The sequence below is a fragment of the Rana temporaria genome, chromosome 9 (genome assembly GCF_905171775.1).
Source record: "Rana temporaria chromosome 9, aRanTem1.1, whole genome shotgun sequence".
Classification (NCBI taxonomy): Eukaryota; Metazoa; Chordata; class Amphibia; order Anura; family Ranidae; genus Rana; species Rana temporaria.
Window position 1 is genome coordinate 17,902,420 of NC_053497.1, and position 144,179 is coordinate 18,046,598.

The 144,179-nt window shown below is 46.1% G+C and overlaps 1 protein-coding gene across 1 annotated transcript; it reads right to left on the reverse strand.

Annotated features, from left to right (window-relative positions):
- Window positions 1-10,163: 10,163 nt before the first annotated feature.
- DUSP9 (dual specificity phosphatase 9) lies at window positions 10,164-112,782 on the reverse strand. The gene is made up of 5 exons (XM_040322879.1): window positions 112,494-112,782; window positions 60,115-60,716; window positions 46,328-46,842; window positions 21,324-21,767; window positions 10,164-11,742 (listed from the first exon to the last, which is right to left on the reverse strand). Exons 3-5 carry the CDS (start codon window positions 46,683-46,685, stop codon window positions 11,438-11,440), a joined length of 1,107 nt encoding a protein of 368 aa, XP_040178813.1. The 5' UTR covers window positions 46,686-46,842; window positions 60,115-60,716; window positions 112,494-112,782; the 3' UTR covers window positions 10,164-11,437.
- Between the last annotated feature and the right edge of the window lie 31,397 nt (window positions 112,783-144,179).

Here is a 144,179-nt window from a genome sequence, read left to right on the forward strand (position 1 = left end):
GACCAAACTCGTGCACCCCCTAATTTAAATATGACACACCCCTTCCTGTCAAGGTCACACCCCTTGCATTTTAAGACCCACCCTGAAATTTTCAAGTAGGGACACTAGTTCTGATGGCCTGGGGGGGGGGGTGGCAATGGATTCCCTTCATTTGCATAGATTTCCTCTCACTTCCTATTTGGCTATGGGACAGGAAGTGAAGGGAAATCTCTACAATGGGACAGGGATGGTAAAAAATTTTAAGCAACGCCCCCCCCCCCCACAGTTGCAGAATTCCAACCGCCCACATACTGGAAGCAGTGCGGCCGATTTATGGGGGCGCTAAACTAATTTGCCCAACAGTGTAGCGCAAGCCAGCGGGGACACTGTCCATGCTGCCCCCCTGCAAAGTGCTGCCCTAGGCCTGGGCCAGGATAAAGCAATTGGCTATTGTTCTTACATGAGATGGGCTGGGTTGGAGATGTCAAACAAGTGCCTCCTCCCTACATAGGAACCAATGCTTGTTGGTTAGTAAGTCTTCCCTAACTCTCCCTGGCCAAGCTTTCAACCAACTGCTATTGTTCTTACATGAGATGGGCTGGGTTGGAGATATCAAACAAGTGCCTCCCTTCTGCATAGGAACAAACTTGCAGATTTGTACAACATTCACTAGAGCTTTATTGGCCTGCCCTTGGGCCATGTACATTTAGGCGGCTGGATTGGTAAAGACTTTAGGCACTCAAATGTTGGGGCTACAGAAATACTTTTTACAAAAAAAACTTTGATATTTTGTGCAACTTAACCTTTTGCTGACTGTGTAATGCACATATGAGGAAGCCTGGTGAGGGTGCCTTAACACTCAGCCACCCAGTCATATCACTGCTGTGACAGAGACCATGTGACCAGGAAGCCACCTCTGTCTCCTGGCATTAACATCGACTTGGAGGAAATATTTTTTGTACAATCAACTTAAGAAATAACCTAAACTTTGTAATATGAGAGCCTACCTTATTTATCCAATCAATTTGTAACCAATTAGGCAGGCCCTTACACTACATACAGTAGTTGTTGGGAAATTGTACAATCAGAGTATAACCTGTGTGGTGGGCTTTAGTCTCATCAAATATCACTGGTAGGCGCACAATTTAAAGAATGTTCAAAATTGGAGGTTACACAGAGCTTTTGTGCATGGATTGGCCATTTGAGTGAACCTGTTACTTTCACTACTGTATGTAGTGTTTTCATATTGTGCATTCTTTGGTCTGGTGGGTTTCCAATACACAAACCTATGGTTGCTGCCATTGTTGACTTTCTGAAAATGTTAGTTGCTTGACTGTTTTGCCTTGAGTATTTTCTTAATTTCTTACTTTCCATTGGCTTGAATACTTTCTTAGTCACATGCCTTGTACACGCGATCTGTTTTCCCGGCGGTATAAAGTCCGCCGAGAAAACCGAGAACCCGCTGGGTAGCTTTTTCCCCCTACACACGGCCAGTTTTCCTGGCAGGAAAACTGCCATGAGAGCTTTGGCCGGGAAACCCGGCCGTGTATATGCTCCACCGCAGTGTTTCCCATATAAAAACTGCCAGGAAAAAGACCGCTGGGAATCGCGGCAGGAAAAAAGAGAACATGTTCTCATTTTTCCCAGCGGTTTTCCTGTCGAGAAAACTGCCATGGAGCATACTCACGGCCAGTTTTCCTGGCCAAAAGCTGTCATGGCAGTTTTCCCGACGGGAAAACTGGTTGTGTGTACGAGGCAACAGAGCTAAAACATGTATACAGATCTGAAAGGTCAGAAGTCCTCATTTTCAAGCTTATTTTTGATGATTGATCCATAGAGGTTCAGCATGATAGTCAGGCTAGAACATGTATACAGATCTGAAAGGTCAGAAGTCCTCATTTTCAAGCTTATTTTTGATGATTGACCCATAGAGGTTCAGCATGATAGTCAGGCAACTGATATTTTCAGAACAATAGTCAGCAATGCTGACAATGTTTTTTCCAGCCATTTTCAGACTCGTTTGGCTGCGGGTCTGATTGATATGAAAGTCGGGTCAAGTTCACTTTAACGGTGAAGTCTTTTTTTCTTTTTTTACTGGAATGGTCTTCAAAAAGTTCCTTTTTGTCACTGAATACTCTTACTTACAAGAGATACAATAAGCACCGAGTAAATAAAGGTTGCCGATCCTCCAAGCTGGCCTCCCCGGCCCATCACAGAGCAGGTACATTTTTGGCACTAACAGTTCTGTACTGTTATCTTTGAATTGCCAAGAACTGTGACTTCAAATCTGCAAAAGTCCAATTTACAACGCTATAAGGTAGGTATACAAAAGAGGACAGGTTCAAGGGTAAATCTACCTAAAATTATATTTGATCTATTGATACAAGAGTTTCTCGTATTACTTTGCGGCCCAGTGGCCATCTATAGGATGTTCTTCTTGCTGCATCCTCTAAATCAGGGGTCTCCAAACTTTCTAAACAGAGGGCCAGTTTACGGTCCTTCAGACTTTAGGGGGGCCAGACTAGGGCCATTGGGAGTAAAAAATGTCCAGGTGTCCAGTGGGAGTAAATAATACCATATCTTTGGTGACAGTGGGAGGACTAGTGCCCCATCGTTGGTGTTAATGGAAAGAATTGATGGTGTCAGGTGGAGGAATAGTGCCCCATTGGTGTCAGCAACAAGAATTATGCCCCATTTAAATTGGATGGAATAATGCCCCAAGGGCCGCATTAAAGCAAGCAAAGGGCCACATCCGGCCCCAGGGCTGCAGTTTGGAGTCCCCTGCTCTATATTATAAACTAGAAAAAAAAGCTAACAGGGACAATGGTTCTATCAGCTTGGCAGTCCTGCAAACTCAAGTGCAACTTTACCAGTGTATTGTATTTCCTAAGATTTTTAGGGAAACCATTAGGTTGTTGAACTCTCCAGTATATTCTATGTCTATCAATACTCTGGAGAGCGGGGTCATTTTATAGCTTTCTTGTATCTCTTGGAGGCTCCAGTGGAGAGATTTGCCTGCAATATTTCTTGGGTCAATATCTAGCTATTTATATATTTTAAATGTAGCACCTATAGGGTTTTCCAACTCTTCATGTTGCATCCACCCTAATATAAAATAAATTAAAATAATCTAACAGGGTAAGTGGTTCCAGCAGCTTGAGAGTCCTGCAAATTTAAGTGATATCACACCAGTGTAATCCCTAAAGCCTCGTACACACGATCAGTCCTTCCGATGAGAACGGTCTGAAGGTTTTGACCTATCGGTTAGGAATCCATAGGTTGATTTTAAAGCAAGTTGGCTTTTTTTTAACCGATGGTTAAATAACCTATGGGGCCCACACACGATCGGTTATGACCGATGAAAACGGTCCATCAGACCGTTGTCCTCTGGTTAACCTATCGTGTGTACGAGGCCTAAGAAACCATTAGGTTATTGAACTCTCCAATGCCTTCTCTTTTCTATCAATACTCCGGAGAGCAGGGATATCTGATAGCCTTCTATACACACACTTATACATAAATTAAAAATGTATTAAAACATGGATGGTGTCAGTAGGACAGGAGTTGGTGTCAGAAGGGCAGAGGATGGTGTCAGAGTAGAGGGCATTTTTTTTCTTTTAATTATATTTTACAATACTTTTATTTTTAGAGTTTTTTTAAAGCGGAGGTTCACCCATACCTTACACATTTTCCCCTTAGATTCCTGTTCGTTTTGTATAGGGGAATCGGCTATTTGTTTTAAAATATGATCCGTACTTACCCGTTTACGAAATGCATCTTCTCCGCCGCTTCCGGGTATGGGCTGCGGGACTGGGCGTTCCTTCTTGATTGACAGTCTTCCGAGAGGCTTCCGACGGTCACATCCAGCGCGTCACGATTTTCCGAAAGAAGCCGAACGTCGGTGCGCAGGCGCAGTATAGAGCCGCACCGACGTTCGGCTTCTTTCGGCTACGAGTGACGCGATGGATGCGACCGTCGGAAGCCTCTCGGAAGACTGTCAATCAAGAAGGAACGCCCGCTCCCGAAGACCCATACCCGGAAGCGACGGAAGAAGATGCATCTCGAAAACGGGTAAGTACGGATCATATTTTAAAACAAATAGCCGATTCCCCTAGACAAAACGAGCAGGAATCTAAGGGGAAAAGAGAAGAAAAAAGGAATTGGGTGAACTCCCGCTTTAAGGGGCTTTTTGAGACAGAGAGAGAAACTGAGGACAGAGATTCCCCAGTCACTTTCTCTGCACCCTCAGCTGCACTGGACAGCAAATGAATGGGAAGTGCTCTGTGCTGAGGCTTCCTGTTCATTCCCACACACAGTATACTATGCTTCAGTTATGAATGAAGATAGTCTGATCGGTACCGATCACTCAGGCCTTGTACACACGACCGAACATGTCCGCTGAAACTGGTCCGCGGACCAGTGTCTGCGGACATGTCCGACCGTGTGTAGGGCCTACGGACAGTTTTCCGGCCTAGCTGACAGGTTTCCAGCGGACAAAAGTTTCTTAGCATGCTAAGAATTTTGTCCGGTGGAAACCTGTCTGTCGGACATGTCCGATGGTTAGTACACCTAACCATCGGACCGAAATCCCCCGCATGCGTCAAAGTGATTTGTCGCATGCGTGGAAGCATTGAACTTCCTGGTTCGCGCACGTCGCCGCGTCATCGTCGCCGCCACGTCACCGCGTACACACATCAGACCAAAACCTCCCAGCAGACATGTCCGATGAAAACGGTCCGCGGATCGTTTTCATCGGACATGTCTGGTCGTGTGTGCGAGGCCTCACTGTGTCCATTCAGCAAAGGAAGGGCCTAGTCAATTACATATTGACCAGCCCCTCCCCCCTCTTTCTATTATGAAATATCCCCCAATGCACCCACAGCAGCAGCCAGTGGGAGAGGAGGAAAGCTTGTAGTGCTGGGGGGGGGGGGGGACCTGGGCAGAAGGGGGAATCTGTGCTGTACAGGGTGATTAGGGTGCGTCCAGGCACATCCGGCAAACCCTGTGTACACGCCTATGGTGAAGGGAAATTTCCCTAATAGTACACAGTCAGCAAAAAATTACCTTGCAAAAAATAAACGACATTGGCCAAAACGAAACAAACAAAAAAAAAAGCTTTGGCTATAAATACATGTTAAACATGGAGGCAGGCAGTATTCTTTTAATGGAAGTGCAGCACAGGTATTCTGTATGTTTGAAATCGCAAATTCATCTCAGATATCTTCTAAACTCCTGAAATATACTACATATTTATATTTGAATAAACACTCTTGTAGTATAAATGGCTCTTTCATATCTGTTGAGCAGTGTATTGAATATTGTTATATTAAGCAACAAGAGTAAACCGTATTCATCTCTCCTTCAATAAGTGCTAATTTTAGGCCCTTGTGATAAACGACTTTAAATGTAATTGACCCTTTGAAAAATGACCAATGGCTCCGTGGCCAACAATTCAAACGAAAAATCAAACGGCACATATTGGGCCGGATTCAGGTAGATCCGCGCATTGTTACGGCGTCACAGCGTATCGTATTTACGCTACGCCGCCGTAAGTCAGAGAGGCAAGTGCTGTATTCACAAAGCACTTGCCTCCTAAGTTACGGCGGCGTAGCGTAAATGGGGCCGGCGTAAGCGCGCGTAATTCAAATCAGGATGAGGGGGCGTGTTTTATGTTAATTATTGGTGACCCGACGTGATTGATGTTTTTTCCGAACGGCGCATGCGCCGTCCGTGGAATTTCCTAGTGTGCATTGCTCCAAAGTACGCCGCAAGGACGTCATTGGTTTCGACGTGAACGTAAATTCCGTCCAGCCCCATTCACGGACGAGTTACGCAAACGACGTAAAAAATTCAAAATTCGATGCGGGAACGATGTCCGTACTTAACATTGCGTACGCCTCATAGAAGCTGGATAAGCCTTACGCAAACGACGTAAAAAAAAAAATTCCGCCGGCCGCACGTACGTTTGTGAATCGGCGTATCTAGGTCATTTGCATATTCTACGCCGAAAACGATGGAAGCGCCACCTAACGGGCAGTGTAAATATGCACCCTAAGATACGACGGCGTAAGAGACTTACGCCAGTTGGATCTTAGCCAAATTTTGGCGTATATCTTGCTTTCTGAATACAGAAAGAAGATACGCCGGCGCAGCTTTGAATTTACGCGGCGTATCTATAGATACGCCGGCGTAAATTCTTGCTGAATCCGGCCCATAGTTTTTACTTGGGGGCAACTTTTCGAAAAGCCATTTACATTTAGAGTATAGGTCTGCCTAATGGATAGCAGACATCCCTAGTTTCCACTGGCCTTTAAGGCAGAGGGAGAAAAATATATAAAGATAAGAAATTATCCATAATTTAAGGAGAAATACATTAATAGACATATATTTGCAATATACCCTAATACATAAAATTGTTGATGACCCATATACTCTGCAATTATTGGCAAATTAAAAAAATGACCCTGCTGCGGGCTGAAAGAAGTTACACCAGAGCAACCCTGTAAAAGAAGAATATATACAGTACTTGTCCGGCAGGCAGCTAGTTCAAAATTAACTCTCTTACAGAGTTAGATAATGACTAAGCGCTAACATTTGCGCGAAACGCATCTACCTCTTTGTCCCCTGCTCCATCTGTCAACCACTTGTCATATGAAGCTTCAATAAAAGGATTTTTGGAAGTGCAGCCGCCCGGAATTATTTCTTCATCTCATACAGAGCTACCGGACAGTTGCAGGCAGGGCCCCCAATAGAACACATGGGGTCCCATTAGGGTGACCACATGTCCCGGATTGCCCGGGACAGTTCCGCATTTTGCAGGTCTGTCCCGATCACATTCATTCCAGGACAATACATTGTCCCAGAATGAAACTGACACAGCCAACCCCCGGGCCAGTCTGATGCCCCCAAAAAAGGCAGCCACATCACCGCTTGACTAACTGACAGTACTTGTCCTGGCCGGGAATGCCTGGACGAGCACAATCCCGCCCCCTGCTTGTGATTGGAGAAATCATAAATCCCGCCCTTTTGTGTCCAATCACTTTGCTGTGATTCGTTACAGCACAAGCTTATTTTTGGGAAGGGAGGGTGTCCCTGAATGGTAGTTTGGAAATGTGGTCACCCTAGGCCCCATAAGCGTACCTGACTCTGCCTGGGACAGCCCTACACAGGCCAAGGTTTTATTTAAGTCTTAAGCCTCGTACACACGACCGAGAAACTCGACGGGCGAAACACATCGTTTTCCTCGTCGAGTTCCTTGTTAGGCTGTCGAGGAACTCGACAAGCCAATTTTCTCCATTCCTGTCATGCTCTCTTTTTGGGTAGTCGAGTTTCTCAACAGTTTCCTCGACGAAAATGTACACACGACCGGCAAAAAAAATTCTCCCAGCAAGTTTCTTGCTGTTTTTTGCCGAGAAACTCAGTCGTGTGTACGAGGCCTTAGGAGTCGCAGGAACTTAGATTATCCTTCCTGTGCATGAAAGAAAAAAAAAGGGTCCCTATCTGCTCCTTTACCTTACATGGTGGGAGCTGTGGCCCACGGGAGTAACTTATCTGAGCCCAGTGGAAAATAAAGGGTCCCTTCACCTCCCCAGACCTTCCTGTTGAAGTAATGGATCCTGGGTCCAGTACATTAGGGCCGTCTATACCCCCTTATCAGGGGCCCTGATGGCGGTTGTGTCCCTCACCGTGTACTGTGGTTGTTCCTGCTTACTACAGTGGAACCTTGGATTACGAGCATAATCTGTTCCAGGAGAATGCTTGTAATCCAAAGCAACTCTCATATAAAAGTGAGTTTCCCCATAGAAGTCAATGGAAACAAAGATAATTTGTTCTGCATTGACTTCTATGGCATGCAATACCGCAGAGTGTTCAGAGTTGGGGGGGCGCCGGAGAGCCTTGGAAATACTCAGGGACAGCTCGGCTGATCTCGGAAACCCTTGGAAAGGTTCGGAAACACTCGGGAATGGAGTATTTGAGTATTTCTGAGTGATTCCATGAACCGTTCCGAGTGTCACCGGCGCCCCCCCGCACCTCTGGCCAAATGCGGTACTGCACACCCCATTATCTTGAATGCTGCTCGTTTTGCGAGACAACAAACCGAGTCAGAATTAAAAAAAAAAAATGTTGCTCGTTATTCAAAACGCTTGTTAACCACGTTACTCGTAAACCAAGGTTCCACTGTACCTAAATCACCACCATGTCCTGTCGGTGGGTGAAACTACAGCTCAAAGACACCCACAAGTGTCGTATAGCAGCGGTGTTAATAGATCTGCAAATGAGTAAAGAATGGAGTTTCCACTTGCCAGACAGTAAGTATTCCTCTTCATTTGCCGGGTGCCTCTGGTGTAATATCTTTTCGCTAGTGACAGGGTCCCTTTAGCTTTAAAATAATGGGTATGGGCACCCTTCTTTTTATACTCTGGTATAAGGCATCTAACAACCATCTTTTTCAGTTCATATTGAGAATAAGGGCCAGATTCACATAGGTTAGCGGATCTTTAGATGTGATTTAAGATCCGCCGCCGCAATTTTTTAAAGCAAATGCTAATTCACAAAGCACTTACCTCAAAACTAGGCGGCGGCGTATCTTAAATCCCCCGGCGGAATTCAAATTTCGCGGCTAGGGGGAGTGCAGTATTTAAATCAGGCGCGTCCCTGCGCCGATTTAACTGCGCATGCGCCGTCCGCGAATTTTCCCGGCGTGCATTGCTCCCAATGACGTCGCTAGGATGTCATTGGATTCGGCGTGAGCGTAACCTGCGTCCAGCGCTTTTGTGAATCGACGTACGCAAACGAAGTATCGACACGGGAACGACGGCCATACTTAACACCGGCTGCACCTCATAGAAGCAGGGGTAACTATACGCCGGAAAAAGCCGAACGCAAACGACGTAAAAAAAAAGCGCCGGGCGGTCGTTCGTTTCGGAATCGGCGTATCTCCTCATTTGCATAATCGTCGCGTAAATAAACCGAAACGCCACCTAGCGGCCGGCCTGGAATTGCAGCCTAAGATCCGACGGTGTAACACAGTTACACCTGTCGGATCTTAGCAGGGATGGACTGGCCATTGGGACTACAGGGAGTTTCCCGGTGGGCCGATGGCTCAGTGGGCCGGCTTCAGTGACAGCGGATCGCCGCCCCCTCCGCTCCTCTGTCTCTCCTTTCCCACAGCGCTCACCTCCTCTCCCTCCCCGCAGCGTTCACCTGGGGGGAACAGAGAAGCAGGGGAAGGACCAGAGGAGCAGGGACGACGACAGAGGAGCATGGGGGAGGGGACAGACAGCTGACTCAACAGCTATGGCCTGGGAGTTTCTCGCTTCTGCCTAATCTTGTCCCATAAGGGGGGGCACCAAACTGATTCTTTCCCCCGGGTGAAATAATGTCTAGCTTCCCCACTGGTACTGCCTATAAGAGTACCAGTACCAGCCGTTCTACTCTAATAAAGTAATACGGCTAGTGGCTAGTGAAGGGGGAGAGGGGGCTTGGGAGGCTGGGGGGGGGGGGGTGCGGGAGTTTTCGGGCCGCCATGGGAGAGACCTGTAAAAATGGGCCAGTCTGGATGAAGTCCAGGGCCAAATTTTTGTCCCAGTCCAGCCCTGAATCTTAGGCATATCTATGCGTAACCTGATTCTACGAATCAGTCGCATAGATACGACCGACGAAACTCAGAGATACGACGGCGTATCAGGAGATACACCGTTGTATCTCTATGTGAATCTGGCCCTAAACGTCCAAAAGAATACCTTCTACACTTTGGAGGACAGCCCCAATCGTTGGACCCAACACAACACATCAAATGGTATGGATCGATGGGTAAGCTTAAAAATATCCTGATCTGAGGCCCCGTACACACGTCCGAGGAACTCGACGTGCCAAACACATCGAGTTCCTCGTCGAGTTCTGTGTTGAAGCCGCCGAGGATCTCGGCGGGCCAACTTTCCTCATTGAACAACGAGGAAATAGAGAACATGTTCTCTATTTGGCCCAACGAGTTCCTCGTCGGCTTCCTCGCTGAAAAGTGTACACACGACCGATCGAGTTTCTGGCTGAATTCTGCCGAGAAACTCGGTCGTGTATGGGGCCTTACACCTTTGAGAACATGAACTTGCAGAGGTTAATACATGGCATGAATTTGTAAATGCGCCCCCCCCCCCCTTAAAATCAATTCTCGTAGACGAATCCTATCAACACTTAGAATTTATGTAACAATCATAAAAAAAAAAAAGACAAGTCATCCTCTGCAGCTCTAGAGGGCCCCCAATTGGCCAGAAGTGGTTTTTCAAAGTGGTTTGGCCTTTGGAGGATACCGTGACTCAAAGCAGCGATTAATTCTCATCCTGCGCTGCAGGATTGTGGCGCTTACATAATATCATGTAACTCCAAATTCTTGATAACAGCCCATCTGCCTACAAGTTCTTTTTTTTTTTTTTTTTTAGTTGTTGTTGAATGCCAGAAGAAATCCTGAGTTCTTATTTTTATTTCTTTGCTTTGTAAATTGTTGTAGCCTTGGGCCTGAGAAGTGGGACATGTTTTAAGAAAACACCTATGGCAACCAGCCAAGGAGATACACAGTTCAACACAAAGCTAGTAAAACGTTAGAATAGAAATACTGTACAAAAGTCAAGAGAAAAAAAAAACACATGGCTTTGTATGCTCAGGCCCAACCTGCAATGGCCTGGATTCATCCTGTGCAATGAAGTAGAATCTTGATCGATGTTTGTGGACTCCAGATGGAGATAGTGTATTTACCACCTGCTCCTTCACTTTCCAAACTCTGAGAATTCCGCTCACGGGATTTATCATTCCAGTCAAGCAAAACAAGTGAGTCAGTCTTTGTCGTGATCCATTTAAAAAAAAGGAACGTGGTATGTTCCCGGTCTGAGTTTATATTCCCAGTTGAGTATACTTCATTTAGAGCAGCTGATGCCTCTGTTCTAAAATTCAGCAATTAGGAAAAAATGAATCAGAACAATGTTAACCCGTTGGATGCTGGAAAGGGATAGCGTACTGCTGATAGCTTACTGACCGATGACTTCAGTTGAAGGCTACAAGGTTTTTGCTCCATGTAAACTGCTGCTGGTCTTCAAAAGGGTCTTCTCTAAAAGTCATCTTTCTTTTGAATGCTTTGGTTCTCATCTGTTATACATTATCACACCAACGTCCTTGAGAAACAGCTGTGCTGGACTGTTCTGGTCAAGACACGTCAAACTAGAGCCACCGCCGAGGAAATACTGTCGGTTTTGAAAATGCCCACCTAACGTATGTACATCTCCTTCCCTTACCCTTCACGCTCCACTGGAAAAGAGACACTGGACTCGTTACAGTTACGTTTGCCGAATCCCAAGACTTGAAGGAGAAGACATATTTTTCAACTTATCCGATGCTCCTCTATAGATGGTTAGGCTCGAAACAGATATAAAATATTTGATAAAAATGCTCATAATATGAAATGGCTCTCCTACGTGGAGTCCAATGAGTCTAGTTCGAAGACATCATCGCTGGAAGGACTGGTGAAAAACGAGTGGCCATGTGGCCGATTGTCATCCGGGCTGCTAAGGCCCAAACTTTTCTCAAAATCCAACAATTGGCCCATGAAGTTGAAATTGGGAGAGATGTTGGTTTTCTTGCGCTTTACAAAATCATAGGCATCGTTCAGAGATAGGTTGAGTTTCTGCATGAGGTAAGCCACCGTGACAGTGACAGATCGACTGATGCCAGCTAGACAATGAACAAGCACCCCACAATTATGAGAAGCTGCCTCATCTGAAAAGAGAAAAGGAATCGCTATTATTACAAAATAGAAGCATGAAATATTACTAGACATGTTAATGTTTTATACCGATTCTGTTAATACAATTGTTTGGAAATTAGTGAGGGTATACAAGCAAGAAGAGTGATTCCCAAAAAAAAGATCAAATTTCTTCAATCTGCCTGATTCATAAACTCATCTTTAGGTCAATCAAGAAAGAAATGGAACAAAAGATAAGCACCTGGGTCACAATAAGGCATGTCTCTCCAACTGCCTTTTTTTCTGGTATAAATACAAGTGGTATATATGAGACCGCTTTGTATATACAGCTCCTTGTCTAGCTTTTTGTAAAATGCTTTGTATAGGCCTGTCATTTACAGTAGATAACAATATGACCATCTATGAGAGCCAAGACAGACATCCTAGGGCCTCTACTGTCACTGCAAATCTCTGAAATTGGAGAATTTTTCAAATTAGCATGTGGTGTGGAGAGGGGGGGGGGGTTAAATCACCTAAACATGCATTAAAATCAGGGTCAGGACTAGGGAGGGGGCAGCTGCCCTGGGAGCAGTGTCTTTATGTGTTGGCAGGGCTTCTGCAAGGCAACAACCTCTAAAATACATTCAACCAAGCTGAAAGCCTGTCTTCACTACTTCCATCCTTTACTGACACTCCTGCTGCTTGGGGGCTGCCCTACCTGACAGGAGGAGCCGCAGAAGAAATGTCTCCGGTAGTGAGGTCCATTGTCTGCACCAGTGGCGTCTTTAGGGGTATGCTTTCCACAATGAGGACTCACACTGGGGGGAGGGGGGGTATCAGCCAACAGAAGATGACTGTGGTCAGCCGAATCAGGGAGAGGGGGGCGCAGTTTGGTATCTTTGCCTCTGGTACTGGATGACCTTGTCCCGATGTTGTGACAAGAAAGGTCCCCCGTCGAATAATGCCCGCCCTGTATGGCGCAGGTGCAGCGCTTATGCAGTACGGAGAACAACAGAGCCGCCGAAAGTCTCCGAACATGAACACCTGTTGATCAGCTGTACACGGCGTATGCGCAATGAAGACGTCATTGTGCCACACGCTCCCTATGCTCGTGCAACTCTGCAAGGGGCGGGTGTATTATTCATTGAACTCTGCAAGGGGCGGATGCCTACAGAAGAGCCCGTCTTGTATTATGATGGGCAGAGCTCTTTTACGATGGGGGTGGATTTCTCAAGGGGACGTATGTATTATTGAGAAGTGTGTAAGGGGTGGATGCCTACAGAAAAGACTATATTTTAGAATGATGGGCAGAGCTGATAAGGGTGGGTAGTTCAATGTTCTGCCCATCATTTCAAAATACGGCCTCTTCTGTAGGCAACTGCCCCTTACACTCTTCAATCAATAACACACCCGCCCTTTGCAGAGTTGCACAAGCATCGGGAGCGTGTGGCAGAATGTCGTCTTCTTTGCGCAGGCGCCGTGTACAGCTGTTCATGTTCGGAGACTTTTGGGGGCCCTGTAGTGCTCCATACTGCGCAATCACTGCGCAGTACAGGGGGGGGGGGGGGCATTATTCGACGGGGGTCATTACTCGTCAGAACACTGGTACTAATTAGAATTGATGTATGTGTCTGTGACAATGAGTTGGTAAAATAGTCTTTTGGAGATTGTTTTTTAAAGCTGCGTGGCTTTGAGAAACAATCTCCAGTAGTTCTTTGGGGTCACCCACATGGGAAAGGGGGGTTCAAGGTTAGATTTGGCATTCTCACCTTGTGTAATGGATGACCTTGTCTCGGCACTAATTAGAATATGCACATGTACACATGTGCCTGCGATAATGGATTTGGAGAAATGGTCTTTCGGAGATTGTTTCTCAAAGCCAACCAGCTTTAGAAAACAATCTCCAGAAGTCCCTTGGGGTCACCCACATCACAGGGGAGGATGCGCAGTTTGGCATCTTCACCCTGGTCACCGGATGACCTAGTCCTGGTACTGATTAGAATAAACACGTGTACATATGTGCCTGTGACAATGAGTTGGTGAAATGGTCTTTCGGAGATTGTTTTCTAAAGCTGGTTGGCTTTGAGAAACAATCTCCAGAAGTCCCTTGGGGTCACCCACATCACAGGGGAGGAATCGCAGTTTGGCATCTTCACCCTGGTCACCGGATTAACTAGTCCTGGTACTGATTAGAAAAAACACGTGTACATATGTGCCTGTGACAATTAGTTAGTGAAATGGTCTTTCGGAGATTGTTTTCTAAAGCTGGTTGGCTTTGGGAAACAATCTCCAGTAGTTCATGGGGAAGAGGGGTGCAAGGTGAGGAGGTTTGGCCTTCTCACCTTGTGTACTGGATGACCTTGTCCTGGCACTGATTAGAATAAACACGTGTACATGTGTGCCTGTGACACTGAGTTGGTGAAATGGTCTTTCGGAGATTGTTTCTCAAAGCCAACCAGCTTTAGAAAACAATCTCCAGTAGTTCTTTGGGGTCACCCACATGGGGAAGAGGGGTGCAAGGTGAGGAGGTTTGGCATACTCACCTTGTGTACTGGATGACCTTGTCCTGGCACTGATTAGAATAAACACGTGTACATGTGTGCCTGTAACAATGAGTTGGTGAAATGGTCTTTCGGAGATTGTTTTCTAAAGTTGGTTGGCTTTCAGAAACAATCTCCAGAAGTTCCTTGGGGTCACCCACATCGTGGGGGAGGATGCACAGTTTGCAGTCTTCACCTTGGTTACCGGATGACCTTGTCCCGGCACTGATTAGAATATGCACATGTACATATGTGCCTGTGATAATGATTTGGTGAAATACCGTAGTCTTTTGCCGATTGTTTCCCAAAGCCAACCAGCTTTAAAAAACAATCTCCAGTAGTTCTTTGGGGTCACCCACATGGGGAAGAGGGGTGCAAGGTGAGGAGGTTTGGCCTCCTCACCTTGTGTACAGGATGACCTTGTCCTGGCACTGATTAGAATAAACACATGTACATGTGTGCCTGTAACAAGTTGGTGAAATGGTCTTTCGGAGATTGTTTTCTAAAGCTGGTTGGCTTTGAGAAACAATCTGCAGAAGTCCCTTGGGGTCACCCACATCACGGGGGAGAATGCACAGTTTTCAGTCTTCACCTTGGTCACCGGATGACCTTGTCCCGGCACTGATTAGAATATGCACATGTACATATGTGCCTGTGATAATGATTTGGTGAAATAGTCTTTTGGCGATTGTTTCCCAAAGCCAACCAGCTTTAAAAAAACAATCTCCAGTAATTCTTTAGGGTCACCCACATGGGAAAGGGGGTTCAAGGTTAGGTTTGGCCTCCTCACCTTGTGTACAGGATGACCTTGTCCCGGCGCTAATTAGAATACACACATGTACATATGTGCCTGTAACAATGAGTTGGTGAAATAGACTTTCGGAGATTGTTTTCTAAAGTTGGTTAGCTTTTGGAAATAATCTTCAGAAGGCCTTTTCACCAACCCTATATCAAATACATATTTATGTGGTTAACACTCCTATAGCAATTAAAAAAAAAAAAGCAGTTTTGAATTCCAGAGATTTTTCGGCAATGGCATAGATAGATAGACACTAGGCAATACAATGGCAATGTTTTGTTCCAAGGAGAGATATAATGTATTTACTTCACCCCAAAAGTCGAAACAAGACTATTTATCATTATCAAACTGTGTGTCCTCATCAAACAACAATCCCAATAACACCACAGAGTGGAGTAATGTAAAAATAGCTCTCAGACAAAGGCAATAAGTGGCGGGGAAAGGGGAGGAGGGACATCCATTAACGTAACCTTATCCGGGAGGCAGCTAGATGCCAGACACAAGGTCATTCTCAAAGACAGGCACACAAACGTGTCCTTAAGATGCCTACATAGATAGACACAAGGATAGTTTTACTACTTGGGATTTACTGCCACTCCTATGTCACCAGTTTGATCGCTTATTTCACATCCATTCCTAGAGAAGCAGAATGTTATCAGTTATCTATTACTTTAAATATATCTGCATTGGAATATCTTTAGATTGTAAGCTCCTATGAGCGGTGCCCCCTAACCTTCTTGAGGTGTATTGTAACTGTACTGTCACCGTTTTATTTCGTAAAAAGCTGCAGAAATGGTTGACGCCATATAAATCTTAATTTAAGGTTTGAAGTATCAAGCTTATTCCCTTCACTCTCAACAACAGTGGGGCATAGTTCCTGACGCTGACAATAGGACACTATTCCTCCCACTGACACCAATGATGGGGCACTATTCCTCTTACTGACACACAGGGATTTTTCTCAGGTGGAACTTGATGGAACGCAGTTCCACCACCTCTGGCTCAGATCCTTTGGTGCCTGCTCACCACAATCACTTGTAAACACAGAAGTCTGGTGTCTGTGTTTACAAGTGACAGCTCTGCACTCTGTATGTAATGCAATCCTGGTATTTAACCACTTACTCACCGCCCTATAGACCAAAGACGTCTACAAGGCGGTTCCTTAACTCTGGGAGGACGTCCATGGACGTCCTCCCAGAATCGCGCTACCGCGCGCCCCCTGGGGCGCGCACACGGGAATGTCCGTGACCACCGGGTCCGGAGGACCCGGCGCATCACGGATCACGGTAAATCGCCGCTGATAGTGGCGGTTTACCATGTGGTCGCTCCGTCCAATGACGGAGCAATCACTTGTAAACAAACCCTCCCCTCCCCCCTCTGTACCGAACGGTACAGTGTGAGAGGAGAGGGGAGGGAGCAGATGCAGCACGAGTGCTGTGGGCTGGATCTGTGACAAATGCAGTCACAGATCCAGCCATCCATCCCTGCTCAGCCATCCCTGCCCCATAACAATACTGTACAACATAACCAAACTGTGCAATACCCCACAATACTCTGCAATACCCCACAATACTCTGCAATACCCTGCAATGTCGCCTATGGGGATTTTTAAGTAGCGAAGTTTGGCGCCATCCCACGAGCGTGTGCAATTTTGAAGGGTGACATGTTGGGTATCTATTTACTCGGCGTAACTTCATCTTTCACATTATGTAAAAGAATTAAGAAAAAATACAAAATTTGCTAAATTTTATAACAGCAACAAAGAAAAACATTTTTTTTACAGAATTTTCAGTCTTTTTTGTCTTATAGCGCAAAAAAAAAACCCAACGGTGATTAAATACCACCAAAAGAAAGCTCTATTTGTGTGAAAAAAAGGACGAAAATGTATTTTGGGTACAATGTTGTATGACTGAGTAATTGTCATTCAAATTGTGAGAGCACCGAAAGCTGAAAATTGGTCTGGTTATTAAGTGGGTTTACGTGGAAAAAAAATTGTGGAAAAAGGGAACTAGAGGTTTTGGTCAAACAGGGCCACCAAAGTGGCATTTTGACTAATAAGGAAGCCCTTTTCTTGGTGCCCAGTGCCCCACGGACACCCGTGATCTACTACCTACCTAAGATCCATAAGAGTCTGACTTGCCCCCCGGGACGACCTATCGTTAGCGGTATTGATTCTATCACGTGGGCAAGTATATAGACTCTTTTCTGCAGCCACTCGTACAGAAGATTCCTTCGTATATTAAGGATACGAAGCAGGTTATCAATACACTTGCTAACATTTTCCCCAAGTCAGGTATATGGATGGTCACAGCCGATGTGACCTCCTTATACATGATTATTCCCCATCATTTGGGTCTTGAGGCAGTACAGATGTACTTGGCTAGACAGTCTGGCCTCGCACAAGCCCAAATAGGTTTCAACATGGTCCTGTTAACATACGCAGCCTCCCACAATTATTTCATGTTTGATAACATGTTTTACCGCCAGGATAGGGGTGTGGCCATGGGGGCTAAATATGCCCCCAGTCTGGCCAACCTCTTCATGGCCAAGTGGGAGGAGGACGTCATCGATGATCACCGTCGACCCGAGATACTACTCTGGTCGAGGTATATCGATGACGTCCTCCTCCTCTGGGATGGTAGTGAGCCAGATCTCCTCAGCTTTATGGCTGAGTTGAATCAGAATACTAGGGGCATCAAATTCAATTTTGAGACCAGTCAACATTCCATTCACTTTCTGGACCTCCAGATTACTATTGAGGATGGCAGATTTGTTACGTCTACTTTTTTCAAACCAACTGACCGCAATGCGTATATACCTTTAGACAGTTGCCATTTACCATCTTGGTTAAAATCTGTACCCCTGGGACAGTTTATGCGTATCAAACGAAACTGTACCAACCCCCTGACATTTGAGAGGCAGGCCTCGATTCTCTCCAAAAGATTTGAGGAGAAGGGATAAGATGGTGTCAGTCTACTCCAATCAATGGAGAGGGTTAGAAGCATTGACAGGGCATCACTCCTTGTAGACAAAATTAAGGGAGATCAAGGTGACAGATTCTCTCTACCCTTTATTACAACATTCTCTGCACAGCACTTTAGTGTTAAGAAGCTCATCCAGAAACACTGGCATATTCTTACTACTGACCAGGTGCTAGCTCCAATTCCCCCGGTCAGGCCTAGTGTGGTTTTCAGGGGTGCATCTACAATTGGGAGTCGTATCGCTCCCAGTGTACATGACCCTCCGAAGGCATCAAGGACATTCCTTGAGAACCTCACAGGATATTATAGATGCAAACGCTGCCAGGTTTGTACCCTGAATATTTGCAGGGAGAGGAAGATCTGTTCTTTCCAGTCTACAGTTACTCAACAAACGTTTGAAGTCGAACCTTTTATAACCTGTTCGACGAAAGGTGTGATATACCTTATCCAGTGCCCTTGTGGCCTTCAGTACATCGGCCGCACTAAGAGGGCCCTGTCAGTTAGGCTTAATGAGCATATCGCCAAAATCAGAAGCGGTTTCGAAAAGCATTCTGTTTCCAGGCATTTTGACTTAAAGCACAATAGAGATCCCTCCAATATTTTGTTTGTCGGAATCGATAAATATCGCCCGCATTGGAGAGGTAGTAATTTGGTCCGGGAGATTTCCAGACAGGAAATGGCCTGGATCCACTGTGTCAAAATTTACACGCCTTTTGGGCTGAATATTGACACGGATATTAATGCTTTCATTAATAATTCATAATTTTTTAGTTCCTTCAGCCCTATCTGTTGTGCTCAGTTGTTTTTATTAATCTGGTGAATGTATCATTTTTTTAGAATCAGTTTGATACAGTTTTATATATTCCGGTGCCCATAACATTATGGTAATGACCTTTTATATATTTTTATTGTATTGGCCAGTTATTATTGTCCAGCCTTCACTGTATGCATGCTGGTCATGCCAGTGATGGTTAATATATGTTTTGAGACTGTTAGCACTTTTTGAACATCACCAATGTTTTTATTAATTTTTAGTTTTTTCCTTGTTTATTCGTTTGGGCCCTGTGGTGCATATCTGTGCTAGCCATGTAGTTACAATTCTAGTCCGCTAGAGCATTGATGTGCTCTGCTGATTCATATAGTTCCTTTCCCCACCTGTTTCCTGGGGATGCTATTATGACTGCACGGCAGCTCCACCGTACCCATAACGAGGCTTGGCTTCTCTGACCAATCAGTGCGTCACGGAGGTGGAGCTGGTAACCCACAACGAGGCCTGGCCCCCTTGTTTCTGGTCCGCGCCGTGTTCTCTGGTGGCTTGGCATCGCTGCGGCCGCACGCCGACGTGTGACGTCGGCGCTCTCGGTCATGTGATGCGGAAGTCACCTCGATCGTTACGGTGCGGCCTTGGGGTCATGTTTACTTCTGGCACGGGCCCCGTTTTCGTGGCATCCGGCTGGCGATTTTCCTATCCAAGGCTTGGATGTCCAGATCGGGTATTATCCCGTGTTTATGTAGCCCTGGGTCCCGCGGAGCGTGGGCGCATGCGCATTGGCGCCTAGGACAGACCAGAGCTAGGCTTGGTCTGACCTGTATGGCTTCCTGTGCGCGCGCATGCGCGTGCACGTGCGTGTGATGACGCCCAGTGGCCATTATTTTTTGTTATTTAAGGGGGGTGATTCGGTGTGTCACCCGTGCCCCATGAGGAAGCGAGTTTTCGCGAAACCGGTCGGGCGGAACGAGTGTCGCATCGGATCACCTCCCGTTGATTGCACCTTTCCCTACCTACTTGGACGGGTCTTTTTGGTTGGCTTCCGGCCGGAGCTCCAAATTTGACATGCCTATTTATACCGTTTATATGTAAGTGCGTTTTTGTCTTTTTTTTAATAAATGTTACCTACGTTATTACACTATTGTGGCCCTTATGTGTCTTCCATGGTAATCGGGATCCCAATTTTCCATCCATTGGCTTGAGACGGAGGTGCACATGATATTCAGCCTTTCTACATTCCAACTACCATAGTGTTTACCCACACGTCTTCTGGGGTCTTCTTTTAATTAAGAGACCGCTGGATATCTGGTAAGCAGATATATTGATTTATGGTGGAGGTTTTTCTGTCTATTGGATCGTCACCACAGCCTTTGATCAACACTTATGGACTGTTTTTTCTGTTTCCTTCACTGCACTGGGGATCAGGACTTTTTCACGTTTTAGATCATCTATGGACACTGATCTATGTCATGACCTTTAGAATAATTTCTTTTTTTTGTATAGCGCATCTTGTTTTTTCTTCTTCAAGTGGGTTTACGTGCCTGGTGGTCAAGTGGTCAATGCCCCTTTAAGACCCTCCTACTGTTTTTGTGAAATTTGACTGACCATACCCACTATTTGATGTGATTTGGAGGGTGTGTGTAGGGGTTTTGTGGGGCCGTGGTTAAGTTCCAGCACCTATTGTTTGAGAAAAAAAAAGCCCTGCTGACACCAATGATGGGGCACTATTCCTCTCACTAACACCAACAATGGAGAACTATTCCTATTTTAATTGGTTGAACCATCTCCTGGAATTTTATCCCAAAAACGTTATGCGGGGTTCCAACCACAATTAGCATTTTTTAAATGTATGTCCTTTCATCATGCGTTTTTATAATATAAACCCAGTCACTTACTATTTTACAATCTGCCGGCGCTCCGCATAGTTATTCAAAAAAGATAGTTTATAAAACTATGTCCACACCGTTGTCATTTTGCTTGTGGGCATTGTGAAGCCCACAAGCACTTACTTCCTGGAAGTCTTGGATGGGGAGTTATAATGGGGAAGCGCACTGCATCCTGGGAAATTATGACACACATTTCCCAGGAGCATTAGCGTGCTGAGGAGCCGAGGGACATGATGTCAGAATCCTAGGTGATTCCTAAGGCAGATTTCGTGGGACCGCATAGCAACAGGCATTTCCAGGTGAGTAAAAAAAATATATATATATATTTTTCTTTTTTAGGTCTAATGATCACAATAATGAAAACAAAAAATTTGGGATGGAAACTCTCAAGAAATGACTTCCAGTGAAACCAGTTTCTCATAGATCACACAGCATTTTCTAGGAGGACCTGGTCCTGGTGCCAGCAATGTGGCCTCCTTGGCAACTATCTACCCCAGGGATAAATAGTACCGGTTTCTTATGGAAAGAAATGGGGTAACACTGGCATGGAGGGTCATTATAAGGAAAGAGAAATTTATATAAAATTCCTCTGCATATGTATTTAACAAGCAATATTAATCACGTATACCAATATTACTCACCGATGAACTCAATGGCTTCTGGGAAAAACTGAGACAAGTTCTGACTCCAGTGATCGGATATAGGGATCTGCTTGTAATGGAAGTCTCCATCCTTCTCAAAGATGTTGGGGAGATTTGGCGTGACATTTAGGATATAACGTATCCCTAGCTTGGCCAAAGTGTCCATATTCCCAGAATCCCTTGCACTGCCCAGGTATAAATGTGGCAGGATTTGAACAGGGAATGATGGGGGCTGGTTACGTGGACTCATGCCTTCAGAGTCCATCCCGCTCAATGGTTCCCGGTCAAGGTCAGACTCAACGTCCGAGCAGTCAGAGGCAATGGACAAACCTCCAAGTCCTAGCACCGGAGTCGGGGGCAGCGGTGAGCTACTGGCACAACTGGTGGAGTCCAGGTTGGTTTCACAATGGTGAGGAAATTCCGCCTGAAACTTGCTGAAACCACCTGTGATCACAGAAAAGAGACAAAATTAGGAAGTTTTAAGAGAAATTGCAAATGACAAATTCAATAAATTCGTTTTTAAAGGATAAATCCATCTTTCTGATGTTGTTTCATGTTACACCCATCCATGTGCCATTAAATTTGATGCTATTTCGCAGCCCTGCACCCTCAAACTGCCACCCCTTACCTGAATATTGAAGTTCTTCTGCCTGCAGAATTAAGTATTTTTTTTTTAGTTCAGCATGGCTCCTCCCACACAGTCACCTCATCTATTCACATAGCAGAGTAATGCAATGTTATCTATAGAGCACCCCTCCAACCTTCTTCATCAGCATATACATTCACCTTTCATTCAGCACTGTTCAGCTGCCAGAAGCAATGAACAAGCCCATTACTTCCAGGTATGGAGAAGCATGTGATCCAATCATGGTTTCCTTAAACTGTATGGATCCTACTATGCTCAGATTAATTTGTACCCAATAAACCTATTTTTCTCCATCTTACCCTAGAAGAACCCTTTAAATAATTTCAGGTCTCAGGTAACACCAGCTAAAATTGAGTTCAGTGGGAAGAATGTTACCCATATGAGAATGGCACAGCTAAAAAGATCATTGGTGTCATGCCACTGGCTCTGGCAAGTGGTGTTTCACCTGGAACTATGCAAGAACCATCAGATGGGAGGTCACCTTAAATATTATTGAAAAAAAAAATTGGTTGAACCATCTCCTGGAATGGCGTGTACCTAGTTTTGGCAGGTACCTACTCCCACTTTTGCTGGAATCTTCTAGGCGATTCTAATTGATTCCACCAGAAGTTCTCCCTCCTACCTCCCTGCCCGCAACCTCTTGGAACATTTCACAGGTCGCTCTTACACACCGCATCTCTGATCTAGGTAAAGAGTAAGGATGAGCTCTGGCGTGTTCGCATGCTACACGTGCAGAGCCCGCCAGGAAGTCTGCACGGCGCTGCGCTAATCACAGCCAGGGAGACATTGTCCTGATGCTCGGCTGCAGAGATCGGGAAATGTCTCCCTGGCTGTGATTAGCGCAGCGCCGTGCACACTTCCTGGCGGGCTCTGCACGTGTAGCATGCGAACACGCCAGAGCTCATCCTTAGTAAAGAGCCTATGACGTAGGCTCTTTACCATGTGATCAGCTGTGTTCAATCACAGCTGATCACATGGTAACCAGGAAGTGTCGTTTATCAGCTTTCCTCTATTCGTGCTGACAAGGCGCGGGTATGGGATAGCCGATCAGCGGCTCTTCTGACAGGGTGGGTCTGCGCTGATAATCAGCACATTGATTATCAGTGCAGATCCATCAGTGCCCCACCAGTGATGCCCATCAGTGATTGCCAGTAATGCCAATCAGTGCCGCCTATACCCACATGTGAAGCCAATCAGTGCCATCAGAGATGCCAGTCAGTGCCCTTCAGTAATGCCCATCAGTGCCTCCTCATCAATGCTGCCTACCAGTGCCAATCATTGCCCATCAGTGCCACCCATCATTGCTGCCCATCAGTGCCACATATCAGTGCCCATCAGTGCTGCATATTAGTGCCTCCTCCTCAGTGCCACCACATCTGTGCCGTCTCATTAATGACTGTCAGTGAAAGAGAAAACTTAATTTATTTACATTTTATAACAGTAACAAAGAAAAATAAATTCTCTTTTTTTTATTTGTAGAGCAAAAAATAAACAAATTCCACCAAAAGAAAGCTCTATTTGTGAGAAGGGAAAAATATAAAAATAGAATTTGGGTACAGTATGGCATGACGGCACAATTGTCATTCAAAGTGCGACAGCGCTGAGAGCTGAAAGGAAGGGGATAAAAGTGCCCAGCAGTCCCCAAAAAACCCACACGATCGGAAATTCCGACAAGAAAGCCGTGGATTTTTTTTCTGATGGAATGTTGGCTCAAACGGTCACACAAATATTGTCGGAAATTTCGACCGTCGAGAACGCTGTGACGTACAAGACGTACGACGAGCCGAGATCAATGAAGTTCAATAGGCAATTTGACTCTTCTGCTCGATTCTGAACATGCATGTTTTTTTTGTGCGTCGGAATTGCGTCGGATAGGAACTTTTTCCGTTGGAAAAATAGAGAACCCGCTCTCAAACTTTTGTTGGCGGGAATTCCGCTCTCTAACTTTTGTTGGCGGAAATTCCGACAACAAAACTCCGATGGTGCATACACACGGTCGGAATTTCCGACCAAAAGCTCACATCGGACTTTTCTTGTTGGGAATTTCCGATCGTGTGTACGTTGCATAAGTGTACCAAAAAGCCCTCGTTAAAAATGGCTGCGTTAAATATAAACCATACATATATTTAACAATGGCAATGCTAATTTTTGGTGGACTTTGGGTGATGGTGGGTCCTTCATTTTTAATCTGGCAAGTCCCAGGTGACCAAATCCAAAGGTGGCACCACCTACATTAACATATTTTAACCACTTAAGACCCGGACCTTTAGGCAGCTAAAGCACCTGGCCAGTTTTTGCGATTCGGCACTGTGTCGCTTTAACTGACAATTGCGCGGTCGTGCGACGTGTCTCCCAAACAAAATTGGCGTCTCACAAATAGAGCTTTCTTTTGGTGGTATTTGATCACCTCTGCGGCTTTTATTTTTTGCGCTATAAACAAAAATAGAGCGACAATTTTGAAAAAAAAAACAATATTTTTTACTTTTTGCTGTAATAAATATCCCCCAAAAATATATATATATAAAAAAAAAAAACTTTCCTCAGTTTAGGGCGATACGTATTCTTCTACCTATTTTTGGTAAAAAAAAATCGCAATAAGCGTTTATCGATTGGTTTGCACAAAATTTATAGCGTTTACAAAATAGGGGATAGTTTTATTGCATTTTTATAAAAAAAAAAATGTATTACTAATGGCGGCAATCAGCGATTTTTTTCGTGACTGCGACATTATGGCGGACACTTTGGACAATTTTGACATATTTTTGGGACCATTGTCATTGTGAAAATGACAATTGCAGTTTGGGAGTTAACCACAAGGGGGCGCTGAAGGGGTTAAGTGTGACTTCATCTGTGTTTCTAACTGTAGGGGGTGTGACTGTATGTGTGACGTCATTGATTGTGTTTACCTATATCAGGGAACACACGATCAATGACAGCGCCACAGTGAAGAATGGGGAAGCTGTGTTTACACACACCTCTCCCCGTTCTTCAGCGCCAGGGACCGATTGCGGGACTCCAGCGGCGATCGGGTCCGCGGGTCCCGTGGTCACCATTCTGCCGACGTATATCGGCGTGAAGGGGTCCTTAAGTGGTTAAGTCGATTCAAGTGGAAAATAAAATGCATTCCTCTTCATCCCGTGAAGGCTCGCTGTCGTAGAGTTAACTGCATCTCTTCTGTGGGACGCATCGTTGGATAATATGAAAACACATGTCCACATACTATAATTAGTTGTAATTGTCTATATTTCTGCTTTCTCTGGCTCTGTTTTGCTTCCAGACTGGACTGTTTCCTGGTAACTGGAAGGATAGCTAACCATTCTGAGTCAAGCATTGCAAGCTGCACATGAATGGGCTGTAACTAGAATGTATGCCGTTTTCAGTATCTCGTTATGTAAGGACGCAAGGCCAAAAACGGAAACCGCAAATTAACACCTACACACAGCGGAAAATATCTGAGGTTCATGTGAAGGTGCAATTGACATTTGGAGGGCGCAATTTTTGTTTGGTTAACCACTTCAGCCCCGAACCATATTGCTGGTCCACTTTTTGCGATTCGGCACTGCGTCGCTTTAACTGACAATTGCGCGGTCGTGCGACGTGGCTCCCAAACAAAATTGGCGTCCTTTTTTTCCCACAAATAGAGCTTTCTTTTGGAGGTATTTGATCACCTCTGGGGTTTTTATTTTTTGCGCTATGAACAAAAATAGAGCGACAATTTGGAAAAAAAAATGAATATTTTTTACTTTTTGCTGTAATAATTATCCCCCAAAAATATATAAAAAAACATTTTTTTCCTCAGTTTAGGCCGATACGTATTCTTCTATATATTTTTCATAAAAAAAATCGCAATAAGCGTTTATTGATTGGTTTGCGCAAAAGTCATAGCGTTTACAAAATAGGGGATAGTTTTTTGGCATTTTTATTAATATTTTGTTTTTACTAGTAATGGCGGCGATCAGCGATTTTTTTTATCGGTACTGCAACATTATGGCGGACACTTCGGACACTTTTGACACATTTTTGGGACCATTGGCATTTTTATAGCGATCAGTGCTATAAAAATGCATTGATCACTATAAAAATGCCACTGGCAGGGAAGGGGTTAACACTAGGGGGCGAGGAAGGGGTTAAGTATGTTCCCTGGGTGTGTTCTAACTATAGGGGGGGTGGACTGACTAGGGGAAATGACTGATCGCCGTTCATACATTGTATGAACAGACGGTCAGGCATTTCTCCCCCTGACAGGACCGGGAGCTGTGTGTTTACACACACAGCTCCCGGTTCTCGCTCTGTAACGAGCGATCGCGGGTGCCGGGCACGCGCGTCGGCGTCAGGGGCGTGCATGAGCGCCCCTATTGGCTGCTCGGCGAGATGACGTAATATTACGTGATCTCGCCCAGCAGAGCCGACCTGCCGCCGTAAAACTGCGGCGGCTGGTCGGCAAGCGGTTAAATCTAACCACATGTAACCTCCATCCAGATCCCATCTCGCCTTTACAGGCAGGCTTATTTATGGTCCAATCCCCCAGTTCCTCAAGGCCCCTTTCACACTGGGGCGTTTTTTGGGGGTTATTCGAGCGTTTTTAGAGCGTTTTTCAGGCGAAGCCTCATCTGCAATCCCAATGTGAAAGCCCGAGTGCTTGCAGAGCCCTTTCACACTGCCAGCGCCCGAAAAACGCTGGTAAAGTACCGCTAAGACACATGCAGGAATACTGTCTCCTATGGCAGCAGTCTTTAACAGTTCCTAACTCAAACGTAACGTCACAGCGTCACTACAACAGCCTCTTGTTGTAGTTCTTCAACACTGAGCTCCCGGTCTCTCACTAGACCCTCTCATTCACTGACTCTGAATCCCTTGAGCTCCTCCAATCTTTGAGGAGGTATTTCCCTCAAACGTCACTCATGCTTCCCTGCTGGGTCCCTAGTTTGGCACTCCAGATACTTCTCAAGCATCACCCCTGCTGATTGGCTCGGTCCCTGGCTTGGCTCACAAGGCTGCTCTGAAACCGTCACCTCCGCTGGTTGCAGTAAAGATATTTGCCAGCACACCATGGAATGACGTAAAAAGCGACCAATCGGATGATTTATTGCATGATCACAACACGCAGGGCCCCTTCGTCAGGCATGTGACTCCGCTGGTTGGGTCCCTGACTTAATCACCGCGTGAAGTTTCCCGATTCTCCACTTCTGTGAGAATGCTGCTTCGGTACTTGCTTCAGTTACTTACTGTGGTCCCTGGTAATAAGGTGGTTGGTCCCATTGTGCGACAGTTTCCCTTCTACCTCTGACCACTGACAGGTTCTCCGACCGACAGAACCGTCACTTCTGGTTGAACTGCAAGCCGCAATCCCAACACCGCGCTGCTTTCTTACTTCTGGATAGGCCCTTAGACAGCCTAGCAGCCAGATGCCCCCAGGATAGGCCCAATCTCCGGCCTAGCAGCCTGGGTAATACAACACACATCCACCCTATGTTCTGTGCTAGGTTAGGGTGACCAGACATCCCCAGTTTTATGGCACAGTCCCCTGATTGAGGACACCAGACCAAGTCTGTCCCTGGTTTTGTCCCCAGATTGGATTTAATAGTGGGCAGGGGCAATATCAAAGACAATCAGTGCAGAATTAAAATAAAAAAATTAGAATTATACACCCCCCCGCTCCACCGTGCCTACTAGCATAGGGGGGTTGTATTTTTCCCATTATCTGTGCCCCTTTCTGATGATCATGTGCTGGACGGAGCGGAGGGAATATTTCTTCAGTTTCGGGCGCATGCCCATCCAGCTTCGCTCGCATGTTCTTCTGCCTTGGCTCAAATCCTGGCCAGCCACCTGCCTAACTCCTTGCCTTCCCTTCGGAGTGATCTTCCACCGCTCCCCATCCAGTTGTACCCGGGGCCCAAAGAGTAAGACTTGAGAGGCTGTGAGGCGGGCGGCGACGGGCAGAGAGTCGCTGATTGTTGCCATTACTAGTAAAGAAAAAATATGTCCCCGGATTTCATTTTAAAAATCTGGTCACCTTATGCTAGGTGGCACAGAACATAGATCATCTGACTCCACTTGAATATATAGGCTCACCCAGCAGGCCAAGGGATCCAAGAAAACCCCTGCCCATTGGCTGAGATACCCATGTACCCATAACCTGACTATGACCAGCTATGACTAAGCATTGATATCCAATGCGAAACGCGTCAGCTGTTTTTCCCACTGTGTGCTGATACTTGTAGTGCATTTTTCCTTTACCCAATAAAGGGCATGTCTTTTTTAAGAAATTGGAGTGCGGCTGTCCATATCTTTCTTCTTTTGCATAACCCATAACCTGACCTTGAGTTATCGTTTTTATATCTAGTACCACCAGGTGTCCGGTCACCTAGTGGTAGAAGAGAAAAGTGCAACCAGGCCAAGCTTAGGGAGAAATCAATGGATCGCTAACAATATTACTCCTGGTAAGTAAATTTGTGTGGATCATCCCTGACGAATCCCCAGGGTGCTACATACCTATAGGCAAGCCTAGAATAAGGCTTACCTATAGGTAGTGGAAATATCTCCTAAACATTCCTCTTTAAAGTGGAGGTTCACCCAAAAAACTTTTTTTTTAACATTAGATTGAGGCTCGTTTTGTCTAGGGGAATCGGGTGTTTTTTTTTACAATCAAAGCCGTACTTACCGTTTTAGAGATACATCTTCTCCGCCGCCTCCGGGTATGGTCTTCGGGACTGGGCGTTCCTATTTGATTGACAGGCTTCCGACGGTCACATACATCGCATCACGATTTTCCGAAAGTAGCAGAACGTCGGTGCGCAGGCGCCGTATAGAGCCGCACCGACGTTCGGCTTCTTTCGGCTACTCGTGACGCGATGTATGCGACCGTCGGAAGCCTGTCAATCAAATAGGAACGCCCAGTCCCGAAGACCATACCCGGAAGCGGCGGAGAAGATCGCTCTCTAAAACGGTAAGTACTGCTTCGATTTAAAAAAAAACCACCCGATTCCCCTTGACAAAACGAGCCTCAATCTAATGTTAAAAAAAAAAATTTCGGGTGAACTCCCGCTTTAAGTTTCTTCATCAGAACACCAAGAGTGCACCAGATTATAATGAACAAGACCCTCCCATTTAGAATTACCACCAGCCAACTAATTACTACAAAGCCACTCTTTTTCCAATGTCTGTTACTTATGATAATCTCTTTATGTTGTATGCGTATTGTAGCGTGTGATATATTCATTTTATTTTTGTATCAAATTATTCATTTAAAATATAGCAATTGAAGACTCAGCAAAAACAACTTTAATCTTGTTCATAATTATGGTCTTTAATTGTAAAAAAATAAATAAAAATGAAACAGTAATAAACAAGTGTCTATTATGTTAAAAGAAATGACTTCCAAAGACAAAGAACATTTTCATCTGAATTAAAGAAAAATGATAGCCAGCTTTAGACCACTGAGGAAAGAAATGATTTCCCAACAGGGTTTTAATGCAAATTTGTGTAATTTCATGGGATTTTTCTTTTAATTTATTTTACTTAAAAATAAAATAATAACTATGTTTAAATAAATGTTAATTTCATCATTTAAATCTTGTATCGGTTGGTTATATAACTATAGGGGAGTATTTTTTTTTATTTTTTTGGGGTGCCTCCTTGGATCAGTAAAGCAGTATATATATTCATCGAGTGTCACAGGGAGCAACACATAAGGCTGCATTCACAATCGTGGCGTTTTGTCCCGCGAATTGCGGCGACAAATAGCGGCGTTTTGTACCGCGATTCGTGGCGACAAAACGCTGCGATTGTGAATGCAGCCATAGTCGTGATCCCGCAGACATTGCTCCGCACTCTGTACAGACCGGGAGATCAGATCCCTCCTGCTGGCCGCCTGGCCCGCACTCACACTCCTTCTACCAGCCTCTGCCATGCTGACAGCACCTACTACTACCACCAGTCTACAGTCAAGCAAGTCAGTCTCTGTAGTCTGCGTTTCATCTGTGAAACGCAAAAAGCGCCACGACGCTGGGATATGACGTACTGGTCGCTGATTGGATCAGCCTTTTACATAGGAGAAAGGGCCGAAGGCGATGACTGAGGGAAGAGGAGTGACTGTAGGATAGAGCGCGATTTGTTATTATGGAAAGTAATACCTCTATGGAGATGGTTCACATCCAACGCCGAAAGCCGCCTGAAAAAAAGGTCCGGGACTTTTTTTCAGGCGGCAGGCGTACGGCGTTCGGCGTTGGGCGTGGAGATGTGAACCATCTCCATAGAGGTGCATGCTAAATCATCCCTCTGGCGTCTCAGGGGCGGCTGCGGCGTCGCACTACAGGCGTATATACGCCTAGGTGTGAACGAGGACTCAGAGAGCTTTCCTTTTAGTAGTAGTTGTACAACAGCGGAGCAAAATTTTGTTTGGGAGCTACGTCGCACGACCTGCGCAATTGTCAGTTAAAGCGACGCAGTGCCGAATCGCAAAAAAGTGCTCTGGTCTTTGACCAGCAATATGGTCCAGGGGTTAAGTGGTTAATATGTTGGGAGACAGCATACGGACATGTCAACAATGATATAAAACAATTTGTTTTTACGGAACGGACTTAGTTGACCTCACTCCCTGTGATAGTAGAATCACAGCATGCTGTACATTAGAATTGAATATTTTCTAGTAACTGCGAAAAATTAAACACAATCTTTTACAACACGCTTTCATCCAGAAAACAAAAGCAATAAGTGACTTTCAGATCTTCTATAAATAGCCGGTGTTCTCATAAGTCTCCAGTGAAGATCTGATCATTGGCAGGAGGCTTCTATAAATGATTTGCGCTTGCTTTGTACTGCAATTATCTAGTGTGGATGTTAAAGACTTGATCGAAAAACGGGAGGGCAGATTTCAAGGTAAGTGCTTCACACTTATAATCACATAAAAGATAATAAAAAATCCATGAGAGTCAAACCTTGCAGAATGCATAAGAGCCACTTCTTATTGTTTGTGGGATATGTACTACCACTTCTCACTGAAGCCTTGGCCCAGGGTACAAATTACAACCCTTTGTAAACCAGGGGCTAGATTCAGATAGCCTGGCGTAATTTTCTGCGGGCGTAACATATCTCAGATACGTTATGCCGCCGTAACTTAGGGCGCAAGTTCTGTATTCATAAAGAACTTGCACCCTAAGTTACGGCTGCGTAGCGTATGTGGTCCGGTTAAGCCCGCCTAATTCAAATGTGGATGATGTGGGCGTGTTTTATTCAAATTAATTGTGACCCCACGTATTTGACTTTTTTTTACGAACATGCGCCGTTCGTGAAAGAATCCCAGTGCGCATGCTCGAAATTACGCCGTAAATCGTCAATGCTTTAGACGTGAACGTAACTTACGTACAGCCCTATTCGCGAAAAGACTTATGCAAACGACGTAAAATTTTCAAAATTCGACGCGGGAACGACGTCCATACTTAACATAGGATACGCCTCATATAGCAGGGGTAACTTTACGCCGGAAAAAGCCTAACATAAACGACGTAAAAAAAAAAACCGCCGGGCGGACGTACGTTTCTGAATCGGCGTATCTACCTAATTAGCCTATTCATTGCGTAAATCGACGGAAGCACCACCTAGCGGCCAGCGGAAATATGCAACTAAGATACGACGGCGTAAGAGACTTACGCCAGTCGGATCTTAGCCTAATGTTGGCGTATCTTGCTTTCTGAATACAGAAAGAAGAAATGCCGGCGCAGCTTTGAATTTACGCGGCGTATCAATAGATACGCCGACGTAAATTCTTTCTGAATCTAGCCCCAGATGTTTAAAGCTCCTTACACGTGGGGCCATCTAGCCTTAGGCCTTGTACACACTACTAGTTTTTTTTCAGGTTGAACGAAAAAAAAATTGACAGCTCAGGTTGGAGCCGCTGTATTAACAATCTCCCCTGCTAAGCTATTGTGTTCTGACAGGGAGGAGACCCCCCCGAGACCCCCCCCCCCCCCAGAACACTCCAGTCAGCCATTGGCTGAGATCGCTGATTGGGAACAGGTCAGAAGATCTTTTTCAGTCATAAGCTTTTGACAGAAGCCGGCTCGGCTGCCGTGCACAGGTGCTATTGAACCGGACGATGGCGGCCAACATTCGGTCTGTGTGTACTAGGCTTAAAGCAGGCTAAACATGGGTCGAATTCCGAAACAATTTTCTTACGAAAATCTAAACTAAGAACTCTCTTTCAAAATTTCGCACCATTAGTAGGCTGCAGCAACAGCCGATTTTTGGGCGGCCATTGAATTTAAATTATCGGGCATGTTGGACATTTTAGGAAAAGCAAGCAGATTTATAATCAATAATGGGAGAATCATACGAGAAATATAATTGAAAAAGAAATGTGCATAAGCTGCGGCCACACAAAAAAATTGTAAATTCTGTAGCAACATGAGGTGAAATTGAAGGCTTGGTTGGTCAAATTTCTAAATCAATGGTAGCACCATCGCATCTACAGTAGGCATGTGCATTTCGTTTCGTTCCGAATCGAATTTCGGACAAATTTTTCATTATTCGGACATTCGGATGCATACGAATTCCCGAATTGTAATATTAACGAATTAACCGAATCCGAACAACCGTTTTCGAATGGAAAAAACCCGCGTACGAAATTTGATCGAATTCGAAAACAAATTCTATTCGACTCGAATTCGAAAACAAATTATATTCGAATCGAAACAAATTCGAATGAAAATTGATGAAAATTGAAAGCAAATTTGAATCAAAATCTAAAAAATATAAATCGATTTCTAAAAAAAGAATACAATAAAATAGAATATAAAATAATAAAACAATAGAATGAAAATCAAAGAATAGTAAAGAACAGAATGAAATTTAATAGAATGTAATCAAATACAATAGAATATGACCTGGCTTCTTCTATCTATCTTCCATTTTCTGAAATTCGAAATTCATATAGAATGAACTCAAATTCGAATAGAAAAATATTAAAAGAGTAGAATAATAAAATATTATACGCCGCGGTATACGCCGATACCCGCTTTCCCGCGCTGAGTTTTGAATACTGCGCTGACATATACCGAGCGCAGTACACTCGGGTATAGTCGGGCAGTCTCGGCTCCTTCCGCACTCACGTCCTGGACGTACAGGATGTCAGCACGGGTAGCCGAGCATTGCCGACAATACACGAGTGTACTGCGCTCTGTATATGTCGGCGCAGTATTCAAACTCGGCGCGGGAAACGAGCGGGGAGGACGTGAGGACGCCGCAGAAGGACGCCCGACCCGCCGAAGAGGACACCCGACCCGCCGAAGAGGACACCCGACCCGCCGAAGAGGACACCCGACCCGCCGAAGACGGACGCCGGACCCGCCGAAGAGGACACCCTAAGCCACAGAAGGACGCCGGACCCGACGAGGCCGCCGATGGACGCCGCGCAAGACACCAAAACTGTAAGTACAAAAAAAACATGGGATTGGGGGCCACTTTAGGGGTGCGCGGTATACGCGGGAGCGCGTTATACCGCGATAAATACGGTATATATATATATAAATATATATATATATATATATAACCATATATATATAACCATCTTCTGAAATTCGAAATTCAAAGAGAATGAACTCAAATTCGAATAGAAAAATATTAGAATAGAGTAGAATAAAAAATAAATATATATATATATATATATATATATATATATATATATATATATATATATATATATATATATATATATATATAATATATGTATATATATATATAATATATGTATATATATATATATATATATATATATATATATATATTTTTTATTATTCTACTCTTCTAATATTTTTCTAATCAAATTTGAGTTCATTCTATATGAATTTCGAATTTCAGAAAATGGAAGATAGATAGATAGAAGATAGATAGAAGAAGCCAGGTCATATTCTATTGTATTTGATTACATTCTATTAAATTCCATTCTGTTCTTTACTATTCTTTGATTTTCATTCTATTGTTTTATTATTTTATATTCTATTCTATTTTATTGTATTCTTTTTTAGAAATCGATTTATATTTTTTAGATTTTGATTCAAATTTGCTTTCAATTTTCATTCGAATTTGTTTTCGAATCGAATTGTTTTCGAATTCGATTCAAATAGAATTTGTTTTCGAATCCGATTGAAATATTATCGAATCCGGTCAAAATATTTTCGAATCCGACCGGATTTTTCGAAATTCGGTCGAAAACGAACGAATTCCGAAAACGAATTTAACACATGTAACGAATCTAACTTAACGAAATTAATTAAATAACGAATTAAAACGAAACAAAACAAATTTTTCCCTTTTGCACATGCCTAATCGCATCACAAAACACACAAAATTTCTGATTTTGGAAAGAAAACTTGTTCAGAATCCAACCCATGTATGGCCTGGTTTAGTGTGTCCCTCCCAGTATTTTAGTGTGCCCAAGACTTTGCATTCTGGGTATTTATCCCTGAATACGAAGGGCCCTAAACTTGGGTACAACCTTCAGCCTTATCCAGCTACAGCCTGCAATAGACTTTGTTAGGCTGCAGGTAGCGGAGCTGGATGCGACAACTAGAAGGGATGTGCTGCAGTTAGATGGCCCAAAGGCCATGAGCAAATGGGCCTCAAGATAAACTCCAGGCAAATCACCTTGGTACACAACAAAAAAACGTTGTTTTATCTCTTACGTAACACATATGTGCATTGGCAAAGAGGATGGGCTATAACGCCCACACATTGCACATTTGGGACCACGGACGGCTAGGGCTTCCACATGTTACCAGTAAAGTGACCAAGCTGTTATACAGCTCTCTGTGTCTAGTCACTAGTGTTGAGCAGAATATGCCATATTCGATTTCGCGATATATCTCGAATATATATTCGAATATTCGAGATATATTCGCTAAATTCGAATATTCGTGATATTTTATCGAAAGTAAATGATTGCGATTTTTCGCTATTGCGAATGCGAAAATAATTGCGATTTTTTGATAACTGCGGTAGGAGCACTCTGATTGGCTCAGAATATTCGTGATATTTTATCGAAATATCGCAACATGCGAATGCGATATTTATTGCGCAATTTCGAGAAATGCTGGAGGAGCGCTCTGATTGGCTCAGAATATTCGTGATATTTTATCGAAATATCGCAACATGCGAATGCGATATTTATTGCGCAATTTCGACAAATGCTGTAGGAGCACTCTGATTGGCTCAGAATATTCGTGATATTTTACAATACAAAATAATTGCGAATATTCGGCAAATGCAGAAGGAGCACTCTGATTGGCTCAGAATATTCTTGATATTTTACAATAGAAAATAAAAAGTGTTTTGCATTGGTGGTGATTCTTTACTCTATCCATCTGTCACAGCCATTTGTCAATCAAACACCTTGAAGATTGAACACGTTCATGCTGCATGCTTTGGACTTTTTTTCACTTCACATATCAGACATTTTTATGAAAGATTATTTTTCTATTATTGGGACTATATTTCTTTATATATTTGTTTCACTGTGTATTTCACAAGTTATTTGCGCTTGCTTATTTTATAATTTGCCCACATGTCTTGTCACTAGACATATTTTTTATTCTTGTAGAGCGACTCCATTTTCTGTCTTGTATTAATTTATGTTGTATAACATTTTTGAGTTGCTGCTGTATTCTCCCCTTTTTTAAGGTATGCGCAATTTTTTCCTTCTTACAAAAAATAATAATATCAAACATACAAATATTCATAACATACACATACACAAAGCCCCCCCCTTTTGCATCAGAGACAATCAGAGTTCTCCTACCACAGTTATCGAAAATTCGCAATCATTTTCGCATTCGCAATAGCGAAAAATCGCAATTTTTTTTTTTTCAATTTGGCAACATAAAAGGATCGCCTCAGCTTAGCTACTCGGCCCAGGGTCTCTAATCATACCAGCAATGCTTTTAGACGTCGATAGGATGTGATCTGTTTTAAAAATCAAATTGAAAAAATGCGAATATTCGGAATTGCGAATATTCACCGCGAAATTCGAAATATAGCGCGATTTCTCGAATATGCTATATTCGAGTCGAATATTCGCAATGCGAATATTCGTGAGCAACACTACTAGTCACGATCGGGAGCTGGTGGGATGGGCATCCATTGTGGTCTCGTTATCGTAAAAATGTTCTGCCCCCAGGCGTAAAGACACATTTAAAGGGAAGCTGGAACTGATCACAAATGTGTACGAGTGTTTGAAAGAGGCCTAGAAAAACCCATTGGTATAGGGCGAAGTCATCAGGTTTAACCACTTCCATACCGCCCCTATTCTGGCACTTCTCTCCTTCATGTAAAAAACAATTAGCTAGATTCAGAAAGAGTTAGGCCGGCTTATCTACAGATAAGCCGACCTAACTCAGAATCTGCGCCGACCTATGTTTAAGTGTATTCTCAAACAGAGATATGCTTAAACATATCTAAGATACGAAGGCTTGCGCCCTTCTATCTTAGGTTGCAATATTTCTGCTGGCCGCTAGGTGGCGCTTCCATTGCGGTCGGCGTAGAATATGCAAATCACTAGATACGCCTATTCACGAACGTACGCCCGGCCGCCGCAGTACATTTACGCCGTTTACGTAAGAGATGGGCCGCCTAAAGTTAGAGCTAGGCCCTAGTTGGCCTAGCCAATGTTAAGTATGGCCGCCGTTCCCGCGTCAAAATTCGAAATTTTTACATCGTTTGCGTAAGTCGTCCGTGAATCGGGATTTACGTCGTTTACGTCCACGTCGAAATCAATAGGCCCGTGCGGCGTACTTAGCCGCAATGCACACTGGGAAATGTAGGCGCCCGGTGCATGCGCAGTTAAAGAAGAACGTCAAAAACGTCAGGTCAAGCTCCATTAACATAAAACACGCCCCCTTAGACAAATTTGAATTAGGCGCCCTTACGCCCGCCCGCTTTAGGCTACGCCGCCGTAACTTAGCAGGCAAGTACATTGTGAATCATGTACTTGCCTCGCTAACTTAAGGCGGCGTAGCTTAAATGCCTTAAGCTACGCCGCCGCAAAGTTGCGGCAATGTATGTGAATCTACCTAAATTTTTTTTTGCTAGAAAATTACCCAGAACCCCCAAACATTATATATATATATATATATATATATCAGACACCCTAGGGAATAAAGTGGCGGTCATTGCAACTTTTTATCTCGCACATTATTTACGCAATCATTTTTCTGGGAAAATTGAAATTAAAAAAACATAACAGTAAAGTTAGCCCATTTTTTTGGTATAATGTGAAAGATGATGTTACGCCGAGTAAATAGATACCTAACATGTCACGCTTTAAAATTGCGCACACTCATGGAATGGCGCCAAACTTCGGTACTTAAAAATCTCCATAGGCGACGCTTTAATATTTTTTACAGGTTACCAGTTTAGAGTTACAGAGAAGGTCTAGTGCTAGAATTATTGCTCTCGCTCTAACACACACGGCGACACCTCACACGTGTGGTTTGAACTGCATTTAAATATGTGGGCGGGACTTATGTGCGTGTTCGCTTCTGAGCGCGAGCTACTGGGGACAGGAGCGTTTTAAATTTTTTATTTTACTTTTTTTTTTTTTTTCACATTTCTTTTTGATCACTTTTATTCCTATTATAAGGAATGCAAACATCCCTTGTAATAGGAACAGTGTGTGACAGGTCCTCTTTATGGAGAGAGGCGGGGTCAATAAGACCCCACATCTCTCCTCCAGGCTGTAAAGCATGAGATCAGGAAAAAAAATCGCAGATCTCATCCTTTCAGCCGCGATTGTGGCTGTTTACTTCCGGGTACCTGGGCGTGACGTCATAACGTTGCGCCCGGGCCTCCAACGGCCATAGAGATAAATCTCTATTCTCCCCATCCGGCGGCAGCTGATTCATTCTCTGTGCCTCCGATGGCACGGGAGAGCCCGGAGAAGCACCAGATGGCGCCAATATGAATGATCAAGTGGCGGAACCGCCGCTATTATCGTTCTTATGGTGCGCAGAATGGAGAAGGATATCTGAATGATGCCTGTAGCTGCATCCATCATTCAGCTATCCCCCTCCCCCCTAAAGTCCAGGACGGCATATGACGTCCTACGATAAGGGAAGTGCTTAATGAAAAATGGTATAGCTTTCATGCATCCTTACAGAAGGATTTTAACATCGCTTTACCACCTTGAATTGAGAAAGTGGCAAATTAAAGCCATGCCAACACGTTTTATCAGTGATACAAACTAGGGTTGTCCCGATACCGATACTAGTATCGGTATCGGGACCGATTCCGAGTATTTGCGGGAGTACTCGTAATACCCCCTATACCGAAATTGAATACTCCCGCCGCCACCATTACGCCGCATCCCGCGGCATCCCCGCTGCTGCCGACTGGTTAATACGCGCGGGGAACATTACAGCTTTCATTTGAATAGCTGTAATGATTTGCGCCGCGTGTAGACACTCCCCCTTGCTCGGGTGAACTGTCCAATCCCGAGCAAGGGGGAGTGTCTATACGCAGCGCGGCGCGAATCATTACAGCTATTCAAATGAAAGCTGTAATGTTCCCCGCTCGTATTAACAAGTCGGCGGCAGCGGGATGCAGGTAAGGGGGACATGGCTGGATATGGGGGGAGACAATGGCTGCATATGGGGGACATGGCTGGATATGGGGGGGAGACATGGCTGCATATGGGGGACATGGCTGGATATGGGGGGAGACATGGCTGCATATGGGGGACATGGCTGGATATGGGGGGAGACATGGCTGCATATGGGGGGAGACATGGCTGGATATGGGGGGAGACATGGCTGCATATGGGGGACATGGCTGCATATGGGGGGACATGGCTGGATATGGGGGAAGACATGGCTGCATATGGGGGACATGGCTGGATATGGGGGGGAGACATGGCTGCATATGGGGGGACATGGCTGCATGGCGGGGGGGATATGGGGGGAGACATGGCTGCATATGGGGGGGAGACATGGCTGCATATGGGGGACATGGCTGGATATGGGGGGAGACATGGCTGCATATGGGGGGACATGGCTGCATGGGGGGGGCATGGCTGAATATGGGGGGACATGGCTGGATATGGGGGGAAACATGGCTGGATATGGGGGGAGACATGGCTGGATATGTGGGGGACATGGCTGCATATGTGGGGGGACATGGCTGCATATGTGGGGGACATGGCTGCATTTATGGGGGGACATGGCTGCATTTGTGGGGGGACATGGCTGCATTTGGGGACACATTTAAAAAAAGTATCGGTATTCGGTATCGGCGAGTACTTGAAAAAAAGTATCGGTACTTGTACTCGGTCCTAAAAAAGTGGTATCGGGACAACCCTAATACAAACCATTATGATGTTCGTTAGACCAGATGACTCCAACCTATCCTTAGATATATGACAATGGGCGCCTCTGCCAATCGGACCACCCGCTAGGTTTTTCTAGACCTGTTTAATTACATTTACTTTTTATTTTATCATCTTTATTGAAGTGTCACAAAATTGGACTTCATTCAACTCCATGGCCGCAGATTAATTCTCCGTTTTCAGAACAAATTTAATTTCATGTACGGTAATTTACGCAATGTCATATATTCTATGCCAGGTCGGGAGAAGGAAACGTCCTCTGTAGAATAATTCATCCTTGCAAAGGGATGTATCTAAGGATGTAGATGTATTCACGCGGATGTAGGAGGGTGGCCAAGGCCAGTTGGTTAAATGACATGTGGCCTGGCAAATAGACCTTACATAGACCTGCGTAAATGTAATAGGGACCCAACAGCTAAAATTGATCAAACATATAAATCCTTTGAAGGAAATGGAAATGGACGGGTATTACCCGCCATGAGTATGCAAAGCTCACCACATGCCCTGCACAGGTGTATTCACCTGATCACAGGGATTTTTTTCTCAGAGAATAGGTGCAAGAACTCCCCCCTTCTGGGTTACCCTTCGTTTCTGCTCCCTACCCACCACAGTGGCAACAAATAAAAGGGCACAGTAGTGACAATGGGCACAGTGGCAACAATGGGCACAGTAGTGACAATGGGCACAGTGGCATCAATGGGCACAGTAGTGACAATGGGCACAGTGGCGACAATTAAAGGGCACAGTGGTGACAATTGGCACAGTGGCGACAATTGAAGGGCATAGTGGTGACAATTGGCACAGTGGCGACAATTGAAGGGCACAGTGGCTGCGTTTGATGGCATGGTACAGTGACTGCGTTTGATGGCATGGTACAGTGACTTCTTTTGATGGCATGGCACAGCGACTGCTTTTTGATGGCATGGCACAGTGACTGCGTTTGATGGCATGGCACAGCGACTGCGTTTGATGGCATGGCACAGCGGCTGCGTTTGATGGCATGGCACAGCGGCTGCGTTTGATGGCATGGCACAGCGGCTGCGTTTGATGGCATGGCACAGTGACTGCTTTTGATGGCATGGCATAGCAGCTGCGTTTGATAGGAAAGTGGTGCGAATTGATGGCATAGTGACTGCATTTGATGGCATGGCACAGTGGTGATAATTGATGGCACAGTGGCTGCGTTTGATGGCATGGCACAGTGACTGCGTTTGATGGCATGGCACAGCAGCTGCATTTGATGGCATGGCACAGTGACTGCATTTGATGGCATGGCACAGCGGCTGCGTTTGATAGGAAAGTGGTGCGAATTGATGGCATAGTGACTGCATTTGATGGCATGGCACAGTGGTGATAATTGATGGCACAGTGGCTGCGTTTGATGGCATGGCACAGTGACTGCATTTGATGGCATGGCACAGCAGCTGCATTTGATGGCATGGCACAGTGACTGCATTTGATGGCATGGCACAGCGGCTGCGTTTGATAGGAAAGTGGTGCGAATTGATGGCATAGTGACTGCATTTGATGGCATGGCACAGTGGTGCGAATTGATGGCATAGTGACTGCATTTGATGGCATGGCACAGTTGTGACAATTGATGCCACAGTGGCTGCATTTGATGGGCACAGTGAGGCTGCAATTTGTTTCTTTTTTTTTTTTTACGTTTGCGCCCCCCCCAAAAATTTTGAGCACCAGCCGCCACTGCCCACCTCCCAGTACCAGCACTTTTAGAGAATACAGAACCAAGTATCATATTGTGCTACTTAGTGATTTGCACAGAATTTGTTAATAACAAGAAAGAAAGTAAAATAGAGTGCAGTAAGCAACAATAGACCCCATCCCAGCAACATTAGACCCCCCAGCAACGATAGACCTCACCCCAGAAGCAATAGATCAACCACACAACAATAGACCCCCCTCCCCAGCAACAATGGCCCCCTGCAACAAGATACCACCCCAGCAACAATAGACCCCCAGCAGTCGGCATTAATAGACCCTCCAGGAGCCAGCAACAATAGACCTCCCAGACCCCTCCCAATAACAATTGACCCCCCCAGCAACATAACACCCCCCCCATCAGAAACAACAAACCTACCCAGCAACAATAGACCTCCATACAAACATTTATTCCCTAGCAGCCAGCATCAATAGACCCTCCAGCACACCCCAGCACTCCTTATTATTACATACATGCATTGCTGAAGGTGCCGGAACTGCGTTCCCCCAGAAAAAAAGCCCTGCCTAATTATCCCGGCAAACAAACATTCTCCAAGGCCTGCCCTTGTTAGCTTTGTCTGTCTGCCTCCACAGAATATTATCTAAATATATGCTTCAGCATAAAATGTATTTATTGATTTGGGAAGACTGTGAGAAAAGCAGATGACCTTATGTGATCGATATAATGAATGAAATCACTTTCACTAAAATTATTACTTGCATTCAATTTATAATACTGCATAAAATTATAGATACTGCATATATTAATTGAAGTTGAACACAATTTATTAAATTTAATTAAATTAAATATCCTGTACATAATTTGGAACACAGTTCCTGCTTGTTTTTTTAACTCTGTAAAACAGTACGGTTAATGAATTGCAAGCAGAGGGCCAGATTCTCCAAGATCCCGCGTTGTGGTAGTGTAAGCCATTTACACTACGCCACCGCAACTTACTGGAGCAAGTGCCGTATTCTCCAAGCACTTGCTCCGTAATTTGGGGCGGCGTAGTGTAAATGGCCCGGTGTATGGCCGCGTAATTCAAAGGGGGCGGCTTGTATTCAAATTAAGCGCGCCCCCGCGCCGATTGAACTGCGCAATTGCCCGGGCTGAAAAATAGCCCAGTGCGCATGCTCCAGCTCATGACGGAAAACGTCAATGACGCCGACGTGAGCGTCATTGACGTAAAGTCGTATTCAAGAACGACTTAGGAAAATTACGTAACCGATGAAAAAAGCCGACGCGGACCCGACGCCATACTTAGCATGGCATACGGCGGACTAGCGTAAGGTTACCCCTCAGATAGCAGGGGTAACCTTACGCTTACGCAAACGACGTAAACGACGAGTACGCGACGCAAATTCGTTCAGGAATCGGCGTATCAGGCTCATTTGCATAGTCAAATGAGACCTGAACGTAAACGCCACCTAGCGGTCAGCGTTGTATTGCATTTAGGATCCGACGGTGTAAGTGACTTACACCAGTCGGATCCTAGCCTAATTCCGGCGTATCTTGTTTTGCAAATACAAAACAATGATACGCCAGCGGGAATTTCGAATTACTATTATTCAGTAGATACACCGGCATAACTCTTTTGAAAATCTGGCCCAGAGTCTTTTATATTTAAATCAGCATATGGGGGCAGTACCTACTTTTTTAAGAAAAATCCCTTGTGCTGGTGGTTGCTTTCTTAGTTGAAATCCACAGTTTGTCCAACATCCCCTCCTAGGGTGACCACATTTTCAAACTGCCATTCAGGGACACCGCCCCCCCCCCCTTTCCCAAAATTCAGCTTGCGCTATACCGAATCACAGCACAGCTGGGGCTGAGGTGTACGCTCTACCCAAAAGCACTGATCACGCCCCCCAAAAAAGGCTGCCGTATCGCCACTTTCCTCACTGACGGTACTTTTCCTGGCTGGCCGAGACCCGCTTTCCCTTGTTCCAACACTGGCTAAGTGTTTAGACACAAGAGGCGGGATTTAGGTTTTTGCCAATCACAAGCAGGGGGCGGGGATTGTGCTTCTTCAGGACAAGTACTGTCAGTGAGTAAAGCGGCAAAGTGGCAGTTTTTTTTGGGGGACATTAGATCGGAGCAGGAGGGGGGGGGGGTTGGCTGTGTCAGTTTAAAGGGGTTGTAAAGACAAAAATATGTTCCTCTTAAATTAAAGTCTGACAGTAGCTGATAAAGTAAAAAGTAATGTTTTGCATTATAACTAGTTTGATACCTGTTGAAATTGAGCCGTTTTATTCACCTCCGTCACTCCTGAATCATTATGCTTACTGACTTCCTGGTTTGCGGTGCGCATTCATTCTTGCTACATCACGGCCTAATGGGAACTACAGTTCCCATTAGGCTTAGCCTCCATGCCTGTGAGGGATAAGAGAGCATCTTCACGCAGGGCTGTAGTCATAGGGAGGGGGTGAGCACATTCTGCTTTCCACCATGCAAAACGGCTCAGATGCTGGTGGAAAGCAAGAAGAGGAGAGACAGGAAATGGCATTTTCAGACCTGGATTACTGTATTTTGGAGGTCAAAAGGAAAAACGAGGTAAGTGATATTTAAATGCTCTAGCTTACAGCAATCAATTGATCTAATAAAAAACAAACCTTTAGTGTTTCTTTAATTTCGGGACACTGTATTGTCCTGGAATAAAGGTTTCGGGACCCGGGACAGACCTGCAAAATGCGGGACACGTGGTCACCCTATCCCCTCCACCCCCGCAGCCGTAAACTTCTGGTGCTGTGGGCAGAGTCGGGACAAGGGGCTGGCAGGAGGGGAAACTTAAAGGCAGGTAGGAGGGACAATGGGTGGTCAGAAGGGGTAACTGCAAGGTGGGCAGGAGGGACAAGGTTTGGGCAGGAGGGTACTCCCTCACCGCAAGCATGCTCCATACCTGCTCTGCCAGCTACTGCTGTCATGCTGTACTCCAACATGTCCACTCTCTACCAAATGCATAACGGATGCAAAAAACACATTGTGCATGTGCAGTGCACACTCCATGTCAACCATGGGCAGCTGGAGCAAGGGGGCAGAGAATAGGCTCAGGGTGGCATATCCATTCTACAGCTTGCATTAGTAGTGGGAGAGGAAGGCGCAGATCTACATGTCTGCCCTGAGCGTTGGATTACCCTATTCTAGTGCTGGCTGTGGGAGTTAATACCAGCACCGGCAAGAGTGCTGACTATGTCCCCCTCCTTCATTCAAAGAAGCTTCCAACAGTGAAAAGCACTCTATAAATGGAGGACAGGCGGATGAATGAAATATCTACCTCCACTATCATAGAGTGCTTTTCATTGTGGTCCGTGTGTAGGCAGGTGAAGTCTACTTTCTCCACTGCATGTGGCGCACTTCCACAGCAGCGTTGCAGTTGGAGAGGAAGTCGAGAGGAACATGGTTCCTCTACTGTTTCCTGGATCACCGGGAAAGCTATCCCATTGGATGTTGGTGCTCCATGTGACTCTAGCAGGCATCTTGGGTCAGGCAGAGCTTTTTTAAGGCCCTGGCTCTTAGGTTTGGTTTGCATTTTGTGAGTTGGTAGAGTGGGGACAGGTACCCCGGCTGGTAGGGACAGAACTAGCAGCAGGGAAAGGTTCCTGATGAGGAGGGAAAGCGTAGGCCTCACAACCTCTCTGGAATCTTCCTGCTTGAACACAAGATGGTCTGGGCGCATTCTGCCCCTCTTAACAAGTGCTGTCAGTTTGGCGGAATCCTCTCTACTCACCGTTAGGGATGAGCCGAACACCCCCCCCCCCCCCCGTTCGGTTCGCACCAGAACCTTCGAACGTTCGCGCAAACTTTTAGAACCCCATTGAGGTCTATGGGACTCGAACGTTCGAATTCAAAAGTGCTAATTTTAAAGGCTAATATGCAAGCAAAAGAATTGTGATTCTCATTTTTCCCAGAATCGTGCAGCTCTACTGCCTTTGGGAATTAATAGGAGAAACATCAGCAAATCTATTGACGTAGCTTTAGGTGCGCACTGTACAGAGGACACAGACCGTACACCATGTGAAAATACTGCAGCTAGCACAATCACCTGCCTGTCAGTAAATTAGGAAGAGCGGATCTAGCTAAACTCAATACAGTGTATAAATATATATACAACACCTGGGATGCATATATATCCTCTACACACTAACTCTGAGGCCCCGTACACACGATAGAATCCATCCGCTGAAAAATCCCAGCAGATGGGTTTCAGCGGATAGATCCTATGGTGTGTACACGCCAGCGGATCTGTTTCCGCGGATATTTATCCCCTGGGATGGATTCCAGCAGATCGAATATTTGCTGACATGCCAAGCAAATCCATCTGCTGGAATCCATCCCAACGGATGGATCCGCTGGTCTGTATAGACTCTTCGGATCCATCCGTCCGAAGGGATCCCCCGCATGCGTCGTAATGATTCGACGCATGCGTGGAATTCCTTATATGACAGCGTTGCGCACGTCGCCGCGTCATAATCGCGGCGACGGCGCGACACGTCATCGCCAGAGGATTTCGGCGCGGATTTCAATGCGATGGTGTGTACACTCCATCGCATGAAAATCCGCTGAAATCCTCGAGAGGATTTATCCGCGGAAACGGTCCGCTGGACCGTATTCGCGGATAAATCCTATCGTGTGTATGGGGCCTAACTGACAAGCCTGCCTGCCTGCCTGCTCTATCTACCTGCAAAAAATGACACTCTCTCTCTCTCTCTCTCTGTAAACCACCAACACACTACACAAGGCCGACTTCCAGGCAGCATTATATAGTGTGGGGCGTGTACTAAACCCCCTGAGCCATAATTGGCCAAACCCACCCTGGCTTTGACCAATTATGGCTCTCCGTTTTTTGCGCGCTGTGATTGGCCAAGCATGTGGGTCATAGTGCATGCTTGGCCAATCTTCAGCCAGCAATGCACTACGGTGCCGCAGTGAATTATGGGCCGTGACACGCCACTCGAATTTGGAGCGAACGGCCCAAAACGTTCGTAATTCGACGAACGATCGAACATACGATGTTCGAGACGAACATGAGTTTGACTCGAATATGAAGCTCATCCCTACTCACCGTTGGAACTGTGAGTGTTCCTGGCTGTGATGCCTTCCCACAGGGTTATTTGTGAATTGTCTTTACATCATTTTAATTCAAGTTCTTTCAATCACGCAAATATGCATACTTGCATTGGTCCAAGCTGAACCAATATAGCTAAAAAATACAGATCAAACCCGGAGTCGAGCTTTAAGAACTTTTGAAAAAACTTACAGATGTCATCTCTTACCTTGCAAGTAGTAGGCTGTGCACCCTTCCTTCCGAAGCTTCTGCAGCAAGGTAACGAGAACCGATTCCTGTTCTTCTGACTGAACCCCTACACGTGTTGGGAGGCTGGCGGTGCACTCGTCGTACAGAAGAGCCACTCCTCTCGATGCTGGAGGGGATCCTGGAAGAAGGGAGTGGGCAGTGAGGTTTCCTTTGCGTAGCCTTCGAAGCATCAGGCCAGGCAACGCCACATGGAGAGCCTTCTCTACATGAGAAGAGTCATAAAGCTCCCGGCTACGACAGTCCAAAATACGAATGTTCTGAGCAGGAGAGTCCAGCTCATCCCGCAGCCAGGTGGTGGTTTTACAGAGGGACTCCATCTGTACAGCTCACATGAGGATAACCATAGGAGCGAAAGGGAGGAGAATGTCTTTCCAAAAGAATGGATTTGCTTGAAAGGTTTTGAGGTTCTCTCACAGCAAGGAATGGTGGTAAAGGTTCTTTCTGTGGTGTTCCTCAATGGTTCAGGGCATTTCCCTGGAAAATAAGAACACACAAAATGCTGGTAAAGAGAAGAGATTTGAGCATAACTAATCGACCAGGGCTGAACAAATATCAAGCTTCTAACCTCCATGATAAGTATTGTCACCAAGGTCATGCAGTTCCTAAGTAGGAATGAGCTTGGGTTACGGCTTGGTTTGGACAAGCTCTGGTCCTTAGCTGTACATACTGAAGGGCATGGAGTTCCCAGGACATCATTGATCTAATATGACCATGTGACCATACTAGATCATTGATGTCATTGACCTAATATGACCATGTGACCATACTGGGTCAACGACCTTAAATGGTTACGTGACCATACTAGGTCAACGATGTCAATAAACTAAGATGGTCACATGACCATACTAGGTTAATGATGTCATTGACCTAATATGGTCGTGTGACATACTAGGTCAACAACGTCATTGACCTAAGATGACCCCGTGACCATACTAGGTCAACAATGTCATTAAACTAAGATGGCCATGTGACCATACTAGGTTAATGTCATTGACCTAATATGGCCATATGACCATACTAAGTCAACAACCTCATTGACCTAATATGGCCCTTTGACCATACTAGGTTAATGTCATTGACCTAATATGGCCCTTTGACCATACTAGTTCAACAATGTCATTAAACTAAGATAGCCACATGACCATACTAGGCTAATGATGTCATTGACCTAATATGGCCATATGACCATACTAAGTCAACAACCTCATTGACCTAATATGGCCCTGTGACCATACTAGGTTAATGTCATTGACCTAATATGGCCATGTGACCATACTAAGTCAACAACCTCATTGACCTAAGATGACCCTGTGACCATACTAGGTCAACAATGTCATTAAACTAAGATGGCCACATGACCATACTAAGTCAAGAACGTCATTGACCCTGTAACCGTACTAGGTCAATGATGTCATTAAACTAAGATGGCCATGTGACTATACTACTTTTTAGGGGTCAAAGTTTGTTGCCATTCCGCGCAATTGTAAAGCATGACATGTTGGGTATCTATTTACTCGGCGTAACATTATCTTTCACAATATAAAAAAAAGTGGCTAACTTTTTTTTTTTTAAATAAAAAAAGTGTACTTCCGCCCCCCCATAAAATGCGTTTTGTAAGACCGCTGCTCAAATATGGTGTGACGTACAGAATTGCAACGACCGCCATTTTATTCTCTAAGGTGTCTGAACAAACAAAAATATATATAATGTTTGGGGGTTCTAAGCAGGCCCGGCAGCGGCGCTTCGCGGCGGTTAATGATGGGATGTGGGGGTCCAGCACCTTGTATCTCTGGACCCCTTTACATTACACAGCACCCTGCATTTCTGGACCCCTTTACATTACATAGCACCCTGCACCTCTGGACCCTTTTACATTACACAGCACCCTGCACCTCTGGACCCTTTTACATTACACAGCACCCTGCATCTCTGGACCCCTTTACATTACATAGCACCCTGCACCTCTGGACCCTTTTACATTACACAGCACCCTGCACCTCTGGACCCTTTTACATTACACAGCACCCTGCACCTCTGGACCCCTTTACATTACACAGCACCCTGCACCTCTGGACCCTTTTACATTACACAGCACCCTGCACCTCTGGACCCCTTTACATTACACAGCACCCTGCACCTCTGAACCATTTTACATTACACAGCACCCTGCACCTCTGGACCCCTTTACATTACACAGCACCCTGCACCTCTGGACCCTTTTACATTACACAGCACCCTGCTCCTCTGGACCCCTTTACATAGCACCGCACCTCTGGACCCCTTTACATTACACAGCACCGCACCTCTGGACCCTTTTACATTACACAGCACCCTGCACCTCTGGACCCCTTTACATTACACAGCACCCTGCACCTCTGAACCATTTTACATTACACAGCACCCTGCACCTCTGGACCCCTTTACATTACACAGCACCCTGCACCTCTGAACCATTTTACATTACACAGCACCCTGCACCTCTGGACCCCTTTACATTACACAGCACCCTGCACCTCTGGACCCTTTTACATTACACAGCACCCTGCACCTCTGGACCCCTTTACATAGCACCGCACCTCTGGACCCTTTTACATTACACAGCACCCTGCACCGCTGGACCCTTTTACATTACACAGCACCCTGCACCTCTGGACCCTTTTACATTACACAGCACCCTGCACCTCTGGACCCCTTTACATAGCACCGCACCTCTGGAACCCTTTACATTACACAGCCCCCCACAGTTTGTTACACAGACACCGCCCTAACAGTTCCGGACCCCCTGCATGTTACACTAGGGGGAGACGTGACATGCGGCCCGCCGCGGCCCACCGGGCATTTGCCCGGTATGCCCGATGGCCAGTCCGGGCCTGGTTCTAAGTAATTTTCTAGCAAAAAAAATAAAAACATTTCATCAAGTTTTTTTTTTTGCTTTTTCAACAAGTTTTAAAAATAGACCTGGTCTATAAGTGGTTAAGGTAAATGCAGCAATAAAAAAAATCTATGCTCGTGGAAAATAATTGATACTTTCCCTTTTAAATTCATATATTATGGGTCATTTTATCAGTATCCTGCCAATGTGAGATATCTCTTGTATAAAGTCTGTTGTTTTCATACCTGGGTGTAGAAGAAAAGGTATTTTGCGGAACAAACACATTCATTATCAACGGACAGCAGATTTAAAGGGTGTCGTATAAATCATGAGGGGACACAATGGAGTGGGCTGATTAGGTGGCGAAACCTCATAAAACATACTGGAAGGAGGGGTTGGATTGTTGTCCCTAGGATTCCAAGTATAGGTCCTCTTAGAAAAATAAAATAAAAAATGTGATAAAATAATAACCGGAACAAAATAATAAAATGGACATGTATGAAGATTAAGAAAATAGAACTCCTGCCAAAAATAACCAGATAAGAAATAAATCGACCAATTCAAAGGTAAAATAATCAAAGCTTTTCCTGTAATACTTACCTACCATCCAGAGATTTCCCTGCAGTACTTCTTTCTGCCCCTAGATGACCAGCAATTATTCAACCCACTTCTTCTGAGCCTAGTTTTTTTAGACGTGTGCACTGCTGAAAAATTCATTTGTTTTCATTTCATTTGTTTTTTATTTTATTCGGATCATTCGTTACAATCGCAATTTGTCAATCTGAAAATTCGTAAATTTGAAATCCGAAAATAAGAAAGAAAATCCGAATGAATAACTAACTAATAATAACTAACTACAGTGGAACCTTGGATTACGAGCATAATCCGCGGACCGTTTTCATCGGACATGTCTCCTGGGAGCTTTTGGTCTGATGTGTGTACACACCATCAGACCAAAATCCCCGCGGACAGAGAACGCAGTGACGTAGAAGACACCGACGTTCTCAAACACAGAAGTGCTAAGGCTTCCACGCATGCGTCGAATCAATTTGACGCATGCGCGGGATTTCGCGACGCTGGTTACACGTCATAACCAGCGGACATGTCCGATTAGGTGTACTAACCATCGGACATGTCCGACGGACATGTTTCCAGCGGACAAGTTTCTTAGCTTGCTAAGAAACTTTTGTCCGCTGGAAACCTGTCCGCTAGGCCGTACACACGGTCGGACATGTCCGCGGAAACTGGTCAGCGGACCAGTTTTTCAGCGGACATGTTCGTCCGTGTGTACGCGGCCTAAGTGTTACGGTTAAGTGTAGGTTTTGTGTGAAGGTTACAGAGAGGGTTGGTGTTTTAGAAATGATTACCGTTAGGATTATAGGTAGGGTTAGTGTTAAGGTTAAAGAAAGGGTTAATGTTAGGATTACAAGGAGGGTCAGTGTTGGGGTTACAGGTAGTGTTAGTGTTATAGAAAGGGTTCACTCTAAGATTGCAGGTAGGGTTAGTGTTATAGACAGGGTTAATCTCAGGATAACAGGTAGGATTAGTGTTAATGTTAGGATAACGGGTAGGGTTAGTGTTAGACCCCTTTCACACTGAGCCGCCCATAGCGTCAGTGGTAAAACGCAGCTATTTTCACTGCCGATGCTATGGACGGATTTGTGGCGCATTTCGGCCACTAGCTGGGCGCATTTAACCCCCGCTAGCGCCCGCGAAAGGGTATAGCCACGCTGTTTTATTGATTTCAATGGGCAGCAGCGGTGCAGGAGCGGTAAACACACCGCTCCAAAGATGCGGCTAGCGGGACTTTTTCTTACCATCCTGCTAGCGCAACGTTCCAGTGTGAAAGCACTCAGGCTTTCACACTGGAGACAATAGAGCAGCACTTTTAGGGCGGATTGCAGGTGCTATTTTTAACGCTATAGTGCCTGCAATACGCCCTCAGTGTGAAAGGGGTCTTAGGGTTAATGTTAGGATAACAGGTAGGGTTAGTGGTATAGAAAGGGCTCATCTCAGGATAACAGGTAGGATTGGTGTTAGGGTTAATGTTAGGATAACAGGCAGGGTTAGTGTTAGGGTTACAGTTAAAATTAGTGAATAGTTTAGTTTAACCACTTGCTTACTGGGCACATATACCCCCCTCCTGCCCAGGTGAAATTTCAGCTTTCGGCACTGCATCGCTTTAACTAACAATTGCGCGGTCGTGCGACGTGGCTCCCAAACAAAATTGACGTCCTTTTTTCCCCACAAGTAGAGCTTTCTTTTGGTGGTATTTGATCGCCTGTGCGGTTTTTATTTTTTGCGCTATAAACAAAAAAGTGAGACAATTTTGAAAAAAATACAATATTTTTTACTTCTTGCTATAATAAATATCCCAATTTAAAAAAAAAATAACATTTTTTTTTCTCAGTTTAGGCCGATACGTATTCTTCTACATATTTTTGGTAAAAAAAAAAAAAAAAAAAATCGCAATAAGCGACTGGTTTGCGCAAAAGTTATAGCGCTTACAAAATAGGGGACAGAATTATTTTTTTTTAATTATTTTTTTTACTAGAAATGGCGGCGATCTGCGATTTTTAATGGACTGCGATGTTATGGCGGACACATCGGACACATTTTTGGCGCCATTCACATTTATACTGCGATCAGTGCTATAAATATGCACTAATTACAGTATAAATGTGACTGGCATTGAAGGGGTTAACACTAGGGGGTGAGGAAGGGGTTAAATGTATCCCTGCTTAGTGTTCTAACTGTAGGTGGAGGGGGGGTGACTGGGGGGGTGACCGATCTATGTCCCTATGTACAAGGGACACAGATCCGTCTCCTCTCCAGAGACAGCACCGCTGTCTCTGTGTAAAACGGCAATGAGAGATGATCTCATATGTTTACATATGAGATCCTCTCTCATTGGCCGCACAGATCGCCTCGCGAACGGCCACTCTGATTGGCCGTTCGCGGCGATCTGTAATTGGCTGTGTCCGAGGGACACGGCCAACACAGATTTTCCCCGCAGCGCGCTCTGGAGCGCGCGCGGGGACCGCCCAAAGGGGCGGCCGTCAATTGACGGCGGTTTGGAAATTGGGATCCGCACTGTAGCCGTCAATTGACGGCAGGCGGATCCCAAATGGTTAAGGTTTACAGGTAGGGTTAGTGTGAGAGGAGACATAAGAGGGGGCATCATTCTCTCTATCAACTACAATATGTGTAGTACAGTGTAGCCTGTGTAGTACAATATGTGTAGCACAATATGTGTAGTACAGTGTAGCCTGTGTAGTACAATATGTGTAGCACAATATGTGTAGTACAGTGTAGCCTGTGTAGTACAATATGTGTAGCACAATATGTGTAGTACGGTGTAGCCTGTGTAGTACAATATGTGTAGCCTGTGTAGTACAATATGTGTAGTAGAGTGTAGCATGTGTAGTACAGTGTAGCTTGTGTAGTACAATATGTGTAGTACAATATGTGTGTAGTACAGTGTAGCCTGTGTAGCACAATATGTGTAGTACAGTGTAGCCTGTGTAGCACAATATATGTAGTACAGTGTAGACTGTATAGTACAATATGTGTAGTACGGTGTAGCCTGTGTAGTACGGTGTAGCCTGTGTAGTACAATATGTGTAGCCTGTGTAGTACAATATGTGTGTAGTACAGTGTAGCCTGTGTAGCACAATATGTGTGTAGTACAGTGTAGCCTGTGTAGTACAATATGTGTAGTACAATATGTGTGTAGTACAGTGTAGCCTGTGTAGTACAGTGTAGCCTGTGTAGTACAGTGTAGCCTGTGTAGCACAATATGTGTAGTACAGTGTAGCCTGTGTAGCACAATATGTGTAGTACAGTGTAGCCTGTGTAGTACAATGTGTGTAGTACAGTGTAGCCTGTGTAGTACAATATGTGTGTAGTACAGTGTAGCCTGTGTAGTCCATTTTTAGGTTTTGCCCTCCTGTTTGCACCATTCTAAATACACCCAACACCACAGTGAAGGATATTCTTGATATTGTCCTCGGTCTTTGTGTTCTTCCTGAAAACGGAGATCCAGCCTTGTGACGGAAGCTCCAACATTTGTTCCTATTCACAAACCTACACATTGATACCATCTGGAATTCCTGAGAGATAATCAAGTACAAGTTGTAAAAAAAACTCTAGACTATTTTTAAGGGCTAAGAGCATCCGAGACACAATGTAACGTTGGGTACTAGTGGGTCTGTGTTTAGCGCTGAAGGGCGAGAGGAGGCAACGATCTTATATTTTTTTTCTATTTTTTCTGCCTTTCCTGACCAAATATTTTTGACCACGTACGTGCACAACTAGCTAAAACATTCCAGTAGTTTGCTTTGATTCCTACTAATAAAGCTTGTTAAGGTCTCTGATACCCTGTAGAAATATTTATTGCAGTCTAAATCTGCTGATTTTTGTAAGAACGGACCACAATCTTCTAATGCTCTGGTGCCCAACCTGTGGTATTTTTGTGCGGCCCTTGAGGCCCCTGTAGACCCTTTTGTAGCATATGTGCAGTCTCTTCCTATCTCCTGTAGCATGTGTGCAGTCTCAGGTCATCTTCAATAGCATGTCCCCAGTCTCTGACCATCTCCTGTAGCATGTCCCCAGTCTCTGACCATCTCCTGTAGCATGTCCCCAGTCTCTGACCATCTCCTGTAGCATGTCCCCAGTCTCTGACCATCTCCTGTAGCATGTCCCCAGTCTCTGACCATCTCCTGTAGCATGTCCCCAGTCTCTGACCATCTCCTGTAGCATGTCCCCAGTCTCTGACCATCTCCTGTAGCATGTCCCCAGTCTCTGACCATCTCCTGTAGCATGTCCCCAGTCTCTGACCATCTCCTGTAGCATGTCCCTAGTCTCTGACCATCTCCTGTAGCATGTCCCCAGTCTCTGACCATCTCCTGTAGCATGTCCCCAGTCTCTGACCATCTCCTGTAGCATGTCCCCAGTCTCTGACCATCTCCTGTAGCATGTCCCCAGTCTCTGACCATCTCCTGTAGCATGTCCCCAGTCTCTGACCATCTCCTGTAGCATGTCCCCAGTCTCTGACCATCTCCTGTAGCATGTCCCCAGTCTCTGACCATCTCCTGTAGCATGTCCCCAGTCTCTGACCATCTCCTGTAGCATGTCCCCAGTCTCTGACCATCTTCTGTAGCATGTCCCTAGTCTCTGACCATCTCCTGTAGCATGTCCCCAGTCTCTGACCATCTCCTGTAGCATGTCCCCAGTCTCTGACCATCTCCTGTAGCATGCCCCCAGTCTCTGACCATCTCCTGTAGCATGCCCCCAGTCTCTGACCATCTCCTGTAGCATGCCCTCAGTCTCTGACCATCTCCTGTAGCATTTCCCCAGTCTCTGACCATCTCCTGTAGCATGTCCTCAGCCTTTTACCATCTCCTGTAGCATGTCCCAGTCCCTGCCAACTCGTGGTTGAAGCAAAGAAAATTGCATAATATATGGTATGCCTTAGTTGATTAATCATGTCCCCAGTCTCTGACCATCTTCTGTATCATGTCCCCAGTCTCTGACCATCTTTTGTATCATGTCCCCAGTCTCTGATCATCTCCTGTAGCCTGTCCCTAGTCTCTGACTATCTTTTGTAGCATGTCTGCAGTCTCATACTACCTTCCATAGCATGTCTGAGGTCTCGGACCACCTTCTGTAGCATGTCCACAGTCTCTGACCATCTCCTTTAGCATGTCCCCACTCTCTGATCATCTTCTGTAGCATGTCCACAGTCTCATACTACCTTCTGCAGCATGTCTGCTGTCTCGGACCACCTTCTGATAGCATGTCCGCAATCTCTGACCATTTCCTGTAGCATGTCCCAGTCTCTGACAACTCGTGGTTGAGAGAAAGAAAATTGCATAATGTATGGCCTGCCTTAGTTGAATAAATGAGGTGCTGAATGTGCTTAAAACCTGTGGGTGTAATATCACTTTAAGCTAGACTACAACCATTGGCATCTGTACCCCTTTGCTCCAACTGGAAAACGTGAATAAAAACCATACAACATGTTGCTACAACTGGTTATAGTGTACTCAAATGGTGCATTAATAACAACAAATGTGTAAGCACAAAAACCTCTCACTTTAATAGCATATTTGTAAATCCTAATATAATTATTATTTTTTTATCTGATTTAAAATTTCTATGCTGTAGGGTTTTCAATCTAATAGTACTGCCAGGCACAGCACTTCCTGCAATAGGGTAACAACACTCACCTACTGCTTTGAAAATTAGCAGTGGCGTTGTCACCTTGTTGTATGCGCTCACAGAGATGGACTTCAGTGTACCAGTACTCTCCCCATTGTTGGCACATGTCATACAGCCCATCTGTGTCAGCAGTGGAGAAGGCAGCAAAGGCTACTTGGAATTCATGGAAAAATGACTGAAAAAAAAGAAAAAAGGAGAGAAAAAGACCTGTAACGTAGTCACAGTTTAATCTCTCCAGGTGCTGCGATGACCGTGTAAGCAAGTACAAGAAATAGACATAAAAAAAATATAAGTCGCGCTACCTCAACCACCCTTATTGACAAACGCAAACCTATGCAAGTGGGTAATATCCAGTGATATATATGATATTCATGTCCTGGCTTGACCCAGAGCACCATCACTGCTTCTTAACTGATCTGGCTGCGCACAACAGGGAATGCCCACTGGTCATCACATGGCCAGGGTAAAACTAAAAGAATTGGGTATTTAACAAACCATTTTCGAAACCTTTCTACAGGTGGAATGCGCAATTTAGAACTGTAGTGCTTTATGGGTGTGATGCCTCACATTTACTTTAAGGCCTCGTACACACGATCGGTCCATCCGATGATAACGGACTGATGGACCGTTTTCATCGGTTAACCGATGAAGCTGACTGATGGTCCGTCGCGCCTACACACCATCGGTTAAAAAAACGATTGTGTCAGAACGCGGTGACGTAAAACACAACAACGTGCTGAAAAAAACGAAGTTCAATGCTTCCAAGCATGCATCGACTTGATTCTGAGCATGCGTGGATTTTTAACCGATGGTCGTGCCTACTAACAATCGTTTTTTTCCCCATCAGTTAGGAATCCATCGGTTAAATTTAAAGCAAGTTGGCTTTTTTTTAACCGATGGTTAAATAACCTATGGGGCCCACACACAATCGGTTTGACCAATGAAAACGGTCCATCAGACCGTTGTCCTCTGTTTACCTATCGTGTGTACGAGGCCTAACACATCCTTAAGACGGTTTGTGTAGGAAAGATAAGACTTCTGGAATGATGGTCAGCATGGCCCCCCAATGGCTATTTCCCACTCAGTTGCTTCCTCCACTACACTTGTTGCTGTGCCTTCAATACACTTTCCGCTTACCAATGCCTTACTCTATAAGTGTGAGTTATATCTATGAGTGTGGTTATAAAGTAAATAACTAGCCTATTCCTAAGCCACTACTTAGGAATCCACCCCAAACTTGCTCTTCCGTGTCTTTATGGACCTTGCTTTGTGCACTGGTCCAAGTCATTTGGTGGAGGGGGGATTATGGTGTGGGGTTGTTTTTCAGGGGTTGGACTTGGCCCCTTAGTTCCAGGGAAGGGAACTCCTAAGCCGTCAGCATACCAAGACATTTTGGACAATTTCATGCTCCCAACTTTGTGGGAACAGTTTGAGGATGACCCCTTTCTGTTCCAACATGACTGCTCACCAGTGCACAAAGCAAGGTCCATAAAGACATGGATGAGAGAGTTTGTGGTGGAAGAACTAGACTGGCCTGCACAGAGTTCTGACCTTAACCCGATAGAACACCTTTGGGATTAATTAAAGTTGAGACTAAGCCAGGCCTTCTTGTCCAACATCAATACTTTTGAAAATATAGTGTATGGTCTTCCCTTTTTCAGGAGACTGCTCGTCTTTCTAATGCCTTATAAGTCTGAGTATAGTTAGCCCCTACTGTCCATGAAAATTGTTTTTACACATCCTTGAGATACTTTGTGGAGAAGAGATAAAAGTTCTAGATTGAGGGTCAGAATTGGGCCTCCCAATGCTTGGGGCCAACTCAGAGTTGCTCCTTCCGCTATACGCTATGTAGATCGACGCAGCGTATCAGAGATACACTACGCCGCCGTTCCTTACCTGGCGCATTTTCGAATCCTCAGCGATTTCGCGCCGTAAGTTACAGCGGCGTAGTGTATTTCTGGCGGTGGATTTCAAATTGGGCGGGTTGGGGGCGGGTTTCATTTAAATGAAGCGCATCCCTGCGCCGAATGAAATGCGCATGCGTCGTCCAGAAATTTCCCGCTGTGCTTTGCGCAAAATGACGTTGCAACGATGTCATTTTTTGAACTTAGACGTGAGTTACGTCCATCCCTAATCACCGACGACTTACGGAAAAAAAAAATTAATAATTTTGACGCGGGAACGACGGCCATACTTAACATGGCAATTCTATCTATACGCCGCAAAATACCAGCTTTAACTATACGCCGGAAAAAGCCGACTACAGACGACGTTAGAAAATCCGACGGCCGCGCATACGTTCGTGGATCGTCGTAAATCGCTAATTTGCATACCCGACGCGGAAAACGCCACCCAGCGGACGCCGAAGTATTGCATCTTAGATCCGAAGGCGTACGAAGACGTACACCTGTCGGATCTAACCCAGAAGCCGTCGTATCTTGTTTTGAGGATTCAAAACAAAGATACGACGCGGGAATCTTGAAATTACGCGGCGTATCAATAGATACGCTGGCGTAATTTCTTTGTGGATCTAGCCCCTATTGTCTTCTTCTCAATGCTGTATACGTTTAGATATGTCTATCACTAATTACTAACTAGCTTATTCCTAGGCCACCACTGCTTCTTATTAAAATAGTTTTTACGCAAATTTTGGTCATTTTCATCCTCTGCATCTCTATTAATAAATAATCATATGTTCTTACTTTTCTCAGGAGACTGCTCGTCTTCCCAATGCTATATAAGTCTGAGTATGGTTATGATCACTAATAACTAACCAGCTATTTCCAAAGCCACTATTGTCTATAAAAATCGTTTTTACACATCATTGAGATACTTTGTGGAGAAGAGATGAAAGTTCTAGATTGAGTTTCAAAATTGGTCCTCCCAATGCTTGGGGCCAACTCACAGTTGCTTCTTCCGCTATACCTATTGCTGTGCCTTTAATGCACAGTTCTCTTCTCAATGCTGTATAAGTCTGGATATGTCTATGATCACTAATAACTATGTTATTCCTAAACCACCACTGCTTCTTACGAAAATTGTTTTTACGCAAATTTTTGTAATTTTCATCTTCTGCATCTCTATTAATGAATAATCATATGTTCTTACTTTTCTCAGGAGACTGCTCGTCCTCCCAATGCTATATAAGTCTGAGTATGGTTATGATCACGAATAACTAACTAGCTTATTCCTAAGCGACCGCTACTTCCCATGAAAATAGTTTTTACGCAAATTTTTTTCATTTTCATCTTCTGCATCTCTATTAATAAATAATCATATGTTCTTACTTTTCTCAGAAGACTGCTCGTCTTCCCAATGCTATATACGTCTGAGTATGGTTCTGATCACTAATAACTAACCAGCTATTTCCAAAGCCACTACTGTCTATACAAATAGTTTGTACACATCTTTGAGATACTTTGTGGAGAAGAGATAAAAGTTCTAGATTGAGGGTCAGAATTGGGCCCTCCCAATGTTCGGGGCCAACTCACAGTTGCTTCTTCCGCTATACCTATTGCTATGCCTTTAATGCACAGTTCTCTTCTCAATGCTGTATACGTTTAGATATGTCTATGATCACTAATAACTATGTTATTCCTAAACCACCACTGCTTCTTATGAAAATGTTTTTTACGCAAATTTTTGTAATTTTCATCTTCTGCATCTCTATTAATGAATAATCATATGTTCTTACTTTTCTCAGGAGACTGCTCGTCTTCCCAATGCTATATAAGTCTGAGTATGGTTATGATCACTAATAACTAACCAGCTATTTCCAAAGCTACTATTGTCTATAAAAATCGTTTTTACACATCCTTGAGATACTTTGTGGAGAAGAGATGAAAGTTCTAGATTGAGTTTCAGAATTGGGCCTCCCAATGCTTGGGGCCAACTCACAGTTGCTTCTTCCGCTATACCTATTGCTGTGTCTGTAATGCACAGTTCTCTTCTCAATGCTGTATAAGTCTGGATATGTCTATGATCACTAATAACTATGTTATTCCTAAACCACCACTGCTTCTTACGAAAATTGTTTTTACGCAAATTTTTGTAATTTTCATCTTCTGCATCTCTATTTAATGAATAATCATATGTTCTTACTTTTCTCAGGAGACTGCTCGTCCTCCCAATGCTATATAAGTCTGAGTATGGTTATGATCACGAATAACTAACTAGCTTATTCCTAAGCGACCGCTACTTCCCATGAAAATTGTTTTTATGCAATTTTTTTTGTCTTTTTCTGCATCTCTTTTAAATGCATAAACATATGTTCTTACCTTTCTCAGGAGACTGCTCGTCTTCCCAGTGCTGTAAAAGTCTGATGGTTATAATCATTAATAACTAACTAGTTTATTCCTAAGCTACCGCTACTTCCCATGAAAATAGTTTTTACGCAAATTTGTGTGTTTTTCTTCTCTTTTATTTTTTTGCATCTTTTATGAATGCATAAACATATGTTCTTACCTTTCTCCGGAGAATGCTTGTCTTCCCAGTGCTGTATAAGTCTGATGGTTATAATCATTAATAACTAACTAGTTTATTCCTAAGCCACCGCTACTTCCCATGAAAATTGTTTTTACGCAAATTTGTGTGTTTTTCTTCTCTTTTTTTTTTTTTGCATCTTTTATGAATGCATAAACATATGTTCTTACCTTTCTCCGGAGAATGCTTGTCTTGCTCCGGAGTTAATGCTTGTCAGCAGGCAATGACTCACAATACTCAACTATTATGTGGTCTGAACATTGAAGCAAACATAATGATCCTCCGTGAGCTAGATGAAATTTAATTACTATGTGCTTTTTCCAGGAAATACCTCAATGGCATCGTGCACGCTGATAATCCAGCTAGGTAATGTCAAAGTGTCTACTGAAGACCCATATGGGCGACAGGTCCCCCTCCTATAGGCACCGTCCTCTTGGTTCAGAAGCAGCAGCTCTGCTCTCTGTCCTATAGATCTGTCTCTGGTCTACAGTACAATGCATTTCCTTGGCGTTGCAGACTCTGATTTTTTCTCTTTTGAAAAGTTAGGTGTCTTTAGTTGGCTATCCAAAACCACAGGACATTCCAAGCTGCAATCCAGGTAAAGAAGTTGCTTTCTTTGTCATGCGTCTTTGGCGTGAAGGCATCCAGGTATATTCCAGTATGGTAAGTGAGATGGCTCTCAAAAGTCTTTTCTCCCTTTGTTGCTCTTCAGTTTTGCTGTAGTTAAGTCTTGTGTTGCTGCACAGAGTCTGGCTTGGAAGATCCTACAGAACTGAAAAGAAGGAAAAAGAGCAGACTGAGTTGGCGAGCCTGTGCTGCATGTAGGGAATAATTGACAAACCAGAGGGAGAGGCTTTCACTGTACTTTTTCCTGGAAATCCAACCCCCCCCCCCCCTTTTCCAGTTTCCTCCCTCAAGACCCTCGTATGTCTCTATGCTGCTAGCAGGCTTCCTACTGACATGACCTCAGCAGTGGAAGAGGATGTGATACAAGGGTTCCATGCCATAATCATCCCACTTTCGGCAACGTTAGGAAGCATACCAGTTTTATGGACATTATTTAACAGCAAAATGCGAAGAACAGAGATGTACAATTTTTCTGCATATAAAAAGCAGACCCTGCGACCAAAGTTTTCTCCATCTTGTGCAAGACACGATAAAAGTGATAGTATGATAGACACGTACATGTACCTGTGTGACCGTTAAATATGTGAATCTTTCATCAAATATCTAACGCTTTTCAAAAGTAGTGGTATAGAGAGGGGCATTTGTGTACACTATGCGGCTGCAAAGGGCTCCCTGGGTCCTGTGGGTTTATACTAGATGCGGGTCAGGCACATGCTCTGTCCTGCTGTCATATTGACCTGGCCATTGCTTACTTATAGTGCAGGTAAGAAGCAGAGAACCTCTAAGGCCTCGTACACACGACCGACCATGTCCGCTGAAACTGGTCCGGCGGACCAGTTTCCGCGGACATGTTCGGTCGTGTGTACGGCCGACCGGACAATTGTCCGGCGGATCGGACAGGTTTCCAGCGGACAAATGTTTCTATGCATGCTAAGAAACATGTCCGCTGGAAGCCTGTCCGTCGGACATGTTCGGTCATCTGTACGACTCACCGGACATGTCCGCTCGGCCGAAAGCCCTCGCATGCGTCGAAGTGATTCGACGCATGCGTGGAAGCTTTGACCTTCCAGGGTCGCGCACGTCGCCGCGTCATCGTCACGGCCACGTCACCTCGTATCCTGTCCGCAGGAAATTTGGTCTGATGGTGTGTACAGCCATCAGACCAAATGATCCCAGCGGACATGTCCGATGAAAACGGCCCGCGGACCGTTTTCATCGGACAGATCCGGTCGTGTGTACGAGGCCTAAAGCCTTGTACACATGTACGGGATTCACAGCAGTAAAAAGTCCGCCGGGAATCCCGAGGGGAAAACCTGCTCAGCATCTTTTTCCCCCTACACACGACCAGGTTTTCCGACAGGAAAACTGCCATGAGAGCTTTGGTCGGGAATCCCGACCGTGTGTATGCTACATCGCAATGTTTCCCATAAGAAAACTGCCGGATTAAAAACCGTTGGGAATCCCGGCGGGAAAAAGAGAGCTGGTTCTCTTTTTTTTCCGGTCGTGTGTACAAAGCTTAAGTCTGGTGGGTTAATTTATACTAGATGTGGGTCAGGTAGGTGCTGAGATCCCTTACTGCTGTCATATTGACTTGGCCATTGCTTACTTATAGTGCAGGTAAGAAGCAGGAGCCGTTAATCATGAGAAGCAGGAGCCGTTTTTCATGATGTCCTAACTTTTCCTTATTAGGTAGGTGCTGAGATCCCTTCCTGCTGTCATGTTGATCTGGCCATTGCTTACTTTTAGGGCAGGTGAGAAGCAGTAGCAATCCTACATAATTTCCTAAGTACTCTAAAGCCTCGTACACACGATCAGTCCATCCGATGAGAACGGTCTGAAGGACCGTTGTCGTCGGTTAACCGATGAAGCTGACTGATGGTCCGTCGCGCCTACACACCATCGGTTAAAAAAACGATCGTGTCAGAACGCGGTGACGTAAAACACGACGTGGTGCTGAAAAAAACGAAGTTCAATGCTTCCAAGCATGCCTGGATTTTTAACCGATGGTTGTGCCTACTAACGATCGTTTTTTCCCATCGGTTAGGAATCCATCGGTTAAATTTAAAGCAAGTTGCCTTTTTTTTAACCGATGGTTAAATAACCTATGGGGCCTACACACGATCAGTTTTGACCGATGAAAATGGTCCATCAGACCGTTGTCCTCTGGTTAACCTATCGTGTGTACGAGGCCTAACAGTTAGACACTGTTCAGCTTCACAACAGTCTCTAGGCTAGCAGGAGGCATTCTTCATGATGCCCTAACTGGCACCCCCCTAAGAACCCTCTGGGCACGTTTATTCTAGATGTGGGTCAGGTAGGGTCTAAGACCCCTTCCTGTTGACCGAAGGATATAGGTGTCCCCTAAATATGTAAGCAAGAAACCATAGTCTCACCACATCCCTAAATTAAAGCTAATTTGTGTACCCCCAAAGGGGGTGTGTTTCCTCGGTGGGACTTTTTACTTGGGAGACTGGTTAATAAGTAGAGATAAGAGACTGACTAGTCATCAATTTATTGATGACTAGTCTCTTACGATCAAATTTTCCATCTGAAAAACCTTGTATGGTTTTTCCGATGAAATTCCGCTCAAGCTTGGCTTGCATACACACGGTCACATTCTGAACTTTCGACCGTCAAGAACGCAGTGACGTACAACACTACGACGGGCCGAGAAAATTAAGTTCAATGCTTCCAAGCATCCGTCGAATTGTTTCCGAGCATGCGTCGGAATTTTGCGTGTCGGAACTTTGCGTGTCGGAATTGCTACAGACGATTTTCCGATAGGAATTTCTTCCATCTGTAAATTTGAGAACCAGCTCAGAGGACAAGATTCTCAAAAGAGTTACGACGGTGTATCTCAGGAAACAACGTTGTATCTCTGTTTTTGGCCCCGGGTATCTATGCGATTGATTCCTAGAATAATTTTCACATAGATACGGCCAAGATCCGACAGGTGTAAGTCACTTACACCGTCGGATCTTAGATGTAATTCGACGCTGGCCGCTAGGTGGCGTTTACGTTCAGTTCTCATTTGACTATGCAAATGAGCCTGATACGCCGATTCCCGAACGAATTTGCGTCGCGTAGTCGTCGTTTACATCGTTTCCGTAAGCGTAAAGTTACCCCTGCTATATGAGGGGTAACCTTACGCCAGTCCGCCGTATGCCATGTTAAGTATGGCGTCGAGTCAGCGTCGTCTTTTTTCGTTGGTTACGCCATTTTACTAAGTCGTCCGCGAATACTACTTTACGTCAACGACGCTCACGTCGGCGTCATTGACGTTTTCCGTCGTGAGCTGGAGCATGCGCACTGGGCTCTTTTTCTGCGCAGTTCGATCGGCGCGGGGGCGCGCTTAATTTGAATACGAGCCGCCCCCTTTGAATTACGCGGCCATACACACTACGCCGCTGCAATTTACGGAGCAAGTGCTTGGAGAATACGGCACTTGCTCCTGTAAGTTGCGGTGGCGTGGTGTAAATGGCTTACACTACGCCAACGCCGATTCTTTGAGAATCTGGCCCTCAATCTTTTGTTGGCTGAAATTCCAACAGCAAAAGTCCCATGGGGCCTACACACGATCGGAATTTCCATTCAAAAGCCCACATCGGACCTTTGCTGTCGGAATTTCCGTTAACGGGAAGTCAGATCACAGCAGCAAAAAAGGAAAATGGAAATCTGGAGAAGGCTGAGAGCAATAGAGTCCCTTTTGCTATATTCCCTTTGAACCCTTTCTCCAAATTTTAATAAAGCTCTTTGACTTCCAGAAGTCTAAAACACTACAGACAATTACATGCGGTAAAGAGAAATGTTCAAAGTGCAATAACTCACACCGGTACCATCAAAACATAAATCATCTTCTGCTCTTCAAAATAATGAAAAGTATGATTTGATGCCTGCATTAACGGGTATTTTAGTTCTCCTGGATCCATTTATACCGGGGGGCTTTCGAAACGGATGTCTGGTCTTTGCAACTTGATTGTCGTCTTCGCAAACATTTTGTAACAGCTGCCAGATGTTTAGTAAGCAGCCTCTGGAAATGTACCATCTTACCTGGTAAGTCTGTTACAACACGGCCTGCGTTTCATATACACCATAAGGACACATGAAAGCTCAGCTTCAGTCATCCTTACAACCTTTAGGGTCCTTTCACACGTGCGGACCGTTCGCCCGTTTTTTCATAAGTCCGTTTACGGACTGCAATGCTTTCCAATTGGATAGCGTACGTTAGCGGATGAGCATCTGCTAACGTCCGTTAACATCCGTCTCCGTTAAGCTCCGTTTTTTTGAACGGAAGAAAACCCTATTTTTCTTCCTTAAAAAAACAGAACGGACGAAAAACGGATGTTAGCGGACGATCCGTTTAACATCCGATCCGCTAACATCCGTTTTTCATCAAAATATGTAATAAAAATAAAGTTCTAACAAAAAAAAAACGGATGAAAAAACGGATGGAAAAACGGATGAAAACGGATGGAAAAACGGATGACAACTGATGAAAAACGGATGACAACTGATGAAAAACGGATGACAACTGATGAAAAACGGATGAAAAACGAATGAAAAAACGCATCAACTGATGATAAAAAAACTGATCTAAAAAACGGTCCGCACGTGTGAAAGGACCCTTAACCAAATATTGTAAATTGACCACCCCATAGCAGATACACTGCATCTCCTGGTAGAGGGCGTGCCGCTTTTGCCGAGATTTTTCATAGCAGAAGCCAACCAGCGAGTGCTGTCCAATGGATGTCCACCAGCTCCCACCAATCATCGGGAACAGAGACCCAGCCAGTATCGTCAGTACAGTGACAGTGTATATTTTTAGCACTGATCGCTGTATTAAGGCCTGTACACACAACCGGGATTCCCGGTGGTAAAAAGTCCACCGGGAATCCCGGGTGGAAAACCGAGAACCTACTCTGTAACTTTTCCCCTGTACACACCAGAGGTTTTCCCGTCAGGGAAAAACGCATGGGAAAGATATTTTATGTTTTGAGAAATGTATGTTTAACCACTTAAGGACCGCCGCACAACGATATACGTCGGCAGAATGGCACGGCTGGACACAGGGACGTGTATATATACGTCCCCTTTAACTGCTTGCCGACCTGCCGCCGGTGGCATGTTGGCTCTCCTGCGCGAGAGCCCGTCATACTACGTCGGCTCTCTCGCAGGCTACCAGGGACGCTCGCGCGCCCCCCGCTCGTCCCCGACTCCCGTGATCGCCGCCGGGCACACGCGATCGCTCGTTACAGAGCGGGGACAGGGAGCTGTGTGCATAAACACACAGCTCCCGATCCTGTCAGGGGGGGAAATGCTGATCTTCTGTTCATACAATGTATGAACAGAAGATCAGTGATTTCCCCTAGTGAGGCCACCCCCCCTACAGTTATAACACACCCAGGGAACATACTTAACCCCTTCCCCGTCCCCTAGTGTTAACCCCTTCACTGCCAGTGGCATTTTTATAGTAATCCAATGCATTTTTATAGCACTGATCGCTATAAAAATGCCAAAAGTGTCCGCCATAATGTCGCAGTACCAAAAAAAAATCCCTGATCGCCGCCATTAGTAGTAAAAAAAATATTAATAAAAATGCTATAAAACTATCCCCTATTTTGTAAGCGCTATAAATTCTGCGCAAACCAATCGATAAACGCTTGATTGAAAATAGGTAAAAGAATAAGTTTCGGCCTAAACTGAGGAAAAAAAGAATTATTTTTTGGGATATATTTATTATAGCAAAAAGTAAAAAATATTGAATTTTTTGCAAAATTGTCGCTTTATTTTTGTTTTTAGCGCAAAAAATAAAAACCGCAGAGGTGATCAAATACCACCAAAAGAAAGACTCTATTTGTGGGGAAAAAAGGACGCCAATTTTGTTTGGGAGCCACGTCGCACGACCACGCAGTTAAAGCGTCGCAGTGCCGAATCGCAAAAAGGGGCAAGGTCCTTAACCTGCATAATGGTCCGGGTCTTAAGTGGTTAATAAAAGTGGGCAGGGAAGGCTTTAAAGAAGATGTTGGCGGGTGGCTACATCTTTAATACTCCTACTGCTTGAAGTGAATCCCACAGAAGCTGTAACAATAAACTCGATGCACGATTTTTTCCAAAGAGTCCAGGTTCTTTATCTGGATTTTGATTAGACTGGAGTTAGTATTTGAATATTCAATAGCAGAGTAATATCTCAGATTGGAGATGAACTAAATAACCAAATGCTGTTTCATTGAAAGCTGAAAAGCATTTCTAGAACACGATGCTGAGAGGGGAAGGATTGCTGTGTCTCCATAGAACTACTAAAGCACTTTCCAGGAAATGTTCAGGTTCCAAATTGCAGGTAAATGTGAAAGCTATTCTATCTGATCTGGGCTTTGTCATTTACTGCTTGTATACAGTGCATGTATGTCTTCAAAGGCAGTTCTATGTTATAGTAATAAAACATGCATCATTTTATAATTTTAGATATAAGGTCACTGTTGCCCACACAAAACAGCCGAATAAACACAAGAATGGGCGATGCATATAAATAACATTTCTGACGCTCTAATTACCACAGATGGGTTCGTGCATTGTATGAATCTATCTATGGTCGCTGCTGACACCCCCTATTCAGGTGTCCGGCCCCTTTTCCAGCACCGGAATTACATCGGTGGGGGTATTTTTTGGATGCACCGGATTAGAGCCATAGGGCCAGATTCACGTAGATCTGCGGCGGCGTAACGTATCGCAATTACGTTACGCCGCCGCAAGTTTTACGGGCAAGTGCTTGATTCACAAAGCACTTGCCTGTAAAGTTGCGGCGGCGTAACGTAAATCCCCCGGCGCAAGCCCGCCTAATTCAAATAATCCGGGTAGGGGGCTAGATCATTTAAGTATCCAATGTTAAGTATGGCCGTCGTTCCCGCGTCGAAATTTGAAAATTGTACGTCGTTTGCTTAACTCGTCCGTGAATGGGGCTGGACTCCATTTACGTTCACGTCGAAACCAATGACGTCCTTGCGACGTCATTTAGCGCAATGCACGTCAGGAAAATTTAGGGACGGTGCATGCGCGTCGCAAGGACGTCCAGCCCCATTCACGGACGAGTTAAGCAAACGACGTAAAATTTTCAAATTTCGACGCGGGAACGACGGCCATACTTAACATTGGATACGCCACCTAGGGGGCATGTTTATCTCTTACGGAAACGGCGTAAATTTACTGCGACGGGCAAGCGTACGTTCGTGAATCGGCGTAACGACTCATTTGCATATTCTACACCGACCGCAATGGAAGCGCCACCTAGCGGCCAGCGTAAATATTGCACCCTAAGATACGATGGCGCAGGCCGTCGTATCTTAGGCACGTTTAAGTGTATCTCAGTTTGAGAATACATTTAGACATACGACGGGCTTAGATTCGGAGTTACGTCGGCGTATCTGCTGATACGCCGGCGTAACTCTTTGAGAATCTGGCCCATAGCCTCTAATAAATGCCCAAAAATGTGAGAAGCTGGCGCAACGCTGTGCATTCGCTTCTCGCTCTGCTGTATGTTAGGAAAGCAAAAGGAATTTGCTTTCCTAACATTGAACCGCCTCTCAGCCAAGCTGGTGCACCAGGTCTGTGTAACCTGTCACCTGATTGGCTGAAGCGACAGGCGTTGTGATTGGACGCCTATGAGGCGTCCAATCACAGTAGAGGACGAGAGGAGGAGCGGGCGGGCGGGAGAAAACATTGGGGTCGGGGAAGATGGAGGCCACCGCTCGCCGCCTGCTGACGTCATCTACTGCCCACCCGAGACAAGGTAAGTGCCATGCAGATGACGGGGGGCACAGTGGCAGCACTTGGGGCACAGTGGCAGCACATGGGGCAAAGTGACATTTGGGGCACAGTGGCAGCACATGGGGCAAAGTGACATTTGGGGCACAGTGGGAGCACATGGGGCACAGTGGTAGCAAATGGGGCACAGTGGCAAAACTTGGGGCACGGTGGCAACATGTGGGGCACAGCGGTAGCACTTGGGGCACAGTGGCAAAATTTGGGGCACAGTGGTAGCACATGGGGCACAGTGGCAGCATTTGGGGCACAGTGGCAACATTTGGGGCACAGTGGCAGCATTTGGGGCATATTGGCAGCAAATGGGGCAGAGTGGCAACATTTGGGGCACAATGGCAACATTTGGGGCACAGTTGAAACATTTGGGGCACAGTGGCAATATTTGGGGCACTTGGCAGCACATGGGGCACAGTGGCAACATTTGGGGCACAGTGGTAGCACATGGGACACAGTGGCTGCATTTAATGGGCACAGTGGCTGCGCTTGATGGGCTCAGTGGCTGCGTTTGATGTTTTTTTTTCCAGAATTTTTCAGTATGTGCCCCCCCAAAAAATGTGCGCACCAGCTGCCACTGGATCTAACACTAACCTCTCTGTCCCTGTGAAGAAAAGATGAGTATACATACTTATTTTGGAAGCTAATCTGACCCTCTCCCACCAGATCCCATGCTGAACCTTTTTCGGGTTCTAAAAAATTAAGTTTTTTTTTTATGTCTTTAAAAAAGATTGTATGTGGGCTTCAGAGCATTTTTCGGATTCTAAAAAATGGGCAACATTTTTTTCGAACATGCTCTATTTTTTCACGACGTTTTTAACGTTGTCGTTTTTAAGGTTGTAAAAAATGGTAGTGTGTGGTCTTTAACGACATGAAAAATCCGCGCATGCTCAGAAGAAAGTTAAGAGACGGGAGCGCTCGTTCTGGTAAAACTGCCGTTCATAATGGAGTAAGCACATTCATCACGCTGTAACAGACTGAAAAGCGCAAATCAGCTAAAGCAGCCCAAAGGGTGGCGTCATCCAAATGGAACTTCCCCTTTAGAGTGCCGTCGTACGTGTTGTACGTCACCGCGCTTTGCTAGAGCATTTTTTTTTCACGATCGTGTGTAGGCAAGGCCGTTTTAATGATCGGGTTAAAAAAAACATATTTTTTTCTAGACCCTTAAAAACTTAGGGCCAGATTCACAGAAGAGATACGACGGCGTATCTCTGAAACGCCGTCGTATCTCTCAGAGTATCTATGCGACTGATTCATAGAATCAGTTACGCATAGATAGCGCCAAGATCCGACAGGTGTAATTGTCTTACACCATCGGATCTTAGGATGCAATACCTCGGCCTCCGCTGGGTGGAGTTTGCGTCGTATTCCAGCGTCGGGTATGCAAATAAGCAGTTACGGTGATCCACGACGGTTTTCGCGGTCGTTACGTTGGCGCAAGTCTTAGTTTCCCGTCGCAAAGTTAAGCAATCTTTTTCATTGCTTAACTTTACCCCAGCCATGTTAAAGTATGGCCGTCGTTCCCGCGTCGATTTTGATTTTTTTTTTTCGGTGTAAGTACGTTACGCACGTCGCGATTCACAAACATGTCGCGCCGCCGTAATTTTGCGCAAAGCACGTCGGGAAAATTGCGAACGGAGCATGCGCAGAATGTCCGGCGCGGGAGCGCGCCTAATTTAAATGGTACCCGCCCATTTGAATTGGGCGGGCTTGCGCCGGACGTGTTTACGATACACCGCCGCAAGTTTACAGGTAAGTGCTTTGTGGATCGGGCACTTACACTGAAAACTTGCGGCGGTGTGACGTAACCGGGTTACGTTAAACGGCCGCAATTCTACGTGAATCTGGCCCTTAATTTTTTAGTCTTAGTTTCCCGTCGCAAAGACGGTCGTGTGTACGCAGCATAAGGCTTTCATGGAACCATGGTTGATAAAAGGCCAGTATAGGTATAGCACAAGACTGACTTTTGTAGAGCCAGTAAAATGCATAATGTTTAAAAAAAAAAAACGAAAAAAACGTTATAATTTACAACTTCAAGCCACAGGCAATGAGTCCTACACGTTGGGTACTTTCAACCTAAAATGGGCAATTAGCTTGTGAGATATTGATAAAAATCTATAATTTTAAAGTGACTCCTAATGGCCAGACGACCCTGAAGTAGTCATTTAGATCATAGCTGACGCACAAGGAATCTTCCCACCCTTAATGGCCACTTTGGATGTTAGTGAATTAAGCCCCTTAAGAGACACTTCTATCCGTGTCATGCAACACTGACACAGTCCATTAGTAAGCTCACACCATTCTCCGACTAGAAGGTCACAAGGGAACAGAAAACAACATTTTTCATTCAATGTACCAGAGTGATGCCCAAGGTTTAATAGCCATTGCAAAGCTCCAACAAATCCAGTTTTCCCATGGTCGTTGTTTCCGATAGGGCATGAGAAATTAGTCATATTTTACAAATAATGAAGTAACAAGCTAAATTCAAGAAGAAAAAACACAAAACAGATAACCGGGTTTCCAAATGCAAGATGCAAAACATGTAAAATTACAGTACAAAGCAGCCTTCCTCAACCTTTTACCCAAGAGGAAACCTTGAAAGGATTTTCAGGTCTTGGGGAACCCTTCTAAAAACCAGCTCATTGGTGGCCAGTGGGAATAATACTCCTTACCATGGCAGTTACTGGGAAGAATGCCCCCCCCCCCTTTTAGTGGTGATACAAATGCCACCCTTATGCCCTGTACACACGATCGGATTTTCCATTGGAAAAACCTTGGATGGTTCTTCCGACGGAATTCTACTTAAGCTTGGCTTGCATACACACGGTCACACAAAAGTTCTCGTAACTTTGGACCGTCAAGAACGCAGTGACGTACAACACTAAGACGAGCCGAGAAAATGAAGTTCAATGCTTCCGAGCACGCGTCGGACTTTCACGCGTCGGAATTGCTACAGACGATTGGAATTTCCGATATGAATTTTTCCCGTCTGAAAAATTGAGTACCAGCTCTCAATCTTTTGTTGGCGGAAATTCCGACATACACACGGTCGGAATTTCCGTTCAAAAGCTCACATCGGACTTTTGCTGTTGGAAAATCTGATCGTGTGTATGGGGCATTACAGACAGCTAAAAAGATCATTGGGTTCATACTTAGTCAGATTAAAGGAGTTGTAAAGGAAAAACATTTTTTGCCTAAAATTAATGTCTGCAAGGTAGACAGACAGAATAGTGTAATGATTCTGTTAAAAAACGAGTAAATACCTATTAAATTCCTTCATCTATATCACCTCCGGCATTCTAGTTTCTGTTCTCTTATTCACTTCCTGGTTCATGTAAGAACTACATTTCCCAGTATGCATTGCGGCACGCCCAGTAATTCACACCTCCTTGAAGTCTCTAACACGTAGAGAGTGTCCTGCTGCACAGATGTAGTTCCCAGGAGGGGGCGAGCACGTCACTGACCACCGCAGTAAAGCCTCCCTTCACGGTGGTGAGTAACAATCAGACAAGCAGGAAGTGAACAGAACAGAGAAGAAATAGAGCAACTTCTGAGCAAAAACGAACAATGAGAAAGTGAAAAGAGGAATGTCTGCAGGTAAATCCATGCGCCCGGCCCCTTATCTCCATGCAGGGTGGCATGGAGATAGGTGGGTGGGTTCAGTCAGTTAGAGTGGGACTCTGCCGGCTTCTGAGTTACAGCATTGAAAGATTCACCAGGAAAATAACTATTCTTTTTCCATTTTTTTTTCTTCCCTTCTATTTGTAGCCACTTCCGCACCTTTGATTTTTTTCTTTTTTGTTTTTGTAAGAACTGCTGCAGTGCCGGCACACTGACCACTAGGGGCAGTGTGCTGCACCGCCACTCTAAAGGACAATACTGTTACCATTGTATTTTATATCCTTTGCACAGCACTTATAGTCTTGAACTCCCTGGGAGGGAAGGAGATTTCGCGTTCAGACGTGAGCGTGCAGTCTCAATCCTAACCTGGGAGGTTGTAAAATATTGGTACAAATTATATGGATATTCCAGGATGCATGTTGTTTTTCTCTTTCTAATACAGGTTTTTTTTTTTTTTTGGACCCACCTGTCATCAATACTGCAGAGAATGGGCAGCTAGATAGCAGGGTTGTGAATGTGTGTATGTCATATATATATATATATATATATATATATATATATATATATATATATATATATACTGCAATACAATATTTGCAAGTGTTTCTCTTTCCTACTTTCTGTCTGGTTCGGTATCAGGTCAGCATTCGGGCTCGAATGCTTTAGGACACTGGGGACAGTGTCAATTCAAGTGGGGGGAGTATGTAGCGCCCCCTTACTTTCAGTATGGGCGCTATGCCAAAGTTAGTGGGGAATGGGAGGATTCGTTTACTCCCATTCACAATTTATTGAAATTTGGGCTGTTGTCAGTTCGGAACTGTCCTGTGGGTCAGTCTGCGATCCAGGGGTGCGTTACCACCCCTGGGTGACAGTTGGCGCTAGAGGGGTTCTGACGGACCCACCTTCCCCAGCAGCCAATCAGAGGAGGTTTTACCCTCGTTGGGCATGCTGGAGGGGGTATATCTGTGGCACCGGCCATTAGCTGTTCTGTTCTGTGCGGGGCCCGAGTTCCAGGTGCGGCATCCACCTTCAGGGTGCGCGCATCCATGGGCCCCGCCACCGTGGCCTACCTCACTGAGGTTGCACACCACGCAGAACCTGACACTGAGAGGGGCCCCAGCGGCTTGCTGGGTCCCAACCCTCTGCTGAGAGGATCCTAAGCTGGTAGCTGTGCGATGGGTGTCGGCCCGGGGAGAACCTAGAACTAGAGGTTGTCCAGGAGGCCTAGACGAACCATCGGGGATCCGGTCACCACACTGCATGACAGGTATGCTTAAAGATTTCAATTGGTGACACTATTTTAACTGACTGGGAGGATTCACTCAATGTAATCTCTTGTATCTCAAATTGCTAAGCCTGTGGCAGAGGCCTGTTTCCTCCCAGTGATTTACAAGTGGCGCTCCGGCTGCCAGGCCTATGACAGTCGCCTGTCCGGGGGCACTTTACCCACTCTGCTTTGAGTGGCGACGAGTTGAGCTTTATTATTGCTGAGAGCGAGTTGGCTCTCTTTCACATCCAAGGCCTGATACCAAAGTTCTCTCCTTGCTCATCAAGCTTTCTCTATTGTGTGCCATGTTGATGTTGGCCGTGTTGGGCCTTGGAATAAAGCATTGAAAACTTATTTGGTGTCTGGACACTCACTCTTCATCCTACACTCACAAGTTTCACCCTAGACAAAAACAAGAAGGGCAATCTAGCACGCCGATCCCAAACTAATCAGCGACTCCATCGGGGGTGAGCACTACACTCTCAATAAAATAATTTTCAGCAATAAAATGTAATTAAAATTAATAATAATAACAGAAGAGAATGCAGACAAGGGGCCAGATTCTCAGAAGAGTTACGACAGTGTATCTCAGGAAATACCGGCGTATCTCTGTTTTTTGACCCGCGTATCTATGCGAGTGATTCCTAGAATCATTTTCGCATAGATACGGCCAAGATCCGACAGGTGTAAGTGACTTACACTGTCGGATCTTAAATGTAATTCGCCGCTGGCCGCTAGGTGACGTTTACGTTCAGGTCTCATTTGACTATGCAAATGAGCCTGATACGCCGATTCCCGAACGAATTTGCGTCGCGTGGTTGTCACTTACGTCGTTTCCGTAGGCGTAAGGTTACCCCTGCTATATGAGGGGTAACCTTACGCCAGTCCGCCGTATGCCATGTTAAGTATGGCGTCGGGTCCGCGTCGTCTTTTCCCGTCGGGTACGTCGTTTTCCTAAGTCGTTCTTGAATACGACTTTACGTCAATGACGCACACGTCGGCGTCATTGACGTTTTCCGTCGTGAGCTGGAGCATGCGCACTGGGCTTTTTTTTCAGCCCGGCGCATGCGCAGTTCAATCGGCGCGGGGGCGCGCTTAATTTAAATACAAGCCGCCCCCTTTGAATTACGCGGGGATACGCCGGGCCATTTACACTACGCCGCTGCAAATTACGGAGCAAGTGCTTGAGGAATACGGCACTTGCTCCAGTAAGTTGCGGTGGTGTAGTGTAAATGACTTACGCTACGCCAACGCACAATCTACCAAAATCTGGCCCAAAGTAAATTGTGATGTCCCTTTACACCGGTGTTGAGCATCCAAGTAACCCCTTTCATTGTTGGTCAGTTGAAAATGACCCCCTTGCATAAGTGGTCATTGTAAGTGGGAGATCAATTCACCAATCCTCAAGGAACCTCTGGGAGAAACCTTCGGCTTTCATGGAACCATGGTTGATAAAAGGCCAATGTATAGCATCCTATAAAATGCTGTTCAACCTTGCATTTGGAGAGTAATTAGGTCACGTTACATGCAATAGCCTCAATTCACAAAAGCATAACGCATGAGGTATTTTCATCATTTCCCTATGTTACCTGCCTAATGCTCACATTTTTTATTTTTTTTCGATTCACCAAAAGCAATACTGAAGGCATTTACTGCACATATGTTTAATTTTACAGATTTTTTAAATGTATTTTTTTATGTATTTTAACAATTAAAGCCAACTCGCAAATCTGAATCTGTGTACTTTTCAGTACAGGTGCTATACTAAATTTAGTGGGGGAATGAGAGAGTTATATTGCTCTCATTCATTGTTTTGTCAAATTTGTATGTCGCCAGTTCTGGATTGTCCTGTGGGTCAGCCTGTGCGTCCAGAGATGCGGTCTCATCTCTGGATGGTAGGTGGCGCCAGAGGGGTCCAGGCGGAGCCGCTTCTTCCTAGCAGCCAATTAGGGGAGTTTTCCCTCGCGTGGCATGCTGGGGAGGGGTATTTCTGTGGCGGAGGCCGTTGTTCGGGGTTCTTCGCGGGTTCCTGGTTCCAGGTGCGGCACCCACCTTTAGGGTGTGCACACATCACGGGCTCCACCACTATGGCCTACCAGGCCGGGGTCACGTGCTACACGGAGTTCCTGACTCTGGGCTCTCATGGCCTGGAGCAACTGATGCTACCAGGGGACCCCAGTGACTTACTGGGTTCCCATCCCTATTGAGAAGATCCCAAGCTGGGTGCTGTTCGGTGGTGGATCGGTCTGAGGAAAACCCGGAGGCAGGTGATCCTACAGGACTTGAACGAACCATCGGGGATCTGGGTGACTGAACACTGACAAGTTGTATTCAGACTGTCAGTCGGTGACCCCAAAAAGACATACTGGGAGGATTTGCTCTACCAATTCAACTTTCAGGTACTAGGCCTGTGGCAGAGGTCCCATTCTAACATCCTAATTCGATTAGAGCCAAGTTGGTGGCAGAGACTTGTTCCGTCCCAGAAGCTTTAAGTAGCTCTCTGGCTGCCAGACCTGTGAGAGAGGTCTGTCCAGGGGCACTTTATCCACTTCGGCTGAAGTGGCGACGAGGAAAGAATTACTATTGAGAGCAGGACTGCTTTTACCTATACAAAGCCTGATTCTGCAAAGTTTATTCTTCTTTCATCAACCTATCCTGTCTACCTCAAGTTGACATGTTGGTCGTGTTTGACCAGGAAATAAAGCATTGAAAAACGTCAACCAACTGTCTGGACATTCTGTTACTGCTCTTATTGCCAACGTCACCCCTAGACACATCACAGAGGTAACTTAAATACGCCAATCCCAATTCTAACCAGCGGCTCCTCCGGGAGTAGCGCTACATTAATACTATCCTGTCTCGTGCCTTCCCAGACCTTTGCTACATTTAACCAGTTAACAACCGCCCTATAGACGAAATACGTCTACAAGGCGGTTGCTTAACTCTGGGAGGACGTCCTCCCAGAATCGCGCTCCCGCGCGCCCTCTGGGGCACGCACACGGGAATGTCACGGATCACGGTAAATCGCCGCTGATAGCGGCGGTTTACCACGTGATCGCTCCGTCCAATGACGGAGCGATCACTTGTAAACAAACCGGCGTCATGTGATGACGCCGGTTCCTCCTTCCCCTCTCTGTACCGAACGGTACAGTGTGAGAGGAGAGGGGAGGGAGCGGATGCAGCAGCAGCTGCTGTGGGCTGGATCTGTGACGAATGCAGTCACAGATCCAGCCATCCCTGCCTGTGCTATACTCTGCAATACCCCACAATACTCTGCAATACCCCAAAATACTCTGCAATACACCAAAATACTCTGCAATACCCCACAATACTCTGCAATACACCAAAATACTCTGCAATATCCCACAATACTCTGCAATACCCCAAAATGCTCTGCAATACACCAAAATACTCTGCAATACCCCACAATACTCTGCAATACCCCACAATACCCTGCAACATCGCCTATGGGGATTTTTAAGTAGCGAAGTTTGGCACCATTCCACGAGCGTGTGCAATTTTGAAGGGTGACATGTTGGGTATCTATTTACTCGGCGTAACTTCATCTTTCACATTTATGCAAAAGAATGAAGAAAAAATACTAAATTTGCTAAATTTTGTAACAGAAACAAAGAAAAATTCGTTTTTTTTACAGAATTTTCAGTCTTTTTTCTCTTATAGCGCAAAAAATAAAAAACCCAACTGTGATTAAATACCACCAAAAGAAAGCTCTATTTGTGTGAAAAAAAGGACGCAAATTTCATTTGGGTACAATGTAGTATGACTGAGGAATTGTCATTCAAATTGTGAGAGCACCGAAAGCTGAAAATTGGTCTGGTTATTAAGTGGGTTTACGTGCACAGTGGTCAAGTGGTTAAAGAACAGCTTTCCTGTCTGCTGCCTATTCTGACCTTTGCTATATTTATAGGATATCTCTCCTGTCTGCTGCCTGTCCTGACCTTGTGCTACATTGCTGAACAGTGGTAAGTCACGTAAAATGACAAAACGGGTTCAGCATGCTGAAGCTCACAGTGCGCAAAGGTCGCCAACAGTCTGCAGAGTCAATAGCTACAGACCTCCAAACTTTGTGTGGCGGCCTTCAGATTAGCACAAGAACAGTGTGTAGTGAGCTTAATAGAATGGGTTTCCATGACCGAGCAGCTGCATCCGAGCCTTACATCACCAAGTGCCATGCAAAGAATCGGATGCAGTGGTGTAAAGAACGCTGACATTGGACTCTAGAGCAGTGGAGACGTGTTCTCCGGAGTGACAAATCATGCTTCTCTGTCTGGAAATCTGATGGACGTGTCTGAGTTTGGCTGTCGCCAGGAGAACAGTACTTTCCTGACTGCATTGTGTAAAGTTTGGTGGAGGGGGGATTATGGTGGGCGGTTGATTTTCAGGGGTTGGGCTTGGCCCCTTAGTTCCAGTGAAGGGAACTCTTAGGCCTCGTACACACGACGGGACATGTCCAATGAAAACGGTCCGCGGACCGTTTTCATTGGACATGTCCGCTGGCGGATTTTGGTCTAATGGCTGTACACACCATCAGATCAAATTTCCCGCGGACAGCGAACGCGGTGATGTGGCCGTGCCGTCGTCGGGGCGACGTGCGCGACCCTGGAAGGTCAATGCTTCCACGCATGCGTCGAATCACTTTGACGCATGCGAGGGCTTTCGGCCGAGCGGACATGTCCGTTGAGTCGTACAGACGACCGAACATGTCCGACGGACAGGCTTCCAGCGGACATGTTTCTTAGCATGCCAAGAAACATTTGTCCGCTGGAAACCTGTCCGATCCGCCGGAAAATTGTCCGGTCGGCCGTACAGACGACCGAACATGTCTGCTGAAACTGGTCCGCGGACCAGTTTCAGCATACATGTTCGGTCGTGTGTACGAGGCCTTATGGGACAATTTCATGGTCCCAACTTTGTAGGAACAGTTTGGGGATGACCCCTTCCTGTTCCAACATGACTGCACACCAGTGCACAAAGCACGGTCCATAAAGACATGGATGAACGAGTTTTCGGTGGGGGACATAGGTGTGCACCCCAACATAGGCTATTGTATTAAGGTGTGCACCCCAAAGATCAAACACATAGTACCGATCACTCACGATGAAAGGGAAGGGGCCGGTAAGTTGCATATTTACCTGCCTCTTCCCTCCCACTCATCCTAAAACATCCCTGCAGCAACAGGAGAGTAGGGAAGCCGTAAGCTCTACGGGGGGAAGGAGGGGGGAACCAGGGCAGTAGGGGGGATCTGTGCTGCACAGGGCGATTAGGGTGTGCCTGGGCATGCCTATGGTGGGGGAACTTGACTGGCCTGCACATCCTGACGTAAACCCGATATAGAACACTGTCATGGACCTTGGAATGCTGAAGGGTATCTCTTTGAAATCTGTTACACAGTGGGGGGTCTTCTGCTCTGTCTTAAGGCCAGACGGCTCCATTGTTCTGTGTCTGGCTATTGTGTACATTGATTGCCCCCCTGGGGCTTCTGTCTCAATACACATAACAGTCCCTCCATTCAAGCTATCGGACCAATCCCTGCTGACTCATGTTCAAGTCCTCATTTGCATGGTTATGAGGACCTGAAGGAGAACTCAATGTACTTTACAATTGACCAATAGGAAAGCGATTGTTGGGGGCGGGATGTTCCAAATTCTGTTTAAAAGTGTGTTGTGTACTTCCAATAAAGGTCTTCCTGTTTGAACTTACATACAGCCTGCCTGGTGTTTTGTTCTAATTGATCCCGAACGGCACATAGCTGTAGTTCGGATCCTGGAGCCTTGGATGACCGAACCATCAGACGTTGCAATCTGCAAGCTGACTCAATAGTAGCAGAGGAGTGTCGGGAGAGCAGAAGCAAGCGAGCAAGGGTCTCGTTACAAACACCTTTGGGATAAATTGGAGAGGAGGCTGCGAGCCAGGCTTTCTCATCCAACATCAGTGCGCTTCTGGAAAATTGGTCAAACATTCCCATAGACACACTCCTAAACCTTGTGGACGGCCTTCCCAGAAGAGTTGAAGCTGTTATAGCTGCAAAGGGTGGGCCAACTCACTATTGAACCCTACGGACTAAGACTGGGATGCCATTAAAGTTCATGAGCGTGTAAAGGCAGGTGTCCCAATACTTTTGGCAATATAGTGTAGATAGATAGATAGGAAACAGGAAATGTGATACAAAGCGCCTTAAGGCTTTACCAAGGCCGGTACTGGGTGGTATCTCTACAGACGTAATCTCATCATTGCATATAGCTAATCATGTGAGGTTGCTCTAGTTGTCCCCATACCAACTCGTGACCGAGTACAGACCGCCACAGTGTGCCTGCAGCTGCAAGCCTCTTTTCCCAACAATGGCACTTCTATCAGCACTTTTTTAGCACGGTCCCAAAGCTGTGTGCCTAATCACTTCCTTCTGCCAGGGAATAGTTAAGCCTTTTCTAACAAAACAACAAGGGAAAAGAACCGATGCCCACTGAGCCCCTTGTGAGATGCTGTCGCGGAGGTGGAAGGGTTACAGAAGCTCTATGGAAGAAGCGACGGGACAAGTCACCAATCTCCGTCTCTTTCCTGGATGTGTAATTTCAGGTTCCTGGAACAGCCTGTGTGTTATTTTCAAGTGTTGGCCTAAGAAAAAGGACTTGGCACAGAGAACGCGCAGTGACTTGTTTGGGGGCTGACGGTTTGAGGTGAGGAACGGCACGCTGGAACACGCTGGAGAACACCACTGCAGGGTTACCCACAGCTTGATTTACCATTAACCCTTCTTGTGGAGGAGAGTGAAAACTGGTTATGGCAGCAACAACACATAGCTCCCAACTGTCCCTGATTTCGAGGCACTGTCCCTGATTTGGAGCAATGTCCCTCTGTCCCTCATTCTCCTCATTTGTCCCTCATTTTGGTCTGATCTATATAGATGTATATAAAATGCACTTTTTATCTATCAAAAAGTGTTTTCCAGTGCTAAACCTTTCATCTGATTTCTAAATCGCATTTTTAATTTCCAAAAGCCAATATAAAGGAATAGTAGTGGTGAAAAAGCACTTGTGGGTTTAACCAATCTTGTTTTTTTTTGTTGTACTATTCTCCTTTAACCACTTGCTTACTGGGCACATATACCCCCCTCCTGCCCAGGTGAAATTTCAGCTTCTGGCACTGTGTCGTTTTAACTGACAATTGCGCGGTCGTGCAACGTGGCTCCCAAACAAAATTGACGTCCTTTTTCCCCACAAGTAGAGATTTCTTTTGGTGGTATTTGATCACCTCTGCAGTTTTTATTTTTTGCGCTATAAACAAAAATAGAGCGACAATTTTGAAAAAAAAAAAATGTTTATTACTTGTTGCTATTATAAATAGCCATTTATTTTTTTTAAAAAAAAAACATATTTTTTTCTCAGTCTAGGCCGATACGTATTCTTCTACATATTTTTGGTAAAAAAAAAAACCGCAATAAGCGACTGGTTTGCACAAAAGTTATAGCGCCTACAAAATAGGGGACCGAATTATTATTATTATTTTTTTACTAGTAATGGCAGCGATCTGCGATTTTTATTCTTCCCATTGGCCACCGATGTAAAGGGCATGATTGCCACTGATGTAAAGGGCATGATCACTACTGGCCACCAATGTAAGGAGCATTCTTCCCACTGATCTCCAATGTAAGGGACATTCTTCCCACTGATCACCAATGTAAGGAACATTCTTCCCACTGATCACCAATGTAAGGGACATTCTTCCCACTGATCACCAATGTAAGGAACATTCTTCCCACTGATCACCAATGTAAGGGACATTCTTCCCACTGATCACCAATGTAAGGAACATTCTTCCCACTGATCACCAATGTAAGGAACATTCTTCCCACTGATCACCAATGTAAGGAGCATTCTTCCCACTGATCACCAATGTAAGGGACATTCTTCTCACTGATCACCAATGTAAGGGACATTCTTCTCACTGATCACCAATGTAAGGAACATTCTTCTCACTGATCACCAATGTAAGGAACATTCTTCCCACTGATCACCAATGTAAGGAACATTCTTCCCACTGATGACCAATGTAAGGAACATTCTTCCCACTGATCACCAATGTAAGGAACATTCTTCCCACTGATCACCAATGTAAGGAACATTCTTCTCACTGATCACCAATGTAAGGAACATTCTTCTCACTGATCACCAATGTAAGGAACATTCTTCCCACTGATCACCAATGTAAGGAACATTCTTCCCACTGATGACCAATGTAAGGAACATTCTTCCCACTGATCACCAATGTAAGGAACATTCTTCCCACTGATCACCAATGTAAGGAACATTCTTCCCACTGACCACCAATGTAAGGAGCATTCTTCTCACTGACCACCAATGTAAGGAACATTCTTCCCACTGATCACCAATGTAAGGAACATTCTTCTCACTGATCACCAATTTAAGGAACATTCTTCCCACTGATCACCAATGTAAGGGACATTCTTCCCACTGATCACCAATGTAAGGAACATTCTTCCCACTGGCCACCCTTGTAAGGAGCATTCTTTTCGCTGGCCACCAATGTAAAGGGCATGATTACCACTGACCACCAATGAAAGGAGCATTCTTCCCACTGGTCACCAATGTAAGGAACATTCTTTTCGCTGGCCACCACTGTAAAGGGCATGATTACCACTGACCACCAATGTAAGGCAGGCATTCTTTCAACTGACCTTCAATGCAAGGACCATTCTTTCTACTGACCGCCAACGTAAGAGGCATTCTTTGCACTGACCACCAAAATAAGTGTCATTCTTACCAATGACCACACATGTAAGAGGCATTCTTCCCACTGACCACCAACAAAAGGGACATTCTTTCCCACTGCCTACCAATGTAAGGAGCATTCTTCCCATTGGCCACCGATGTAAAGGGCATGATTACTACTGGCCACCAATATAAGGAGCATTTTTTCACTGGCCACAGATGTAAAGGGCATGATTAACACTGGCCACCAATGTAAGGAGCATTCTTCCCACAGGCCACCAATGTAAGGAGCATTCTTTTCACTGGCCACAGATGTAAAGGGCATGATTAACACTGGCCACCAATGTAAGGAGCATTCTTCCCACAGGCCACCAATGTAAGGAGCATTCTTTTCACTGGCCACTGATGTAAAGGTCATGAATACCACTGGCCACCAATGTAAGGAACATTCTTCCCACTGGACACCAATGTAAGGAACATTCTTCCCACTGGACACCAATGCCCAGATGAATACATTTTAGCGGAGGTTCCTGGAGACCTTAACATTATTTTAATGTTAAAATAATGAGGTAAAGATGTTGAGAAAGATTGGCTTATACTCATCTTTCTCATGTTACTTTAAAGGTCTTGGCACCGAACGGAGATTTTCAGCTTCTCGGAAAGGCATGTCTAAGCAATTCGAAAGATTCTGCTCATTCATAAGTGCTGATTTGTAATCATTCTTTATTAAAATAATAAATTACCAGAAGAAGCGTTTGTAACGGACAAAAGAATTGGCTTGGGTACAGCCAACCTACGGCAGCATCTTCTCATAAGCGCCCATGACTTTAGATCTGACGGAATATTAACCACGGATCTCTTTCATATCTGAGAGCCGATGCCTCTGATATGCAGATTCATTCCACCGCTTAGATGTTGAGGTTTAGATTTTCTTGAATTAGCTTCATTAGAACATTGAAGGATAGCAGAGCTCAGAGAGTCTCCTACAAGGAAGCAATGAGTTATATAAATGAGGTGCAGCTTGGCAGAAGTCTCGGAGGCGTTAATAAGTGAACGCTATAAGAGAGGATGACAGCAGCAACCTGCCAAGATTTCTCTTGTAAGCTGGGAGAAAATATGTATATAAAATCTATTTGTGTAAAAACTTCTTTCCGGCAACTGCCAAAAAAGGTTCTCATTCTGCTTTTAGGGGAATATAAAAAAAAAGTCTTGTGACTGCATTCGCCAGATCTGCATTACCTGTACAAATTCACATCGAATCCGCCATTTAAAGCTGAAAATCAACTGAATACAAAATACAAATATCTGCTGTCCTATCAGACTTGGGCCCGGATTCTCAGTGGAGATATGACTGCGTATCTCCAGATACACCGTCGTATCTCTGCGTTGCGCCGTTGTATCTATGCGCCTGATTCTTAGAATCAGTTACGCATAGATATCTGTTAGATTCAACAGGCGTAAGTCTGTCATGAACATGAGCAAACACCGCAAATACACAGCAGAAATCAAAAACGTCTGTTCTGCTGTGTATTTGCAGTGTTTGCTCATGTTCCTTCAATAAAGACAACTCGAGAATTCTTTGGTGTGCGGCCGTCCATCCGTCCTTTGCTACTTTCTATTAGTGCATTGCCAGCACCCACATCCACCTGGACTTATCCACAATTGCACTTGGGATTTCCCTGGAGCGGTGAACCCCACCTCGCTCAGAGGAGGAGAAGCTGGGAAGCACCTGAAGCCACCTGGGAAGCCACCGAAGAGGAGAAGCAGCTGGGAAGCTACAGAGGAGGAGAAGCAGCTGGGAAGCTACAGAGGAGAAGCAGCTGGGAAGCTACAGAGGAGGAGAAGCAGCTGGGAAGCACCTGAAGCCACGGAAGAGGAGAAGCAGCTGGGAAGCCGCAGAGGAGGAAAAGCAGCTGGGAAGCCGCAGAGGAGGAGAAGCAGCTAGGAAGCCCCAGAGGAGGAGAAGCAGCTGGGAAGTCACAGAGGAGGAGAAGCAGCTGGGAAGCCGCAGAGGAGGAGAAGCAGCTGGGAAGCCGCAGAGGAGGAGAAGCAGCTGGGAAGCCGCAGAGGAGGAGAAGCAGCTGGGAAGCCGCAGAGGAGGAGAAGCAGCTGGGAAGCACCTGAAGCCACGGAAGAGGAGAAGCAGCTGGGAAGCCGCAGAGGAGGAGAAGCAGCTGGGAAGCCGCAGAGGAGGAAAAGCAGCTGGGAAGCCGCAGAGGAGGAGAAGCAGCTAGGAAGCCCCAGAGGAGGAGAAGCAGCTGGGAAGCCGCAGAGGAGGAGAAGCAGCTGGGAAGTCACAGAGGAGGAGAAGCAGCTGGGAAGCCGCAGAGGAGGAGAAGCAGCTGGGAAGCCGCAGAGGAGGAGAAGCAGCTGGGAAGCCGCAGAGGAGGAGAAGCAGCTGGGAAGCACCTGAAGCCACGGAAGAGGAGAAGCAGCTGGGAAGCCGCAGAGGAGGAGAAGCAGCTGGGAAGCCGCAGAGGAGGAGAAGCAGCTGGGAAGTCACAGAGGAGGAGAAGCAGCTGGGAAGCCGCAGAGGAGGAGAAGCAGCTGGGAAGCCGCAGAGGAGGAGAAGCAGGGTAAATTCTACCAAGGAGGCAGTGGGGAAGCCGCCAAAGCCATCCACGACCTGAATGGGGTAAGTAGTGTGGGACAATTGGACATATCGGGGGGGGGGGAGGCAGGATTGTGTACTGTGGAGGAGAAGCAGCTGGGAAGCCGCAGAGCAGGAGAAGCAACTGGGAAGCCGCAGAGGAGGAGAAGCAGCTGGGAAGCCACAGAGGAGAAGTAGCTGGGAAGCACCTGAAGCCACCTGGGAAGACACGGAAGAGGAGAAGCAGCTGGGAAGCTACAGAGGAGGAGAAGCAGCTGGGAAGCTACAGAGGAGGAGAAGCAGCTGGGAAGCACCTGAAGCCACGGAAGAGGAGAAGCAGCTGGGAAGTCACAGAGGAGGAGAAGCAGCTGGGAAGTCACAGAGGAGGAGAAGCAGCTAGGAAGCCGCAGAGGAGGAGAAGCAGCTGGGAAGCCGCAGAGGAGGAGAAGCAGCTGGGAAGCCGCAGAGGAGGAGAAGCAGCTGGGAAGCCCCAGAGGAGGAGAAGCAGCTGGGAAGCCGCAGAGGAGGAGAAGCAGCTGGGAAGCCGCAGAGGAGGAGAAGCAGGGTAAATTCTACCAAGGAGGCAGTGGGGAAGCCGCCAAAGCCATTCACGACCTGAATGGGGTAAGTAGTGTGGGACAATTGGACATATCGGAGGGGGGGGGGGCAGGATTGTGTGCTACTATATCTCCATCAACTGGCTTGTCTTATTGTAAAGAGGAAAGGATTGCCACTACTCCCAACCAACCCAGGTGAACAAATAAGGAGTGGCCTCAGCCTGCATGTTTCCACCACACCACACCCTGATGCATTTCACCCCACCCCACCCACTGGGGCAATCCTATGACTAAACCCCAGTGGGAAAGGCGAAATGCATCAGGGAGTGTGGTGTGGTGGAGACATGCAGGCTGAGGCCACTCCTTATGTTTTAATCACCTTTACTGGTCTGGAGTAGCGGTGGTCCTTTCCCCTTTACATTTTCTAGCCCTCTGTATTGGTGTCAGGACAAGCGTGCACCCCATGGTCTAGGACACAGGGATATACTTTCACTTCTACTTTAACAAAAGGGGTCAGGACGGGCGTAATGTACAGAGTGCATATCGAACAAGGTGAGCAGCAATGAGGACTCCTTGCATACATGTAGTATTGTCAGCCAGTGACTTGACGTGTGGGTAGCCGTGTGCTGCCCCTGGCATCTCTGCCACCTTAGGTCACAGCCAACAATTTCTATGCAGAGATTTGGCCTTGGTACTAGTCGTGAGTAGAAATATATTTCATTACTTTCCCGAGTACACGACGACGGCATTACATTGTGTGTTTTCTATCTGCCAGGGGTTCATTTTAAAGGAATAATATTGGGATTAAGCGTTGATCTGGTCAATTTCATTTTGCAAAACGCGTTCCCCGGAAGCGAGTCTAGTGAGGTTGGCTTTGGCTTTAGAGCTAAAGCCCTTTTTTCCTTTAATCTATGCATATTGGACCAGCAGCAAAGTGAATGAATCCGGGATATTAAGCCGATTCTCAGCAAATGTTGTCAGCGGCATAAAAAAGAAATACGCTGCGGCAATTCATTTTCCGTCTGTTCCATCAGGCCACTGCAGATATGAATCTTTTCTAAGGAGACTTTGAGACGAGACAAAAAGAAAAGAATATTAAAGGAAATGTGTACTGAGGAAAATATGAAGGCTGAAGCTGGGGACCTCCTTATGAAAATGCTAGGTGCTTGGCTGTCTGATTTCAGGGCTTTCCAGTTCAATGAACTTCTAATCTGCAGACTTGTTTTTGGCTCTGGATCAGCTTTATGGTCAGGTAGGTAGCATTTGTCAATGAGAGGCCAGAAATGGTGGCGTTTGCATTTTTTATACGGGTTGCTTAAGAGCCCACTCTTGGGCCTTATTTACATCTGTGGTTGAGCTGCATTTTTACTGCCCCCCAACCGGTCCTCTCTGGTGCCACCTGCCGCCCAGGTATGGTACCACATCCCTAGAACGCAGTCTGGCACACAGAACAATCCAGATTTGGCGACAGCCAAATTTGACATAATTCGGAATGAGAGCAAATTATCTCTCTCATTCCCCCACTAACTTTAGCGCAGTGCCTTTACTGAAAGTAAGGGGGCACTACATGTTCATGTACCATAAACTGTAGATCATTTTTAGCAGAGGTTTCCCGAGACCTGAAAATAATTTTTAATAGCCAGATTCAGGTACGTTTACGCCGTCGTAACCCTGAATCTACGCCGGCGTTAATTTAAGCGTATTCTGGAAACCAGATACGCTTAAATTAGGCTAAGATACGAGCTGCGTAAGTCTCCTACGCCGTCGTATCTTAGGGTGCAATTTTCCCGCTGGCCGCTAGGTGGCGCTTCTGTTAAGTTCGGCGTAGAATATGTAAATGACTAAATACGCCGATTCACGATTGTACGTGCGCCCGGCGCATTTTTTTTACGTCGTTTACATATGGCTCTTTCCGGCGTAAAGTTATTCCAACAAATAGCTGGCCTAGCCAATGTTAAGTATGGCCGTCCTTCCCGCATCGAAATTTGAAAATTTTACGTTGTTTGCGTAAGTCGTCCGTGAATGGGGCTGAACGTAATTTACGTTCACGTCGAAACCAATACGTCCTTGCGGCGTACTTTGGAGCAATGTACACTGGGATATGTACCACGGACGGCGCATGCGCCGTTCGTAAAAAACGTCAATCACGTCGGGTCACCAAACATTAACATAAAACACGCACCCCCATCCTCATTTGAATTAGGCGCGCTTACGCCGGCCCCATTTACGATACGCCGCCGTAAGTTAGGAGGCAAGTGCTTTGTGAATACAGTAGTTGCCTCTCTGACTTAAGGCGGCGTAGCGAAAATACGATACGCTACGCCGCCTTAAAGATACGCGCCCCTACCTGAATCTAGCTATTTGGGTTCCTCTGGCGTAAAAAGGTGGTGAAGGGCACACTATGTAAGAATTAAAGACTATTAACTACAAATGGTGTCCACACACGTTTCACTCACATTTAATCGAGAAGAAATAAACCCGTATGTGGGAATGATACAGTCATTTTCAAACAACTGAGTTAGGGGAAAGTACCATCAGGACGGAATTGTTTTGTTGTTTTGCACTCCATTGCAGCATGTGTGGTAAATAGAACACATTTTTCCCCATTTAATCTTTTACAGTACGCAGAAAGAAAAACCTCACGGGATGCAGCTGACCCGCTGTGTGACTTTAGCTTTCATTCTGCCATTCATCTTTGTTGGCTACGCCATCCTTTAAATCCCTCGGGTAATCTCATTTTGTGAATGGCTTCAAATCTGAGTTTGCAGAAAACACAGGCCAAGTGTTATGACCTGAACCCGTCCTCTGTAGTCATTATAGAGGTGAGGTGTGCATATATGTGTTATGTCAAACGACGGCACCCTAGATAAGACCAGACAGCACCCCAGAGTGCCGGAGCACCCCGGTTGAGAAAGGCTGATCTAGTAAGTTGGCTGTACAATCACATTATTTCAATTTGCCTTTTGCCGTAGTAAATCAGGCCCTACACAGCCCCGGATTTCGCACAAGGCCACTGAGGCCAGGCCTTGGGGCGGCAGGGCGCCAAGGGGCGGCACTGGCATGGAGTCCCCCGACGCCCGGAACATACAATTAAAGCGGTTCTCCACCCTAAAGTGGAGTCCCGCTGATCGGAACTCTCCCCCCCTCCGGTGTCACATTTGACACCTTTCAGGGGGGAGGGGGGTGCAGATACCTGTCTAAAGACAGGTATTTGCACCCACTTCCGGCCCGGCATTCACGGGCAAAAGACGGGCATTCCGTCACATCCCGTCTGTCCCCCGTTGTGTGCTGGGAACACTCGGCTCCCAGCACACAGCGGGAGCCAATCGGCGGGCGCGGCGCGACTCGCGCATTCGCGCCGTAGGGAACCGGGCAGTGAAGCCACAGCGCTTCACTTCCTGGTTCCCTCAGCGTGGATGGCGGAGGGAGCAGCAGAGAGACGAGCGATCGCTCGTGCTCTGCTGCGATCGGCGCTGGACTCCAGGACAGGTAAGTGTCCTAATATTAAAAGTCAGCAGCTGCAGTATTTGTAGCTGCTGGCTTTTAATATTATTTTCCCGTGGCACATCCGCTTTAAGGGCGGTTAGTTATGGGGGAATCCGCTCGCTCGTTAACAAGTGATTGCGGCGATGTCGCCGAAATCACTTGTAAAATGTGTGCTCCCGTCCGTCCTCCCCTCTCCCCCCCACCCCACATACCTCTCTTTGCTGGCTCTGTCTTCGGGACTCCGTCCTCCCCCCGGCCACCGAGTCTGTCTCCTGTCCCTGCTGCCGATGTACACAGTGAGCGAGGAGAGCTGTGCTCTTCCCATCTCAGCTGTGACAGGAGTTCTAGCACAGTGCTAGGACTCCTGTTTTGGAGGTGACAGGGTCAATAAAGAGAACATGTCACCTCCAATTGCTATCACACAGAGAATTGTTTTCTCCTGTGTGATAGCAAAAAAGTTAAGTGAAAAAAATTGATAATAAATAAATAAATAATAAGAAATAATAATTAAATTAATAAAATAAAAATGTAAAGAATAAGAAAAATAATAAGGAAAATAATAAGAAAATTATACAAAAATTTTAAAAAAAAGTAAGCGAAACAGGAAACAGCTACAAAAAAAAAAAAAGTGATAAAAAAGTAAAAAAAATTAAATAAATTGAACTAACCGTGCCACCACATTCTCTGTTGATTTGGGGGGGGGGGGGGTTCGGTTGGCAGGGAGGGGGTGCATTGCGAAACCTGGCCTTGGGGCGGCAGGGAGAGCAAATCCGGCCCTGGCCCTACATACATCATCTATTTTGAATCACTGTAAAAGAATCATCAAAGAATATCCTCAAAAAGTGGTCATTTCAGTTACAGTATAACCAATTCAAAAATATCTCCTTATTCAGTTTTAAGCGGGGAGTGAAGTACAGCTCTCTTCCTCCGCGGGAAATGATGGAAGTAATCAGTTTGGCCCCGATTCCTCGGACGCGGGGGCCTGGTTTCAATTTGTGCTGTAAACAGATGTAGTTCATCAATTAACCATGAAGAGGGTGGCTTCTCTTGTCCAAAAATGAGAGTACGGTAGGAGATAGTTACTGCAATTTACCATTGAGCCATGCCAGACATATATGCAAATCCAAAGTTTGGTTCATGTACTTCAAACTAATTATGTCTATTTTTATACATTGCAACTGGTGTAATCACCTTAAAGTGGTACCACCAGTGGCGGCCACTCATACAGGGTGCAGTGGCGGCCTCTCATACAGTGCATAGGGGCGCCACCCCACTAATCCATGCGCCCGGTCTCTAATCTGCATGCAGGGTGCCGGACGCATGGATTTCAAGATTTAAAAAGGGTGGGCTTGGGGTGCAGAGCACTGGGCAATCGAGGCCAACCCAGTTGTGTGACATTAGCTAGTCAACATTCACTAATGTCTTCATGCTTCTCCTCCTGGCCAGTCAGGAAGCGGGTCCCAATCAGGCGGGAGTCCTAAGACCCGATTGGGCGGAAGTCCTAAGACCCGATTGGGCCGGGGGTGCTAGGCCCCGATTGGGCGGGAGTCCTAAGCCCCGATTGGGCAGGAGTCCTAAGACCTGATTGGCCAGGAGGAGAAGCGCCACCGGGACTCGGGAGGAGACGAAAGGGGAGAAGCCGTAACCTGGATGGGGTAAGTACAGGGCTGGCAGGCAATGGGCAAACGAGCGAAGCGACGGGGGAAGTGACAATCGATCAATCAAGAAAATTGAGCACCAGCCACCACTGATTAACACATGTATGCTGCCATGGATTGGCACCAGGGAAAGGAAATTACTGTAAGAATTCCATACATGTTCCTGTTTTCCTGACACGAACATGGCAGCATGCATGTGGTAGCATACTGCCATGGATTGGTGCCGGAAATAAAAATTACAGTAAGTATTTACAATAATTTAAACATTTTCTGACATCATCAGCTGCCATGAAATGGTTCCAGGAAAGGAAAATTAAGGTAAATGTTTGGTACAATTTTCCCGGAGACAACATGGCAGAAAACAGCCATGAATTGGCACCAAGAAAAGAAAATTATATATAGTATTTGATACAATCTTCCTTTTTTTGGGCGTAATAGTGGCCCTGTAAAAAAAATCTGAAAATGGGAATCAGATCGATGAATTATCGAAAAAACACTGAGTCATCATCATCATCATCACTCGATTCTGAGCAAAACCAATAGATTCCATCAAAAATTATTCTGTTTGTCTGGATAGAAAAGCCGATCATACGACAGTACAAAGATTGATATGATATCACTGAGCAATCTTTTTGATTGCCTGCTTGTATATTTCTCCCGGACAGTAAATCCATCATGCTTGATAGAGTGCAACATTAGTAAGATATTTAGTAGTACTTACAGAAGGAAGAGAACTTGGGGTGCAGCCACAAAATACCTGGTCCTTCTGGGTATAGGGGAGCATGTGGCCTTCCCTCCTGCAGTGCTTGGGGCTGAGTGGGCAATTAGAAGGCCACACTGTCACATGATTTAAGAGGGGACATCCTCATCCCTGTGTAAGCTTCCTATCAGATGGTGTCAGAGCTTACACAAAGTTGATGATGGGTTGGTGGTTGGCTTTGAAAACAATTATTTTAGGCAAAGTGACAGAATATCTTTAATAGAGGCAAGGAGGACACATTAAAGTGTATGTAAAGCCCATACATTTTCGTTTTGGACAGAGGAGGGAATGGTTACAACTAGGGTTGTCTCGATACCACTTTTTTAGGACTGAGTACAAGTACCGATACTTTTTTCAAAGTACTCGCCGATACCGAATACCGATACTTTTTTTTAAATGTGTCCCCAAATGCAGCCATGTCCCCCCACAGATGCAGCCATGTCCCCCCCATATATGCAGCCATGTCCCCCCCATATCCAGCCATGACCCCCCCATATCCAGCCATGTCCCCCCATATCCAGCCATGTCCCCCCATATCCAGCCATGTCCCCCCCATATGCAGCCATGTCCCCCCCATATGCAGCCATGTCCCCCCCATATGCAGCCATGTCCCCCCCATATGCAGCCATGTCTCCCCCATATCCAGCCATGTCCCCCCATATGCAGCCATGTCCCCCCCATATGCAGCCATGTCCCCCCCATATGCAGCCACGTCCCCCCCATATACAGCCATGTCCTCCCCATATGCAGCCATGTCCCCCCCATATGCAGCCATGTCCCCCCCATATGCCGCCATGTCCCCCCCCATATCCAGCCATGTCCCCCCCATATCCAGCCATGTCCCCCCCATATCCAGCCATGTCCCCCCCATATGCAGCCATGTCCTCCCCATATCCAGCTATGCCCCCCCATATATGCAGCCATTTCCCCCTTACCGTACATGCTGCCGCGCCGCATCCCCGCTTGGTTAATACGGGCGGGGAACATTACAGATTTCATTTGAATAGCTGTAGTCTTTCGCGCCGCGCTGCGTATATACACTCCCCCTTGCTCGGGATTGGACAGTTCACCCGAGCAAGGGGGAGTGTCTATACGCGGCGCGGCGGGAAAGACTACAGCTATTCAAATGAATGCTGTAATGTTCCGCGCCCGTATTAACCAAGCGGGGATGCGGCGGGATGCGGCGTAGCAGCGGGATGCGTCGGCGGCGGAGGGGGGGGGGAGTATTCTATTTCGGTATCGGGGGTATTTGCGGGAGTACGAGTACTCCCGCAAATACTCGGAATCAGTCCCGATACCGATACTAGTATCGGTATCGGGACAACCCTAGTTACAACCACTACCAGTTCATATTGTGTCTGTGTCCTGTAGGTGAGATTTTTCCTCACTTTTTGTCCCGGTTACACAGCAGGACGTAAACTGAAACCTCTCAAATTTAAGAGGACATCCCCTCTAAAGGCCCGTACACATGGTCGGACTTTCGGCCAACAAACTTCTGCAAGTTTTCAATTTTGTCCAATCGTGTGTACGCTCCATCGGACCAACTTTTTCGAGTTTCATCAGACAAAAAGTTCGGTCTGCAAACGGACAAACTTTACGTCTTCAAAAGTCCGATGGTGCCTAGTCCGACCGTGTGTACAGCAAGCCATCGGACTTTTGGACAAAGGGCAAATACGCATGCTCAGAACCAATGGTAAAATCAACCAACAATAGCAGAAGTTAACCAAAGGGTGGCGGTAAAGAGCAGAAAAAACATGTGATGTTGGGAACGTTTTAGAAAAGTTTGCAAAAAAGTCAGAGCGTGTGTATGCTATGGGTGTGACCGGACAACTCACTTCGGACAAAAGGGAAAGTTTGTCGGATGTCCGACCGTGTGTACGAGGCTTTAGACAGTTGTCACATAACAAGTGTCCCAACATGAATATTTCCCTTTACCTGTTGTTCCAGACAGCTGAAAAGTTTTGGCTTTCCCATCATCTTTTGTACAGAAGCAAATGGTCCTCAGGACCAATAGAGAAGCTGAATCTTTCCTTTTTGAGTGAGGGTCTAATCTTTCCCTTCCCCATCCAAAACTGAAAACATATTTGGAATTAAAGGCACCTAAACATATTGTACTCTTCTAACAGACTAAAATAATAAGTCTAATGCCCTGTACACATGAGCGGAATTCCGCTCAAGCTTGGCTTGCATACGCACAGTCACACAAAAGTTCTCGGAACTTTTGAGCGTTAAGAACGCAGTGACATACAACACTACGACGAGGTGAGAAAAAGAAGTTCAATGCTTCCGAGCATGCGTCTAATTGTTTTCGAGCATGCATGTGTTTTTTCCTATTGGAATTCCATACAGACGAATGGATTTTCCGATAGGAAAAATAGAGAACCTGCTCTCTGTCTAAGTCTGTTGGCCCCGCTGGGGCCTACACACGGTCGGAATGTAAATCAAAAAGCTCCCATCTGACTTTTTCCATCGAAAATTCCGCTGGTGTGTACGGGGCATAACTGCATCATCAGCATACTTGGAGCAGCCCAGAAATACCTCGGGCCAGATTCTCAAAAGAGATACGACAGCGTATCTCCAGATACGCCGTCGTATCTCTGAGTCCGAGCCATCGTATCTATGCGCCTGATTCTTAGAATCAGTTACGCATAGATTTCTATTAGATCCGACCGGCGTAAGTCTGTTACGCCGTCGGATCTTAACTGCATATTTACACTGGCCGCTAGGGGCGTGTACGCTGATTTATGCCTAGAAATATGTAAATCAGCTAGATACGCGAATTCACGAACGTACGCCCGGCCGACGCAGTAGAGATACGCCGTTTACGTTAGGCTTTTCCCGGGGTGAAGTTACCCCTGCTATATGGTGGCGTACATACGGCGTACCAATGTTAAGTATGGATGTTGTTCGCGCGTTGAATTTTGAATATTTTACGTCATTTGCGCAAGTCGTCCGTGAATGGGGCTGGACGTCATTTACGTTCACGTCGTAACAAATACGTACTTGTGGCATACTTTGGAGCAATGCACACTGGGATATGTCCACAGACGGCGCATGCCGTCAATCACGTCGGGTCACACGTTATTTACATAAAACATGCCCCCCTGTTCCAAATTTGAATTAGGCGGGCTTACGCCGGCCTATTTACGCTATGCCGCCGCAACTTACGGAGCAAGTGCTTTGAGAATATAGCACTTCCCCGTCTAAGTTGCGGAGGCGTAACGTAAATCGGATACGTTACGCCCGCGCAAGGATACGCCGATCTACGAGAATCTGGCCCCTCCTCTTTATCTTGGAGGAATTCAGATTCTCCTATACCAATTCCAGCTCCTAAGTGACCCAATGGAAGATCTAGGCTTCGGCAAACAGGGGCCCTAAGACCTGCCAATGCATATGCAAGTTTGAAAAGTTGTTCATTTGCATAGCTGATATGGCATAGCGCCATCGTTTCTTTGGTCCTGTTGCCCAATATGTGGCCTGGGGGCCACCTGCGGCCCTTTGGCCGTTATTGTGTGGCCCTTAAGGTCTAACTAACTTTTTTTTTTTTATTATTCAATAAATGGTATCCCCCCTAAAAGGTTATTTTTAGGGGAACACAAATGTGTAAGCATTGATTTGTAAAGGGCTAGAATAGCAATGATCTCCAGCAGTCTGGTAATGTGTCCCTTGCCTCCTGAAGAATGTCTCTAGTGTCCAACAATCCCATGTCTGCTGTCCATCTCCTGTTGCAAATTTGCAGTCTCTGGCAGCTTTCTGTAGAATTACATTCACTGAATATTATGTGTGGTCCTTTTGTGATTTTATGGGTCGCACTTAAGGCCTCCTATGTCAAGAATATTGACCATGACTGATCCATGTGAAAACAATTACGTGGCCATGGATGCAGATGCAATCAAATTTTGAATCTTTTTCCATTTTAAATAGTTAAATCCAGGAAATTTTGGTCTGAGTGCAATAGACACCTTTTTGCTACATTCCCCAAGCACCGGTTGAATAAGAGTTTTTGGCCAATGATACGCATTGGCTTTATTTTGCCTTCCTGTTGCTAAATGTGAAAATTACAATAAAGGGTCTTGGACTTATGAGATAATTGTTTGGATTTTCTATTTTGGTGACGTCTTTCTCTCGGGGGGGGGGGGGGGGGGATGGGCTCCATTGTAGAGAGCTTCTAAAGAATTAGCCATAACCAATGAAACCTAATTACAGTTGAGGGTCTGGGTCGAGCTCCTCAGCCCCATTTTTCCTTGGACATCGCGATGGCATAGTATGGAGGGCAGAATTACCACCGAAATAACTGAACTGTTACTTAACTAAAGTAAATGAAAAGGGCTGTCAGGGAAGACGTCTGCAAGGTACAGCTGCTGTTCCCCGGCGCACGCCTGTGCGCAGGCGCCAACCAAGGACGTTTAGAACGTGCATGGGTGCTTCTGCAAATGCGCTTGCGCGTGCACACCTGTTACCAGAACTGGCGCCAGTTGGCCTATATAAACAGAGTTGTGACACTGACTTATTGCTGCTTGGTCTACAGCGTTTACCTGAATTTCGATACCTGTGTGTGTGTGTGTGTGACTTCTGTTGCTCCCGACTACCCCCTTCCTGCCCTGACCTCTGGCTTCCTACAGATCGATCCCTGTCTCAAGTCTCTGCTATTCAGTACCTGTTGTCAAACATGCCTGTGACCCGACTACGCTTCTGCCTGCTGCTGATCTGACCGTACGTTGCTGAAAACCTGAATGTGACCCGACTACGCTTCTGCCTGCTGTCTGTGCCCGATCTGCTTGTCTCTTGACAACCTGGCTCGTCTGACCCCGCTCCCAGCTGTCCAGTCTGCTACAGCTCCTTCTTCCGGTGGTGGTTCCCCCTTCTTTGCTTGCACATTGCCAGGGCGGCCAGCCCAGTTTCCTGTCCGTGAGTTCCTGGCGTCTACTGGCACAGACCTCTGGACTGTTCATAGGCACTCTTACTCCGCCACGCTCCTGGGCCTACTGTCTCACTACCAGTGGTCCACGAGCCAGAGCTGTACGAGAGGCTTCCCTCCACACATCTGGCTCACCCATCAGGTACGTGACAAGGGCACTCCAGTGGGTTAAACCTGATAATCCACAAAACGTTGTTAATTTCTTTGAAGTATTACATTACTGGAAAAGGGTGGGGGGGAAGGGGACAACCCCTCCACCCGTCACAAAACAGGTATCCCAACTGGAAAATTTCTCCTAACCTTCTGTTTCTGAGACAACTCAAAAATGTTGGTCTTTCCATCACCTTCTGTGGTCCTCAGAACCAATAGAGAAGGTGAACCTTTCGAGTGGTGATCTGACAGAGGTTCTAATCCACCCCACCCAACACTAAAAAAATGTTTTTACATTTTGCCTTTAAATTCGCCCAAAAAAATTCAAGGACCTCTTGCATGCAAGAATTTAAGTTGGGCTTTTGGGTCATGCAGCCTTTATCAAACATTTCTGTCACTCAACCGATAAATATAGTACATAGACCATCTGTGAAGACAGTTTATGTTTATCTTAACACACAGTATATTTTTTTGTAGTCTATCTTTATCATATTTTTTTTTTAAAGTAAGTTCATTGGATTTTTTAAAACCACCCTAGTCATTTTGCAGTCTGTTGATGTTTTATAATATTGCATATGGTGTTTTTTTTTGTTAGCGTCTCTTTGCCACACTGTTTTGGTCTAGCCTGTAGTTTCCTGAAATTCTTACCTTCTTGCTGTGGTGGTTCTGTTGGACCTGTGGTTCTACTCATATGTTCTGCTGGCTTCTGTGTTTACTTATGGGCATCACCTGCTCCACTGTGAATTTATATCTTTTTCCCTTAATCACTTCTTGGTCCACCTCCCAGTCTGCTTCTCTATATATAGAGACATGCTCAGTGCAGCTCACATTGCCTGGGCAACTTCCTAGTTTCTCCATTCTCCTGCTTTATCACGTATCACTTGTATTCTGTGTCTGTCTTCCCGTATAAAACTGGCCCTAGCTTCATCTACCATGTTTGCCTGACTACCACGTGCCCTGACCTCTTCTGTCTCCTGCCATCTGAACTCTGCACATGCGAATGGTCTCTGCATCTTCAACTGGGCGTACCTGGGGGCCATGACCTGGTTCCAGTCTGCTGCAAGTCCATCTCTACCGTCAGGTTCTCTGACGAAGAAGCAGGCTTGGAATGAGACTCCTTACCCTGGGGAACCATAAACTGGCCTTCTACAAGGTCTCACTACCATAGGAACCTGACACACAAGGTCATGCATATTTTGGCTTACTTTCAATAATTCTTTGGCAAGTTACATTACTACTTCTAGTGAAATGGGACAAGAAGGGTTTAGAGCAGTGGTTCTCAATCTGGGGGTCGAATGATGATTTGCCAGGGGTCACCAAATCCTTGGCTGTTCCTGAAGCCCGCACCTCTCTCCCAGCCTTTTTGCGGTCGCAAAGCAGGACTGTCCCTGGAGCTTGCAGCCGCCCACTCAGCCTCTTTGCAGCCGCCCATTCAGTTTGCGGCATGGCTGGAGGGCAGAGACTAGAGGTCAGCTGATTGGTGAGGAATGTGAAGTGGGAGGGGCTGGAGGAGACCCTATCTCCTTATTTTGGTAGAGGTGTCACTGCTACGAGACACCACAAAGTCAGAGACACAGTGAGTAACACTACCTGTGATTATAGTTCCCATCAAAAGTCCCCACTACAGTTCTCAGATCAGCAGATGACCTTGATCAAGAGCTGATCAGAACTCTCCCCAGCATTGCCACTCATCCCAACTCCCTGCAAGCACTGCCACTCCTTCCATTCTCCCCCACCAAGGAAGAAGAGAAGGAATAAAAATAGAGAATACATGGAAGGGAGAAGAATAGAGGGGGAGAAACAAAGAAAAAGGAAGAGAAAGAACAAGAAAGACGGCTAGAGAGAGGGATGGGGGAAAAAAAAAATTGGGATAGAGAGAGATAAAAGGAAAAGAAAGGAGAACAAATACAAAGAGTGGTACATCCTAAAATGTACCATACAGGGTTTTATTACTGTACGAATGGAGGGGACTCAGGGAGCGCAAAATGTCCATGGGTTAGGGGCGCAAATTACTTGCCTTGGGTGCTGACAACCCACGCTACGAAAATAATTTTACTGTTAGGGGTCCCCACAACCTGGGAAATTTTATCAAGGGGTCACGGCACTTGAAAGGTTGAGAACCACTGGTTTTAGAGGGACAGTTGCTGTGGCTGACCATAAATATACACCCATCAAGTAGATTGTACTGGACTAGTTTCCCACCATTATTTGTATGCTTGCGTTAACTGTATATATCTTTTTTTTTTTTTATCAGCATTTATTGCGAAATCCATTGCAGGGAGTAGTGCATAAATACACATTATAAATAATTAAAGTGGAAACAAACAATCTCAGTACAAGAATTCATAGTTACATCATGTTGCATCTAGAACCAAAAAGGACCTCATGGGAATCAGCTACCATCATAGCAGGGAGGCCCGAAATGGAGAGACACAAAATAAAAGTAATGGAGGGCCGGGCATGACGAGGTGGAGAGGAGAGGCAACAAAAGGGTTCAATTATGGGGAAGGCTAGAAGGGAGGAGGCAGGATGTTAAAATTAACTGGATGGGAGGAGCGTTATAAAAAGGGGGAGGCGGGAACTTCCGGGAACAGTTTTGAGAAGTTTAGAGAGAGGACGTTTTTCCCACACACCCTCCGTGTTGTGTTGTGTTGTGTTTTTGTTGTTTGTTTTTCTTTTCTTGCAGGATGCATGGTTTCGGGTCATCATAGCAGCTGTGTAACGGCGGTGTCCTTGGTCTTTGACGGTGGCAGAAAACAGATGTGATGAAAGTGGGGGGGGGCTCATTGGTGGTATGTGCCCCTCTAGTGTATTCCAGTGGAACGTTTTTCCCACAACCCTCCATGTTGTGTTGTGTTGTGTTTTTGTTGTTGTTTGTTTTTCTTTTCTTGCAGGATGCATGGAAATCGGGTCATCATAGCAGCTGTGTAACGGCGGTGTCCTTGGTCTTTGACGGTGGCAGAAAACAGATGTGATGGAAGTGGTGGGGGGCTCATTGGTGGTATGGGCCGCTCTAGTGTATTCCAGTGGAACGGCGTCTGCTGGAATACAGTTATGGTTGCACTGCGGGAAGGGGTTGTCTCCGAGCTGGTGATACGGCTGGAGGCCTGGTATGGTAAAATTATGGTTCCGCAGTGTAGTGGTGAAAAGTGGTAAAGTTTGGGGTGCTGTCAGAGACCAACAGACTGGGAGTTAAAAACTGTTGTTACAAAATGTTGTAGATATGTTAATGGAAAGTTATTTAATTGAAAGTTTTGTAATATTTGGAGTTATTTATTAATAAAAAAAGGCTGTTATGGCCAGTTATACTCCAACTCCGGTGTGGTCTATTATTGGTAAATGGGGTAGGATAAGGGGATGTGTTGAAAAGGGGTTTGAAAGGGGGGAAAAGGGGTGGTATTGGAGAGTTGGGGATATCTCGAATACACTGGTCATGTCTAAGCCAGCCTTTCTCAACCTTCTTACCCACGAGGAACCCTTAAAATAATTTTCAGATATCAAGGAACCCCTGCTAAAACCAATTAATCAACAGTCATTTCTCCTCTACAAGTGTGAAAAGTTTGTTGTCTGGCGGACCTACGGCTAGGGAGCACCGATTTTTCAAATCTGGGCACCCCTTCCATAGACTCCCATGTTAAACATCACTCTAGTCATGGGCACAGTGAGGCATGTACATGGGCACAGTGAGGCATGTTTTCCCATTTTTTTTGTGGTAAAATTAGGTGCCTCTGCTTATATTCGGGTCGGCTTATACTCGAGTATATACGGTATGTTGGCACTAGACTACAAATAAAAATCTAGCTTACTATTTGATCATTTTACTCTTCCTTTCTTTTTGCACTCTATGGTCTTTAGTATTCCATGCTTTCGCTTCTTCCAGGGGTTGGTGAGAACCCGTGGTTGAGGAGTAGTCTCCAAACTACGCTCAGATGACATGATTATTTATCTGCTGCTACATCAAAGGTCAAAACTATTTTCGATTGCGTGCCACATCTGACCCAACCTGTCTACAAGAAAAAAAACCTGTCTGTCCTCCGGCTCCAAAACTCTCTGAGTTACTGACTTTAATAGAACTACTATTGCCCACAAGGGCACTGTATTTGCAGAAACCATTTCCACAAACATAAAAAAATTGTAAAAAAAAAAGGAAACATCAGAATAATAGCAAATGGGAAATCCCAGAGATAAAGGGGAAGGTTACAAGATAGTCACAATACATGCTGTGTGAACTTGGCATTTAAAACTCCAACACAGTGAAAAATGACATTAAAGCCGAGCACACAAGAGAAAGTTAGGAGCGAGGCTAGGACAAACCAAGACAAGACTCCAGGGAAAAGAAGGTCCACTTTGTCTGTCGCTTCAAAATGTTGTATTTTTAGACATACAAAATGCATTTTTTTTTTTTTTAATCATTCTATTTTAGACGTTTGTCCCCCCTCCATGAAAATCATAGAAGTTATTTGCCTCTAGCAATTCCCCCCTTAAATTCCATCCAGTGGTTTCACCACAACATCATATTCCCGGACAAAGTCTCCTTTATACCATCAGCCCTGGAAGCAAAGACTGGGCAGGAATCTGTGTGAAGCTGTTACATCCCTACTCGGGAATCAAAAGCTTTACAGAGCATGGAAAATGTGTCGCTCGCCTCCGTACTGGAGAGAGGGAGGAAAGAGGAGAGACAGAGGAGATGGAACGAGAGGGCAGCGGGGAAGGGATGGGATAGAAAGCAAGGAAACAGACATAGACCAAAAAAAGAGAAGTAAAGTAAGACCTTTGGGTAGATTCAGGTAGGGGCGCGCAATTTTAAGATGGCGTAGCCTAGCGTGTTTACACTACGCCGCCTTAAGTAAGAGAGGCAAGTACATGATTCTCAAAGCACTTACCTCCTTACTTAGGGCGGCGTAGTGTAAACGCGGCAGATGGGGCACCTAATTTAAATGGGTTGGAGGGGGTCGTGTTTAATGGTAATGAGGCTTGACCTCACGTCTTTGACGTTTTTTGGCTACTGCGCATGCGCCGGGCGCCTACATTTCCCAGTGCGCATTGCGGCTAAGTACGCCGTACGGGTCTATTGATTTCGACGTGGACGTAAACGACGTAACTCCCGATTCGCAGACGACTTATGCAAACGACGTAAAAAATTCGAACCTCGCGGCGGAAACGGCGGCCATACTTTAACATTGTTATTCCACCTCATAGGTGGAAAAACTTTAGGCCGCCTAAGGCCTTACGGAAACGGCGTAAATCGACTGCGGTGGCCGGGCGTACATTCGTGAATTGGCGTACAAACTCATTTACATAATCTACGCTGACCGCAATGGAAGGGCCACCTAGCGGCCATCCGAAAAATTGCAATCTAAGATAGGATGGCGCAAGCCGTCGTATCATAGATATGTTTAAGCGTATCTCTGTTTGAGCATACGCTTAAACATAAGTCGGCGTAGATTCTGAGTTAGGTCGACTTATCTAGTGATAAGTCGGCCTAACTCTACCTGAATCTACCTACATGTATGTAATCTATACTCATTACTCCATTTGACCACCCTCAAGCTAAAGCCATCATTGGGAGAGGGGCAGTATTTCTTGGAATTCTGAGGCCTCGTACCCACGACCGTTTTCCTCGACAGAATCCATCAAGAAACTTGGTGGCAGAGGAAAACGGTTGTGTGTATGTTTTTCGTCGAGAGAACTCAATGAGAAAAAAAGAGAACATGTTGTCTTTTTCCTCATCGGAAGTCTCAATTTCCTCGTCGTGTTTCTCGACGGGCTGGTTTACGACGAGAAACACGTTCGTGTGTATGCTTAGAAACCCGCGCATGCTCAGAATAAAGTATGAGACGGGAGCGCACCTTCGGTAAAAGTAGCTTTCGTAATGGAGATACCACATTCGTCACGCTACAACAGACTGAAAAACGCGAATTGTCTCTTACCAAACTTTTACTTAACACGTAGTAACATGAGATTGGCAAAAGCAGCCCCAAGGGTGGCGCCAGTGGAATGGAACTTCTCCTTTATAGTGCCGTCGTACGCGTTGAACGTCACCGCGTTTGAGAACGACGAGATTTTGTCTTGACAGTGTGTACGTAAAGAAAGCTTGTCAAGATTCTCGACAAGCCTGACAAGGAACTCGTCGAGGAAAACGATGTTTCATTTACGACGAGTTCCTCGGTCGTGTGTACGAGGCCTCACTCTTAAACAGTGACAAATGTCCTCTTCCCACAACAGGCTCATTTCTGCAGTTAGAATAGGAAACATCGGAAAACGAAAAGTACTCTTTTCATCAGCATTGTTGAGAATTTCTCAATGACTTTTGGCTGGGCCATGAAGGCGACACCCCCAGGGGTCGAGTGTTCCCAAGGGGAATGGATAATCCCGCAGAGAATGCCATCTTGCCACCACTGCGAGTTGAAATGTCCCCTTCCTTGGCCAGACCACCGTCTCGGCTGGCCCAGAGAGCAAGGCTGGCCCAGGAGCCGAGGGCATGGCTATCATCCAGATCAGGATAACAATATAAATAGTCAGGCTCAGGGTAAAAGGGCAAACAACAACAATTCAGCAGACCCTACAATAATTTATTGCACATGTGAACTTTACATGGATTTTAGCATTCAAATCATTTGTTTGTAGACTGATGGGGGGTATTCAGTAAGAACTACAGCGATATGAAACCAAACATTCCTTCACTCTTTACCAGTTTACAAGCATTAGAATAGTTTTGTACCATGTTAGCCAAGTTGGGATTCCCGGTGATACCATTTATTAGATACCGTACTTAAATGGACTGTAGTAGAAGCTTTCGAGGCACTTTGGCATCTTCTTCAGGAGTTGCCTGAAAACGAAGTTAGAGTGCCTTGAACACAGTGACGGTGCGTCCATAGAGGGCGCCGGAGCGCCACCCCCTCTGGCTCTCGCACCGCCACTGATTACAATACATAGATTCAGCTTTGTACTGCTTCCCACCAGTGTACTCTCCTGCATCCTTGTGCTCTCTCCTGGCCCCAGTGGCGGCTGGTGCTCAAAATTTTTGGGGGGGCGCAAACGAAAAAAAAAAACAATTGCAGCCTAACTGTGCCCATCAAATGCAGCCACTGTGCCCATTAAATGCAGCCACTGGGCCCATCAAATGCAGCCACTGTGCCATCAATTGTCACCACTGTGCCATGCCATCAAACGCAGCCACTGTGCCATCAATTGTCCCCACTGTGCCATGCCATCAAATGCAGTCACTCACTGTGCCATGCCATCAAACGCAGCCACTGTGCCATCAATTGTCACCACTGCGCCATGCCATCAAACGCAGCCACTGTGCCATGCCATCAAATGCAGCCACTGTGCCATCAATTGTAACCACTGTGCCATGCCATAAAACTCAGTCACTGTGCCATGCCATCAAACACAGCCACTGTGCCATCAATTGTCACCACTGTGCCATGCCATCAAACGCAGCCACTGTGCCATCAATTGTCACCAATGTGCCATGCCATCAAACGCAGCCACTGTGCCATGCCATCAAACGCAGCCACTGTGCCAATTGTCGACACTGTCCTCGTTAATTGTCGCCACTGTGCCCATTGTCACCACTGTGCCTATTGATGTTACTGTGCCCATTGTCGCCACTGTGCCCATTGATGCCACTGTGCCCATTGTCGCCACTGTGCCCTGTATAATGCCCCTCCCCCCCACCCGGCACTTACCTTTCTGGGGGTCAGCCATCCTCCTTCCACGTCCCTCGATGTCTTCTCCCGCCCTCGTTGACGCTTCAGCCAATCAGGTTACCGGTAACCAGAACCGGTGAATCTGATTGGCTGAGACGCCTGTCAGTCTTATCTAAGGAACGCACCACCCGTACGTCCCTTAGATAAGTTTCCGGGAGCCGAGGGCTGTACTCGGAAACCTATAAGAGCCGCTGGCTCTGATAGGCACTTCCGCACAGCCAACCAGCTGCCGTTATTCAGATGGCCGGCGCTCACCGTCCGCCCATCTGAATAGTCAGCGGCAGCGGCCAGCAATAATAACATGGATTCATGCAATGTTATTGTAATCAGTGGCGGTGCGAGAGCCAGAGGGGGCGGCACTCAAGCGCCCTCTATAGACGCACCGCCACTGCCTGGCCCCCCTCATCCCCAGCATCTCTGCTGGGTTTCGATGATGCTGTCAGGATGGAGAGCGGTTAAGGGGCCAGTAAATGTGTTATTTACAGTCCCTTTCCTTGTCTTAATGAATAGTCAGTGATCTGTACCGATCACTGACTCCGTTCATTCATAACTGTTAACTATGCTTCAGTGTGTGAATGTACAGAGCTATTCCTGTCCATTCATTCTGTGCAGCTGAGGCTGCAGAGATGTAGATTGAGCACTCTCATAGATGGAACATCAGAGGTCAGTTAAGACGCCTGATATTTCACCAAAGCCCCCCAAAGGGGCTTCTAAAAAAAAATAGTAAAAAAATTAATAAATACTGTAAATCCTTTTTTTTTTTTAAATACTGTTGAACCTCGGATTACGAGCATAATCCGTTCCAGGAGAATGCTCGTAATCCAAAGTACTCGCATATCAAAGCGAGTTTCCCTATTCAAGTCAATGGAAACCAAAATAATTTGTTCCGCATTGACTTGGCACACAACAACGCATGCGGCCAGAGGTGGGGGGGCGCAGGAGAGCCTCGGAAACAGCCGGAAAGGCCAGAGGACACCTCAGCTGACCTTGGAAAAAATTTTGGAAAAACTCAGTTCCCGAGGTTTGCTGAGGTCAGCCGCTCAGCTCCGGCGCCCCCCCACCTCAGGCCAAACGCAGTACTGCACACTGCTTTGGCCTGAATCCTGCTCGCTTTTTGAGACAACACTCGCAAACAGAGTTAAAACATTTTTTTAATACAGTGCTCGTATTGCGAAACGCTCTTTAACTACGTTACACGCAATCCGAGGTTCCACTGTAGTAAAACAATAATAAAAAATGTAATAACAAAAATAAAAAACTACTGACACCAATGGCAGAACATCTAGGGTCACAAAGGTCACACTTGCGACTGGGACCTGGTATCCCACCACTAGACTCGGAGGGACCCAGCCTTTAAGGTTCTAGTTACACCTCTGCCTCCTATCTGATGGTGCCTGGATAGTTTTGAGGACAACACCACTTGTCAGAACCAGGGGCCAGATTCACCAAAGAGATACGACAGCGTATCTCCTGATACGCCATCGTATCTCTGTGATCCGCCCGTTCTAACTATGCGACTGATTCATAGAATCAGTTACGCATAGCTAGCCCTAAGATCCGACAGGTGTAATTGAATTACACTGTCGGATCTTAAGGATGCAATTCTAGGCCGGCCGCTAGGTGGCGAGGCCATTGCGGCCGGCGTAGAATATGCAAATTAATACTTATGGCGATCCCCGAACGTCCGAACGGCCGTCGATCTAAATGTACGTCGTTTCTGTCGAGTTGCGTCGCGTAAAATTAGGGCTTAGCCCTAGTTGTCCTAAGCCATGTTAAGTATGCCCGTCGTTCCCGCGCCGAAATTTAAAAAACAACGTTGTTTGCGTAAGACGTCCGTGAATGGAGTTGGACGCCATTTACGTTAACGTCTAAGCAAATGACGTCGGTGCGACGTCATTTAGCGCAATGCACGTCGGGTAATTTACCCGACGGAGCATGCGCAGTACGCTCGGCGCGGGAACGCGCCTAATTTAAATGGTGCCCGCCCTATTTGAATGGGGCGGGCTTGCGCCGAGCGCATTTACGATACACCGCCGCAAGTTTACAGGTAAGTTTTCTGAGAATCAGGCACTTACGCTGTAACGTAAATCACATACGTTACGCTGCCCAGGAGCAACGTAATTGTATGTGAATCTGGCCCCAAGAGCCAGAGGGGCATGAAACCAACCGTCTCTTTAATTGTTGGCAAGGGGGCTTTTTTACCACTACTGTAGGGGGCGAGGGGGGGGGGGCATTCCCATTGATCGCCAATGAATTTACTTTAGCCGGGATTCTCTGAGAACTGAAAATTATTTGAGATGTTGATGGGGGTTCCTTGAGTTGTGCTGATTTCGCCTTCATGGTTCCAAAGCCGCATGGCAGAGCAAGCAGCATGACACCAGAGACCCTTTTAGTTGTCTGTAAGGGTGGCAATCTGGGAAGTCTTCCAAATTGAGCAGCAAGGTAAGCAGCATTTTTCCATTTTTGGTTTTAGAAGGGTCTCTTGAGATCTGAAAATAATTGTAAGGGTTCCTTTAGGGGTTCACTGTCTAGTGCAGTTTAGTTGCATGCTATGAAATCATCAGACCCTAAAAGCTTCGAAAACTCCTTCCTATTTCCATAGGGTTTCGCAGGGCTTGACAAATCCCGGGTGTCCTGGCAACTTGGCTCCTGGAAATAGTGTCCTGGCGACTTGGCTTGGAAGCTGGCGCCATCTGGTGGTGAGCCGTTGGTATTACAAGTTATTACCACCAGACGTGAGCTGGCGCCATCTGGTGGTGACCGTTGGTATTACAAGTTAAGCATTACAAGTTAAACAGCAATTCTAATGTCATTTTTCACCATTTTCACTGCCATCTTCTTCCCTCTAATTAGAACCCCCAAACATTATATATTTTTTTTATCCTAACACCCTAGAGAATAAAATGGCGATCGTTGTAATACTTTCTGTCACGCCGTATTTGCGCAGCGGTCTTACAAGCGCACTTTTTTGGGAAAAAATTACACTTTTTTTAATTAAAAAATAAGACAACAGTAAAGTTATCCCCATTTTTTTTAATATTATGAAAGATAATGTTACGCAGAGTAAATTCATACCCAACATGTCACGCTTCAAAATTGCGTCCGCTCGTGGAATGCCGACAAACTTTTACCCTTTAAAATCTTCATAGGCGACGTTTAAAAAATTCTACAGGTTGCATGTTTTGAGTTACAGAGGAGGACTAGGGCTAGAATTATTGCTCTCGCTCTACCAATCGCGGCGATAACTCACATGTGTGGTTTGAACACCGTTTACATATGCGGGCGCTGCTCACGTATGTGTTCGCTTCTGCGCGCAAGCTCGTCGGGACGGGATGCGTTTTCTGGCTCCTAACTTTTTTAGCTGGCTCCTAGATTCCAAGCAAATTTGTCAAACCCTGGGATTTCGTCTGCGCAGCCTTTCTCAACCTTTTTAACACAGAGGACCCCTTGAATTAACTTTCAGGTCCGAAGGAACCCCTTACAATAATAACTACAGTAAAACCTTGGTTTGAGAGTAACTTGATTTGAGAGCATTTTGCAAGACAAGCAAAATGTTTTAATACATTTTGACTTGATATACAAGCGATGTCCACATAGACCGTCCTCCTCACCGCCATTGATGTCGTCCCCTCTACGAGCGCTTCAAGCCTCGCTTTCGGATCGCTCTACTGCAGGGTAGTCTTCCCGGTCACGATTGCAGACTGATATCGGTGAGATCCGGCGGTGAGGAGGACGGTCTATGTGGACAGCTTTACCCCGGATGTCTCCATACTTAGATGTGCCTCTTTTAATCATCAACCATGTGATGTTGCTAAATGTTGTAACTAGGGTTGTCCCGATACCGATACCAGTATCGGTATCGGGACCGATACCGAGTATTTGCGGGAGTACTTGTACTCCCGCAAATGCCCCCGATGCCTAAATAGAATACTTAGATCCCCCACCCCCCGCCGCTGCTGCCGCTTAGTTAATACGGTCGGGGAACATTACAGCTTTCATTTGAATAGCTGTAGTGTTTCCCGCGGCACCGCGTATAGACACTCCCCCTTGCTCGGAATTGTCCAATCCCGAGCAAGGGGGAGTGTCTATACGCGGCGCGGCACACTACAGCTATTCAAATGACAGCTGTAATGTTCCCCGCCCGTATTAACTAAGCGGCGACGGCAGCAGCTTTGCGGCGGCATCTAGGCATGGGGGACATGGCTGCATCTATGGGGGGGGACATGGCTGCATATATGGGGGATATGGGGGACATGGCTGCATATATGGGGATATGGGGGACATGGCTGCATATATGGGGGGGACATGGCTGCATATATGGGGGACATGGCTGCATCTATGGGGGGGACATGGCTGCATATATGGGGGATATGGGGGACATGGCTGCATATATGGGGGACATGGCTGCATATATGGGGGGGACATGGCTGAATATATGGGGGACATGGCTGCATATATGGGGGGGGCATGGCTGCAGATATGGGGGACATGGCTGCATATATGGGGGATATGGGGGACATGGCTGCTTATATGGGGGGACATGGCTGCATATGTGGGGGGACATGGCTGCATATGTGGGGGGACATGGCTGCATATGTGGGGGACATGGCTGCATATGTGGGGGGACATGGCTGCATATGTGGGGGGACATGGCTGCATATGTGGGGGGACATGGCTGCATATGTGGGGGGACATGGCTGCATATGTGTGGGGACATGGCTGCATATGTGTGGGGACATGGCTGCATTTGTGGGGGGACATGGCTGCATTTGGGGACACATTTAAAAAAAGTATCGGTATTCGGTATCGGTGAGTACTTGAAAAAAAGTATTGGTACTTGTACTCGGTTCTAAAAACGTGGTATCGGGACAACCATATTGCTACACGTAGAGGCGCCTCTCTTCTCTTTTATACTCTGGAGCTCTTGCTGGATTTTGCTTCCAATCCCCTTGTGGAGGCTTCCATTTGTGGATGGACATTTTATGGTTACACAACCCAATCACATTGCTATAATCTTTTTATATGGACTATAAACTCAAGGACTTATAAATAAATGGTTGTGGAACGAATCATTTGAGTTTCCATTATTTCTTATGGGGAAATTCGCTTTGATATACAAGTGCTTTGGATTACAAGCATGTTTCCGGAACAAATTATGCTCGCAATCCATGGTTTTACTGTATATTTACAGCTCTCAATAAATTAGCATAGTGGTCAGTGGGAAGAACGCTCCTTACCTTGGTTGTCAATGCAAAGAAAGCCTTCCTTACAGATAGCTAATTAATGACAGTGGTTACATATCTAAGAGGCAGCAGAAAATCTTAGCATCCTCTGGAGGATCCCTGTTTTAAAAAGGCTGCTCTAGGGTAAAAAGGTTAACAAGGGCTGCTTTAAGTGGATTCACCCTTTAAAAATTAATTAATGCAATTTGGCGTCATTGGTTACATTTCTGAGAGGCAGAGATTGCTCTTTTCTAGAGGAAACCTAGGGGTTTTACAAAACTCTGGCTGAGTAAGGTCTCGTACACACGATAGGTTAACCAGAGGACAACGGTCTGAAGGACCGTTTTTATTGGTCAAAACCGATCGTGTGTGGGCCCCATAGGTTGTTTAACCTAAAAAAAAGCCAACCTGCTTTAAAATTAACCGATGTATTACTAACCGATAGGTCAAAACCGATCGTTAGTAGGCACGACCATCGGTTAAAAATCCGCGCATTCTCAGAATTAAGTCGGTCGCATGCTTGGAAGCATTGAACTTTTTTTTTTTTCAGCACGTCGTTGTGTTTTACGTCACCGCGTTCTGACACGATCGGTTATTTAACCTATGGTGTGTAGGCGTGATGGACTAGCAACCTCTGGAGGAACTGAAGGGTTCTGCCAAACCCTGTTTTAAGAAAATCTGCTCTAGGTTGAAAAAGGTTAAAGGCAGCATTAAATGGACTGACCCTTTAACAATTTAACAGTTTAGTGTTATTGGCTACATATTTGAGAAGCAGAGATTGCTCTTTTCTCAAGGAACCCTTGGCAACCTTTGAAGGGACACTAAGGTTCCATAGAACCCTGGTTAAAAAAGGCTGTTCTAGGGTAGAAAAAAAGTTGACAGTGACTGCTGTAAGCTGACCCTTTAACAATTCAATAACAGTTCGGTGTCAATGGTTACATATCTATGAGGCAGAGATTGCTCTTTATTCCAGGAAAACCCAAGGAACCCTAGGCTTCTACAGAACCCTAGTTGAGGCTGCTCTTGGGTAAAAAGGGCAGAGAAAGGCTGTTTTAAATGGACTGACCCTTTAGCATATCATTAACAGTTTAGTGTTATTGGTTACATATCTGAGAGGCAGAGTATGCTCTTTTCTTAAGGAACCCCCTAGCAACTTTTGGAGGAGTTCTAAGGTTCTGCCGAACCTCGTTTTGAGAAAAGCTGCTCTAGGTTGAACAGGGTTGAGGATGACTGCTTTAAGCGAACCGTTCCCTTTAAAAATTCAATAACAGTCCGGTGTCAATAGTTACATATTTAAGAGACAAAGATTGCTCTTTTTTCTTAAGGAACCCGTAGCAACTTTGTTGAGGAGCTCTAGGGTTCTGCAGAACCCTGTTTGAGAAAAGCTGCTCTAGGTTGAACAGGATTGAGGATGACTGCTTTAAGTGAACCGTTGCCCTTTAAAAATTCAATAACAGTCCGATGTCAATGGTTACATATCTAAGAGGCAGAGATTGCTCTTTATTCCAGGAACCCCTAGCCACCTATGGAGGAACCCTAGGCTTCTACAGAACCCTAGTTGAGAAAGGCTGCTCTTGGGTGAAAAGGGCAGAGAAAGGCTGTTTTAAATGGACTGACCATTTAACATATCATTAACAGTTTAGTGTTATTGGTTACATATATGAGAGGCAGAGTATGCTCTTTTCTTAAGGAACCCCCTAGCAACTTTTGGAGGAGCTCTAAGGTTCTACCGAACCCCGTTTTGAGAAAAGCTGCTCTAGGTTGAACAGGGATGAGGATGACTGCTTTAAGCGAACCGTTCCCTTTTAAAAATTCAATAACAGTCCGGTGTCAATAGTTACCTATTTAAGAGACAGAGATTGCTCTTTTTTCTTAAGGAACCCCCTAGCAAATTTGAGGAGCTCTAGGGTTCTGCAGAACCCCTTTTTGAGAAAAGCTGCTCTAGGTTGAACATGGTTGAGGATGACTGCTTTTAAGTGAACCGTACCCTTTAAAAATTCAATAACAGTTCGGTGTCAATGGTTACATATCTAAGAGGCAGAGATTGCTCTCTATTCCAGGAACCCCTAGCAACCTCTGGAGGAACCCTAGGCTTCTACAGAACCCTAGTTGAGAAAGGCTGCTCTTGGGTAAAAAGGGCAGAGAAAGGCTGTTTTAAATGGACTGACCCTTTAACACATCATTAACAGTTTAGTGTTATTGGTTACATATCTGAGAGGCAGAGTATGCTCTTTTCTTAAGGAACCCCCTAGCAACTTTTGGAGGAGCCCTAAGGTTCTGCAGAACCCTGTTTGAGAAAAGCTGCTCTAGGTTGAACATGGTTGAGGATGACTGCTTTAAGCGAACCGTTCCCTTTAAAAATTCAATAACAGTCCGGTGTCAATGGTTACATATCTAAGAGACAGAGATTTCTCTCTTTTCCAGGAACTCCTAACAACCTCTGGAGGAACCTTACAGAACCCCGGTGGAGAAAGGCTGCTTTACGCAGACCAGCCCTTTACCAACTGCCAAAACTGTTACAACCTCTTTCAAAAAAACAAAGTAACTTCCGATGTGTCAAAAAAAAAAAGCTCAATTTGTTTTCCTCGAAAAGCTGAATGACAAAAAAGCCACACTCTAAATCAATGTCGTGATCAAGCCACGCTCGGACTCAATGTCGTGATCAAGCCACGCTCGGGCTCAATGTCGTGATCAAGCCACGCTCGGACCCAATGTCATGATCAAGCCACGCTCTGACTCAATGTCGTGATCAAGCCATGCTCGGACCCAATGTCGTGATCAAGCCTCGCTCGGACCCAATGTCGTGATCAAGCCACGCTCGGACCCAATGTCGTGATCAAGCCTCGCTCGGACCCAATGTCGTGATCAAGCCACGCTCAGACTCAATGTCGTGATCAAGCCACGCTCAGACTCAATGTCGTGATCAAGCCACGCTCGGACTCAATGTCGTGATGAAGCCACGCTCGGACCCAATGTCGTGATCAAGCCACACTCGGACCCAATGTCGTGATCAAGCCACACTCGGACTCAATGTCGTTATCAAGCCACGCTCGGACTCAATGTTGTGATCAAGCCACACTCGGACCCAATATCTTGATCAAGCCACGCTCGGACTCAATGTCGTGATCAAGCCACGCTCGGACCCAATGTCGTGATCAAGCCACGCTCCTACTCAATGTCGTGATCAAGCCACGCTCCTACTCAATGTCGTGATCTCCCCATCCACTGCTACAGTAAGCCAGGCTACATCTGTACATCCTATTTCATTCCTCTGCTAGGCTCGCCTCCTTGTCCCCCCCCCCCCAGCCCTTCTGCTTCTACAAACCCTCCACCCTTTTTCGGAGAGGAAAGGACTTCCTTGCAGCTCCCCAACCGCCCATTCCAGATGCAGACAGTGGAGTCTCAGTATGGAAAAGCCTTACCTGGCCAGCTTGGTGTGAAGTGAACACATAACCCTTGTTGATGTGGTCCATGCAGAACACGGAGCTTAGGGATGGCCAAGGAAAAAAAAAGAAAAAAAGGAGACAGAACCTGCTTCAATCTTTCCCTCTTGTCTTTGCACGCTGGCAGGCAGGCAAGACTTTTAATGATTTCCAGCTCAGCTTGGTGGCTGTTTCCTCTTACAAAAAAAAAAAAAAAAATGAAGCAAGCCCCTGTGCCTCCCTCCTCTTCTCCTTCCATCACTCCCCAGTATCCTCCTCCCAGTACACGTGCAAGCTGTGTACAACCTGAAACCCGGCCCAGCTCTCCATACTGGCTGATGTGGGATTCAGGGAGGGCTGTGCACAGTACCAGAGGCCTGGGTTGATGTCAGGTTACACAGGAAAGTGGGGGCCTGGGGATTTCTGAGTCATTTTCACGACTGAGCCTGTGTAATGATCATCTTCAGGCATGAGACGGAATTAACTCCCGCGCTGCCGCAAAGGGGGGCCTCCTCCTAATTGGGGAAAGGAACCGCGCCGTCATTCTCCGCAAAGAGGAAAAAAAAAAAGAATTGACGTTCACAATTTTTTATTTTTTTTGCATGGATTTGTGAAACCGCGGGTCGTAGATTCTTAGCCCCTGGAGGAAATGGCGATTTTTTTCGGGGCTGCGTCCGTTAAATCTGGACATAAAAAGACTACAATTTCTGTTGCTCTGTACGCATCCTTAAGGGTTTGTGCGCAACTATCGATATGTCACCTCATCAGCCCCCCACCTCCATTTAACGCTTTGAACGCCGCACTACTGCAGCGCACTGCACGCAATTGTGGGGGGGGTTTACAGGGCGGCCCCCACAGAACTCCATTTAACGATTTGAACGCCGCACTACTGCGGCGCATTGCACGCAATTGTGGGGTGGTTTACAGGGCGCGCCCCCACAGAACTCCATTTAACGCTTTGAACGCCGCACTACTGCGGCGCATTGCACGCAATTGTGGGGTGGTTTACAGGGCGGCCCCCACAGAACTCCATTTAACGCTTTGAACGCCGCACTACTGCGGCGCATTGCACGCAATTGTGGGGTGGTTTACAGGGCGGCCCCCACAGAACTCCATTTAACGATTTGAACGCCGCACTACTGCGGCGCATTGCACGCAATTGTGGGGTGGTTTACAGGGCGCGCCCCCACAGAACTCCATTTAACGCTTTGAACGCCGCACTACTGCGGCGCACTGCACGCAATTGTGGGGGGGTTTACAGGGCAGCCCCCACATAACTCCATTCAACGCTTTGAATGCCGCACTACTGCGGCGCATTGCACGCAATTGTGGGGGGTTTACAGGGCGGCCTCCACAGAACTGCGTTATTTGCGTTTTGGCGTCAAAACCGACCACTGAAAGCGACGGTCGTGCGCCGCTGTACCCAAATAAAATTTGTCATTTTTATCCCATAAAATAGAGCACCTGGTGTAACCCTTTGAATGCCGCACTACTGTGATGCATTGAATGCGATTGTGGGGTGGTTTACAGGGCGGCCCCCACAGAACTGCGTTGGTCGCGTTTTGGCGTCAGAACCGACCACTGAAAGCGACGGTCGTGCGCCGCTGTACCCAAATAAAATGTGTCATTCTTATCCCATACAATAGAGCTCCTGATGTAACCCTGTGATGCATTGCATGCTATTGTGGGGTGGTTTACAGGGCGGCCCCCACAGAACTGCGTTAGTCGCGTTTTGGCGGCAGAACCGACCACCGAAAGCGACGGTCGTGCTCCGCTGTACCCAAATAAAATTTGTCATTTTTATCCCATCAAATAGAGCACCTGGTGTAACCCTTTGAATGCCACACTACCGAGGCGCATTGCACGCAATTGTGGGGTGGTTTACAGGGCGGCCCCCCACAGAACTGCGTTAGTCGCGTTTTGGCGTCAGAACCGACCGCTGAAAGCGACGGTCGTGCGCCGCTGTACCCAAATAAAATTTGTAATTTTTATCCCATAAAATAGAGCACCTGATGTAACCCTTTGAATGCTACACTACTGCGACGCATTGCATGCGACTGTGGGGTGGTTTACAGGGCGGCCCCCCCACAGAACTGCGTTAGTCACGTTTGGTGGCAGAACCGCCGAAAGCGATACGGCACTGCGTTACGTTAACTGACAATTGTGCAGTTGTGCGACGCTGTACCCAAATAAAAATTTTAATTTTTATCCCACAAATAGAGCCCCCCCCTCGATGTAACCCTTTAAATGCCGCACTACTGTGACACATTGCACGCGATTGTAGGGTGGTTACAGGGCGGTCCCACAGAACTGTTAGTCGAGTTTGGCGGCAGAACTGCCCACCGAAAGCAAAATGCTTTTTAACCACTTGACCTCTGAAAGATTTACCTCCCCCTTCATGACCAGGTCTTTTTTTTTTATTTGAGAGACGGCACTGCGTTACTTTATTTGTCATGCGCCACTGTACCCAAATAAAATTTGTAATTTTTATCCCACAAACCCGATGTAACCCTTTGAATACCGCACTGCTGTGACGCATTGCACGCAATTGTGGGGTAATTTACAGGACGGCTCCACAGAACTGCGTTGGCCGCATTTGGCGGCAGAACCGCCCACCGAAAGCAACGTGCCGATTTACCCCCCCCTCATGACCAGGCCATTTTTTTTCTATACGCCACTGCATTACTTTAAATGACAATTGCGCGGTCATGCCACGTTGTACACAAATAAAATGTATGTCTTTTTTTCTCCCGCAGATAGAGCCCCCCGATTTAACCCTTTGAATGCCACACTACTTACGACGCATTACAAGAGATTGTGGGGCGGGTTAAAGGACGGCCCCCATAGAACTACGTTAGTCGCGTTTGGCAGCTGGACCACCCACCAAAAGCGAAATGCTGTTTAACCACTTGATCTCTGAACGTTCCATTGCGTTCCAGTTCCAGAAGAAAAAAGTAGACCAAGGGCTGCATTTTTCCTGCACTGGACTGTATTGGAATGCTGTAAAACGCATCACAAACGCACTGGGATGCACCTAAAAGCACCAAAAATGCACTGTAAGTAGAGTGACCACATTTCCAAACTACCATTCAGGGACACCCCCCTTCCCAAAAATCAGCTTATGCTGTAACGAATCACAGCACAGTGATTGGACACAAGAGGCGGGATTTTTGATTTCTCCAATCACAAGCAGGGGGCGGGGATTGTGCTCCTCCAGGCATTCCCGGCCAGGACAAGTACTGTCAGTGAGTAAAGCGGTGATGTGGCAATCTTTTTTGGGGGGCATCAGATTGGCTTGGAGAAGGAGGAGAAAAATTTATAAAAAATAAAAACGTAGAAAGGGGAGGAGTCAAATTCATTGAAAATGAAATGGGAAGGAGTAAGAGTAAGATTCATTAGAAATTAAAATAAAGCGGGGAGGAGTAAAATTCATAATAAAATAAATCAGGGCAGGAGTCAAATTCATTAAAAATTAAAATGAATCAGGGAAGGAGGAGTAAAATTCATTAAAAATGAAAACGAAATGGGGAGGAGTAAAATGCACAGAGAAATGAAAAAGAGACAGTGGGGCAGATACTCGTACAATTGAATGGGCGCAGCATATGTGAGATACGCTACGCCGCTGTAACTTACTTTTTTTGGTTTGAATCCTGAAAGAATTCACGCCGTAAGTTACGACGGCGTAGTGTATCTCTCGCGGCGTAACGGCGCGTAATTCAAATCGGCGAGTAGGGGGCGTGTTTCATTTAAATGAATCGCATCCCCGCGCCGAACGAACTGCGCATGCGCCGTCCCTAAATTTCCCGCCGTGCATTGCGCTAAATGATGTCGCAAGGACGTCATTGTTTTGGACGTGGACGTAAATTACGTCCATCCCCGCGATTCACGGACGACTTACGCAAACAAAATAAAATATTTTCAAATTCGACGCGGGAACGACGGCCATACTTAACATTGCGTAAGCCACCAAATAGCAGCTTTAACTATACGCCGGAAAAAAGCCGAACGGAAAGGACGTAAAAGAATGCGACGGCCGCTCGTACGTTCGTGGATCGTCGGAAATGGCTCATTTGCATACTCGACGCGGAATACGACGGGAACGCCACCCAGCGGACGCCGAAGAATTGCATCTAAGATCCGAAGGCGTACGAAGACGTACGCCTGTCGGATCTAAACCAGATGCCATCGTATCTTGTTTTGAGGATTCAAAACAAAGATACGACGCGGGAAATTTGAAAGTACGCCGGCGTATCACTAGATACGCCGGCGTACTCTCTTTGTGGATCTGCCCCAGTGGGAGGAGGAGTCAAATTTATTAAAAATGAAAATGAGTCGGGAGGAGGATTAAAATTAATTACACATAAAAAAAGATATACAGGAGGAGAAGTCAAATTACAAAAAAATGAAAATAAAATGGGGAGGAGGAGTAAAATGAATAAAACATTTTTAGCAGGGGAGGAGTCAAATTCATTGAAAATTTTAATAAAACGGGGAAGAGTATAATGAAAGAATTAAAAGAGAATTGGGGAGGAGACGTAAAATGAATTTTTTAAAAATGAAACACGGGAGGAGAAGCCAAATTATAAAAAATTGAAAATTAAATGGGGGAGGAGTCAAATACCTAAAAAAATAAAAATGGGGGCGGAATGCACGATTCACACCACTGCATTGCGGTAAAGTGTGAGCACAGTGGGCCAGATCCACAGACGAAGTACGCCGGCGTATCTACTGATACGCCGGCGTACTTTCAAATTTCCAGCGTCGTATCGTTGTTTTGAATCCTCAAAACAAGATACGATGGCTTCTGGGTTAGATCCGACAGGTGTACGTCTTCGTACGCCTTCGGATCTAAGATGCAATACTTCGGCGTCCGCTGGGTGGCGTTTTCCGTGTCGGGTATGCAAATTAGCGATTTACGACGATCCACGAACGTACGCGCGGCCGTTGCATTTTCTAAGGTCGTCTGTAGTCTGCGTTTTCCGGCGTATAGTTAAAGCTGGTATTTTTCAGCGTATACATAGAATTGCCATGTTAAGTATGGCCGTCGTTCCCGTGTCGAAATTTGAAATTTTTTATTTTTTTGCGTAAGTCGTCCGTGAATAGGGATGGACGTAACTCACGTCTAAGTTCAAAAAATGACGTTGTTGCGACGTCATTTAGCGCAATGCACGGCGGGAAATTTAGGAACGACGCATGTGCATTTCATTCGGCGCGGGGATGCGCTTCATTTAAATGAAACCTGCCCAATTTAAAATCCGCCGCCAGAAATACACTACGCCGCCGTAACTTACGGCGCGAAATCGATGAGGATTCGAAAATGCGCCAGGTAAGGTACGGCGGCGTAGTGTATCTCTGATACGCTGCGCCGTTCTACATGTATGTGGATATGGCCCAGTGTGCTGAAAAACACGATTGCATGCAGTACTTTATTTCAACGCAGAGCAAAAAAAAGAGGGGGCGCATGGCAAGAATTTTTTTACACTACGCAAATGCACAAAAAAAATGCCGTTAACACATCTTAACGCATTAGGTGCGTTAACGGGCTCTCGGATTGCTTTGCACATTTAAATGAGCCAGTTGGGTCAATTTTAATGTGATGCAATGTGAACACCCATGGGTGCTGCAATGCAGGCAATTCTAGCAGGCGTCAGTGGAGCTTCTAAAACGCTCATGAAATGCCTACTTTTGAAGTTTAGAGTGGGCTAATGTTGGGGTTATAGTGGGTTAGTGTTAGGGTTTTAGGGAGGGTTAGTGTTAGGATTATTGGGCCAGATTCATAAAGAATCGCGGCGGGGTAACGTATCGTCTTTACGTTACACCGCCGCAAGTTTTCAGCACAAGTGCCTGATTCACCAAGCACTTGCGTGTAAACTTACGGCGGTGTAGTGTAAAGCCGTCCGGCGCAAGCCCGCCTAATTCAAATGGGGCGTGTACCATTTAAATTAGACGCGCTCCCGCGCCGAACGTTCTGCGCATGCTCCGTTAGGAAATTTCCCGACGTGCTTTGCGCGAAATTACAGCGCCCCGACGTATTGTTTGAACGGCGACGTGCGTTACGTCGTTTCGTATTCCCGGACGTCTTACGCAAAAAAAAAAATTGAAATTCGAAGCGGGAACGACGGCCATGGCTGTTCTAAAGATAAGCCATGGCTGTTCTAAAGATAAGCCATGAAAAAGCAGGCCTAACTTTGCGACGGGAAAAACCGACTAGCGACGACGTAAGAGATTGCGATGAACGCGCGTATCTTCGTGGATCGCCGTAATCAGCTAATTTGCATACCTGACGCTGGAAAACGACGCAAACTCCACCCAGCGGCCGCCGGAAAATTACACCTAAGATCCGAAGGCGTACGAAGCCACACGCCTGTCGGATCTTAGCCAAAAGCCGTCGTATCTTTTTTGTGAAAACTACGCGGCAAATTTGAAAATACTCCGGAGTATCAGCAGATACTCCGGCGTATTTCCTCTGTGAATCTGGCCCATAGTGAGGATTAATTTTAGGGTTATGGGAGGGTTAGTGTAAAGCCTCATACACACGATCGGACTTCTATCGAACTTTTCCGTGGATTTTTGTCCGAAGGGCGTTGTCCGTGAACTTGTTCTGCATACAGACAGTCGGATTATCCAACACAACACGTGCATCAGACAATTCTTGTCGTAAAATCCGATCGTGTGTTAGGGTTACAGTGAGGGTTAGTGTTGTGGTTATAGTGAGGATTTGTTTCAATGTTACGGGGGTTAGTGTTATGCCGCGTACACAAGAAAAGTTCGATGTGAGCTTTTGGTCGGAAATTCCGAACGTATGTAGGCTCCATCTGACTTTTTCTGCCAAAATTTCCGACAGCAAAAAATTTAAGAGCTGGTTCTCAATTTTTCCGACAAGAAAAGTTCTTGTCGGAAATTCCGATCGTCTGTATGCAATTCCAACGCGCAAAAAAACACGCATGCTCGGAATCAATCCTACACATGCTCGGAATCATTGAACTTCATTTTTCTCGGCTCGTTGTAGTGTTTGTACGTCACCGCGTTCTTGACAGTCGGAAATTTTGTGTGACCGTGTTTATGTAACACAAGTTTGAGCCAAAATTCAGTCTAAAAAATCCACGGTTTTCTTTTTGGAATTTCTGATCGTGTGTACGGGGCATGAGAGTGACAGAGAGTTTTGTGTTATGCCCTGTACACACGATCGGTTCATCCGATGAAAACGGTCTGATGGATTTTTTCATCAGATATCCGATGAAGCTGACTTTCATCAATCTTGCCTACACACCATCAGTTAAAAAACCAATCGTGTCAGAACGCGGTGACGTAAAACACAACGACGTGCTGAGAAAAATGAAGTTCAATGCTTCCGAGCATGCGTCGACTTGATTCTGAGCATGCGTGGATTTTTAACCGATGGATTTCCCCACAGACGATCGTGTTATTTTTTCTATCAGTTTTTTAACCATCAGATAATTTTAAAAAAGGTTCTAAGTTTTTTCACCGATGGGAAAAAAAACGATGGGGCCCACACACGATCGGTTCATCTGATGAAAACGGTCCAGTTTTCATCAGACGAACCGATCGTGTGTACGCGGCATTAGAGTTACAGGGAGGGGTAGTTTTAGGGTTACAGTGAGGATTAGTGTTAGGGTTATAGTGAGGATTTATTTTAGAGTTACAGGGGTTACTGTTATGCCGCGTACACATGGTCGGAATTTCCGATGGAAAACTTTTTCCGTCTGAATTTCCGACGGACTTATAGCTAGATTCAGAGAGAGTTAGGCCGGCGTATCAGTAGATACGCCGACCTAACTCGGAATCTGCGCCGTCCTAAGTTTAAGTGTATTCTCAAACTGAGATACACTTAAACCTAGCAAAGATACGACGGCTTGCGCCGTCGTATCTTAGGGTGCAATATTTAGGCTGGCCGCTAGGTGGCGCTTCCGTTGAGTTCGGCGTAGAATATGTAAATGACTAAATACGCCTATTCACGAACGTACTCTTGCCCGTCGCAGTAAAGATACGCCGTTTACTTAAGGCGTTTTCAGGCATAAAGTTATTCCATCAAATAGCTGGACTAGTCAATGTTAAGTATGGCCGTCGTTCCCGTGTCGAAATTTGAAAATTTTACGTCGTTTTGCGTAAGTCGTCCGTGAATAGGGCTGGACGTAATTTACATTCACGTCGAAACCAATACGTTCTTGCGGCGTAGTTTGGAGCAATGCACACTGGGATATGTACACGGACGGCGCATGCACCGTTCGTAAAAAACGTCAATCACGTCAGGTCACCCCCCATTAACATAAAACACGCCCCCTCATCCTAATTTGAATTAGGCGCGCTTACGCCGGCCCTATTTACGCTACGCCGCCGTAAGTTAGGTGGCAAGTACTTTGTGAATACAGTACTTGCCTCTCTGACTTAAGGCGGCGTAACGGAAATACGATACGCTACGCCGCCTTAAAGATGCAGCGGCGTCTCTGAATCCAGCTATTAGAGAGCAGGTTCTCTATTTTTCAGATGGAAAAATTCCTATCGGAAAATCTGTTCATCTGTATGGAATTCCGACGCACTTAAAAAACACTCATGCTCGGAATCAAGTCGACGCATGCTCGTAAGCATTGAACTTAATTTTCCTTGGCGCGTTCTTGACGGTCGGAATTTGGTGTGACCGTGTGTATGCAAGACAGCTTGAGCGGAATTCCGTCAAAAAAAACATCCGAGTTTATTCCGACAGAAAAAAAGGTCGTGTGTACAGGGCATTAGGGTTACAAAGAGGTTAGTGTTGGATTTACAGTGAGGATTAATGTTAGGGTTTCAGGGAGAGCTTATATTAGCGTTACAGTGAGGATTAGTGTTAGGGATACATTGAGCATTAGTAGTCAGGTTATACAGGGAGAGGGTACTAGGGATACTAACTAAAGAGGCACTACAGAAGATGTTGGTTTGGAGGCTCCCTTTGTCTGAAGAGCGCTATCTCTCAAAGCACCATCTCCTTGCTAGCTGCATTGTTGGGCAGCCATGGAGGGGGGAGAGGTGCCCAGTCTGACCTCACAGCTAGCTTCTGCCCCGTACACACGAGCGGTTTTCCCGTCTGAAAAAAACTGATGTTTTTTCCGACGGAATTCCGCTCAAGCCTGCCTTGCATACACACCTTCACACACAAAGGTTTGGTGAACCTTTGACTGCCTAGAACGTGGTGACGTAAAAGACTACGACGAGCCGAGAAAATTAAGTTCTATGCTTCTGAACATGCGCCAATTTGTTTCCGAGCATGCGGAATTTTGTTGGGATTTGTACACATGATCGGAAATTCAGATCAGTTTCTTTCCTGACGGGGAAAAAAGAGATCCCGCTCTCTATCTTTTTCCAGCAGCTTTTCCGTTGGAAAAAGTCTGATGAAGCATACACACGGTCGGGATTCCCGACCAAAAGCTCTCATGAGACTTTTTCCAACAGGAAAAACGATTGTGTGTACGGGGCATTAGATAGCACATAGGAAGATGGGACAACGCACTACATGTAGGAAGAGAACACATTGGGCTGGATACAAGAAGCAATTGCGCCTGTGTAACCATAGTTACACAGCGCAATTGCTTACTTGCCCCGGCGTAACGAATGCTCCTGATTCAGGAACCTCGTTACGCCGACTGCAGCCTAAGATATGCGCGGCATAAGGCTCTTATGCCCGCATATCTTAGGCTGCATTCTTGCGATGGCCGCTAGGTGGCGTTCCCGTTGTGCTCAGCGTATAGTATGCAAAGTGCATACTAACGCCGATGCACAACGTTACGCGAGCCCTGCGTACGCAATTTACCTCGTTTCCGTACGGCGGTTTTCGCGTAAGGCTGCCCCTGCTATTAGCAGGGGCAGCCAATGTTACGTATACCCGTCGTTCCCGCGTCGCGAAATTTGAAATTTTACGTAGTTTGCGTAAGTGAATCGTGAATGGCGCTGGACGCCATTCACGTTCACTTTGAAGCAAATGACGTCCTTGCGACGTCATTTGCCGCAATGCACGTCGGGAAAGTTTCCCGACGGAGCATGCGCTCTACGCTCGGGGCGGGAACGCGCCTAATTTAAATGATTCCCGCCCCCTACGGGATCATTTAAATTGCGCGCGCTTACGCCGGGCATTTTCCCGGCGCGCCCACGCAATTTACGGAGCTACTGCTCCGTGAATCAAGGGCAGCGCAGTAAATTTGCGGGGGCGCAGGGCAAAAACGTTGCCCTGCGCCTCCGTAAAAAAAAAGCGCAATTCTACCTGAATCCAGACCATTATTAATAATTTGAGTGAACCTTCTAGATCTCCCAGGCCTTAGTTCTGAAGAGGTTCAAGCAAGGATAGAATAACTTCGTAGATGTAGTAGAAACAAAACAAAAAAACATTTGAGCATTTTTCTCCTTTGGTAGTGAAATGTTTCAAATTGACTGCAGACTTCACATCTCACTCATAGTCTGAACCTGGAAGGTCCACTCTTTCCATTGTTCCCAGATTACTCACAGATGTACGAAGAGCTACAGCAACCCAACTATCCAGATGCGCGGCGTAATTGCCGACTTGCCTTCTCCCAACAAGCTTTCGTCCAGTTTTAATGGGAACTGTTACAGTACCTCTGTGCCTAGATTGCTGTTCTTTCTTCGTATGCTGTGGAAAACAAAGATCATCGCTCTCTACAAACCCAACGTTCAAGTGATAAAAGGCAGAATTAGCCTGATCAAACCTAATCTGTCTCTCGGCGGGTCTGCTTTCTATCCCCGGCACTTCAATTAAAAAAAGAAAAATAACAAAAACTTTCAAACACAATAGGCAGATGAGGTGACTGCGTCCTGTCCTTATTTTAACTTGCCCTAGAGCTAGGCTTTCTGGGGATATGAAACATTCACAGAGGGGAAGTGTCTACGGAGAATTTAGGAGACATTTTTAAGAGGATGTGGACAAATTTCAGTGGTATGTGACAGATGATCTGTTTACATGTAATGCTATGCATTCCACCACCACCATAAAAGGAAAGACTTGATTGAGAAGGATCTTAGTCCGGGAGTTTCGCCTTCTACACAATCATGTATAATATTAGCATTTTTTACACGTTCCTGGAAAAGGCCAAAAAATAAACAAGTGCTGTGGCAACTACCAGCTGGAAATCAATTTAATCTCATAGACCAGGGGTGTCAAACTCAATTTGCTTGTGGGCCACATCAGCATTACGGTTGCCCTCAAAGGGCCCGTTGTATCACCACCCCATTTACATCAGTTGTCAAGAGCCCCCAACCATCAGAAGTCGAGCACTATCCCATAAATCAGTGCACCCCCTTGCCTTGTGCTGCTGCCAGGAGGGCTGGACAGAGAAGGATCTAGTGGAGAAGTCCTATCCTGTCAGCTGCTGACTGCTGAGACCAGGTGGGGGCAGAGATGAGAGGGGTGTGAGGGCCACATGAAATGACCTGGAGGTTTAACACTGTGTCATAGACCAAAGTACTGTATATGTCGCCAGCACACCGCAGATCTTTGAGACATTTTCTGAAAATGTGTTTAGATCATCAGATCACATAAGTAAGCTGAAATGTTTCGGGACCATGCAGTACCCCTTTGTCAGGCATGTGCTTCTACATAAAAATCATATTCTTCTACTATCAGGGCTGGGTCCAGCCCTTCCTTCTCTGAGCTGGCTGCTCAGCTGTCGGCTAATTGCCAGCTCCTATCTCTCCACAGTGACTCACCTGTTGATGATCCAGCTCATCAGTCCTGCCTACTTAAGCATTTCCAGTTCACTTGCTCTCTGCCTTCGCCTTGGTCAACATCACAGAGACTATCTCCTGTGTTCCTGTTGAAGACTTTGCTTGGCTGACATTCCTTCTGGCTCCAGATCCTGCTTGCTGTTCTACTACATTCTCCTCTGGTTCTATGACATTTGGCTCGGCTGACTATCTGATCCGGTTCCTGAACTCTAGCTGTTTTGACTACACTTACTCTGTTTATCTTTTTATTATTATTATTAAACAAGTGTGATTTAACTGTACTTCTGTCTTGGTCTGATTCATGGTTTCTGACATCTACTAAGCAGAATGGAGACCTCGTGTCTTATGTCGCTAAATATGGACACACCCTAGCTAGGTTTTTTGAGGTATGAAACATTCGAAGAGGAGAAGAGTCTCCAGAAAATTTAAGAGAATTTTTTTAGGGGATGAAAACAAATTTCAGTGGTATGTGACAGATGGTGTGTTTTCATGTAATGCATTCCACCACAACCATAAAAGAAAAGACTTGATTGAGAAGGCTCCTAGTCCAGGAGTCCTACATCTACATGACCATGTTTAATATTCTCATTGCACACGCTCCTGGAAGAGGCCAAAAGATAAAATGGGTGCTGTGGCAACTACCAGCTGGAAACTGATTTAACAGCTGTGACAGACCTAGCCGGGACAGAGGCTTTTAAAGAGGACTGAATGCTAGCCTCCTACCTTCTGATTATGGGTCCTGGATTTTAAGGGAACAATACTCTTTGCGAGGTGTATGCCTGGGGACCTTGAAGTAATATTACTATGGATTCAAGTCCATGTCTCCCCAAAACACACAGACTCTGGGAACCTTGTATATGCCATATTATAGTGATGGCTTCATAATGTTGGGGCTCATAGAAGATGCTGATGCTATCAACTCCAGCCACCTGTCTGTCTATTGTCTGCTATAATGTGTTTATGGTAAATAAGGCTAGTGTGGGCTCCAAGTCTTTCACCCATTGTTGTTTGTGTTAATTAACTCTGCTATTGTGAGAAGGTTTTCTGTGTTTCTATTTATGATCATGTTGATTGTGTCTTCTGAGCTAAAAGACGGCAAGTCTGTCCTAAAGGTCATGCCTCTGAGGACCGTTTTCATCGGACATGTCTGCTGGGAGGTTTTGGTCTGATGTGTGTACGTACCATCAGACCAAAATCCCCGCGGACAGAGAACGCGGTGACATAGACAACACCGACGTTCTCTGACACGGAAGGTCAATGCTTCCACGCATTCGTCGAATCAATTCGACGCATGCGCGGGATTTCGGGCCAGCGGACATGTCCGATGAGTCGTACTAACCATCGGACATGTCCGACGGACAGGGTTCCAGCGGACAAGTTTCTTAGCATGCTAAGAAACTTTTGTCCGCTGGAAACCTGTCCGCTAGGCCGGCAAACTGTCCAGTAGGCCCTACATACGGTCGGACATGTCCGTGGAAACTGGTCCGACGGACCAGTTTCAGCGGACATGTTCGGTCGTGTGTACAAGGCCTGAGTCACCTAGGCTGTATAAACGTTTGGTAATTAGCTCATGTTAATTAGGTTTCTGATTACAGTTTGTAATATCACCAGCCACCACGTATCTTTGAGACATTTTCTGGGGGTGTGGAAAATTTCGGTGGTATGTGACAGATGATGTGTTTAAATGTAGTGCTATGCATTCACAGCAACCATAAAAGGAAAAACGTGATTGAGAAGGATCCTAGTCTATATATATATATATATATTCATTGCACACCTTCCTGGAAATGGCCCAAAAAAAAGGGTGTTGTGGCAACTACCAGCTGAAAATCAGTAACATTTAAGACCAAAGTACATATTGCCAGTACAACATGGATATTTGTGACATTTTTGGAAAAATGTACTGTATTTATTGGCATATAACACTCACTTTTTTACCCTGAAAATAGAGGGTAAACTGTGCCTGCGTGTTATATGCAGGGGGCTGTGGAAAGTTTTTTTCCTGAAACTTCCCTCTTAAAGTTAGGGTGCGTGTTATACGCCTGTGCGTGTTATACGCCAATAAATACGGTATTTAGATCATCACAGCACATAATTAAGTTGCAACATTTCGGGCTATGCAGGTCCCCTTCATCAGGCATAAGCTTCAACATATTCTTCTACTAAGATCTAATTCTTCTACTAGGTTTTCTGGGGATAGGAGACATTTGAGGAGGGGAAGAGTCTATGGAGAATTTAGGAGACTTTTTTTTAAACTAATGTTGAAAAATGGCACTGTTATGTGACAGATGATGTGTTTACAGGTAATGCTATGCATTCCACCACAATCATAAATAAAAAAGCCTTGATTGAGAAGGATTCTAGTCCAGAAGTCCTACTTCTACATGAAGATCATATTGTTCTCCTAAGCAGAATTGGAGACACCTTGTCGTATGTGGCTAAATGTAGAAGATCTGGATGCACCTATGGTGGATCAACAATTGTGATAGTTACAAATTAGCTTGGAAGCACTGTGGGTTTGTAAAGTTGAGGTCTTGGTTTTGGTTTCTAGCAAGGGACACCATATGTTAACTTAGTATGCTTGCTCTGTGTTCAAGTAGGTTTCCTTCATAACTCCCAAAATATTAACTTACCCTAGTTAGGTTTTCTGGGGAGTGGACTAGAGACTGCGTAGAATTTAAGCGTCATTGTTCAAATAAAATGCTATTCATTCCACCACATAAAAGAAAAGCCTTCATAGAGAAGGATCCTAGCCTGAGGCCTCGTACACACGACCGAGAAACTCGACGGGCGAAACACATCGAGTTCCTCGTCGAGTTCCTTGTTAGGCTTGTCGAGGAACTCGACAAGCTTGCTTTGCGTCCACACAGTCAAGCCAAAATCTCCTCGTTCTCAAACGCGGTGACATACAACACATACAACGGCAGGGGAAGTTCGATTCCACTGGCTAAACTCTTGGGGCTGCTTTTGCTAATTTCATGTGTTTGCTTGTTAAATAAAAGTTTGGTAAGAGACTATTTGCACTTTTCAGTCTGTTACAGCTTTAAAAATGTGTTCTCCATTACAAATGCTACTTTTACTCCTGTCTCATATTTTAATCTGAGCAAGCGCGGGTTTCTTAGCATACAGACGTCCGAGTTTCTCGTTGAAAACCAGCCCGTCGAGGATCTCGACGAGCCAAATCAGACTCCCGTCGAGAAAATAGAGAACTTGCTCTCTTTTTGGCTCGTCGAGGTTCTCAACAGTTTCCTCAACGAAAATGTACACACGACCGGTTTCCTCGGCAAAAAAATATCTCCCAGCAAGGTCCTTGCTGGTTTTTGCAGAGAAACTCGGCCGTGTGTACGAGGCCTGAGAGTCCTCCTTCTACATGAAGATCACAATCTTCTACTTGGCATAATGGAGACCTCTTGTCTTACTGTACGTGGCTAAATGTAGAAGATCTGGATGCTTCCTATGTTTGATCAGCCCTTATAATAATTTTGGGTTTGGTTTCCCGCAAGGGACACCGTCTTTACAGTTAGTATGCTTTCCCTGTGTTCAAGTGCCTTTTCTTCCCAATACCCAAAAAGATATTGGTAAACTTTCTTTATTTTAACTTATCCTAGCTAGGTTTTCTGGGGATGGGAAAAGGAGAAGAGTCTATGGAGAATTTAAGAGGCAATTTTAAGATGTGTCCCGCTACAAGTCTAAAGGAGAACGAAGATTTGCAGTCCAAGGACCACGGCTATGGAACGCTCTACCAACTAACAACCGTATGGAAGAAAATCATCGGGCCTTCAGAAAAAAAATGAAGACCCACCTCTTCTGAACTATCAAGACGATAATGGATACAAAGCGCCTTGAGGCGATTCAGTTCGCATTTGTAGTGCTATACAAGTTATTCACTCACTCACTCATATTTCAGTGGTATGTGACAGATGATGTGTGTAACGGTGTGGCCCATGGGACCCAGAGGCTCTTGAAGGATGTGGGGTACTCCTGTGTCAGCTTCACCAATGACTCTTGCTTCTAGGGTCATCCTATGTCCACTAGGGGCATAGGATGACTGAGAACTGATATCATGGATTACATGAGATGGGACAGTAATGATAATTCATGTATTGCAGGATATCTTGAAATATTACAGGTGGTTAATTCTGAACCCAACAGGTCAATAATAGTGTGAGTCATTCAATGTGGGGACACATACTGTTAAGATATTAATTGATGTTAATCACCTCCAGCTACCTGGCTGTAGTGATGAAAGCTTGCTGTGATTGCATTCTATTGTCTATTGTGTTAATTAAGCCTGGCTCCTAAGATATTTCATGGTGCTATGCTAACTAACCCTGTATTGTGTGAAAGTTCTATTGATGCTAATATGTGTTGTGAGTTAGCACACTCTAAAGGTCAGACGTCTGACTTATGTTTACTAAAGGAATGTGTATTGTGTAGCAGGTGAGAATAGCTTATCGCAGAGTCACAATGTCTGGGTAAATGATAGTAATTAACTCATGTAGATTCTGTGCCAGAAAGTCTGTCTAAGATGTGGATTGAGGGGGACTCGTTAGCACCCATTGTATGATGTTGTGGGTGGAGTGTGTCATTGTCCCTTTGATCACTGCAGCATGCTTTGTGGTTGCTAACTGTATAAAAACCTGAGTTGTACCATTAAAAGATCTATTCGTTTGGAACCAGAGAACAGAGCTGTGTGTGTCTCGTTCTTCTGGGGGAAATCCAATGGGTCCTGTCTGCTGGATTGTGGAGTGTCGGAAGCTGTCTTGGGTTGGTGGAATGGAATATCGAAACGGCGTTAACCACTGACCGTTACAATGTGTTTACATGTAATGCTATCCATTCCACCACAACCATAAAAGGAAAGCCTTGATTGAGAAGGATCCTAGATCCTTGTTTATAGTTATAAATGAGCTCACATGGGAAGCACAGTGGTTTATTGGCTTGCACTGTAAGTTTGTAAAGTTCGGGTTTTGGGTTTAGTTTCTAGCATCTGTACATTTTAGTATGCTTCCTCTGGGTTTCTTCCACAACCCAAAAAGATAATTGTAAACTTTTTTTATTTTAATTTACTCTAATTAGGTTTTCTGAGGATATGAAACATATGAAGTGCAGAAGAGTCTATGGAACATTTAGGAGACATTTTAAAGAGGGTGTGGACACATTTTGGTGGTACGTGACAGATGACGTTTTTAAATGTAATGCTTTGCATTCCACTGCAACCATAAAAGGAAAGACTTGATTGAGAAGGAACCTAGTCCAGCAGTCCTACTTCTACATGGCCATGTATAATATTCTCATTGCACTCGTGCCAGGAAATTGCCAAAATAAATGGGTGCTGTGGCAACAACCAGCTGGAAACCAGTAATATTAAAGACCAAAGTATATATCACCAGCACACCATGAATCGTTGAGACATTGGGGTTGATTTACTAAAGGCTAATAGACTGTGTACTTCGCAAGGTGCAGCTGCTCCAGAGCTTAGTAAATGAGCAGAAACTCTGCTGACTTTCATCATCCAATCGTGTGCAAGCAAAAATGCTGTTTTTTTTTATTTTCCTTGCACCTGATTGGGTATTCTTTGCAAAGTGAAGCCTTACCACATTTACTATTTACCTGTGTTCCCATGAGAGTGTCACCCACACCTTTGTTCCCATCTGAGTCTCCCCCCCATTTGTGTCCCCATCTGAGTCTCCCCCACATTTGTGTCTTTATCTGAGTCTCCCCCACACCTGTGTTCCCATCTGAGTCTCCCCCACACCTGTGTTCCCATCTAAGTCTCCCCCACACCTGTGTTCCCATCTGAGTCTCCCCCACACCTGTGTTCCCATCTGAGTCTCCCCCACATTTGTGTCCCTATCCGAGTCTCCCCCACACCTGTGTTCCCATCTGAGTCTCCCCCACACCTGTGTTCCCGTCAGAGGCTCCCCCATACCTGTGTTCCCATCAGAGTCTCCCCCACGCCCGTGTTCCCATCTGAGTCTCCCCCACACCTGTGTTCCCATCTGAGTCTCCCCCACACCTGTGATCCCATCAGAGTCTCCCCCACACCTGTGTTCCCGTCAGAGGCTCCCCCACACCTGTGTTCCCGTCAGAGGCTCCCCCACACCTGTGTCCCCATCAGAGTCTCACCCACACCTTATTCCCATCTGAGTCTCCCCCACATTTGTGTCCCTATCTGAGTCTCCCCCACATTTGTGTCCCCATCAGAGTCTCCCCCACACCTTTGTTCCCATCTGAGTCTCCCCCACACCTGTGTTCCCATCAGAGTCTCCCGCCACACCTGTGTTTCCATCAGAGTCTCCCCCACACCTGTGTTTCCATCAGAGTCTCCCCCACACCTGTGTTTCCATCTGAGTCTCCTTGCACATCTGTGTCCTCATCAGGGCCTTCCACACATATGTACTGTATAGGTCAGGAATCGAGCAATGCAATAGGGCCAAATTTGTGTCCCTGTGGACTGTTATATGGAAGAGGGTCTGGAGCAGGCTGAAAACCCTGGACCAGAATCCCAACAGTCTTGGGCAGGACCACCAGGTATGCAGGACATGTCCCGCTTTGACCACAGTTACGAAAGCATCTGTCACTACTCCCCGGGTAAAGCATGGGCAAAAACAGCAACCTTTTTAACAGGAAGTAAGAAGATATTGGAGAAACCACATGAAATGGGCCTGAGAGCACCATCTGCTGTCTGCAAATGGAATAAAAAAATATACAGTACTTATATGAATGAAATATAATGTTTTGGAACCATAATGACAGAGAAAAATACATATAATAGCAGAGTATATTCCCTTTACAGATATAGCGGAAAGAAAACAAGCAATACCAGAGCAGCAGGGACAGATGCACATCCAGTATGTTTTCATCTGGTGATCATAGGAACTGATGTCACTTCAAAGAATGACTATTTTCAGGAGGAGAGGTTACAGAAAATGATCTGTCTCAGTTCCTGTAAAAGGCTCAGCTTATGATTAGGATCTGCAGTGTAATACATGCAAGACCGTGCAAGCATCATTACCAGCATGCATCTAAATTTTTTTTACAATCCAGATTCTGGAACTGCACAGAGACCAAACATTTACATACAGATAAAGCCGGAGGCGTGCCGATTATTTCCGTCCATGCACCATACGGTTACAGAAGGACTCTGCTGCTCTCTATGTAGGAACCAAACATCTTGTTGCCCATAGAAATTGCCTGATGACCACGTGGAAACCGGTGGGATCCATAAGGATCAATGGTGTAATTTCAAATTTTGCGTGTTGTATCTTTGTTTTGTATCCTCAAAACAAGATACAACGGCATATCGGCTAGATCCGACAGGCGTACGTCTTAGTATGCCTTCGGATCTTAGATGCAATTTTTCGGCGGCCGCTAGGTGGCGTTTCCGTCGAAATCCGCGTCGAGTATGCAAATTAGCTATTTACGGCGATCCACGGACGTACTTTGGCCCGGCGCATTTTTTTCCGTCGTTTGCGTTCGGCTTTTTCCGGCGTATAGTTAAAGCTGCTGTTCTGAGGCGTACTCAATGTTAAGTATGGCCGTCCTTCCCACGTACAATTTTGAATTTTTTGCGTCGTTTGCGTAAGTCGTTCGCGAATAGGAATTTGTGTAGAATGACGTCACCGTCGTAAGCATTGGCTGGTTCCGGTTTAATTTCTAGCATACGCACTGGGATACCCCCAGGGACGGCGCATGCGCAGTTAAAAAACACGTTGTTTACGTCGGGTCACGACGTATTAACATAAAACACGCCCCCATTACATCCATTTGAATTCCACGCCATTACGCTGCCAAAGATACACTACGCCGCAAATTCTTTCAGGATTAAAAAAAAAAGAATAAAGTTACGGCGGCGTAGTGTATCTTAGATACGCTGCGCCCGGCGCAAAGGTACGTGGATCTGCCCCTAAGACTGGGATGTCATTAAAGTTCTTGTGTATGTAAAGGCGGGTGTCCCAATACTTTTGGTAATCGTGTGTGTGTATATATATATATATATATATATATATATATATATATATATATATAATTTATTTATTTATTATACTGCCATAATATTTTTTTTATCAGGTGCATTCTGATCTATAGTAAGATTCAATTAAAATATATTTAACATACATAACATTTTAAAATATATACTATTTATACTTATATACAGGGGGCCAGATTCATTTAGAGTTACGGCGGCGTAACGTATCCCGTTTACGTTACACCGCCGCAAGTTTTCAGCGTAAGTGCTTGATTCACAAAGCACTTGCCTGTAAACTTGCGGCGGCATAGCGTAAAGCCGTCCGGCGCAAGCCCGCCTAATTCAAATGGGGCGTGTACCATTTAAATTAGGCGCGTTCCCGCGCCGAACGTACTGCGCATGCTCCGTTTTGAAATTTCCCGCCGTGCTTTGCGCGAAATTACGTCACCCGACGTAATGTTATGAACGGCGACGTGAGTTACGTCATTTCCTATTAACGGACGACTTACGCAAAAAAAAATAAAAAATTTAAAATTTGACGCGGGAACGACGGCCATACTTTAACATGGCAAGTCTAAAGATAGGCCAAGAAATAGCAACTTTAACTATACGCCGGGAAAAGCCGACTAGCGACGACGTAAGAGAATGCGATGGCCGCGCGTACCTTTGTGAATCGCCGTAAACAGCTTATTAGCATACCCGAAGCGGAAAACGACGCAAACTCCACCCAGCGGGCGCCGAAGTATTACACCTACGATCCGAAGGCGTACGAAGCAAATTTGAAAGTACGCCGGTGTATCAGTTTTATATTAGTACGAAAAATACATTTCTACTGAAAATACACGATTTGTCTTTAAAAAAAATATATTTTTAAAAAGCATAAATATACAGTTAATATTTTAAAGGGCATTTGTATAAAGGCTCCACTGCAACAAATTTAGACAATTTCATGCGTTCCTCGTGCACTCGACAATCGCATTTACTTCTGAGCGCCATGAAAAACACCTGAAGGAGGAAAGGGATATCGGAGCGTCTACTGAACAAGCTACAACTGGAATCTCTGGAAGGCTGACTGAGTAATGCAAAGGACAAAGTCGTAACAGGTCACAGCTCATCACAACCAATCAGCAGCAAGCTTTCATTATAGTAACCATTGTATACCGATAAAAAGTAAAACCTTATAGGTCACTGTACATTACACATCATTGATTTTCAGTCCACCTGTAGAGATTTCCTGAAAAATCTATACAGGAAAAGCATATTGTGTACTTGGGGCCAGATTCACGTACACTAGCGGCGGCGTAACGTATCCCGTTTACGTTACACCGCCGCAAGTTTTCAGCGTAAGTGCCTGATTCACAAAGCGCTTACCTGTAAACTTGCGGCGGTATCATAAACACGTCTGGGGCAAGCCCGCCCAATTCAAATGGGGCGTGTACCATTTAAATTAGGCGCGCTCCCGCGCCGGAAGTACTGCACATGCTCCGTTAGGAAATTCCCGCCGTGCTTTGCGCAAAGTGACGTCATTTTTTTGAACGGCGACGTGCGTAACGTACGTTCGTATTCCCGGACGTCTTACGCAAAAAAAAAAAAACTTGAAATTCAACCCGGAAAAGACGGCCATACTTTAACATGGCTCGACTAAAGTTAAGCCATGTTAAAGCAGCCGTAACTTTGCGACGGGAAAAAATTACTTGCGACGACGTAACGAACGCGAAAACCGTCGTGGATCGCCGTAAAACCTAATTTGCATACCCGACGCTGGAATACGACGCTGTCATGGTCTTACCTCTCTCCTGTCTCCTTCGTTTGACATGTGCTGGCGGCCATCTTGGTTTCTAGGTCTCTTGTAGCCTCCCACCCTGCGGCTCCTCCTTCCCACTGGGAGGAGCTGGATGCCTGGCTCACATATATAGGAGGTCTGTGACTTCAGTTCCTTGCTTGGTCCTCCTGTGTGCACATGCTTCTAAGACTGCTGCTGCTTCTGGTTCTGATCCTGGCTTCGTCTGACTTCCCTGCTGGTTCCTGATCCTGGCTTCGTCTGACTTCCCTGCTGGTTCCTGATCCTGGCTTCGTCTGACTTCCCTGCTGGTTCCTGATCCTGGCTTCGTCTGACTACCCTTCTGGTTCCTGACCTCTGGTTTCACCATCCGTTGGACTTTTGCTTTACAGCTTGATTTTCAATAAAGCCTTCTTATTTTCACTTATCTCTTGTTGTACGTCTGGTTCATGGTTCCGTAACATTAGGACCAAGCCATGAATTTTGACGGTACAGAGCCATCCTCGCTACCCACGCTGGTTGCCAGACTTGATCAGCTGGAGTCCCTGTTGGGTCAGTTCGCCGTGGCGTTGCAAACCCTGCTTGAACGCACGGCTCATGTCGCTCCCGTTGCCGATGGGTCGGTTGTCGCTCCTGGGCCCGCTCCTACTGCCGCTCCGGTTGTTGCGCCAGAGTCTACCCCGACACCTGATGTTGCGCCTGCGGTGTTTCGGGGTATGTCCGGTTCTGCCCCCCTTCCACAACGATTTGGGGGAGAGCCAACTCAGTGCCGAGGTTTCCTTAACCAAGTGGGCATTTATTTCGAGTTGCTGCCACATGCCTTTCCCACTGAGAGATCAAAGGTGGGCTTCTTGATCTCGCTGCTCTCGGACAAGGCCTTGGCCTGGGCCAGCCCTTTATGGGAGAACAACAATCCGGTGGTTGCCGAGTTTTCCGGTTTTGTTGCTTCTCTTCGGAAGGTATTCGATGTGCCGGCTCGCGCCGCCTCTGCTGCGAAGCTCCTTATGTCCGTCAGACAGGGTTCACGATCCGTAGCCGAATACGCCATTGAGTTTCGTACCCTGGCAGCAGAGGTAGGTTGGAATAATGAGGCTCTGGTCGCTGCTTTCTCTCATGGTCTCTCGGATGCCTTGAAGGATGAGGTTGCAGCTAAGGACCTACCAGTGGAGCTCGAGGCTCTTATTTCTTTCCTGATTTTGATTGACACCAGACTCAGGGAGAGACCTTCCTTTAAGGAGCGCCTGCGGAGGCCTCCTAACTGTTTGGCGCATACTTTTGCTGTCCCACCCGTGCCTCCCTCTCCTCCCACGCCTCCTGGTGTTGACTTGTCTGGGGGTGAACCCATGCAGCTGGGGTTTGCTCGCCTGTCCGAGGGGGAGAGGGTACTCCGGAGACGCGAGGGCCGATGCATGTACTGTGGTCTCGGTGGGCATTTTCGGTTGGCATGTCCGAACCGTCCGGGAAACGCTCGCACCTGAGATCCTGTCGGGGGCAGATCTTGGGTGGAGTCTCCTCGTCCCCGGTTTCCCGTGTTGATAAACCACTGATCACTGTTGTCCTCTCCTGGGTCGGGGGCTCGGTGACGACCCAGGCGTTGGTGGACTCTGGTGCTGGTGGTTTTTTCATTGATAGTGAGTTCGCTGCCGCCAATTCCATTCCTCTACAGGCTCGAGGTTCCCCGCTGGCTCTAGAGGCGATAGACGGCAGACCCCTCCAGCCGTCACACGTGACTCATGAGACCCTTCCAGTGGGGATAGCCATTGGTGTCGCTCACAGAGAGTCGGTCTGCTTCCAAGTTATTTCGTCTCCACACTACTCGGTGGTCTTGGGGTACCCCTGGCTCCAGAAGCATAATCCGACTTTCGACTGGAGATCGGCCGAGATCCTCTCATGGTCACCACAGTGTGGGGCTAAGTGCATCCATGGGCCTGTCAAGTTGCTGTGTACTTCCTCGGACTCTCTGTTGCCTCCTGAATACGAGGAGTACCGGGATGTATTCGATAAGGTACGCGCAGTTGCCCTACCTCCGCACCGCCCCTATGATTGTGCCATAGAGTTACAACCTGGTGCCGTTCCTCCTCGCGGCAGGGTCTATCCACTGTCGGTTGCGGAGAATGAGGCCATGGAGGAGTACGTGATGGAGGCGCTGTCCCGTGGTCACATTCGCAAATCCTCGTCCCCGGCAGGGGCTGGATTTTTCTTTGTGAAAAAGAGGGGCGGTGAGTTGAGGCCTTGCATCGATTACAGGGGTCTCAATCGCATCACGATCAAGAACGCTTACCCGATACCCTTGATTTCTGAGCTGTTCGATCGCCTGAAAGGGGCCACGGTCTTTACCAAACTCGACCTGAGGGCGGCATATAACCTGGTAAGGATCAAGGCGGGCGATGAGTGGAAGACCGCGTTTAACACCAGGACCGGTCATTATGAATCCTTGGTTATGCCCTTTGGGTTGTGCAATGCGCCCGCAGTCTTTCAGGAATTCATCAACGATGTTTTCCGTGACCTGTTGCAGCAGTGTGTGGTGGTCTATTTGGATGACATCTTGGTATATTCTGAATCCATGGAGGCCCACATTCTGGATGTCAAACGAGTGTTGCAACGGTTACGAGAGAACAAGCTGTTCGGTAAGCTTGAGAAATGCGAATTTCACCGATCCCAGGTAACCTTCCTAGGTTACATCATTTCTGCTGAGGGGTTCTCCATGGATCCTGAGAAGGTCTCGGCTGTCTTACAGTGGCCCCAGCCCAGTGGTCTTCGTTCCCTGCAGCGCTTTTTGGGCTTCGCCAATTATTATCGGAAGTTCATCAGGGACTTCTCCATGCTGGCCAAGCCTCTCACGGATCTGACCAGGAAGGGCAGTAATTCCCAGGTCTGGCCGCTCGAGGCCATCCGGGCTTTTGAGGCCCTAAAATCCGCCTTTGTGTCAGCTCCGATTCTGTCTCATCCCAACCCTGGGTTGCCCTTTGTCCTCGAGGTGGACGCGTCCGAGACGGGAGTAGGCGCCCTTCTGTCTCAGCGTAGGACACCAGAGGGTCCGCTGCTTCCTTGTGGGTTTTACTCCCGGAAACTGTCACCCGCGGAGTGCAACTATCAGATTGGTGACAGGGAGTTATTGGCCATAGTGCAGGCTCTCAAAGAGTGGAGGCACTTGCTCGAGGGCTCGGTGGTTCCGGTTCTCATCCTGACGGACCACAAGAATCTGACCTACCTTTCTGAGGCCAAGAGATTGACACCACGTCAGGCCAGATGGGCTCTGTTCTTGTCACGTTTTAATTACGTGGTCTCCTACCTACCTGGTTCCAAGAACATCAGGGCGGATGCCTTATCACGGCAGTACTCCGAGCTGTCCAGGGAGGAATCTATACCGACTTCGGTCATACCTCCGAATCAGATCCTGGCCGCCATTCGCACCAGCCTGACCTCTCCCCTTGGTGAGCAGATTTTGGCGGCTCAGTCTGGTGCTCCCTCTGGGACACCCAACGGCAGATGTTTTGTGCCTGAGGAGTTGCGCACTCGGTTGTTGCGAACCTACCATAACTCCAAGACCGCGGGGCATCCTGGTAAGAATCAGCTGTCCTGGGCTGTTTCACGTCTGTTCTGGTGGCCTTCCCTACGTTCCGACATCGCCGCATATGTAGCGGCATGCTCCGTTTGTGCCCAAAGTAAGTCCCCTCGGCACCTTCCGTTGGGCCTGCTGCAACCCATAGCCACCGGGGAGCGCCCATGGTCACACCTGGGGATGGATTTCATTGTGGACCTCCCTGCATCCCGAGGCCATACGGTCATTCTCATGATTGTGGATCGGTTTTCCAAAATGTGCCACTGTGTTCCTCTCAAGAAGTTACCCTCTGCACAAGAGTTGGCCACGATTTTTGCCCGGGAGGTCTTCCGGTTGCACGGTTTGCCCAAGGAGATAGTGTCGGATCGGGGGAGTCAGTTTGTGTCCAGGTTCTGGCGCGCCTTTTGCTCCCAGTTGGGGATTCATCTCTCCTTCTCCTCGGCCTACCACCCTCAGTCCAATGGGGCCGCAGAACGATCCAATCAGGCCTTGGAGCAATTCCTTCGTTGCTATGTCTCCGATCACCAGGACAATTGGGTTGACCTCCTGCCTTGGGCTGAGTTTGCCAGGAACACGGCTGTGAACTCTTCCTCTGGGACGTCTCCCTTCATGGCCAATTATGGGTTCCAACCTGCCGTGTTACCGGAGGCATTCTCTCCCCAGGATATTCCGGCTGTGGAGGATCACCTTTCTGCTCTACGTGCTTCTTGGGTACAGATCCAGAGGTCCCTTGAGGTCTCTGCGCAGCGCCAGAAACTCCAGGCTGATCGCAGACGAGCGCCTGCTCCTTCCTACCAGGTCGGAGACCGTGTATGGTTGTCCACTCGCAACCTCAACCTTCGAGTGCCCACTCCCAAGCTGGCTCCTCGCTTTGTTGGTCCCTTTCGAGTGCTTCGCAGGGTAAACCCGGTAGCCTATGCCCTTGCGCTTCCTCCTGGCATGCGGATCTCCAACGTGTTTCATGTCTCCCTGTTGAAGCCACTGGTGTGCAATCGCTTCACTTCCTCGGTTCCTCGGCCTCGTCCGGTCCAAGTGGGCAATCACGAGGAGTATGAGGTGAGCAATATCCTGGACTCACGCCTGGTCCGCGGTCGGGTGCAGTTTTTGGTCCACTGGCGTGGTTATGGCCCTGAGGAGCGTTCCTGGGTTCCCTCCGCAGATGTCCATGCTCCTGCCTTGCTCCGAGCCTTCCACGCACGCTTCCCTCAGAAACCGTTTTTTGCACCGCGGAGGAGGGGCCCTTGAGGGGGAGGTACTGTCATGGTCTTACCTCTCTCCTGTCTCCTTCGTTTGACATGTGCTGGCGGCCATCTTGGTTTCTAGGTCTCTTGTAGCCTCCCACCCTGCGGCTCCTCCTTCCCACTGGGAGGAGCTGGATGCCTGGCTCACATATATAGGAGGTCTGTGACTTCAGTTCCTTGCTTGGTCCTCCTGTGTGCACATGCTTCTAAGACTGCTGCTGCTTCTGGTTCTGATCCTGGCTTCGTCTGACTTCCCTGCTGGTTCCTGATCCTGGCTTCGTCTGACTTCCCTGCTGGTTCCTGATCCTGGCTTCGTCTGACTTCCCTGCTGGTTCCTGATCCTGGCTTCGTCTGACTACCCTTCTGGTTCCTGACCTCTGGTTTCACCATCCGTTGGACTTTTGCTTTACAGCTTGATTTTCAATAAAGCCTTCTTATTTTCACTTATCTCTTGTTGTACGTCTGGTTCATGGTTCCGTAACAGACGCAAACTCCACCCAGCGGCGGCCGAAGTATTGCATCCTAAGATCCGACGGTGTAAGTCAATTACACCTGTCGCATCTAAGGGCTATCTATGCGGAACTGATTCTATGAATCAGTCGCATAGATACTCTCAGAGATACGACGGTGTATCAGGAGATACGCCGTCGTATCTCTTCTGTGAATCTGGCCCTTGGTTCCTCAATTGATGAAGGTTTTATAGAAGCATGACAGTATCTTGATTCGACACTGATACTTTGCCCACCCTCCAACCCCAAGCAAGGTAGACTCTCCCATCCACATTCCTACCTCATCTACCCCATTGCAGGAGTTTCTCCCCGGGTAAGCTTTGGTGTTTGGTGGTGTCAGAGCTTATTTGGGTTGATTACGTCATTGGCCTACCTCGCAGCGATTGGCTGCTCAGCCACGCCCAAGCATTGGTCATAGTGGGGATGAGCTGCCAGGTTGGTCTGCACCAATGTTAGAAAATGGCCGTTACTGGATTTAAGATTTGGCACCCATTGACCACAGTTGGGTTTAGATATGGCACCAGAACTTCAGTAATGTTAAGCAAACACTCCCCGAACCAAATCCAGGAACGTTTGGCTCATCACTAGTTCAAAGATGTCAAGGTGTTGATTTACTAAAACTAGATATTATTTTCTCCTCCTGGTGGCCCGTGTCTACTACCTTTCCTCTATTCCAGTGCTGCACTCGCCAAAACTCTTCATCTTTTGACACTTCCGGGATGGATGCCTGTCTCCCTCTTGATGTACTGTGGTTCCATTCTCCGACACCTTCATCAGTACAGGGCCCACCAGCGATGTAGGGTCAATGTACTGTGGTTCCATTCTCCGACACCTACGTCAAAACAGGGCCCACTATCGATGTTGGGTCAATGTACTGTGGTTCCATTCTCCGTACCTACGTCAGTACAGGGCCCACCATCGATGTAGGGTCAATGTACTGTGGTTCCATTCTCCGTACCTACGTCAGTACAGGGCCCACCACCGATGTAGGGTCAATGTACTGTGGTTCCATTCTCCAACACCTACGCCAGTACAGGGCCCACCATTGATGTAGGGTCAATGTACTGTGGTTCCATTCTCCATACCTACGTCAGTACAGGGCCCACCATCGATGTAGGGTCAATGTACTGTGGTTCCATTCTCCAACACCTACGCCAGTACAGGGCCCACCATTGATGCAGGGTCAATGTACTATGGTTCCATTCTCCGACACCTACGTCAGTACAGGGCCCACCAGCGATGTAGGGTCAATGTACTGTGGTTCCATTCTCCGTACCTACGTCAGTACAGGGCCCACCATCGATGTAGGCTCAATGTACTGTGGTTCCATTCTCCAACACCTACATCAGTACAGGGCCCACCATCGATGTAGGGTCAATGTACTGTGGTTCCATTCTCCAACACCTACATCAGTACAGGGCCCACCATCGATGTAGGGTCAGTTGATGGAACCACAATGTGCAATAGAGGAAAACAATAATCCAAGACTTCTGGACGTGTTTAAAGTTGAAGAGTCCTATGAAGGACTTAGGGCTAAGTACTAGGTAAATACATAAATGGCCCATATAGTGAACTTGGTGTAGAGTTCTTCACTTTCCTGTCACTACAATGACAAATTTCGGCAAAATTCTGTGTTGACACAATACTCCAACATCCACTGGATTTCAGATGCCCATTCGAGGAAAACCTCCATCATAACCAGAAGGGGGGGGGGGTTAAAACAGGGATGTGGCATTTTTAGCCAATGGCTTGTGATTTCTATAACTTGCAGTGGAAGTTGACAAACTTTTTTCCAGACCACATTTTGCAAATCCTATTAAAAGGTGGAGGCAGCAATGTAAATTACACCAATAAAATGCAATTTTGTGTAATTTTAGGGATTTGTAATCACCGTAAGCTTTACTTTTGAGCACTAAATAATGGCTACCGTTGAAAACACAAATCTCTCCTTTACAATTACTGTACAACAATCGCCCAACAATTCCATTATCTGATCCAGACAATACTACTTACCCCCGATCTTGGCATTTTCTTTTCTAATCTGAGAAACGAGGAAAGAAAAGACTTTAGAATTCCAACAGGAACCAATTCCTTTTTCTTGGCCCCTCGGCACCGATGAAAGGTGTTGTAGCAGCCGGGCCTGATTTCTGAGAAATGACGAGGAATTTTACATGACAATCTAAGGAAGTCAGATTTCAGCCAAAAAGGACATTTTCGACGGGGGGTTAACTGAAGGCCGTGATTTTTTTGTTTTTTTTGTTTGGCAAAAATACGAGAAGGTAAATAGGAAACACCAATATTATGGAGGAACTAATCCACTGACATAATATTGGCAAGGCTTCCCCGAAGACATAATACAAACAATTCATGTAAAATGCCATACCAGGTGTGGACGCCAACGGCACTGGGAATCTTAAGAACGTACAATTTCCTGTAGCTTGATAAACCGCATCCCTAGGCAACCTTACATGTGAGTAATCCAGACCTTTGAGATGGGAACAATCAAATAATATAACAACAACTTGAACCCTACCAAAACAGGTCAGGCCAGGCCAAGAAGCTCACCGTGTTCTCGGAAGACTTGGGCTTTACGGCTTGTGCAAACATACTTGTGAAGTTACATGTACAACCGATAGCGGGGAATTCTTTGTAATTTTAACAGTATTAAGGTCGTGTTACAGTTAAATTAGACATGTCAATCATGGAAGTTATAACAAGAAAGGTGGAACTGCTATCATAACATGCTATGATAGACTGGTGGCGCGGGAGCCTACTGGAGGTATCCGTTTTCATCTGCCCATTTAATTCCCATTAAAAATAATCATATAGCTGGATTCAGGTAGGCAGGCGCATAGTTGCGGCACCGTAGCGTATGGCATTTACACTAGGCCGCCGTAAGTTTGCAGGGCAAGTACTGTATTCACAAAGTACTTGCCTGCTAAGTTACGGCGGTGTAGCGTAAATGCGGCGGGCGTAAGCGCGCCTAATTAAAAATAGGTTGAGGGGGAGTGTTTTAGGTTAATATGGGTTGACCTGACGTGATTGACGTTTTTTAGGAACGGCGCATTTGCGCCGTCCGTGTACATATCCCAGTGTGCATTGCGGCAAAGTACGCTGATGAGGCTGCAATAGGCGGCACTGATGGGCACCGATGGGCTGCACTGATAAGGCTGCACTGATGGGCACTGATAAGGCTGCACTGATGGGCACTGATGGGCGGCACTGAGAGGTGGTATTGGTGGGCACTGATGGGTGCGCCGTCGTATCTTAGCTTTCTATTTAGGCCGGCCGCTAGGGGGGTGAACGCTGATTTACGCCTAGAATGTGTAAATCAGCGAGATACGCCTATTCACGAACGTTCGCTTGCCCGTCGCAGTAAAGATACGCCGTTTACGTAAGGCGTTTTCAGGCGTAAAGTTAGTCCAACAAAAAGCTGGCCTAGCCAATGTTAAGTATGGACGTCGTTCCCGTGTCGAATTTTGAAAATTTTACATCGTTTGCGTAAGTCGTCCGTAAATGGGGCTGGACGTAATTTACGTTCACGTCAAAACCAATAAGTCCTTGCGGCGTACTTTGGAGCAATGCACACTGGGATATGTCCATGGACGGCGCATGCGCCGTTCGTTAAAAACGTCAATCACGTCGGGTCATAGTTTTTTTACATAAAACACGCCCACCTCTTCACAATTTGAATTAGGCGCGCTTACGCCGACCCATTTACGCTACGCCGCCGTAACTTAGGAGGCAAGTGCTTTGTGAATACAGCACTTGCCTCTCTGACTTACGGCGGCGTAGCGTAAATACGATACGCTACGCCGGCTCAAAAATACACCGCCCTACGTGAATCCAGCTAATAGACATCCTGGGCCAGATCCACAAAAGAGATACTCCGACTTAACTGCTGTTCAGTCTGTGTGTAACTTTGGAAACGATCCTCAAAAGGCTTTTTCCAAAGTTAGGCAGAAGATCCGGCATGTGTAATTGAATTACACTGCCGAATCTTAGGATGCAGTACCGCATCCGCCGCTGGGGGCATTTCGAGTCGAAATGCCGTTTCTAGTATGCAAATTAGCACTTAAGGCGATCCACAAAGCTTTCCAGCTTCGTTTTTTCGCCGTAAGTGTTATTTTGCAAGTGTAAAATTAGGGCTGGTTCTACAAAGTGTAAACTAGTCACACCTTGTAAAAGCCCATTCCAGCGACGGCATTTGGTATGCTTTCCCGAGGGAGAACTCCACGGCAATTTGTAAAAACAAAACCGGCATGGGTTCCCCCCCAGGAGCATACCAGGCCCTTAGGTCTGGTATGGGTTGTAAGGGGACCCCCCCTACGCCGAAAAATCGACGTAGGGGGTCCCCCTACAATCCATACCAGACCCGTATCCAAAGCACGCTACCCGGCCGGTCAGGAATGGGAGTGGGGACGAGCGAGCGTCCCCCCCCCTCCTGAGCCGTGCCAGGCCGCATGCCCTCAACATGGGGGGGTTGGGTGCTCTGGGGCAGGGGGGCGCACTACGGGCCCCCCCACCCCAGAGCACCCTGTCCCCATGTTGATGAGGACAGGACCTCTTCCCGACAACCCTTGCCATTGGTTCAAAAAACAAGATAATACGGCGCTAATATTTAAACCTGTGAAAAATATATATGTGAAATATATCTTAAAAAGTTGAATGCAAAAAAAATAAAAGTAAAATAAATGACCAAAAGAATGATCAAAAATTTGATAAAAGAATTGACAATATGGTATTCAATGTGACAAATCCAACCATATAAATAAATGAAGTGACAAAGAAATAGTCCATAAAAAATCAGTGCAAATTAAGTCCAATTAAGGTGAGCATCTGTGATTAATCAGGAAAGGGATCCTCCACCAAAAAGGTCACCCAATGTGTGGGAAATG

Excerpts from the sequence above, each read along its gene's own strand:
- DUSP9 (XM_040322879.1), bottom strand. The coding sequence starts at position 46,685 with ATGGAGTCCCTCTGTAAAACCACCACCTGGCTGCGGGATGAGCTGGAC. Across the intron at positions 21,768-46,327 it reads CACAGCCTACTACTTGCAAG|GTGGTTTCAGCAAGTTTCAG; the intron begins GTAAGAGATGAC and ends CTGTGATCACAG. Across the intron at positions 11,743-21,323 it reads AGAAGCCATTGAGTTCATCG|ATGAGGCAGCTTCTCATAAT; the intron begins GTGAGTAATATT and ends TTCTCTTTTCAG.